Consider the following 144,179-nt stretch of genomic DNA (forward strand, 5'->3'; position numbering starts at 1 on the left):
ATGGGTGGTACCATCCCTGGGCTGATAGTCTTGGGTTCTATAAGAAAGCAAACTGAGCAGGCCAGGGGAAGCAAGCCAGTAAGCAACATCCCTCCATGGCCTCTGCATCAGCTCCTGCTTCCTGCCCTGTGTGAGTTCCAGTCCTGACTTCCTTTGGTGATGAACAGCAATGTGGAAGTGTAAGCTGAATAAACCCTTTCCTCCCCAACTTGCTTCTTGGTCATGATTGTTTTGGGCAGCAGTGGAAACCCTAACTAAGACAGATACCATACCTGGTTTAAGAGAAAAATCTATTAACTATTATTGAAAATGGGCAGGTGGAACACAAGGTGACAGTTTCTCTGAATCTTGGCCCCTTAACCTGTTATCTACTAAAAGCATGCTGTGCTCTCCTCTGCCTCAATCCTTGTACTCTTTAAACAGCTTTGACACAAAATATCAGATTAACCACAGAACAATAATGTCACATGCCAGCAGCTCCTTATGACCAAAGAAAGCTGAAATTAGTGAGATTTAAGATGGCCACAAAATTGACAGATACAGGAAGGAACTGTTACCAAAGGGCAGGCTAACTCATCCCTCAAATGGTGTTTACTCTTAATTATATTTAAAAATAATGCATTTTGAATGCCACACATTATTTCCAGCTCCACCCCCTGCTTTGGTAGTATCTCTGACATGCGCAATATGATCAAAGCTGCTGAAATTATTTCTTACATATTTGAAGGCTAGTTAATTTGTAGCAGTCACTAACTCTTTAGTCGTGATTTTTATAGTAAGACGTGTCCCTCAAATTGGCTGAAAAACTTAAAATTGTCTTCATGCCCTGTCTCCTGCACTGTTTCCACCTGGGAGCCAGTTCTGTGTCCAGACATGTCAGCCAATTAAGAGATGTTTTAGTGAAATAAGGGGTTAAATTGGCCATTGTCCACCAGCACCAGTTTCTTCTACCCAACCAGCATATTTATGCAAGATAATAGTGGCATCTGTAACTCAGCAGTCCCTGCATAGAGTCAAGGACCATTAGCCACCCCATAGAAAGTAAGACGTGCACAAAGGGAGGAAACAGCTTCTGAAACCTTCCCATGACTAATCGACAATTGCCAAACAATATCCCACCCCACTTCTTCACACCATAGTCAATAAACCCTGTTTCTTCCTTCAGCTGAGAAGCTGCAGCCTCACCTGCCTTGCAGTGTCTGCTGCCTCTCTGTGTTAGTTATGTTCTGACTGCTGACTCTACCCTGAAGACAGAAAGGAATTACTCTGGACCACAGTTTGGCGTTATTGTCCATCAAGGTGGAAACTCAGCAACAGGCAGCTCCTTTGCCATTGTTGTGACTCATTTCTACACATCTCTGTAGATCGGGGGTGGGGGGTTGGGGGGCGAGAGAGAGACAGACATAGAGACAGAGAGAGACAGAGACAGAGACAGAGAGAGACAGAGACAGACAGATAGGACAGAGAGAGAAAGAGACAGAGAGAGGCAAACTGGAGCAAACACACAGAGAGAGACAGAGACACAGAGAGAGACATGAAGACAGAGAGACAGACATGTAGAGAGACACACAGAAACAGAGACAGACATGGAGAAACATTAACACACACACAGAGAGAGAGAGAGAGAGAGAGAGAGAGAGAGAGAGAGAGAGAGAGAGAGATTGGCTGACTGAAAGAAGAGTCATGCTATAACACTACACCCCTAACTTGAACCCAACAACCCATTTTAGGAAGGAAAGTTACACCTTCCAAAGATTCAACACTCTATAAAAACCAGGAATGAAGAGTTGAATTGCAGTAGCTTCTGTTTGTGTATGAGGCATGCATTTCCCATTAAACTCTGATGTTGCTTCCTTCATCAGTAGCTGAACTGGACAATTTCGGACCTCAGTCCACCCAAGTAGGGAAGGCATTGCAGCAGAGGCAGACGACTCAGCTGTAAATCTTGAGGGCAAGCCCACAAAGACACACTTTCCCAGTAAGACTTTGCCTCTAAAAGGTTCCACAACTCTGTCACATAGAAGAATCATTCTGAGAAATTCAGGGACGAGGCTTAAGGAAGTGAGACACTGGGAGCTTGTGGACAACCTTCTCTTTGCCAAGGTCCCCTGAACCTGTGGTCTTTTGATTTAATTCATCCTGTTTCATAGTCAGCCCAAATCACCCTGATAGTTAATAGCAAAGGCTTCCAAACTATTATGCAGTTTAATACATAGACACCAGTTCAGGTCTCCACTTTTTGAGGTTTTCTTTAATCAGTAAATTAACCATTATTTTTCTATTTCAACAAATAATGAAGTATTTTCTAAAGACATGGTTAGTTGCAGTATTAGAGCATATTGTGCATGTCCTTTTCAGTGTGTGTTATATACCATATTCTCTTTATGTATACAAACATGGGGCGAATGTAAAGAATAGAATCTTGTGTCAGGAGGAGTTGCCTCGCTATTTATTTAAACGATGCACGCAGTTGTGCTTTCTCCTTTCTGTGTCTCTGGCAATTTAACCAACAGCATCTCACTTGTGGCATTTAATCAATACATGCAAATCACTTCAGGGACCTATTATATCCTGAATTCATTAATCTACTTGAAGAAGGGACTAGCCGGTACGGAGTCTTTCTTGTTTGAGGTCAAAAAGGTTGGATAGTATCCATTTCTACCGTCATAATTTCATTGGACCTTACAATATTCTGTGCAAATAATCCTTTACTTTCTTCCTTAATCTAAGGAGTCTTTAGTAAGCCATTTTATAGTAACTTGTGCATACATCGTACTTACTATTACGATTGCTATGCTACAGAATGGCTACCAAAAGAAAATGCAAAATATGCATATTTATCTCTGTCAAAGATTAAATCTCTTTCCACCATGGAATTCACAGAAGAAAGCAATGTACTAAGATGCTGCTGGCTTCCATAACTGATAGGAATTTGAGGTACGGTTGCACAGCAAGAAGCCAGTGGGATGAGTCGTTATAGTATTCTATAGAACAGAACACCATGTAGCCTGTGTGGGCTACTTAGAATGAACAAACCGGAAGTTTTAATAAATATAAATTAAGTTGAATAAGACGTGATAAGCTTGTGGCTACTGCCCTCCCGTGACCTGAGTTAAATGATGATAAGCCACTTGGCCTGCTCAGATCGAATCTTCTTTTAAGGAAATAATTGTATTTCAGCTCACAATGCATTCATGGGCTCTTTATTAGAGTGAAAAGAACAATCATTTCATGATTTTCCATTGCTTGTAACTCTTGCAAGTATGGTATCTCTGTCAGACTACCTTTGAATTGCGTAAAGCTTTTCACAGAAGAAGCTCCTCTAATGAAGTCTAAGATGTGAGTTTTCAAGTTGTCTAGATCTCTCTCTCTCTCTCTCTCTCTCTCTCTCTCTCTCTCTCTCTCTCTTACACACACACACACACACACACACACACACACACACCCCTTTCTTTATATTATATATCTAGGATTACCAACATGTCAATATCTCTAAGATCTGTTTTGAACTTTTTCTCTGCACGAGCTACTTCACCGTCACCATGCCTTTAATCAAATACTACTAACAACATGTATACAAATGAATATACTCTAACAGAATGGGCGACAGTGAGTGACTAGAGTGTGTTAACTGCATGGCTAAGTGATAAGCTAAAGGCTTCTATATGGCTGGGCTAATCAGGGTAGTTATGATGTATTACTACATAAAAACCCAGCATTTAAGTTAGAAAAGTAAACAGAACATCTGGTACACGCATACAATCCCAGTACTTTGGAGGCAGAAACGGGAGGATTACCTTTGAGTTTGAAAACAGCTTAAGATACAAAGCAAATTTCAGCCTCTTCAAAGCTACAGGGTAAGATTTTACATCACTAATTTAATTATTTACACCCCACCGAAGAAAAGAAGAGCCAATACAGGACAATGAAGATTGAATTCTTCCATTAAATACACTTGTAAATTGTGTATACAGAAGGTATAGTCCACAATAAATTGGTGTTTGTATTTCCTTTGCTTTCATAGATAAACCTGTGTGGAGAAATACTCAAGAAATTTAATATAATAAAACTAAAAAATAAATAGGGTGGAAATGGAAGGAAGAGTAATAAGACTTATGAGTTCATCTCCCTCGTGTCCCTTTGGTATTTAGACAACATAAGCAGGCACTATCTTTTAATAAATTACTTTTTCTGTTCTGCACAGCCATCATGACCTAGCCTGGCTGCCTTCAAGGTCAATAGTCCCAGTCTTTAGCTGCTGTGACTGTTGATTCCCAATTGCTCATAGTTTTTTTTTTCCTTTTTTTTTCTCAGAATGTTGCTTTTGCTCTAGATAAGACTTCATCCCTAATAATGTCTGAAAAGCCATTTGCATTTCTTAGGCTGTCTCTTAAACCATAACTAACCGAAATGCTAGTACAAACTCTTTTTCTTTTGTCTTAAAGGAAGACACATCCCACTATGTCGTGGCACCCTGGACTACCAGCCTAGGAAAGAAATGGAGGGTAGACTAAAATTTAAACTACTTGTCAAACATAGTTTTTCCCCTTTTCTTTATTGTTTCTCATATATTTTTTCTGAGAGCAATATGTCATTTATACAATAGTCTCTTTCTGCAAGTCTCTTTCTTATGATTTACAGTATAAAATGGGAAGGCCAAGTACAATAGAAATAGGGTAAAATCAAAGGACTTCAGAGGGTTAGACTGTCATCTACAACATTAAGTGGATAATTCAAAGTAAGGATTCTGACTATACAAATGAAATAGCCATAGGTCATTTTGGTAGCATTTAGAAGAATACAAGAGGAGCTGTTACTTAAGGATGTGTCAATGGAAAAAGAACAAGAAAAAAGAACATCATGCTGTCACAGCAGAAGCTTTATTTCAGAAAATGTGAAGCCTTACAAACTGTAATGTAGCCTGTCCTTTCCATGTTGGGCATGACTATCACTGTGTTTAAGCAGAGAAGCAGTGGGTGTGTTTGACATATGGGTATGCCTTTATGGAAGAAGTGGGGAAAGATGTAAGATTCATGATTTACTTTAAGCCCTTATCAGCCCTTCCAAAGAGCCCTACAAGTGGCCATACACATATACTCCTGGAAAACCTAATTGTCACTGTTATAAGGACCAAAAAAATTAATCCAGTCAGACTTAGTCAGATGGTTGCTGCTTGCAAAGTTTTACATAGTCTTTAAGTAATGGCCACAAACTAATAGGCTCACCAGAAAGGACTTTGTTGATAGCTATATACTTAGTCTTGGGAGAAGAGAAATCTCTTTACATTTCTGCTAAAAACTTCAGGCAAGAATGGCTAGTGGGAGAGATATGAAATTAAAAGGAAAGAAAGGCTCATCTTTGTGTGGGCTACTCAGTTGCAGAGTTAGCAAAGGACAGAGTAGAGCGATTCCTCCCAAGCAGGAACCTGAACTGTCTCCGCCATCTTGTTTATCCCTGCTGTGTCTCACTGACTGTGCTGGAGTTACCAGAAGAGCAACAGAGGCTTCTGACTCTTTTCTGCCTTTCAATTCTCATTCAAAACATGTCGCTGCCGGGCTGTGAGCATAGACTCAACTGGCTACAGGTTCAGAGAAAGTTATTCCCGTTTATCTACACTCAAAGCAGGGAAACGGCCTGTCTCAACATGCAGAAAGTATTCAGTAAATGAAAAAAAAACATATGTTTTCACCCTGAGAAGGACAATTGTTAAAAATATGAGGCAGACACTAGCGCACCCACTTGACATTGGAGAGACGAGAGTACAGGGCACAGCAGACTAGTTTCAAGTTCGGCACTTAGTCGATCTGTGTTCTGGAGTTTTGATTGGAATGCATGGAATTGCTTGCTCTTCTGCTGATGACACGAGATGCTTCTTTAGAAATGTACTTAACATTTCCCCTCTGCCTTGGAGAGCCTCGGCAATTTGAATTAAGCGCTGCACTGCCTGATCCCCATGTAAAATGCTTATTGATTTAATTTTTTTTTAGTTCAGATGGTTATACTCTGTTATTCTGAAGATGGCGTTTAACACACTGGATGCTCTCGGAGATGATCATCTGGGCACTTATTTTAGATGGGTGGACAGGGACTCACAATGTGATGTTTGGTTTCAGGACCCTTAGGAAAGACCTGTTTCTGAACATATCTCTGTAACAAGGGTGCAAGTGGCCGAAATTCCTTAAATCATGGCTATAGATGTTGCCCTATCTGTATCCTGGGAATAGTAAAGATGTAGTTTATTAAAGTAAAATGTCCGGTAATACAATACATACTCTTTCAAATGTCAAATTGGTAACACAAATAAAAGTGAATAATTCCTAAGATAAGAATCAGGTGATGAAAGATAGTAGAGATTATTTTTCATGTGACATATGAACAATAGGTAATGTAGCTTAATGGAAGACTTGCGTGCTTAGGTAGAAGTAGTCCTTTATTCAAAACCAGCACAAATGCCTATGTCCCCCAATGAGAAGTATACACAAGAATCAATGACAATGAAATACAGTAAATCCACTGCATGGGTTGTATCGTGTAAAATAACAATGTGTTGGGGCTGTAGATGGTACTGGAGAGCCTCTGTTGTAATTACCTTCTTCTCAAGTTTGTTGGGTTTTTGTGTTATTATATTACTTGACTACTGAAAAGAGTGACACTGTATCTGCTCCCATTTGGAAAGATCTATTTCTCCAGGACTTGCTGATTGTCCCAATTTAGACCTTAGATCCATGCTGGTGGTAAAGAAAATGTGTGGGTAATTGAGTTTGACAGAACCTTTCTCAGATCCTGGTAAGTTTAGCTCATGGGGCCCATAGTCTAAGAAAACCAACGGCCACCAATGCTGCCCTTAGACAGTGGCTTTGAGTTCTCGTTTCAAGAATACAAAGAATGAGATTATAAACCCACATAGAGTTGATTTTATAAAGAAAATTGTTATATATTCATAAATGGGATGGAGAGCAGTCAAAGGGAGGGAGGGAGAGAGGGAGAGAAAAATGAAGAAGTGAGGAAGGTAGGGAGGCAGAAGAGAGAGACTATCGCACTCAGTCATGGTACATTAAATGCCAGTCAGATACTTTTAAAGAGACTGATGTTAGAAACTAAGGTGAGGTAGGGGAGAAGAATGAGGTGGTCAGTCCAGTTGTCTTAACCATATGGTATCTAGGTACAACCTTCAGGTTTTAGTCATATCCTCATGGGAACTCTAGACAAGGGTATGCCCTAAGAAGAGCCAAGAACCGGACCTCTATCAAGGATGCTCTCTGAATTGCTGTCCCTATCCACTTCCAATTCTTGCTGCCATCACTAGGGAGCATGAAACATTACGACTTTTATTGCATGTTAATTGTTCTAAAATGTGTTTATCCCACAAGAACAAGATATTTCTCAGGAAAACTTACCTCCTTTTCATTTTATACATTATTTTTATAGCCACAGAAGCCAAGAAGGCACTGAAATAGCTGCAGCAGATTCAGCATCTAAGAGGCCAAGTTTCCATGAAAATCAAGGTATTTTATTATCATAATTTTGATTTGATCCATGGGAAAAAGAGCTCAGTTTCAAATGAGACACCATTTTCTGTATGATCATTGCTGAATTAATGTCTTCCCAGAGAGAATACATTTGAATAAAAAGCAGCATATGGGACAAATACAGGCTGCGATTAGAGTACAAATCTATACACTTTAAAACGATGTGTGAAAAGTTGAGTCCAGTTGTCTTATCAAGTAAAGATATATTCACGCTTTGACCCTTGGGCAGGCAGAACTACACATCAAATGTTGAAGCAAGTTAGTTCACTTTCAACAATGTCGTTACCTGAATTAGTAATACTAAGAGGTTCAGAGCTCAAGGTTCTGCATTTCCTAAGCAGGCCCAAAGTTTGACATCAATTATAATTCTGAATTTTGTTCAAATCGCCCCTAAGCTTAACAGTTTGTTAAGCAGACTGTCAGACTTCACTAGAAGCTTGTTATAATGGTTCCCAATTCATTAAACAGAAGAGATTTGAACTAGCCAAAAGAAAACTAAGATAGAGTAAATTCATGAGTGTTTTGAACACAAAGCAACCTTTGTCCTGAGAAGCTTCTATTGTCCTCAGAGTCCCTCAGGTTACTTCCCAGGCTTTGGTGCATGTGTCAAGATACAACGTGCTGCCATCCCATGATACTCACTGGAGCTATGGGGTGTTTTACTTCTGCTTTGCTTTGTACATTTGTTTCTTGATTATGAATTTATTCTGAAACTCAAATGATATGACATGACACAAAATCATACACTGAATCACAGGGTCAATAGTTCCTAAGCAGTCCCTAGCCTGAGATGTGACCTGGGTTTGACCACCAGGTGTAGTCTGTGCATCCTATTATAGGACATCTATAAGGCACAGTGCCTCCCAGGAGCCAGAGACAATGGCAGACTTAAGATCAAAATTTTTGTAACACTCTTAACATTTAAAAACATGAAAACAGAAAGTATGAAGGAAATCTAAAAAAATTAAATTAAGCTAAGCATTTTCATAATTGTTTTATTTTAGTTTTATCATTATTGTTTGTGCTAGTATGTGCATGAGAGTGTGAGTTCGGGTTGAAGCAAAGAGTTAGGGGATAACTTTCAGAAACTAGTTGTTTCCCCCACTCTAGGCTTGAGGAATCAAACTTGGGATATCAAATTTGTACAACAAGCATCTTTAACCACTAAGCCATCACGCCAGTTATGAATAATTCCCTTAAAAGATGTATAAGTCTATTGTAATATTTAATACAACTGGACTCAGTTAATCAGAAATTCCTGTAAATGATAGTTTGTATATCTTCCCACCAAGTTGTTCTGAATGTGAGCATGGCCACACCTACAACTGTGTGTAATAGAAGAAGGGCAGAGAGCATCCCTGTGAAGATGTTCAGGCAAACACAGGGCTCTTCTGTGTCAGATCAAGTGATTATGATAATGGATGAAATGTTAGCAATTCTCATGCATGAAGTATTCTAGGTAAACTTTAAGTCTCAAGGGGACTCGAAGAAAGAAGAAAACAGACAGAATGGATTTAAATGAGAGTGATCAGTGTTTTAAAAACTAAAAAAAACAATCCTCTATGTATCTATGTGTGAAATCAACTAGACTCGTTGCTTTGTGATTTGTTTACTGAATTTCCCAGAGCATTGTGATAGTCCCACCTCTATCCGCATTTCTGTTCAGGTTGCTGTGTACCACAGAGGGGGTACCATCCACCTTAGTCACGAAACGCCTTTGTTTTCATTCCCAAATATAATTTAAGTGTTAAGATTATTGTTCGTTTCATTTTAAGGTCAGTTCCGTGCATTCTAGTCAAGAATCAACTTTGAACTTCTGATATAGCCACCTTCGTCTCTTGAGTGCTGGGATTATAGGTGTACACCAAAAATGTACAGTTTATGCCGTACTGAGGAATGAACCTAGTACCTGCTAAATTAGAACTCTCCTCAGGTAACTCTCCAAATTCTGTAACCATAATAATTTTAAACCCCCACCTGCCTAGAATTTCTATTAGGAAATCTGTATTATAACTTTGATGTTTATATTTAGTGAATCAGTTTAAAAATATAGAAATTCAAATTTTCTCCAAATTATTTCCTATAGCTTTTATTATTTTCATGTAAAACAACTATTATATTTGTCATCATATTGTCTAATATTTTGATTTTCTTGAGAATGTCTGTTCTGTAAAACTGAATGACTTAATTGTGCCACAGTTATTCCATATTTTACCACAACTCATTTTATCAATCAATCTGCTGACAGAGAGTGTCAAATGCCTACATGATAATATTTTATTATGGATGCTGCAAAACAAAGGCTGTCCTGATTGAGTCTATTGGATGCTCTATAATTTATTATTAGTTTCATTTGAGATCAGAATCAATCGTTGACATATTTCATCAATATACCAATTCATATACCACATATAACCATAGCTGATCAATCGGCATGTTAGATTGGCTTCCCTAGAGATTTCTTACTATTGGAAAAGTTGTAAGTTGCTGATTTTTTTTTCTAGGAATTCTTTACTAAAACAATATGGAGTCGCATGTTTTCTTTTTATTTGTCTTTCCCAGCAACTGTTAAAGACTTGCCATAGTCCAAAGTTACATCTGTCTCTAAACAGCAAAGAGAAAATAAAACATATTGTGGGCTTTATATTTTTAGCAACAGGCTAAGTGTTTAGATAGGTGAGTGCTAGTAGGATTGTATCAATGACATAGATTGTTCTTGTTATTGAACTGGAACAATTTCAGTTGTCAACAATCACTCTTTACCATTTACATATAAAGGAAGAAGACAGAGAAATAAGGACAAGGTAATGTCTGTATCCAGACAGCAATGTCTCCAAAATAATTCTAGTAAAGTGTATTTCTTTTTGCATTCATCTATACTGTAAGGCATGGCAATGAGCAACTGAAATAATTTAAGAAATGCAACATTCTAACCTGCTGTCAGGTAATATTAAAACCCTGTAAATAACGAGAGGATGGTTATCTTTTAGTAAGATATTTTATTGTAAGAATTTTTTCTTACATTTATGAGTGACTTAAAGATCATATCCTCAAACTCAGCACAGAACCTTGTAAAGAAATCTGACATTTTATTGTGCTTTTGCTCTTTTTCACCAATCTTTGTTTAGTTCCTTTTCTTATCTTTGTCTTTAAGAAACTTTGCATTCACTGGAGGTGGATGGAGAGAGGGAACTAGGTAGAAGAGGGAGTGAGGAGGGGAACAAGGATGGGGATCAGACTTGGGTCGGGGGGGGCAGGAGAGGGCCAGGAGTGAGAATGGAAATTGGTGGGGGACATCTCTGGTACTAGGTGGAGACCTTGGACATGGGAGGTTTTGAGGAGTCTATGGAGGTGACCTTGGCTGATTTTTTACCACTGAGAGGATATGGGAAGTGGCCACCTCCTGTAACCAGGTAGAACTTCCAGTGGAGGGAGGGGACAACACCCACCCACAAAACCTTCAACCCAAAGTTTGTCCTGGCTACAAGATGTGCGGGGATAAAGATGAGCAGAAACTGAGAGAATAACCAACCAATGACTGTTCCAACTTGAGACACAACCCATGTAAGAGAACCAATCCATGATAGTATTATTGATATTCTGCTATGCTTGCAGACAGGAGCCTAGTATAACTGTCTCCTAAGAGGCTTTATCCAGCAGCTGATGGAAACCCACAGAGACCCACAGCCAAACATCAGGCAGAGCTCAGGGAATCTTGTGGACTGTGGACGAGTGGGGAATAGAATTGAGCAAGCTGGAGGGGTCAAGGACACCTTAAGAAAATCTATAGAATCAATTAACCTCGGGCCATGAGAGCTCACAAAGACTGAACCACCAACCAAAGAGCATGCAGGAGTGGACCTAGCCCACCTACACATTTGTAGCAGATGTGCACCTTGGTCTTCTTATGGATCCCCTAGCATTTGGAGATGTTCTGTCTCTGACTCTGTTGCCTGTTGTTGGATTCCCTTCCTTTAACTGGACTACCTGGTTGTGCCTCAGTGGGAGAAGATATGCTTAATCCTTCTGAAACTGAATGTCCCAGGATGGTGTGATATCCAGGTGAGGGGGTGGGGCTTCTCCTCCTCTGAGGGGAAGGGGTAGGGGTAAAGGGAGAGGGACTTTTAAGGATGGGACTGGGAGGAGAGAACAGAAAGGGGGTGTGAAGTGAATAAAGAAATAAATGAAACAAAACAAGCTATATGTTTTCTTTAAGAAAATCTATTTTTCATTCTTATATATGTGTCTGTTTCTGTGAGAGTGTATAGCACGTACATGAAGGCATCATGGAAGACAGAAGAGAGCATCTGATCCCCTGCAGTTTTTTGCTGGTTATAATCCTGAAGAGGATGCTGGAAAAGAAACATGACTCCTCTCGAAAAGCATGAATGGTCTTAATAGTGGAGCTATCTTTCCAGTCCCCAAACTATGCCTTTTCAAGGAAAAATTAATATACTGCTTCCTTCAACCCCAATTGATAAAACTAATTTCTTTTTTCTGCACCTGCAACAATTTCTATTAGGACAGTTACCTATTAGTTAAACTACTGAAGCTAGTCTTCCCAAAATAATGTTGCAGACATTGGGCAGTCAAAAGCAAAACAAAACAAAAACAAACAAACAAACAAACAAACAAACAAAAACCCAAATGTTTAAACAAACAAAATAAACTATCTAGTGTCTAGAAATTCACGAGTTCAGAATATGTGCACATAGCCTTCCCACTCCCCATTCCTCTAATGATGTCTATCTCTCTCTGTATGTGTAGTTTAGTTAGGACTGTCTGTGAAGGTCTGAACTTGGCATGATGGGATAACAGGTTTGTGTGCAATATGGTTAGGATAGACTTATGCTCTAATATTCAGGGACAGGGTGGGACATGCTACCTCATGACTTTTGCTGAAACAGTAGAGGCCTGTTGTCACTCTGAAAGAAGGAACTTGTGCTTCAGGAAGATAAGTTTTGCAGATACCGCTAAGAGGCAAGGTCCTCACTTATGGAGACTTACAAGTAACTGAAATAGACCCAGTGAAAAATTCCAAGGAAACAAACTATGATTGTGACAACTAAGAGAAAGGTAGGTGACCGTTGACTTCTGGCGGAGTTATGTCTCTTCATAAAGTGTCTTAGGCTGGAATGTATTCACTATACCCCAGCTCAGGATCCCAAGAGCAGCAGATGGGTTATTGCCATGGTATTTTATGGACAACCAGGACTCACAGCTCACTGCTGCTTCAGCGTATTATGAAATTATGTCCTAGCCCAAACCTACTAGACAAGAAAAAAAAAGCCAAATTCAAACATGCAAATTATGATTTTCATGAAGTACAGACCAGTTTTCTTTCCCTAGTAAGATCAATAAATCATAAACTGTGACATTTTAAGTTGAGAGAAATCTATATTCAATAAGTCAAATAATCATTTTGATTGCTTTCATCTTGACTGTAGACACATCCATCTTGTTCACTAGACTACCAGAGGTTCATGACAGAAAATAATGTATTAATTTATTTTTGACAGTATACCGCGCATGTAGGATATCGCTAGTGTTTGATTGACGTCTGAGTCCATTTTCATTCTTTTACTCTTTTTTTTTTCTTAAAAAAAATTGAATGGGCTCAAGGTCTCACTCTGCTGCCCAGGCTGGTTTTGAAATAACTGTGAAGCGCACGATAGTTCAGAGAGTTCAGTGCTGGGATTAGAGATGTGAGCCACCACCAAAATCTATCGATTTCTATTGAATGATATGAAAAGAATTGGGTCATAAATACAAAGAAACTTGTAGCTTCCTTAGTTATTCAGTTATACCACGCTGCGCAGTTTGAAGTTGGGGATGAGAATTAGTAGAAATCCACTTGCAATTCCCATCATATAAAACTTGACTAAATTAAATGTAGCAGCGGACCTGCCTGGCTTCCTTCCAGATATTTCTCCAGATGGTTTGTCCCTGAATGTGTAGAGATAGGAAAATGAAAAGTGATTATCATCTTACATGATGTCTCTCTACCAAATATGATTTTTAACAAAATTCATGCAGAATGACAAAAAAGAACAGCATTTAATGAAAGAGATTTTTTAAGTGTGCATATTGTGCATGAGACTTGCCTAGTGGTGATTGCTTAAAGGGCTCAGAGAGATGTCCATTGTCCTTTTGGATGTATCTTCTGTTCACAGGTTTTCACAAATTGTCAGTCAAGAAAACCCTAAGCAACAAGAATTGTCACTATAAAATGCTGTATATTTCCCGTAAATTATCATAGCTTCTGTTTAGTTAAAATTTCTGAACATTAAACTTGTAGCTACTGTTTAAAAAAAACTAGCTATTGGGATGGAAAAATGGCTCAGCTATTAGGAGCTAGTCTCATGCCCCAAATATAAAAACCAGGTATAAATAGGAAAAATATTTTTGTCATAGGCTAAGCATAAAAAATCATACTAACATTGTATATATTGTAGGGAAACATTTGGTTCTATACAACACCAATTCCAATTCAGGCTAGGAGGTTAATATGTTTGTTTCACAGTTTTTTCAGGCTCATTAGACAGTGGTTTGGTGTTATATATTAACATTATTAATCATATCCAAATGGAGTAAAGAACCATAATTTCCCCAGATAGCTCCAAATTAATATTCATCTTAGTCTCTATTAATGTTACAAGTGAACATACTAAGGAAGTACTATAAAAGATTACTATTATTTATAACTGAAATAGTTATTATTCATCTAGCTTAGCATCTCCATGGGTTTTTTAAAATAATACTTCCATATGACTTAGAAACAAAAGTGTACATGCTTATTTAAGTTCCAACCAGAAATTATAATGATTACGAAGTACAATGCAAGAATATTGATTTTTGTGATTTCTTGTGTCCTATGAGCTCATCATCATATCATAAAATTCAGTGAGAACTTATTTTTCCTGCTCGCATTTAAGATTCGCTAATATTTTTCATCTGCCTTCTTGTGCACTTGTGTTCCTGTCTATAGCAGAGTAATCTTCATTGGAATCTAGGCTTATAACTTTCCATTAGAAGTTTTCAGGGAATGGTTGGCTTTATCATCAAGCTCAAATATTAAATAATGTCTCTTTCGCGTTCAAAGCACGGGTTATTAACTTCTATGTTCCCTTTGTGGTTCTTCCAATGAGGCCTCATTGGTCTGATTTGTAATTATAGCATGAGGTTGTTAATGATTTTATTTGAGAACCACAATAAAATAAAACAGCCCAAGCTTCACATAATAAGTGTAAGGGAAAACGTCAGTGGGAAAGGAGATGCACTCTATCTGCTGGCTTTTAGCCTAAAACAAATCTGTAGAGTATTTGCATGTTTGAAACATACCGTTTTCATGAAAGGGAAAGAGGCCATCTTTTGTCTTCAGTAACATGTTTACTACCTCACTGTTTTATTTAAGAAGGTTCCTGGCTCCAAGTAACACATTCCTATTCTTTCCCATGGGAGGAATGGAGCGAGTTTCACATTTCAAAAAAGAGTTAAATGACCAAACATTGCACTGTGTGGAATGTGTAGAAGTTCCTCAATGATAACCATTTTCATATAAAACAACGAAGAGATGAATGATAATTATTTCATTATGTTAGTAACTACATAGATTTTTGTTTTGCTAACATGTTGGATGCAAAGAAATGGCCTTGTTAAACTTTTGATTCAGAAGAGAATTAAAATATTCATCATCATCCCACATGAAATGTACTCTTTACTCTAGGTCCTTTTCACTGCCATTTATTATGTACACTGTAATCACCGTCGATTAAAACAATATTTTAAACAGCCCATTTTTTAGCATGTGCATGTATGAGTCTACGTTAGTAAAGGGGTGCCAGGGACTGAATATAATTGTTTTTCCCTGAATAATTACTGGGTAGATAATGCCATATAGTATAATAACGTAAAACAAATACACCAAAGCAATAGAATTAATGTTATTGGGCCTCAAGCAATGAAGAGCAGGAGGCCCTGGCCAATGCAAATGATGAGGTTCGAGTGTTGGCTGTCTAAAGGGGATGCTTTGAGTTTCTCCAACCTAAGTAGGTGGAGGGGAGAGAAGACGTTACAAGATAGGGCATCAGGACAGAGTACCTGGAAAAAAGAATAGAGAAGAGAGAGCTAGTACACAGACATTTCTCTGGAGCTTTGAAAGCATTCAGCCTATAGGAGAAAGACAGAACTTTCTGGAACAACACAAAGAAGCAACAACCAGAGCTCACACCACACTTGGACTGGCTCTGACTTGTACCAAGGTGAATGCTAAGCTTTCTATTTCAGCGAGTACTGAGTATAGTACTCAGAAGGGTTTTGACTCAATAGAGAGGAAAATTAATCCTAGAATAAATACCATACAGGCCCCACATAGAAAAGCTTAAAAGCAAAGGTTGGTAGGGGCAAACAATTTCTAAATCATGTAACCACACAGCAGAAAAAAAAAGCTTCAATATTTGTCAAAAATCATCTAGCATCAACAGAGTAAATTGTGAAACAGCTGCCAGGTACATAAAAATCAAGAAAATTAAAGTCTGCATTATAAAGCAGCCATAGAAAACCAACTCAGAAAAAACACTGATGATAGAATATGTAAAAAAAAATACTAAAATACTTTAAAACTATTCTTATATATTTACTAACATGGGGAAAATATTACATATAGGATATATGAAAGATATAAAGTGACTCAAGTCAAATATCTACGGGTGAAAATAATGTTTCTGATATGGACATATATTACATATTAATGTATACTTATATAAGCATTCATATATTTAAATATGCAATTATATATACATACCTTCAAGTCCTTAGAACTTGTACACATATTCATGTGTACATATATACACTTATGGACACATATACACACATATGTATTCATATACATATATGCTAAGGACTTGAAGGTATAGGCTCCCTAGTCTGAATAGTTTGCTACAGGAACACATTGCTTGCAGCTTATCAAATATAAATTTATTTCTTCCATTTGTTTGGAAGCTTGGAAATTAACAGGTTCAGTGATTATGTGCTCTTGTTCATGAGTGGCTATGTTTTTGCTGTGTGATCACATGAGCTTATGTGTCTCATAATCCACCTGTGTGGATTAGCCCATGTGCATGTGAGCCAGAGATTTACATCAGAATAAGGGTGAGGATGTGTGCATGGGAAGCCAGAGGATCCATTAGGTATCTTCCTCAATTGTTCCACCTAATATTAGTCAGAGTCTTTTAATTAATCCAAAGTTCACTAGACTAGCTGGCCAATGAGCCCCAGATATTCTTCTCTTGTTGTCTGCTTCCTCAGAGCTAGGAGTACAAGTGTCCATGCTGACATAGCTGGCTTTTATGTGGGCACTTAAGGTAAAACTCAGGTCCTCACACTGGCCCAGCTACACTGTACCTCCTCAACCTCTCCCCAGTCCGCTGTCTACTTACTGTAGCAAACACAGTCTACTCTCATCAGATGTTATGAGTAGAGGGCTGTAAAAATATCAACATATGTGAATGTTGGCCTGGATTTACATTTTACAGCAAACTGAAAATGTTGGAAATTTGAGCATTTGTTTTAAAATACTTTGTCATTAAACAAGCTAAAGAACAAAACAAAGATTAAAATACTGTTTTTCCATCCTAGGAACTACGAGTATCAAAATACACATATTATGTTTTGATTCATGTAGAATATTTCTTCTATCTCATAATTCATACCATCTGCTAAGCTCATAAAGTGCTTATTTAGAAATGCAAACTAGATCTTACTACATCTAAACATTGTAATTGCCCCAAAGATCAGAAATATAGCACCTCTATGAATAACTTTATCTTAATTGGCTGATTAGCATTTATTTTGGCAGTTTATCTCACATGTGACATATAATAACTCAATCCACACAGAAGTGAAGCTAGTTGCCAGCATGCCACAATCGTGAAGTATTATAATTGGGAGCTGTGAGTTAATATTCTGAATCAGTCACTTACAATTCTGTTATACTTGGATAGATGTCTTAAAACCTTTGTATATTTTAGTTTCTTCTTCCATACATTGCAAATAGTAATATTTACAAGGATTGATTTCACATTTGCTTGAGGCAAAGTTGTGTTTGAATGTTCATGATAAAAAATATCTGTGCAAACGTGGCCCATACATAAACAGTCACCCAATTAGACAAGATGGATGAAGCAAAGAAGTGCAGTCCGACAGGAGCCGGATGTAGATCTCTCCTGAGAGACACAGCCAGAATACAGCAAATACAGAGGCGAATGCCAGCAGCAAACCACTGAACTGAGAACAGGACCCCCGTTGAACGAATCATAGAAAGAACTGGAAGAGCTTGAAGGGGCTCGAGACCCCATATGAACAACAATGCCAAGCAACCAGAACTTCCAGGGACTAAGCCACTACCTAAAGACTATACATGGACTGACCCTGGGCTCCAAACTCATAGGTAGCAATGAATATCCTAGTAAGATCACCAGTGAAAGGGGAAGCCCTTGGTCCTGCTAAGACTGAACCCCCCGTGAACGTGATTGTTGGGGGGAGGGCGGGAATGGGGGGAGGATGGGGAGGGGAACACCCATAAAGAAGGGGAGGGGGCGGGGTTAGGGGGATGTTGGCCCGGAAACCGGGAAAGGGAATAACACTTGAAATGTAAATAAGACATACTCAAGTTAATAAAAAATATTAAAAAAAATATCTGTGCAAAATCTGATCTTCTGGCTTTTTATATAGAACACTTTATATAGGTCACAATAGTAGCAAAAGTTGAGAATTCAAACAAAAAATGCTGCAACATTTATGTTCCAGGGAGCCCACTATGTGGAAAATAGCATGGCTATGAGATTCAGAAAGTGAATAAAAGATAAAGGGAGACAGAAATATTAAATGGGCATTATAGGGAGGGAAGAAGAAAAAATACTGGAAGTCTTTGGTAGGCATAAAAATAAGAAAAACAAGCCATAGAAATACCTCACCGATATTTGATCATTTCCATAAAGAAATACAGTTATAGCTATAGTCTTCAAGTAGCTATGTTGATCTTTTTTTTCTGTCCTTTTATTTTCTTTATATTCAGAAAAAGAGAAAAACAACTCAGTATTTGACACATTCCTGATTAAAGTCAACACAAGAGAAGTCTGAGGGAAGAGGCTTCCCATATTTTGATGTGCTGGGAGGGTTGCCTCTATGCAATGCTTACTTTTTCTGTTCTTGTGATTAAGCAGTGGACATGAAGCAACTTAAGGGAAGAAGGGTTTATCATAGCTCACAGTTTTAGGGCACATAGTTCATCAGGGCAAAAAGACACTGTGGCAGGAACAGCTAGTAAATTCTGTCCCGGTAGATGCTTGCTTATGCCTTGTGCACATTTGTCCAAATGGGGCAGACAAAAGGGCATTACTATGGAACAGCAACAAGACTGTTAACTTCGAACCCTGTCCCCTAGGCCCCCACTTTGTCTATACAGTCATTCCATCATAATGTTTCCTCAACCTTCCAAAAATATATCACCGGCTGGGTACCAAGTGGGTAACACATTTCCGACTCAAACTGAAAGAGTACCCACGTCTGATCTGTAGACTTTATCTACCATTTCTAGGTGGCTAGCCTCCTAAATAGAATGACAAGCAATGAATCCCTTGGCTGTCTGCCCGGTTGTGATGATGTCATGCTCTGTGCACATGGAGAGAGGTTCAATGAGTGCCTCATCGCATTTCCTGCAAGCATAGTGGAGTGGATGCAGGTTGACTAGATAGGTCCGATGACTGTGATGGGTCTGCTATTGCAAGAAAGAAGCATTTCACATCAAGGGTGAAGGCACTTATTCACTGCTCTGACACCCCAGCAAAGGAGAATCTCCTAATGGAGGGTTGGCCACCGCTGACTCTGCCAACAGTGATGGCGTGCCAAACAGGCACCAATTTGCTGGCTTCAATTTACACATTTCAAAAAGCATGTGGCTTACTTTGCTGATAATCATGATAGCTTAGGTTTGGGTGGACACTTTCCTAGTTGGAGGAATAAATCACAGAGTGCTTGTCTGTTGCAGTAAATATTTTAAAAATGGTAACCTTTTATCCCACCTAGCGCCGGTACTGTTGGGCCACGTGGAACTGCAGGGTGTCTTTATCTCGTTGGTGGCCAGTTCTAGTGCATCTCTGCTCCATGCTGGCCCAAATACTCTCTGACCTAGGCAGTCTGTGAGCCATTCCAGCATGGCACCGTGCTATGCTGCCCCCAGAATTAGTTTCAGCACTGGAGGACCATATGGAACCAACATAAAATCGGGGCTTTAGAAATCCAGCAGCGGCTGGCCCATTGCGGCTCCCTGCCATGGATTCTGCCCATACTCGCAGCAACTACCTCCTGGCAACTAAAGTATAAACTCCCAACTACCCGGTAAAATCAAGACTCAACAAATTACAAGCCAACAATCAGATTTATATGTTAAATTCTCAATCCAAGATACATCCACCCAATAAACTCACAACCAATAGATAAAGATATGAACTGCCCACCTAGAGAAGATAAACTGACCTATAGAAATCCTTCCCTTAAGAAATTTTCATACCAACCTATATCTAAGTGGAGATGCATGGCAATGCATCATTTGCCTCTGGCTCCATGTTGTCTCTCTCCTTTCTCCTCCTCCTCCTTCTCTAAAACGTTGTTCTTCCCTACCCTTCCTTCTCATCCAACGACAGGCCTCGTTTTCTCATGTGTCTTCCTTTACCAGCATAATGACATCAATCTACACTTATTTGTTAGTATCAACTGCCTGAACTCATCTGACATCAACTAAAGAAACATTAGCCCCAGAGTGACTGTGAGGGTTCTTGTATTCCTAATCACCATGAGAAAGCCTGAATAGTCATGACTCTCCAATAAACTCACATGATATGTCCCAGGTCCTTCAAGTTTGAAGATAGATCCTCGTTGTGTAGCCAATAAAGAGTTTGATCTTCTGACATTCCTGTGTTGACTACTGAAGGACTGAGGTTACAGGTATAAACCATCATGCCTGGTCTATGTGTTGCTATGCATGGAATCCAGGACGTGCTGGGCAATAACTATACCTACTGAGTTCTATCTCCAGCTTGCCTCTAGACCCTTATTACTGAACCTAAGTCCATGTGCAGGAAGGACCCAGTTAAAGAGCTATAAAGATTTTCTTTGTGGATCACGTGAACATAGCCACATTAATAGCTTGCTCTTTTCTCCTGACATTTGACTATACTGCTATGTGTGGTCCTATATACCTTATACTAGTCTATCATTACTGGAATTATAAGAACATTCCTGATTGCAATGTAAAAATATCCCAAATGTCTCCTTTATGTCTCACACAGACAGCTATGCTTTTCATATTACAAATAGTAAGTCAGTATTTTTTATTTATGAACTAATATAAAACGATTACAACCAAGAAAAGCTATCCTATATAGTTCTTGGGCAAATATTTCTCTGACACATCGGATATCAAAATAACACAAAATAGAAATGGTGTCTATCAAAATAACTGAGGGAATGAGGAAGAGGAATGGATTTGTCTCAGAGGACCTCCCTAAGTGACAGCTGAGCAAATAAGCATACGTCTTGCTTAACACCATCATTACAATGCACAGTTTCCCAGACAGTATATGAATTCACATAAGATAACTTTAGCATGATGTCTAAAGTTCACTCAATGCGACCAAATCAGCAAAACCAAAGAGCTTTCACATTTGCTCTGGTTTTTGACAGAAGACGACGCAGTCTCTAGTAGATGATTTGCTCTAGTGGGAAGGAAGAAAGCTGGCGGGTGCTCCAGGGTTCATCACTGTTGCAGCCGAGTTTGGAGTCTGGACTTGTGCTGGTGCTTGGCTCTTGGCTGTCAGTGCAGTTAAGATGCATTTTGATATGTGAAAGCTGTCATGGTTTTCATGCTGCACCAGAATGCTAGCCTGTACAGGTGGTGATCAGTTGGGTTCTGCAAAGAGTTTCTGCTTTAGGTTATTGTTTCAAGTGTGAAGTTAGAAAACTAGAAATACTCAAAGAAACATTAGAAATGATGGCCTTGGTTACTGGTGGGTGAAGAGGTTAAACTGAGACACTGGGAGAAATAGGTTCAAAACGAGTATCTTTCCAGTGATGGAAATGAACTGCAAATTGCTAATTTTTCACCAACTGTTTAGTTCCTAAACTTAGGTTTTCATAAGTGATCTTATTTTATTAATTACTCACATAAGTCAGCACAAGTGTTTGAAAGTGACTGAATACACATGAATCCAAGTAGAATAATGCCTGAGTACAGCTATCTACAATGCTGTGGAGTGAAGCTTAGGTAATGTTACCAGAATGCAGTTTAATGAATTTCCCAGCACTCTTGCTTATGAGGAACGTATTGAAACAATAACGGTACTTAAAAATGCTTGAAAATGACACTAATTCTCAATTTCCATGTTATACTTACATCCCAATTGATACCATAAATAAAATCCTCTTAGGAGAACTATTACCCTCTCAGATCCACTTTCTGATGTGGGAGATATGATTCTCAATTTAATGAGACCTCACATTTTTTACTGTCATTGTTAGTATTCTAGTTTGTTGAATATTTAACTCTAATGTCTAGGATTGGCCTCCAACGGGAGTGTATTTACTAGTTTTATAGCTTGCTAAAGTGCCAATAATTATAAAATATATGTCCATTCTGGAAAGGGTGATGCCTTCTTATAAACCAAACACTTGTGGGGTGGGGGTAGGGGATGGAATAGAACTGAAACAATCAGGAGTCTCAAGATATTTTGGCTAAATATTAAATGTAAGGCAAGCTTAGAATACATGAGATTTTGCCTCATAAAACCATTACTTAAGAGAGTACAATTAGAATAGTGATAGGAAGAGCATGCTACGAAAAATGGATGACAGAGTTAAATAAATCCATAATTGACTTTTGTTTTGGGTAGGGGAGGATGGATCAGATGCCACAATAACATATGAACAAATCAAACATAATTTAACTGCAGTGTATAAAGATGCCAAATCTTAGGGACTTTTAGTAATTTTCAAATTCCTTAGGTCATGACATAGTCATAAATTCTATTTTGTTGGCAATAACCAAAAACTCGATTATTTTATAAATGAATTTTAGTAAAATAGCCACACACACACACACACACACACACACACATACATATATATGGGAATTCAGAAAATGAATATATTTGCATATTATGTCAGTACCTAAATAGGTTAAATTCATAAAGAATAACATGTATAAGCACATATTGAATCTGTGAATTGTTAAAATATCAGAGACTCACAAATGCCTTTATTTTACCAAGGGATTTATCTTTAAATAAAAATAATTTTTTAAAAAAAATTGGGTATTTCTTATTTACATTTCAAATATTATTTGCTTTCCCCATTTCCTGTCCATCAGCCCCCTAAATCCTCCCCCTCCCCTTCTATATGGGTGTTCCCTTCCCCATCCACCCCTCTTATCGCCCCCATTCTGACAATCCCCTACACTGGGGGTCAAACGTTGGCAGGACCAAGGGCTTCCTCTTCCACTGGTGCCCCAACAAGGCTGTTCACTGCTACATGTGCAGTTGGAGCCCAGGGTCAAGTCATGTATAAATACAGTCTTTGGGTAGTGGTTTAGTCCCTAGAAGCTCTGGTTGGTTGGCATTGTCGTTCTTGTGGAGTTGCAAGGCCCTTCAGAACTTCCAGTCCTTTCTCTAATTCCTCCAACAGGGGTCCCGTTCTCAGTTCAGTGGTTTGCTGCCAGCATTCCCTTCTGTATTTGACACGTTCTAACTGTGTCTCTCAGGAGAAATCTATATCTGGTACCTGTCAGCATGCACTTCTTAGCTTCATCCATCTTATCTAGTTTTAGTAGCTGTATATATATGTATATATATGCCACATATGGGACAGGCTCTGAATGGCTGTTCCTTCAGTTTCTGCTCTAAACTTTGCCTCACTAACCCCTCCTATGGATATTTTTGTTCCCCTTTTTAAGAAGGAGTGAAGTATTCACATTTTGGTCATCCTTCTTGAGTTTCAAGTGGTCTGTGCACTGCATCTTGGGTAATTCAATCATTTGGGCTAATATTCACTTATCAGTGAGTGGATATCCTGTGTGTTTTTCTGTGATTGGATTACATCACTCAGGATGATATTTTCTAGTTCCAACCATTTGTCTATGAATTTCATGAAGTCATTCTTTTTGACAGTTGAGTAGTACTCCATTGTGTAGATGTACCACATTTTCTGTATCCATTCCCATGTTGAAGGGCATTTGGGTTCTTTCCAGCTTCTGGCTATTATAATTAAGGCTGCTATGAACATGGTGGAGCACATGTCTTTGTTGCATGTTGGAGCATCTTTTGGGTATATGCCCAGGAGAGGTACAGCTGGGTCCTCAGGTAGTGCAATGTCCATTTTCTGAGGAACCTCCAGACTAATTCCCAGAGTGGTTTTACCAGTTTGCAATCCCACCAATAATGGAGAAGTGCTCTTCTTTCTCCACATCCTCGCTAGCATCTGCTGTCACCTGTATTTTTGATTTTAGCCATTCTGACTAGTGGGAGGTGGACTCTCAGGTTGTTTTGATTTGCATTTCCCTGATGACTAAGGATGTTGAACATTTCTTTAGGTGCTTCTCAGCCATTCCATATTCCTCAGTTGTGAATATTTTATTTAGCTCTGTACACGATTTTTAATAGGGTTATTTGGCTCTCTGGAGTCTAACTTCTTAAGTTCTTTGTATATTTTGGATATTAGCCCTCTATTGAATGGTAAAGATCTTTTCCCAATCTGTTGGTTGCTGTTTTGTCCTAACCACAGTGTCCTTTACCTTACAGAAGTATTGCAGTTTTACGAGGTCCCATTTGTCCATTCTTGATCTTAGAGCATAAGCCATTGGTGTTCTGTTCAGGAAATTTTCCCCAGTGCCCATGTATTCGAGATTCTTCCCCACTTTTTCTTCTATTAGTTTGAGTGCATCTGGTTTGATATGGAGGTCCTTGATCCACTTGGACTTAAGCTTTGTACAGGGTGATAAGCATGGATCGATCTGCATTCTTCTACATGCTGACCTCCAGATGAACCAGCACCACTTGTTGAAAATGCTATCTTTTTTCGATTGGGTTGTTTTGGCTCCTTTATCAAAGATCAAGTGACCATAGGGTCTGGGTTCATTTCTGGGTCTTCAATTCTATTTCCCTGCTCTATCTGCCTGACTCTATACCAAGACCATACAGTTTTTCTCACTATTGCTCTGTAATACTGCTTGAGGTCAGGATGGTGATTTCCCCAGAAGTTCTTTTATTGTTAAGGATAATTTTCACTATCCTGGGATATGTGTTATTCCAATTGAACTTGCAAATTGTTCTTGCTAACTCTATGAAGAATTGAGTAGGAATTTTTATGGGGATTGCATTGAATCTGTAGATAGCTTTTTAAATGAGAGTTTTGCTGACTAGTAGACTGGGCTGGCATTTGTTCTCTTAAGGTCTGTATGACATCTGCCCAGGATCTTCTGGCTTTCATAGTCTCTGTTGAAACGTCTGGTGTAATTCTGGTAGGTCTGCTTTTATATGTTACTTGACCATTTTCCCTTACTGCTTTTAATATTCTTTCTTTGTTTTGTGTATTTGGTGCTTTGACTATTATGTGACAGGGGGATTTTCTTTTCTGGTCCAATCTATGTGGAGTTCCGTAGGCTTTTTGTATGTTTATGGGCATCTCTTTTTTTAAGTTAGGGAAGTTTTCTTCTATAATTTTGTTGAAGATATTTATTGGCCCTTTAAGTTGGGAATCTTCACTCTCTTCTATACATATTATTCTTAGGTTTGATCTTCTCATTGTGTCCTGGACTTCCTGTATGTTTTGGGCTAGGAGCCCATTTTCCATTATCTTTGACAGTTGTGTTGATGTTTTCTATGGCATCTTCTGTCCCTGAGATTCTCTCTTCTATCTCTTGTATTCTATTGGTGATGCTCACATCTATGACTCCTGATCGCTTCCCTAGGTTTTCTATCTCCAGGGTTATCTTCCTTTGTGCTTTCTTTATTGTTTCTATTTCCATTTTTTAACTCTTGAATAGTTTTGCTCATTTCCTTCCCCTGTTTTGTTGTGTTTTCCTGTAATTCTTTAAGGGATTTTTTTGTTTCTTCTTTTAGGGCTTCTACTTGTTTACTTGTGTTGTCCCATATTTCCTTAAGGGAGTTATTTATCACGTTCTTAAAGTCATCCATCATCATGATAAAATGTGATTTTAATCTACATCTTGCTTTTCCAGTGTATTTGGATATCCAGTGTTTGCCTTTGTGGGAGAACTGGGCTCTGATGATGCCAAGTAGTCTTGGTTTCTGTTGCCTGGGTTCCTGCGCTTGCCTCTTGCCATCAGGTTGTCTTTGGTGTTAGCTTATCTTGCTGTTTCTGACTGTGGCTTGATCCTCCCGTAGGCCTGTGTGTCAGCACTCCTGAAGACCTGTTTTCCTTTTTTCTTTCAGCCAGTTATGGGAACTGCTGGTTCTGCTCTCAGGCCTGTAGGTGCTCCTGGCAGCTGGCTTTCAGCTCTTGGCAAGGGCAGCAACTAGAAGGGTCCTGCTCCTGCTGCTCCTAGGTCCCTGTGGGCAGGGGACACAGATGGCACTAGGTGGTTTCCTCTTGAGTCAGGAATGTGGGCAGAGAGTTGTCTCCTCTGGTTTCTCAGGAATGTCACACTTCTGAGGGTCTAGCTCTCCTTCCCAAGGTATTTGGGTACAGGGAGCTGTTTGACCAGTTCAGTTCATTTCTGGGCACAGACCTGGACCACAGCTTTCTGCAGCTGACTGTTCCTATATTCCTGTATCCAGAGGCACTATGCAGTTTCCGCTTAGGCCAGGGATGTGGGCAAAGGTGGTCAGAAGTGGCAGTCTGTCCTGCAGTCTCAGGATTGCCTGCACTTCTGGGTGTTCAGCCCTTTCTCCCTCAGAATTTGGGAGCAGGGAGCTGTGGGATAGGATCAGAAAAATTCCAGTCCCAGCCAGAAACTAGAAGTGCCTGGTCCCAGAGGTCTTCTGCCTTTGTGTGTCCTGAGTCCATCAGGCAGGTCACTTAGAGCAAAAAAGTTGGTCTAACCTCTGCACTCATGCATGTAGGCACTCCTGGTGGCTGGCTTTCAGTTCTCCAAAATAATTTTTTAAAAAGTGTTTCTCTGTATAAACCTGGCAGTCCCGGAACTTGCTCTGTAGACCAGGCTAGCCTCAAACTTAGAGATCTGCCTGCCTCTGCCTCCCAAGAGCTTGGACTAAAAGTGTGTGAGCCACCATGTCCTGCCTAATCAGATCTTTTAATTAAAATTGAAATTTAAAAACATTTAGTTCCAGTTAATCATATAATCACTCCATCTCCTTGAAACATTTTACATGCTAAGTTAAACATGATTGTTTAATTTTTACTCATTTGTGCAGTCACTAATATTAATCTGAGGTCAATATCATTTTCTCACCTCACACAGAAGGAAAAGTTATATCACAGTGATTCTAAAAGATTGGGCGATACAACATATCCATCACTAAGGGTCAATGTCTGTGCTGGAACAGTTTGTGTTCCTTGATGATGATGATGATGATGATGATGATGACGACGACGACGACGATGATGATTGTTGTTATTGTTGTTATTATTATTATTATTATTATTATTTGCATTCACCCACCATATTGATTCTTTCTACATGCATCTTGCTTTTGAGCAAAGTCTGATCTTTTTGATAAGATCACTTCATGCAGTTCTATCAGTGTCAATCAGTTGCTCCAGGATTCAGAAAAAAAGTCCATCATACCTGGCATTTATTCCATATTCCAAGTTAAATATTTATGAGGAATCAAAGAATAGTCAAACGAAAGGGGGTGCTGAATTTTTATCTGGTGTTCTGGGTTTCCTCAAGCTCCTGTGTTCTCCCCCGCAGGAAGCCCAGGTAGATCCAATGGAAGATGAAATAAAACAGCAGGGGAAGATGCTCTCCCTATTTGATACATTTCTACTTTGTAAATATGATATAGTTATTGCCGGGGCTTTTACAAGTAGCATCATATTTCATGAAAACAAAAATCCTAACGGAACTTATATCTTCCTCTGCTTTTCAGATATTAGTTAATGATAACCACGCCCTCAATGGCAGAGAGTAGTCCCTGCAGCTGCTGCTGAAGAAACAGTAGTACCACAGGGCTCGCTCTCCAGACATATAAGGACAGTATTATTTGGGTAAAGAGGATGCTCTGTTGTGGGATTAAAGCAAAAGGAGAAAGAAGTATAAATTCAAAGTAAAAGGCTGGGAAGATAGCCCTTGAGGTGAAGTGCTTCTGCTCCAAGTATGAGGACCTGAGTTTGACTGATACCCAGAGACCCCGTAAAATAGCAGAAGACATAGTGCTTGCCTGTAATCTCAGTCCTAGATAGCAGAGACTATTCCCGGAGCTTGCTGGCAATCATTCTCGCTGAAATGATGAGCTTCAGGCCAAGGCTGTGTCTCAAAAGTGATTGTGGAAAGTATCTAATGCTGCTGCCTGGCCTTCAATACAAATACTCACATGTATGTCCACCCTCTATCACATATCACATTCAAGTATTCACCTGTGTGTGTCTGCCAGGTTTGGCATGCTCTTGGTAGGAACAGAATGACATTTCTACCTCTGGGACAGGACCAGCAGGCATGAGCCTGCAAAAGTGTCAACAGCTGGTGTGGGCATAATGCTTGTTCATATAACAGTGTACATGTTTTACATTCCTCCCTCAAGGAAGGTCCTCCCAGTTAACATTAATGACTGCATGATAAGCAGAGACAGCATGAGTCTGGGAGGCGAAGGTGTGGCAAATGTCTCAGCAAATGGTAAACTCCCGGTACCTTCAGGACAAGCCTTAAGGTTGTGGATAAGAACCCTAAAAACATGGGTTTAAAAATATATAATTTCTCAAAAAATGAGGAATCAAAATGGATTATATGAGGAGCTTCATGAGTCTAAAGGAACAAAATCAGCTGAGGAGTGAGTCAACCTGTCAGAAAGATGGAAAGGAGATAAAATGATTTAGGGAGTGGCGACCACAGATATTTTTGTTTATGTTTACAAGGGCAGATTTCTGAGTTCAAAGTTGGCCTTGGGTGGGTCCCATCCAGCTAGCTTATTGTCTGTGTTTAACAGAGGCAGGCAGATCTCCGAATTCTTTTGTAATGTTAAAAGAAAGTGTGTACTTGCTGTCTCCTAAGACTAAAGGGGCTAGAGTCACTGGGGATGCTGATTCATAGGACAATCAAAAGGGAACCTGGAGTTAATGCCTGGGGCATTATTACATAATATATAATTACATTAATATGTAAAATAAAAAACTGGGGCTTATGATCTGTAAGAGCTGAGTGAGCTATCCAGAGAAATTTTTAGAACAGCAAGAGAGAACTGCTTGGAGAACTGTCTCTAGCAGAAAATAGAGAAAGAGCTCTGTGGAGATCTGCAGAGAAAGCCAGAGACAGAGAGCAATATGGAAAGCTGTCTCCAGCAGATCATAGGCTGTTAGCATGGATCCATGATTTCACTTTGAGTCCTTTGTTTCCACTGCTCCCAGATGCCCCTTCTCTCCACCCCCTCTCCAGGCCAAGGCTGATCCTTGGTGTATATCCATCCTATACCATACATTACATGCAAGTACTTAGAATATGTATGTCCACCCTCTGTCACATATACAGAAATACAGGGCTGCGATTCACCACACTGTCAGAAAGTGCAAAGACAATAAAAAGGGAGCTGGAGAAATAGCTCAGTGGATAAGAACACTAGCTGCTCTTCCAGAGGTCCTGAGTTCAAATCACAGCCGCCACATGGTGGCTCACAACCATCTATAATGATATTCTGTGCCTTATTCTGGCTTGCAAATATACACATACACAGAATGCTGTACACATAATAAATAAATAAATCTTAAAAAGGGGGGGCAAGGTAAGAGTGTATACTTGTGATGTTACACAGAAGGCATCACAAAACTGGCAAGTGACTGTGGACCTGTTCCAGCCCTCTCGTGTTTCTTCCATATGTAAGATATGTAATAGAGGATAATAGAATTGGATCCAAGTAAAATAGTGAGGAGAACCAGGCTAAGTCAACAAGAACTGTTTATGAAGAAAATGAAAAACAAATCAGAAATGTAAGAGCAGAATTAACATTTGTATCCTAAGTAGTAACCATAATATCAACAGTGCCTAAAATCAATACAGTTTTGTACTATGCTAGGCAGATTTATATTAAATTTTATATTAAAAGTAAAAATTCGACAAATTTTTATTGCCTGGCCATCCCTGGGAGTGTGGAAGTTATTGAGAATTTAGCCACAGTAGAGATCTAAGAAATGAGATTAAAAAACACTGAAATACCATTTCTTATTAATTGGATTTGCAGAAAAGATATTTGACAGGGAGTTTAAAACATAAGCATGAGAAGAGGAATCACATTGGAATGGTACAAGGAATCCAACTGTAGGTTTCTAGAAAAGTCTAGGTATAAGGTAGTATCTCTGTCTGGACATAATAGAACTATGTCAAAATAGCCACTTGTTAAGTGTAATAAAAAATAAAGAGAAAAGTGAGAATATTAAATTTTTGCAGGAAAACAATAAAATTTACTATTTCTGCATCATTATAATTAACTAAAACTTCTAACTACATGCCAGGAGACAGTTTACAGATCAGTAATATTGAGACAAATAAAGGTTGTCAAAATGAAAGGGAGAAAACAAACATGTATAAAATCGGTCCTTGATTTACAATGTGGATTAGATCTCCAAACCCATCCTAAATTTAAAATATCATAAACTAAAATGCATTCCATGTACCAAACCCACCAAATGTAATCATATGGCCTCACCTCCCATAAGCAGGTGCAGAGTAACCTTATCTAACAGACAAGGAAAATCTTTAAATACAGACCCTATTTTATAATAGGGTTATGATTATGTTTTGTCATTTATATCAGTCCATGGACAATAACGGCAACAGAGAACCCTATTGAGTATTCGTCATTTACCATTTTCATTGTGTATCTAAATGGGCCTTTTGCTCAATACAGCTCAGCCTCTTAAATGAGTATTATCCTGCATACTGTTATCTGAGAAAAATGTTGAAATTCAAAAGTGGAAGCTCAGGATCTATGAGATACTTATCATCCTTTTAATGTAAGGTTAAACATCTTAAGACAAACAATAAGAAGTTATGATACACAGAAGTATCAGGTGGGGTCATGGAAACACAGTGATTATAAAATGTATTCAAGACAAGGTCTTAATTTCAGCATGTAAGAGAGACAGAGAAACTACCTGGAGAGGGCTTCTTCTTCGTTGTCATTGTTTTCTTCTTCGTCATTTTCTTCTTCTTCTTCTTCTTCTTCTTCTTCTTCTTCTTCTTCTTCTTCTTCTTCTTCTTCTTCTTCTTCTTCTTCTTCTTCTTCTTCTCCTTCTTTTCTTTTTCTCAAAGGTTTTACGTCCTTAAACTATAAGGAATTAGATTTTCTTCCCAAGCTTCAAAGTAAACAGACTGTCAAAGATGGCATTGGAGAGTCACTGAGTTGTCCCCCACAAGCCTGACCACGCTGGGAACAATGATCTGAGAGGAATATGGTGGAAGTTGTTGGAAGTTTGGCTGCCATTGCAAATCAAGGAAGTATAAAAAGAAAGTGAACGTGGGAGGCTATTATATTATCTTCCTTTTGCTCTTTCTTTCTCCCCTCTATAGCTCATTCTTCCCCTCTGCATAATTTTAACTAATATTTTTATTATTCTCTGAAACTTCCATGCTCTTACACATGTTTGGATTGTATCATCCCCTCGCTACCGTAATGATAGAAAATAATAGAAAATATATATGAAACAGCTTTCATCTGTCCACCGGTATAGTGGCTATTCCTGGTTGTCAACTTGACTACACCTGGAATGAACTACAACCCAGAACTGGAAGGCTCGCCTGTGATCCTGATCTTGAGGCATAATGGCTATGAATCCCAGAAGACTAAGGCAAGGAGATCTGAGTTCAAGATTATCTGGGACAGAGCAAGTCCCGGATCCAGGCATGGTGGTACACACCCTTAATGTGGGACACACCTTCTACTGGAGACCTACATAAGGACATTGTAAGAAGGAAGATTCTCTCTTCTTCACTTACCTGCCTTGTTGGACTGAGCCACTGCTAGATTCTTGGACTTCATTCACAGCTGCTGTTGACCATTGTTAGGGAGTTGGACTGTAAGTCATCAACAAATTCCCTTAATATATAGAGACTACCCATGAGTTCTGTGACTCTAGAGAACCCTAACTAATACAGGCAGTACTAGACCCCAGAGAAACATCTAATGAATGCCATAGCTCTAAGTATGCTTGAAGTATTAAAAGTGAAATGCAAATACACACGACTCAGTTAATTTTTCTTTAACATGCAAAGATTGTGGTTTAAAGCTGATATAAAACTCATGGAATAATAGAATTTTCTCCATCATATTAAAATAGCTCATTTGTCGCAGTAATTAAATATCACAAGTAGACTTGAATATGATGGTATGACAGGACAAGGCAAGGCAGAGGTCCCTCCATTTTGCATTCTTACTGAGGTCCTTTCCAGGTTTAACTAGTATCTGATCTCCTTGACGGAGAAACCTTCTGGAAATTACCCACCTGTATTCTATAGACCAAAGGTCAGAATGACCTAGCTAGCTTACGTTATCCTTTGTTAGAGCAGCTTGTTTGTGTGGAACCTCTTCCAGCTAATCGCTCCTCTTTGCTTCTGTTTCAACTGCTTACTTCAAACTTTTTCAAACATTTCAAGCTTCTTACTCTTTGAAGACACTCACCACTCATACTGTGGCTGGTATTCTGGTTAATTTTAATTATCAGTATTAAAGGCACCTAGGAGATTAGTAGTGCATTCTTCTGGTGTGTCTTTGAGATTATTTCCAGATGCTCTTGACATTGAGTCTAATTGCTTGAGAGAAGTTCACCCTAGTTTTGGGTAGTAACACCCCAAAGCCTGTCGCCCGGATGGAACAGAAATAGAAGGAGAAATATTCTTAGAGCAAGATGGTAATCTTGTGTTCTCTTGTTGCCCACTGCCTAGAGGTGAGAGGCTTTCTTCAGCTGTGTTCTTCCTTGGGTGTATTTTAACCTTGCTATAGATCTCGGAGCATATAGTGGCATACAGACAGATCCTCTGGAACTCTGACCCAAACAAATCTTTACTCCTTTGTGCCAATGCTACCTGTTCTGTCTGAGTTAAAAGATAACACACATGGTCTGTTCACTCAAGTAGAGCCATTCAAATGAGGTTTTAATAGCCTAAAATACATAACATGATAATTCAGATATTTATACTGAATTAAATATCAGGCCAAAAGGAAATTTCATTTCCCCAAATTTTTGGTGGTTGGAGGAAAGCAGCATTTCTCAGGAACTTGTAAAACCAGGTCTTTTCTACCAAAGGGAGCTATGTACACATCATTAGCAGAAAGCCAGCTAAGGAGGTTATTAGCATAATAAAGCACATGCTGACCTCCAGGCTTCCTCAGCATCACCAACCCATACCTGCTTTACACATTTCAAAGGCCATATAAACATCCTAACTCCTCTTCTTCTTTATGCTGAGCTTCTCTAGCTCCTGGGCTCCCTCTCCCAGCTACTCATTCTGCTAACAACCCTGCTATTTCTGCTATGTCAGCTATGTGCCCTCCTTTCTTCTTCCTTGGTCAGTCTTCCTCTTTCCTTCTCTTTCTATGTCTCCTCCAAATTTCTGCTCTCCAATGTTCCCCCTTTCTCTATGAATATTTCTCTCTCTCTCTCTCTCTCTCTCTCTCTCTCTCTCTCTCTCTCTCTCTCTCTCTCCCCTCTTCTCCTTCTTTCCTGGCCAACTCCAACTTCTTGGCCATATTTTGTCTACTATTTTCTCTCTCTGTTCTGGACTCTTCCAGATCCATCTAGCTGTTCTCTCCCTCACATCTACCACGAAAGCCTGAATCATACCACAGAATGGTATTGTTGTCAGTTTATACAGAGATTTTCTTTTTACGAAATGTATTTACATTTTGTTTATTGCTTTTACTTTGTGTGTGTGTGTGTGTGTGTGTGTGTGTGTGTGTGTGTGTGTGTGTCCCTGTAGAACTCAGAGGACAACTTTCTCAGGGATTTTCCCTCTTGTAGTTTCTAGGAATTGATGCCAGTAGGCCTTTGCCTACTGAACCAGCTCATCAGTCATACCATGATAAGTTTTTGATATCAATTCTCTCAATACTTCTATGAAAACCCAGGAACTTCTCCCAATGGATATTGCTCTGTGTCAGACTTCTATGGGGGTAGACACACACACACACACACACACACACACACATACATACACACACATACACACACACACACACACACACACACACACACACACACACACACACACACACACACACTCCTTCACATACAACCTAATGATTTTTCTCAAGGAGATACAAGGAAATACCAAGCCCTCTCAAAATCCCATGTGAGCTATACTTTTCTGACAGTAGCTGGTAGGGTTATCTGTGCCACACAGCTTCCATAACGAATAAGTAGAACCCTCCATAAACCTCCATATACACAAGCAGACTTTAAAAGTGATATCTCTACCCTTTCACAGCTTAAAGAGGAAGAAGAGGCAGGCTACCCCACCCTCTATGGATGAATCAGTGATGGCGCACTATGGAGAAGAGAGCTCCATTGTACAAAACCTGATTCATTCCTTACAGGTCTCTTCCTGAGCAGACTGGATGCTGGTCACCGATGCTGTTCCCAGAGGTTACTGTAATGAAGATCTATCATTCCTGGAAAGGAATCTAGACACTGCTTCCCACATCCTCTACAAGGCAAGGTACAGACCCCTAAGGGCTGCCTCTGCTCCCACAGGATCTTGGAGTTCCAACTTCCCTAATCCCTTCTTGTTACTAAATGATTCAAGAGTCTTTAATTGTTCTGTCTTCATTAGGGTCCTTAAATTCCTTGCTCAAAATGGCTTTGCAGATCTTCCTTTTATAGCTCGTGCACTTTTCACAGAGCCATTTCCCTTTTACCACTACATTTTTAGAGGCAGAACTCATCTTAAATACTACTAAGCAAACACAAGTGGCTTATAATTAAACATATGTTATTTTCTTAAGCAGACACCACTTAATATTTGCTTTGGAACTAAAACAGTCTGAATGGTGGCCTCACTATGTGCCTATTCACAATTAGGGAGGTATCTATGCAATGATGGAAACTTTTATATAACACCCTCAGCAAAACAGGAAGGCCAATTCAGATTAACACGGATACATATCTTGAAAAAAAATTAAATATTAAGTCTCATGATGAAAGGTCACAATGAAGTTGATGACATCTCATTTCCTTCCTTTTTCTTTTGTTCTAAAACACAAGATTGAAATGAACTTTGCTATTCGATGGCTTGGGAAGAAGTTTCTATTCACTGTGGGAGAGCTTTGTGCAAAACATTATTGCTCTGGATTTGTATTAAGGGGAATGGTTAATACTGTGAAGGCCTCTGGCTAAGCCGCGGCTCTCGGATCATAAAACCTCTTGATTTACGCAAATAAATTACATTATGTTACTTTCTCCTGTTTTATGGCCGAAGATACCAAGTGTTTTGGTAGACAAATGACAAGCTATCAACCTGTCCCTGTTTCAAGTTACAGACAGATGTTTGATAACTGCGGCCGTCGCAGATGGAAGGGGTTGTATCGAGATACCTTCTCCTGGGGGGCTATTAGTCTCCGATCTGAGATATGCCATAGGGGAAAGGCAGAGAAGAAAATAGTAAGCTCCGGCATTAAAGCCATTTATCACCCACCGCTGTGTGGAGAATAAAAGGATCCTCTAGCCGGATAGTCTATTATCAGCTGTTTGCTGGCCTCATGCTGTCATATGTTTTTTTCAGTAGTCAATAAATTGCTGAAGGCCACGTTTTGAGAGTAAGTATTGTTGTACATCTAACTTTATATATTGTTCTTTTATTTACAGTAACAGTTGCCCAGTTTTCGGTAGAAGCTGTTGTATGAGAGAAGGTGGTTTTATTATTTTTAACGGCTTACCAGGTCACTTCACCAGCAGTACTTTGTCAGTTTACTTTTATAGTATATTAAACCGGCAACATATAATTTTTGGGAGGTGATCCTTACTTGAAAATGCTTATACCAAATGAAGAACACACTTTCATTTCTCAAAGTATTACTTACTCCTTTCATTTAATCTCAGCTTTGCCTTAATCCCTACTCATTTGTATCCCATATGGAGTCTATAAAACATCATTAACGTTATAATTTTAACAATAATTCCTTTGTTTTACCACTAAAATCTAGATAACTGGGGATTATTTACTGGGTGGTATTTTAAAAACTCAAGGGGCAAAGCCTTGTTGAAAACCATTCAAGAGTATTTACAGGTAAGAAATTTTCGACAACCATTTTTTTTTTCCCTGCCCAGCCAGGCATTCACCCGCTAATTTATTAGGGACAAGATCGATATCCTGAACGAGATTGCTGTGCTTAACTTGAATCGAATTTATGCCATGTTTACAGCTGTTTTCTCTGATAGTCTCCTTGGAGGAGATGAGCTGTTAATCTATGTGGTCCTTACCGCCCTTTGCTGTGTGGAATGCTACCAGGCCTTCCTAAAGTTTCTCCAATTTAAGCCCAAACTTATAGGCATAAATTAGAGCCCCACTTGACTTCACTCCAAGAAGTACAGGAAACCTCTGAGAAAGAAAACAGTGCCACTTAATGCTCAGTCGGCATTAGCTTTGGCAGTGCCTGTCTAGGGTGGGGCAGGGAGGAGGTAGCAAACATTACTGGTCACTCTAGTCATGCTCAGGAGAGTGTATTAATATTTGTGTGCTGGAACGTATTAACCAAAAATAGAATGGCTTAGAGGAAACACATCTACTATCCCATTGCCTTTCTAATTAGAGGCCATGGCTTAGGTGTGTCTCAGCCAAGATTCACTGAACTTGTAAGGAATTGGCTTTCATAAAATGGCTCAAACAAGGGAGCCCTAGGTCCTCACCTGTGACACTGAGTTTGAGGCAGGGACTCTTCTTATGGTCCTGTGTCTTCCAGGCATTCCCCACAGCTTCTGATAAATTCTTGGGACTCTTCTTCCTATCTAACTACAACAATGCTGGGCTTAGAGATATACCATAGATAGGCTTTTGTTTCAGTAAAAAATAAAAAAGGTGCAACAGGTTCCTGTGCATACCCTTGCTGTCGGTCTTGCTCTTGCTGGTTCTGGCTCTAGTGGGCCATTGGAACGAGTGCTAATTTATCTCAGTGGCTCCACACTGCCCCCAAAATACTCTCTGACCCAGGTGGGTCGCTGTCAGGAGGCTATCTTACCATGGATTATGTTAGCATTTCCAGCATCCACCCCTTGGTCCTATCAGCAGCTACCTTCTCTGCCACTGCTCTGTTTACATTCCCAACATCCACCCCTTAATAGTTATGGTATAAGCAAGCTCGCAACAACTGGTTAAAACCAAGACCCAACAAACTATAAGAATTTAACAAACTGTTAAATTCTCAATCCACAATACACCCACACAATAAACTTGCAACCAACTAATAAGGATATAAACCTCCCACCTAGATAAGATAAATTTGCCTACAGAAATCCATCCCAGCCACCTTGGCAATTCTAGACCACCAGGATATGGGTCGTCCTTCTCCATCTCCATCTTGATTCCTCTTACTTCTCCTTCTCTCCCGCCTTGCAAAAACTTTGTCCCCACCTTATTTTTTATTTATTTTTTTTTTTACTGTCCAATCATGGCCTTGTCCTAATTTGTGCCAGCCAGCCTTCACCTACATATTGATATCAATGTACAGGCTTTTAAATGACTTCCAGGGGTCCATAGTCAAGTCACCATGTTTGTACTGCAAGTACTCTCTTATCAACTAAGGCAACCTTCCAGTCCTAAACTTACTCCAGTTTTTAATCCATTTCAGTAAATATTTCACTCAAGGAGTCATACTTAAAGTGCATTAGAAAAACCTAATTCTAAAAAAATGGAAAACATCTATTTTTAATTTATACTTTTATGATTTGCTTAAATTTATATATCACTCGCTCTGCCTATCTTCCCTTCAACTTCTCTCCTCATACTCCTTACTCCCTCCCAAATTTACAGCCTCTCTGTTTACTATTATTCTTACATAAACATGATCTGCCAAATCCCGGTTAGTTGTTTTGTGTGTGTATGATTTCAGAGATGAGCAATTCGTGTTGGATATTTAATAGGGCTCATCCCTAGGAAAGGTCTCCTTCCTAGTCCTTCCCCCATCTATGTTTAGTTGACTGAAAATCCCCTCCCCCACCCCTCTCCTGTTAGCATTTCTATTCAGTCGTCATGTTACAATGTCTATTCATTTAGTCATTGCCTAAGGCAACCATATTGTTGATTTATCCCAGTCATTTTAGAAGACATAATTTCACAGCAGACTTCCTGCTCCTTGGAAACACTTTTTTTTTCTCTTCCTCTTCCACAATGTTCCCTGAACCTTAGGTGTAGGACTTACGATGCAGATGTCTCCATTGGGGCAAAGATCTATACATTCCCTAGATCTCTGTACTATGACCTGCTCAAACTTTATTTGCATAAATCATTCTTAAATGGTCAAGAAAGAGGCATCTAAAAATGGAGATAACTATCTAAAGGATACTTTATTCTCTAGAACCAAGAGGGGTGGATTTGGGTTTCTGTTCTGTTTATACATAGGCTCTGCAACTGGAACATTGTTTTTCTTTCAGCAGTTTGATATCAGTCTGTTGTAACCACCTCCAAAGCCTTGTCATTTGACATAAATGAAGGTTTTGCAAAGTGTGAAGTTAATTCTAAAACTCCATATTTTACAGTTAGAGATGATGGACGGGCTTTCATCTATTTAGATCTGTTATTTGAACTAGGTGAGGCTCGGTTGAGAGGACTGAGCCAGATTGACTCCATGACAAGCTTCAAACTGTCAGGTCAGGACACTAGGCCTAAATTTCTGTTTCCCAGAATTGGAAAAGTCCTAGCAAGTCAGTTACTGGGAAACCCCCGGTCTACAGCAGCCAATCAGAAACTGCCCCACCATCAGAATCTGCCACACCACCTGGCCTGAGGCAAGGACAGAGTCAGCAACAGTTTCCCCCACCCCCACTCCCCCAAACAATGGTTCTGGTATTATCACTAGAGATAAAGCTAACCAGTTAAGATAAAGGTCACCTATCCTTTTGTGGAATTCCCATAATGTGCTCTAAATTGGGCCTGCAAGTTCACTGGGGGTGGGGGTGGGGGTGGTCTCCATCTTAGTAAATGGAAGACCCCAGCTTGCTGGACTTCTGCAGAATAAAACAATTTTTGCTTTTGCATACTGTTTGAGTCTGGGGTATCATTCTGTAAGAGTCAAATATAATGACTATGGCCACCTTACGGAAAACACCAGGTGGCTGGGACTTTCTGTTATCAGAACCAGAGATTTTTGAAAGAATTTAGAATAACACCCTGCTCCAGGAAATAAGCTAACCATGAAGAGGGCAGGGCCCTTTTTAGTCCCCCATCCAAATGCCAAAGATATCTCTCCATTGAGGAATGTAAGAGTCATCTCCATTGAGGAATGTAAGGGTCAATGTGCGTCATCAAGGACCAGCTCATGCTGTTTGCAAAGGCTGTCCTCCATAAGCGTATAAAAGTGTGTGTTTTTGCTATTCAGGGTCGCCTCTGTCCTGATTACAGGGCAACCCCAGCATGCTAGATCATTAAACCTCTTGCTTGATTGCATTGCTCTCTGTCTCCCTGTTTTCGTGAGTAGGATCTCCAGGACATAGGGCTCATCTCATTGAGTCCTACAATTCTTCAATGAATCATGGACCCTTTCATTTGTAATAGAGCCCATTAGGACTCTTTGCATTGTAATAAACAGGTAAAATCTCCTTGTGATTTTTCTACACTGAGTCATTTCTTTTAAGGTCTTCATTTAAGACTGTTCCCAAGCTTCCAGTTAGCTCCTTTTTCGGTTGGTTCATATTCAGTAAATTTTGGTTACTAATTTCAGTTTATAAAATACTTCCATTTACTTTTCTAAAATATAAAAACTTACCTTTCATACATTCAGATAGAGATTTAAAAGTTTCAGTGATGCATTCAAAATAAAACAAATAACTGGAAAAATTCAAATGATTATCTGCCAGATTCCTACATTTAGGCTAAATATTTAGCCTGGATTTGTTTCTAAGGTATATTTCTTTTACCGTGATGATCTCAATAAATTTAAACCTTAAATGCATGCTTACCATGGAAGATACAGATCTGCTGCCTGATAATCAGAACCTTCTAAATGACAGAGATAGACAAATATTACAGGGCATAGTGGTATTTGTGGGAATCAGCTTCATGCAGGTATAGTGCATAGCCTTTAAATAACAGGTACACATTTGAAGTTTCACTGCAGCACTAAAAAATTTGTGGTTTGCCAACATAGCAATGTTACCTGGAGGATGCATCTGCTCAACAAAGCAGTGGCTGTATTATTTTGAAATTAGCATAATACCCATATTGCCTTTCTAAAGACTTGTTTCCTTCCAGTGTGTACAGTAGCTGAGATCAGGAACACAGGGTGCCAGGTAATTTACAGAGTCAGCAAACCATGCATTTTCAGCTTGGATTACTTCATGCAGTTGGCTCTATCCTTACAAAGCTCAAAAACCATCTTACATAAACAAACATTTTTGGTCATTGACTGCAGTGGGGATTTTTTTTTTTTTTTTTTTTTGCAACTGGCCCAGAGAATCAGTTTCTTTTATGGGCTCATACAATCTTGGAGAATGTACAGTTTTAATTATGTGTTCTTACTGTCCTAGACAGATTAACTAAAGGAGGAAAAAACATGATACAATCTGTCCGACCGGGATTTAGAAATGTTTGAGTCAAATAAAGACGTGATCAAAGGTCTCAGGAAGCTGGAGGTCTGCCTACTCAGAGAGAGGAGAGAGAGAGAGAGAGAGAGAGAGAGAGAGAGAGAGAGAGAGAGAGAGAGAGAGAGAGAGAGAGAGAGAGAGAGAGAGAACTGAGACAAAGGGCTAATCGGGGTGCCTATTTAATATACCAAGCTAGCAGGGAGGTTCTCTCCGAGTTCAGAGTCCTGGCTCCTAAGCCCTTCCACCCTGACTCACCGCCCTAAACCTCTCCAGCCAAGTCTGTGTCTTTGCTTCACTTCCCCATTCTCTTTCCTATAACCTCAGTCATTTTGGCCAAGGAGTACTTCTAGTTCTCTTGGTTGTGCTCCTGCTCCTGTCTCTGCTTCTGACCTCTCTTCACCAGTTAACATCCTCTTCCATCTGTCTTCCCTTACTTTCTCCTTCTCCCCGCATCTCTTGTCTCATGGTCACCTTCAACCAAGCCTGCCTGGTTCAGTTTGGACACCTGAAGATGTCTCGGCTTTTCTCTCCTGTATATCTACAATAAAGTTCTTCTCAACCATACCTTGGGGCCATCGTGTCCTCATTTTTGTTTAAAGGGAAAGGATGCTACCATAGGTTGACTATCCTCCAAGCCAAACAAATGCCATATTTCGGCATTGAACTATGCAACAGATCACCCCGGTCAGGCTTGTTGACTGTCAGCTCTCCCGGTTGGAAGGGTGCAGGGCAGTGGTTCTCAATCTTCCAAACACAGTGACGAGACGCTTTAATACAAGTCCCTTAACCATAGAATTATTTTCGTGGCTATTTCATAAGTATAATTTTGTTGCTGATGTGACTTGTACTGTGTTTTCCATTGGTCTTAGGTGACCCCTCTGAACGGGTCCTTCAATCTGTGAAGGGGTTTCGACCCACAGGTTGAGAACCGAGGGGACAGAGGGTCAGAGAATCCTCCTCCTCTGAGCACGTGTTGTATGCAACTCTGCTTTGTTTGGGTGGACCTAAGGGAGGGGGTTAAGTATTTAGCTCTGGAAGACTAGAGGAAAGGGGCTCAATTGATGTAGCTACAAGAAAGCCCCCATTCATTCTGGGTAATGGCTTTTCAGGTATGCCCTTCTGGGAAAGGAATACTCAATGCCCCTGGGAGTAACTAACTCCTCATTTAACTCTGTAAGGAAGTCTAAGAAACTCATTAATACTCCAGAGTGAACTTTTGTATCTGTTCTTTGTCCAGGCCTTAGGAAAAGAGGTAGATGCTGCTTTCATCTATCAGGGGAAAGAAATTTTAGTAATAGAATCCACTGTGCTTGTGAAAAAAATGCGAAGAAGCCAAGAGCTTCTCTATCGGGACCAAGTTGCTTTAAAAATGAAACCATTGAAATGAATGATAATTTTATTAATTCAAAAAACAAAAACAAAACAAAACAAAACAAAACAAACAAACAAAAAACCAAAGAACCAGAGGTTTATTCGTTCAGACATTGTCCTGGCTCAAGTAAGTAGCTTCCTTCCCATGGCTCATGAAGGAAACTGAGATTAAACGTGATGGGGAGACACACACAGACACACAGACACACAGACACAGACACAGACACACACACACACACACACACACACACACACACACACCATGAAAGTAAGAGGGAATCTTGATTAAAAACATAGAATTTTATAGGAGGGGAATAAACAATCTGAGAGAGAACAATGAGGGATTTGGATCTCAGGGTCTAAACTCACACACTACATACTCTAACTGGCAATGTCTCATTTGAGCTGACTCGCTGCCGCCGCTATGCAAACCTTCATCGGATTGTGATTATCAATAGGAGAAAAGAATGCTCTGCATCTTAATATCTATACTGACATCTTGACAGTTGTTCTTTATGTATTGGACAAAATAACATCCATGATTAAAACAAAAGGAACTGAGGGATAACCATCAGGAAACATAACAGAAGCTCAGAGGATTTTACCTTTTGACACAAAAATGTCAATCAATGTAGACTGCTACTTATGAAATAAGTTTAATTTTATCAAAGTCCAAGATCATCTGTATACTTTTTGAAAAAAAAAAAAAGAGAATTCTGGTAGGAATGCCGGCGATCATTTGCTATTAGCAAGGGCTCTGACAGCTTTGGGGAGTTTCTTCCAGCCAATCAACGAGGGAGTACGAATGCACAACACAGCCTGGCTGCTTCTGTTCTGTGTGGCCTCTTGTAAAGCTCCTTCTCCCAAGTTGCAGGGTGTGATGACAAGTCCTCCTTCCTAGGCTGGACTCCCTCTTCTAATGACTGAACTTGTTTTGTTATCTCTACAGAGTGCTTGCTTATTAGTCGTTTCAATTATGAATTAGATTCCTTCTGTGTTAGCATTTTGTCTAGGCTCTGTCCCACAGTTACCTGGCAACAGCCAGGTGTGCATGACTCACTATAAGAGAGGCTGCTGGCCACCTCCTCCTCCCTCCTCCTCCTCCTCTCTCTTGCCTTCTTTCTCTAGCTCTGACCTCTCCATCTGTACCCCCTCTTTCCCCATTCCCCTTCCTCCCTCTCTCTCCACATACTAATGGCCGGCCTCTACTCCTCTACTCTCTCTGCCTTTCTCTGTCTCTACTTCCCTCTCCATGCTCCTAATAAACTTTCTCTTCTGTACTATATCATCATGTCCTATGGCTGGTCCCTCAGGAGGAAATGATGTCTCAGCATGGCTCCTCTTCCCCTCATACTACACATCTACCAAACGTATTCCTTCTATCTTTATCTTTATAAAACACAACATTCGGAACTTTAATTTATTTCTTTGGTTAAAAAAATGATAAATTCGGGGCTAAAGAGATGTCTCAGTGGTTAAGGGTACAGACTGCTCTTCTAGAGGTTCTGAGTTCAATTCCCAGCCACCACATGGTGGCTCACAAGCATCTGTAATGGGATCTGATGGGACAGTGTACTCACATACATAAAACAATCTTAAAAATGATAAATTAATTGGCCAGTTGATTCCCTAATACCTGTTAAGCTCAATGAATAAGGTGGCATTTATTCTTTTATTTTTGTGGTCTTGTCAGTGGGTCAGAGCAACGAGCTAGAAAATGGAAAAGCATAAACTGAAATGCTATAAAATCGTGTTGTCTGTGCTCGGCCTCCTATTACATGAAATAATTTTCTCTCTTAATATATCGTAAATGCTTGAATCAATTCATACTCATCTCCCTGCCTTCCAAAATGATTAAAGAAGTGTTGTGCGTGAAGTTATTTACTCCACTGAGAAAAGAAATAATTATCCTGAGTGAACAGTCAGACGGGACTGTGTTCAGCTACCTTACCCTATTGTCTCGTGTCTTTGACAGCAACACAAATCTCACTATGTCATCAGCCTGCTGTGTTGTCCTCATCATCTTCATCGTCACCCCGCCCCATTGACTCCCTATCATTTCATGATTTCGATATTTTTGCTGTTCTTGTTGTTGGGTCGTTTGCTTGATTTTTTTTTTAAAAGATGGGGTTTCTATGTGTAACAGCCCCACCTGTCCCAGAACTCTCTTGTAGACCAGGCTGGCCCCAAACTTTCAGAGATCTACCTGCCTCTGCCTCCAGGGCACTGAGATTAAAGGTGTGCCTCACCATTCCAGCTTATTTTCACTAATTTTATTGACAATAGAAATGTGAGAATTGCAACCATTGTTTTCTTAAAATACCAGACTTCGTGTATGAGATTTATCATCCTCCAAAAAAAAAAAAAAAAAAAAAACCAAACAGAAACCAAAAACCAAACCAAAACAAAACACAAAATACAAAACAACAACAAAAAACACAAAGAAACACAACACAACAAAACAAAAAACCTCAAAGTGAGGACAGATTGCTCACCATTTAAGAGCACTTTAAATGTACTGGTCGCTCATGCTAAGGACCAGAGTTTGATCTCTAGTACCCAAGTGGCAGCTTGCTACCTTCTGTAACTCCAGTTCTAGGGGATGGAACACAGTTTTCTGACCTCTTTGCATACGAAGCATGCAAGTGTACATAGATAATCAGGCAGGCAAGAACACCCATATTCATCTAAATTAAAATTACAAAATAAAAATGTAAAAAATATAAAATCCAGCTTGCCCTAGTGATCTTTCTTTCCTCAGTGTCCTCTGACATTGACACCTGTCACTAAAGTAATATATTGATTTAAGTTTCGTGTTTTCTAGAATGTTCCCATGCTATACGCAAGCATTTCACATCTACGAAATGCACTGAAAATTGAAAACTAAAAGCTCTTTTAGTGGCTTGTAGCTAATTTCTTTTCAATGCTAAACAATACTCCATTGTCAAACATTCCAAAAATTGATTTTTCATTCACTTTTCCAAGGACCTCTCTGTTGATTCAAGCGTTAGTTTATCATGAACAAAACTGCTATAACCAGTCCCTGCATGTTTTCATTAAAAGGTTCTTAGCATGTAGAGTACATGAGAATTACTATGGCTAGACTTCATTTTTCTGTATGAATAAACAGCAGAAGGCTTTCTGTGTAGTTTTCCTGTTTTTACCCTACCAACAGTGGTTGATGTCTTTTATTACCCACTAAGGGTTATCATTCAATGTTGGCACAACATTTGATGCTTTAAGTGTTTTGGCTTCTCTGTATTTGAACAGGTGATGGCCGTATCTCTCTTTACATTATAATTCTCAAATAATGTGTTCTGTTAAGTTTCTTCCATTCTCATATTCTTCTCTTTATGTTTTGTGGGGTTTTTTGTTTGTTTGTTTATTTATTTGGTTGGTTGGTCGAGTTTCTTTTCTGATTGTATTTTACTTATTTGCTTGTTTTAATTTATTTGTTTTCCTTTCATCAACTTGACACAGCCAAATTTCTCTGAGAACAGGGAACCACAATTGATTAAACACACACACACACACACACACACACACACACACACACACACACACACACAAAACCCAAACACAAAAAACAAATAAACAAAAAACTCCACAAGTGCACCATGTAGTCATGCTGTGAGATGCATAGCACCCCTGGGTAAGTGGTATTAGATTGTATGGGAAAGCAAATAGAGCAAGCCTCCAGGAGGAAGGCAGTGAATGTTATCTCTGTGTGGGGTCTACTTCAGTTCCTGCTTTCTGATTCCTGCCTTGAGTTACTATTGCCCTCACTGCATTCGATGGTGTACATGATATGTAACTGTACAATAAAATAAGTCCTTCCTTCTCCAAACTACTCTTGGTCATGGCTTTTTGTCACAGCAAAAGAAACCTTAACAAAGACAATTTCCATTTAATCATCTGGATACTTTAAATATACTTTTGTTTCAGAAGTTTATAATTTGTAAAATGTGTTTGATCAAATATAACTTTCATATCCTCTCCTCCCAATCCATTGTTATCCCCCATCACCTTTTACTCTCAAATGTATGTGTTCATTTTACAGATACACTGAGTTCATTGTATAGATCCACTGAGTCCATATGGTGTGAAAGGGGATTGGCAAATGCATAAAGAATTTGACCAACTTTTTCAAAATTTGTTTTAAGGTCATGTACTACAAGACAATTCAATACTGACTCACAACCAACCCTTGCAAAGTGTGTGTAAAAGAACTGAACACATCACACTGGTTCAAAATATTTATATTCCAGTAATCCCACATATTATATATTTTCATTAAAACTGTTTTCTAGTTCTAGTTTTTCATATCTTATATTTTCACAGACATATTTTCATTATATTGTTTTTTGTTCAGTGTTTTCTTTGTTGTAAAAAGTATAAAATGTCCAATTTAAAGAAATTACCTTCCTAGAAGAGAATGTTATTTGATTTATTAAGAATAAAGAATGAGTATTTAATATACATATTAAGTATATTATTTAGCATTTAATAAAATATATGATCATATATTATATAATATATGGTTTTATTTATATAACATCTATGTGACATATATGGTCTAATATGTTTAACACATATATGCTATACATATCTGTGTGTTACATATGTCACATATAATTATGTGTATGTGTTTTACATATTATGTGTGCGTACATGTGTGTGTGGCATTTATTCACTGATTTGACCATACACACACATGTGCGCACACTCGTTCATGCATACATACACACACATACACACACAGATATGCGCACACAGATAGATAGATAGATAGATAGGTAGATCATAGATCATAGATGTAGATAGTAAGATAGATAGATGATAGAGCCAAATCAGAGAATACCAATATACTTTCCAATATACTTATTAATTTGTGAGTTTATTATGTAAGAGAAATGCTTGGATTTGAAGACATTGGAGTTATCCATTTTCATTATCCTCATAGTTGAAATACTTCAGAAAGTTATCTGTCATAAATGAAAAAGGCTTTCTACCTAGAATCGGTTTGGATATTTGGATAAGTGACAGCTTATCACATATCACATGTAAAATACCCATCCTTCAAAGGTACCAAAACTGAAAATGTCTCCAGTGACAGTATCAGGATATTCTAGGATATCTCTGTTCCTTTTGAATCTTTGTATGCTGAGTAAGAATTTTTTATCTACCCACTATATAATGTCTCTTCCATTTAAGTTCATGTTTGTAAGCACGGTCACCATACACACATTTATTACAGTAGTGATGAGTGACTTCCTGCCCAATGTGCTGCTGTGGTTGTTAAGAATGCTCCCATGCATTCTTTACTATACTGTTGTTGCCTTTCGTTTCATCCCCATCGTCTCTACTGCTTATTTCCAAGTCAGAACACTGTACTTAGATAAAAATTTAAAACCTCGTTGGGGTGATTAAGTGATCTGTGAAGTCTGCATAGAAATAACATAGAAAAGGCATAGACGCGTGCACGTTAGAGAAACCACCGCCTTCCTCCACCTACATCTTGGGATTCCAGCAAATTACAGTTTGTAATGAACTGCGGGTTCTATCTGATGAGCACAGGGATGAGCGCTTGGCTGTTTATCATTTTTCCTCTACCAATGTGACATGTCAGCTGATTGCTTACATTATGGCTAATTTGCAACTTATAATCAGTCCTAGTTTCTTAATAAACGTCTCGTTAGGTGACAGGAGCTGCCATTTGCCTCCTTGTTCTGACTTCCCAGTGTAATCCGCTAACGTGTCGAATAGAAGTGGGGGAGGAGACTGCTGGATGTCACACATGTCGTTTGCAATCATGTCCTGGAGCTTCAAAGGGGCACACAGAGTCAATGCCCTTCACAATGCATTACTGCAAACGAGAAAAGCATGATGGGTTGCCTTCAAGGTTTTGTGTTCGCACGCCGGACTCTGAAGCCTGAATCTGGGCTACACTGGGAGAATTAAGACTGTGTTTGACTCATTCAAAGGTAAGGAATACAATTGTGACTCAGAGTGATGCAGCGACTCCTGCGGCCGCCGCTGATGATCAGGATGACCACGATGACGACAATGATGATAAATTTTACAATATTTTAACATACTACATTCTACATTATTAATTAAAGGATATGTGATCACAGGTGAGCGACAAAACTAAAAGAAAAAAATTTACTGGCTGAAGCACTTCAAAACACTTTGAGCATAATGAGTGTGATAGACTGGAGGGATACTGGGAGAAATATGATTGTTTAGAAGACACCCCCCTCATCATCAGTTCTCATATGAGATGATAAACTTGGATGGCATTTGTGAAATCACACGTGTTGACTGACACCTTCAAAACCACTTAGCAAAAGGGGTTATTTAATGGTAAGTGAAATGTGTAATAATATGTGATTTTAAAGTTGTGATGGCATCAGTAGTCTTTAGAAATTTTTAAAATAGACCTATTAGAGTGGAGTTACATGTCATCATCCAATACTGAGGTGGGCCCTGAAATCATAGTAGGTTCTGTAATATATATATATATATATATATATATATATATATATATGGACAAAGAAACGGTGCAGAAGCTATGGATTTGAAAGAGAACAAGACAGGGTTACACATGACAGGGTTTCGAGAAGAGAAGGAGAAAGGAGGGGCTGAACAATGATAAATAGTGAGTTCTTTCCTTAAAAATTTTCATCATTATTATCATTACCACCAACATCACCATAATCACTATCATAATAATGAAGATTAACTCTATATGTCCCAATAATAGTTAACCTTATCAAGCTTTTCTACATTCATTTTTAAAGTGGGTGTGCAGTAATACCTTTACCTTACAGTTTTTCTTTTCCTGATTATTGAGATTCTGAAATTATAATATTTTCAATATTTTAACTCTCTCTCTCTCTCTCTCTCTCTCTCTGTGTGTGTGTGTGTGTGTGTGTGTGTGTGTGTTTATGAATATGTTTTTGATTGTGTCCACGGATGCCAGAGCCTCTGAATCTGGAATTAGAGGTGGTTGTGAGCCATTTGCTGTGGTTGCTGGGACTGGAACCTGAGTCCCCTGGAAGAGAAGCATGAACTCTTATCTAAGAGTACATCATCTGAATTTATTGGAGGAAACACAACACTCTGTCTTTCTGTCCCAAATTAGAGTACATTAGTACCAAGATACTGAGTTACGGAGCACTAAAATGACACTTTCTCCTCCCTCCGTTTGACAATTGATTCTCCTAACATAGATGCTGGAGATCTAGCCTCATGTTCTAATGCTTGAGCAAGAAGCACATTTACTCACTAAGCCACCACAACTACTTTTGGTTTATAGAAAATAAGTATCAGCTGTTAAGGATGCAATTTTAATCTTGAAACATATGCAGAGAGTAATAAAGTCCTCTAATATGATTATCAATAGAGAAAAAATGTATAGAGAATATACTAATAAAAGACTCTCAGACACAAGAAAGAAAAAGATAATTAAGAATATGTCATGGATCAGAAAAGGACTGATAAGGAAAATCAATATAATTTAATATAAGCAAGGCAGACAGAATCTCTTGCTCTAAGGAAGTGTAGAAAAAACAAAGCTTAACTCAACCTAGAAATTTAAAATTTCCTGGAAGATGTAAGATCTGACATGGATTTTGAAGTATCTGCTAACAATTATGTAGAAAGTAAGTTGCAGTAAACACAAATAGCAAGAGGGTTGTTTAAAAAGAAAAGGTAAGATGTGTTTAATGAAATACATACCTTCAGCCATGTATCTTGAGGAATAAGATAGAAAGTAGAAGGTGTGCAGGGATTTGAAAATATGTTTCTTGGTATGCTCTATGATATATTACTGATATTAGCTCTTATTTTCATATGATGGTACATGCAATATCAAAGGTTCGTCAGGATGTCTAAGAATACACAATGCCATGGCATCTTAGAGGAAGGACATAAAGTTACAAGACTGGAAACACAAGACCTGAACATCAGAGAGATCTGAGTAAATAGCACGTAGGTTAAGACTTCATTACAGAGATGCCAAGGCAGAGAAGGTAGCTTGGGCATGGGTTGTGGATAACTAATGTACCTAAAGGCAACTGCAGAATTTGAGAGAAAATAATTTCAAATTGTGTTCATTAAAATAAAGTTTGATTAGAGGGTCTTCAAGAAAACTGCACCTCTGGTTGTAAAGGCTGCAGACAGTCCCAGGTGCCTGCAGGTCTGCACCATATTTACTATAGTGCCTTAGACTGTTATTATATAATAGGAAGAGGGTAGAGATAATCATCAGTTGTTTTTGACTCCCCATGGAAACAGTTCAAGTGTACGATTAGTAATATCCAATGACATGAAGATAAAACAGCTGTAACCATGAAAAGGCACAGAATGATCCACACTTGAGATGAAACTATAAATTTGTCTTAGGGAAGTGTTGACGTGCTGTGCAAGTCCCAAAATAGAAGCCACCTAGTGTGCCAACATGATTTTATTTCAAAATTTTCATGGCGAGACAATCTCTAATGTCATGTCATGTTATAATTTTCTATAAAACTTATTCCAGGTTTTCATAATATTTTACCTACTGATCAAAATTCATACCAGACTATTATTTATTTACATCTTTACTCATTCAACAAAAACAAATGCAGTATTTAGAATACAGTGAAAACATACAGGACACACATCTGTCTCATTGAACAACTTATACTTCAGACAGAGATTCCAAATGCAAGTTTAAATTTCAAATAATATTAGGTAGTTATTAAATTCTAAGTTATGTTGTTGAGAATGAGGCATCATACTGACATGAATTTATGTTGATTGTAACTGTCAAAACTGAATCTCCAGGTACAGCCACATTCTAAGGTATTGGCAGTCACTCCTTAGTTCTTCATAATAAAAATATGGAAAGGCCTTAGCCACAACATTATCTATGTGTTATTTTGTAGAACACCATCATGGGCTGGCAACTGAATAATTGTTTTACAGTCTTTAGAGAGGAGTCATGGGGTATCCTGCAGACACTGTGACACTCTGTCCTATTTAAAGTAATTACACATCTTGAAATCTTTCAAGCTTTTCTAGACTTTCAAGTTCTTGCATGGATAGACAACACAGTCAATGGAGTTTCTTTTGTCCGTCGAATGAGGGGATAGTTGGGGTTTCATTGCAGCAGAAATCAGCAATTCTACGGGGCCAAGTTTCTACTTTATGGGAAGTGGCATGATTTTAGGCAGCAGGTGCTGGAGAGGACATGGAGCTACATGAAATCACTGTGTGGCCTGTGAAAAGGAGGGGCAGAGTCACAAGGTAAACTTGGTATATAGAGATGAGAACTTAACAACTAAATTACATGTGATTTTTCTGCTTATTTAGCAGCTATATTTTACACAAATATAGCCTTTGTCTGTTTGATTAGGTCCTGAGATGTTTTCTATACAGAACACACTGTGATTACAGTTCTTTCTCATCTTACTTAGGAAAACTCAAACTATATATTGAACTCAAGCGTTTCATGGCCAAAACTGGAAAAACTATTGTGATGGGAGGAATTACACACATAATTGGAGGTCTAACCACCAGAACCTCACAATGTGACCTTTTAAAGAGAGAAGATCTGTAGAGTTAAAATGGGGTCATTGGAATGGATTTCAGAAAACAAAACTTGTATACAGATAGAGAGTAAATAAAGAGAAAATCTCATGTGACAATGAGTTTCTGATGTACTTTTTCTACTTATCAATTTAAGATTAGGCACAAACTGCCACAGGTATGAGAAGAACATGGGAAAGATTGTCTTGTCCAGCCTTCATAAGGAAGCGCGTCTACCAAAGCCTTTACCTCCAATACCAGGTCTTCGAAGTGATGAGACAATACATTTCCACATACCCAGAACTTGCTCAACAATGTACTTTAAGGTGGTCATAAGAAGTAATTACAGATTCAGTCCTGATGATTAACCAAACTACTAGATCCTCTAAAGCATTTATTTTTGTTTTGCATCTTGAAAGCACAGGATTCTTTCCAGCTGATGTAGATCCCATAATAATACCCACTGGAATCTTGCAATTTTGCTATGAGAAGGGAGGGCATGTCACCATGGCTCAAGGATTTCAGCTGACAAAAGAGAAAAGCTTGTCTGTACAAATATCAAATGGTGGATCTGTGGATCAAAGGCTCTGGTGTTTAGAAGTCTTCAACATCATGAACATGGAATGTTGTAGCCAGAAGGTGCTGTGATAGTTAAAAGATTATAGGCCTGAGATGGATAATAAAATAGCCATATCTTTGTATGTTTAGGAGGAAGCATCTGCTCATTTACCCATGCTGGACTGATGTCTGCAGTTGGCTTACTCCACCGGTCAGCAATTGTTATTTATTTCTAAGTATTGCTCTAGTATGGGCTGCCAATACTCCGGGGCTGCCTTTTAGAAACTAAGCCACTCTAGTCTACTGTCTACTTGACTTTCTTAAACTCTGACCCTGACATTTAGATTCTAGTGTGATGATTTCCTTGACATATTAAGAGGTTGTGAAACCAAATATGTATGAGGAGAGAAAAACAATAACAAAAATGAAGAAATGAAGACTTTGACCAGCAAGAAGTCTCTGCTGGTAAAAGTACATGCTGCCAAATTAGATGATGCAAGTTCAATTCTTGGGACAAGTAGGATAATTTTAATCTAGCACTACTGCTGCTCTGGCAAGGCATATCAGATCTGAAGACCTTCAAGGTCTGTGTGATCCAGATGGAATGACATACGTTTAAATCTTCTGGCTGATACACACACCCTTAGTATACACCTTTAATCGCAAACAATGTGGACAAAGTTAGTTTGTAGAAGGAAGCAGCCAAATTTGAATGTGTTGTCTAATCAAGGGGCAGGCAAAGAGACAAAGAAATCATGGGTAAAGAAATCAGAGAAAGATTTAACAGAAAGAGTTAGAGAGGATATGTCCAATTATTAAAAGAATAGATGGAGAGAAGTGATGGGGGGAGGGAGAGAGGGGGAGAGAGAGGGAAAGAGAGAGGAGACAGATTTATCAGAATAGTTTTTACAGAGGCAGATTACAGGTGAAGACAAGGAGCCAACAATTGAGAAGAACCAGAAGATTAGAACATATTGCTGAACTTATCAAGAGCCCAAGCAGAGCAATCCAGACAGAAACCTCAAAGAACCCAATAGAATCAGTCATCTTGGAGAAGAATTTGTAGCCAGAATAGCTGAGTTGAACCAGCCAGCTAGAATTCAGAAAGAATTAGAAATGGTGAGCTATCCAGTCATCTCAGAGAGTGAAAACTTCTAGGCCTACATTAGATTTTATGGAGTCTAGAATCTTCCAGATTAGGGATAGTGTCGACAGAGATAGAACTGCTCTGGTTTCAGCACAAGCCATGTGTTTGTAAAACTTGGGTATGGATCTCATTCCATCACTTCATCTGAAGAACTGAAAGCAACCTTTACAGAGACATACATGGTAGGAGAGATAAAAGTCCAGAAAGTTCCTCTGATTTTTATAGGTCTGTCATGTCTCATACAGCATGCATGTTCTCTCTTGCTTTCACATATGTAATATGAGACTTATGCAGTATGTAAGGAGCAAAATAAATGCAAAATGACTTTAAGTGAGTCCCTGAAAAGTGATATATTGTGACATAAAATTCACAGACAACTTGGAATCTTTGTTTGCCATAAAGGTGGAACCCAGGTCACTAACTATTACCCATGATTCTCAAAAATCACTGCTGAAATAAAACAGGAAGCTTCTGGGGACTTCTTGGGTGAATAGGGATGGATTTACTGACAGCTGACACTAAATTCGTCAGGACATTAGAAATCGTGGAACTGAAGTTGTTAAAAAACCACTTCAGTGGGCATAGCGAGGGTAGGGAGCTTTACATGACTGAACACTTTAAAGTTAACAAACCAGATAAATCTGCAGACATCCATGCGTGCATCTGGCTTTCTGACTCATAGGTATCTTCGACAGGGAACCCAAAATGATGTGAATTTAAAATAACTTCCTACATTCTTAAAGAAAATATGAGACAATGGGTTTTTATTTTAGCACAAATAAATGAATGAGATTTGATAATAACTATGAAAGAAATACATTAATCATTTTGAGGAGCCAATCAACTTATACAGAAGAAGAAGGGTAAATATCCTATTGTCTGGAAATGTTTTACAAGTATATTTTTATGGATTAATTTTTTTTATAGAGAGGATCATCAAGATTCTGTCACATTTCGGTGTTATTGATTTGAAACAGAAGTGGGTTTTGATATCATTTATTCCAGCCTACACACTGTGAAATTATTCAAATGCTTCATTTCCATTTGGGCTTTCCTATTTGTTTTAAATGTTATTACTCGCTCCGGTGCATTTTCATTTTAGTGAACACACTGATAAATATTTCTATCAATTGCAGATGTGATTTTTGCATAAGTAACTAACGCGCTGGTAGCATGGTTTTAATACAATATTAAACACCACAGGATCCCATATCAGCAATTAGAAAGTTTGTCTGCAGTTCGTGTAATCACGAAGGCCTTATGGAATGGTTTAAAGTGTGCTTATAATTAGTAATTTCAACACTTCATATCTTTCCAAAAAGCCTTGGCACAAAGGCAGCTCTGATCCTAATAGAATGCTGACTCAGACTAACCTTGTTCCTTATTGTTCTCATGCTCTGATCCCTGGTTTGCCAGCCCAATGGCTGTACTACAGATGCACGTCTTGGTCAGGGGGATCTCAGATCTAGCCGATATTGTAGATGCTTTTTATAACACTCTTGCTGCCTCTTTTAGTACCAGCGTACATTTTATTTTCTCTGTGTTTGTTGATATTTTCCTGATGGGTTTCCTTCTCTTATAGATTGGGGAAATTATCCTAAAAGGCTGGACAGCACACTCAACTCAAAGTAGCTTGAATGGTCTGCTCCAATAGCATCAGCATCACAGTTCCCAGGATCCAAAATGGCTGGTTACCTGCTCCATTACATCTTATAATTTCACTGCTAATGCAGTTAGCTCACTAACATAGTTGATTTTTCATTATATTTTCACTCGTGTGGGGAAAAGGCAGTGTCAGTTTCCATGTTAAAACTGATATTAATATAATGTTATTGGTGGCTATTTATTATAGAAAGCTATAGGTTTCATAACGAATGTCTCATTTAACTCCATCATGTACGTAATTGAATTCATTCCTCTCACTCTGCTCTTTCTCCATTCTGCAAGTCTTCTTACTCTTCTGTCAGTAGCCATTTCTCTTTCAGGCTAGAAATGGTTGCTGGAATCCAAACTTGGGTTCCCTAGGAGAGCATCAAGTGCTCTTAACCTCTCAGTCATGTCAGTAGCTCCACAGTAGGCAATCTTGCCTGCCACCATATGCCCATTTAATATTACCAGGCTTCCTTCATATGTTTCCACTGAGCAACAACCATCTACTCCAATGGTAGCCAACTAGAAGTAAGTCGGCACTGCTTGTTTCAAACTTCCTGTATGTGTAAGGAGTTTATAAACCAGACATTGAACATTAAAACATGCATATTTATTCAAATAAACTTTGGTACTGCTGCAAATAACAAAATAGCAAGCTGGCATCAATTATATTTTTATTTTTAAAGATATAATAATTAGCAAATTTGCATAATGACTGCTAGATAAACTCACTACAGTGAAAAGGTCATGAGAATATATCAAGACTAAAAATCTCATGAGAATGAAATACACCTAATTATTAAGTCTCAAAGTGAGATATATTCTGTCGTATTTCAGTAGTGACCAAGTGCCTGACTTTGTTCCTTATGACTCCCGCATCCGGCATGTATAACAAAAGTCGTGACCTAGAAATTATGATGTCCTTGGTTTTCCACTTTACAGATGAAGCAATGTACAGATGAAAGTAATCACAGTGCATGTAGAGTCAGGGTTTGACCACAGACACTGTCCAGAAATAACCACTGTTGATTGATGTCTCTCAATATCAGTGACTTCAGCTCCCCAATTAAAAGACTGTGGAAAACACAGTCTTAGAGATAGAAATGTTCAGTTTCCTATTCCCGAGGAAGTAAAAAATAATATATTTTCACTTTTTCTTAATAATAATAATAATACATTGTTGTTATTTGAATGATAAGTGTTTCCAAAGCTCTGGCCTTTGCACACTTGGTCCCCAGTTGGTTGTGCTGGAGAAATGACCACAATGACGGGTAAGCCTTGGAGAGTTTGTAAGTTTGACCAACTTCCAGTTTTCTCTACTTGCTTGTGCTTAAGAGTAAAGATAAAAAATTCTCTGCTCCACGTTCTCAGTGTCTGAAGCTGGGACACCCACACTTTTACAGACTCCACCTCTGAAACAATAAGTAAAAACTCTTTTTCTTCCATACGTTTTATTTGGCCATAGTGTTTCATTGCAGCAACAGAAAGTCACTAATGGTAGGCTTGTTACATTAATATAGAGAGGCGCATAAATAAAGATGCACAGCTAGACAGATGGCTGGGAAATTTAAACACTTAGCATTGTATACAATAAACACAATAGACTGTGTAGCACTTCTTTCCTAACTTTCTCCTCTAACTCACTGCACACTCTGTACTAAGCACCGATGGTGCCTAATCGCTGACACTAGGCGTTGCTTCCATGTTTTGTTTCCTTAGCGCAGTTTTAGGTGTACAGTATTTTCTTTCTCCCACCATCACACACAATATTGCTCTCCTCTCTCACAGTATTACATTCTCATCCTGCATGCGTCATAGAGGAAAAGAATGTCAGGACAGTGCCGCTGTGATCTTAGGTACATAAGTTTACATCAGTACGTCTGTAAAATAAACATTTCTATAGCCATGCACCTAGAAATCACATCAGAATGTGTAGGTCTCCCGGAGTCAATGCTAAGTGACTCGTCAAATTGATTTCCGCATTCATCACCACCAATACAGGTAGGTTTAAATTGCTTCTCTTGGTCAGTGACGCGTTCTCTCTCTCGTTCCTAGTCATTTTCTTTCCTTAGTTAAATACCTCCCATTTAGGAAATTGAATAAGTAAAGCCAAGTAAAGTAAATGTCAGCTAAAGACGTGTATCTTCACCTCTTCTCAAATAATCTTAAATCTGAAAGCATTTGTCTCCTCTTCCGCTTTCAAGTTTTACACAAATTTGAATTCCTACAAACCCAGCAAAATAATTCTATTCTTTTTATACTCTGTATACATGTAGATCTTCCTATTTGCTGTTTTTATTGATGGTTACTTGACTTCTATTGTGGGTCACTTCCTCCTGTCGCTGAGAATATCTGTGCCTCCTAATAGTTTCTCTTCAATTAAAGAAATCTTAAGTTCCATTTTCCCATTAGTGTTATATTGCTTTCCCCTTCCTCAGCACATCACTCTGGGTTGACAGACGTTCACCAGAACACTTGGAATCCTTGTATTTCTTTCTGTTTCCTGAAGCTGCACTTGGGGTGCTGTGGCAGCTGTTTTAATGACTTCTCTTGATGTTTGAGAGGTGTTCTCTGTATTTTACGAGCATAAGCTGACAGTGGCATTAGTGAGGAAAGCCTAAGTAGTTTAAGGGGGCTTTCAATCTGGTTATGAAATTGCTTAATCTGGGGCTAGAGAAATAGCTCAGTGGTTAAGAATTCAGATTGCTCTTCCACAGGACCTGGATTTGATTATTGGCACCCACATGCTGGCTTACAACTCTCTTGTCATTTTGATTACAGGTGTCCAGACACTCTTTTCTGGACTCCAAAGTAACAGTCATGCATCTGGTACACAGAAATAATTGCGGGCAAATATCCCTACACATATGATAAAATAATAACAATTATTAAAAAGCACTTAATCATCTTCACAATAAGTTTAGCCTGTGCACAGAAGCTGAAAATTATTTCCAGTCCAGCTTTGGAGTATTCCACATCCATCTCACTATGTGATCCAGGATTGAAATGCTTGTCATAACCCATAAGGTATCTTTAAAATGCAGATAAAATCCACTATCATTTTAATTCATGTTTTATTTTAAAGTTGTCTTTTTGTAAGTATGTATGTAGTATGTATGTATGTATGTATGTATATGTTATTCTTTTATGTCATGAAATTTTCACAGAAACAAGACTTGTTTTAATTAATAATTTCAGTTTAAAAATTTAATTATGACAATCTCTAAAACACAAGAGTGACTATCTCAATTATTTTATGATTATAATTCAGTGGCATCCAGCACATTCCCATGGTAGTTCGGTCAGTGCCAATGATAATTTCTGGAATGTTTTTATCTCTCTCAATGCTTAGAAGCAGGTGCCTAGTTTTACAGCCCACTCCCCACCAGACCGTGGATTTCTAGCTCATGCAGATGAATCCCAATGCTCTGAAGACCATACTCATGACATGGATCCTTCTCATCGGGCTCGTTTCATTTAGGGGAATGTCTTTAAGGTTATTTCTCACGGCAGCGAGGGTCAGAGTTTCCTGCATCATTAAGGATAAGCTATGTTCCACTGCAAATACTGATCACATTTTGTTTACCCTATGCCTATATTTTAGGACCCCACCTGTTATGACTAGTGCTGCAACGAACACTAACAGGCCAACATCTCTTCCTGACTGATTTTATTTTGGTGTGATACTGTTAGAATTAGAATTCTTACAAGTAGAATTGTTACAGAATATAGCAGTTATATTCGAATAACCATCATCCTATTTTGTACAGTTGCAGTAACAATTTTTCCCGTAAGTACAGCAGACTAATCATGCTTTCCAGCAATTGCTCCTTCCTTCCTCCCTCTCTGCTTTCTTGTTTTACTCTCATTCTTTCTTCTTAATTTTTTTTAATAATATCAATGTCCATTGATGTACAAAGGAGTTTTCTCATTGCGATTTTTCTATGAACACCCAGTGCACAGCATTGTTGGATACCATTTCATAGGCTGTTGACTATTTGCACATCGTCTTGGGAAACATGCCTATTCCAATCTTTGCACATTTTAATTCACTTTTAGTCTCTGTTGAATTTTAATTTCACTAGTCATCACCATTGCTTTACAGCCTGTCGACCTGTGATATTTTATGGATCTTATGCTGTTTATTATAGACCGAGTGTTGGTGTCCCCCTCAAAAATTAGGCTAAAACTCCAACACCTTCATTCTGACAAACTTTAGAGAGAAACTTTATAGACGTTATGAAGCGTCATTGGCATCCTAAGAGAGGGGTTCTGATCCAGTATCGGTGGCTCCCTTACAAGAACTACACAGATATATTTGATTTTCTTCCCCATCTTCTGCGAAGGTTTATGAAAGATGGTGGTCTCATGGCATACTCGAAGAAGGCCCTCAGTAGGAACAGATCAGCTGCAACTTTGAACTGGGACTTCTGGAATCTAGAGACACGAACAAACAATTTGACTTCCTTTAGAAGCCAACCGCTGTATGATATTACTTTAGGGCACCCAAACTTGGCCCGGAGTTGTTGTCAACATACTCTTCTTTGCAAGCCTGGTACACTGCACGATCACACACCAGATTTTCTGGCTGCATATGTGAGTTGTCATTTATTAATACAGGTGAAATTACTTTGAGATGGTGAATATGGTTATTTATTTTTCTTTCCCAAACACGATTATTTTCTGGATGCTAAATATCTTATGTGAGAATACTCCAAACACAAAGTCTGAAGCTGTTTCACCGATAGGTTTACCAATTTTTAAATTAAAAACGCATTTTTTCACTATATAATACATCCTGATAATGGATTCCCCTCCATCTAATCCTTTCAGTTCCTCTCCAGTGCCCCTCTCCATCCAGATCTCATTTGCACACCGAAGAATCCCATTAACAACCCTGCACTGGAAGCCATAACATATGAGCAGAAGACCAGTGCAGACCTGGGTAGGTCCTGGGCATGCTGCTTCAGTCTCTGCGAGCTCGTGTGAGCTTTCATCGTGATGATTTTCAGGGATTCCGTTCTTGAAGTCCTTCATTCCCTCTGCCTTCTCTGCATATGTTTTTCTGCCTCCTCTTCTGTGAGGTTCCCTGAGCCGGAGGGGAGGATTTGATGCAGACATCCTTACAGACATCACTCTCTGCGTAATGTCTGGCTCTGGGTCTCTGTATGCGTTCCCATCTGCCACAGGAGGAAACTTCTCTCATGATGACTGAGCAAGGTTCTGGTTTAAGAGTGCAGCAGAATATCATTAGGAATATCTACATAATGTTTATATAAGTATATTTAATGTTTATATAAATGTATAAATAAACTTTATATATTTATATCACATATACATATATATATATATACATATATACATTATATTTTATATATAAAATTTCTGGTTCTTGGTCAGCCAGGCAGCGCCAGGTATGGGGGCATTTCCATTAAATAGATTTGGCCTTAAGTCAAATCACTTACTGATTGGTTACTCCTACAAGCATTTTATCACTATTGTTCCAGTATATCTTGCAGACAAGACACCATTGTTGATCAAAGGGTTTATAGACGGTTTGGCATGGATCTAATACTTGGTCTCACATCTGAAAGCTGAGTTAAGCTGTCAACATGTCTAACTTTATTTTTGATATTTGATTGATGAAAGTTACTTGATCCATCCCTCTAATTCTCTTTCTGTCCTACAAAGCATCTGATCCAGCTACTAGGAAAGGTCAGGAGTCCCTCAAATGTGCTGGAAGTCATTCAAAACAAACAAGACCCAGCCTTTTAGCACAAGGTTCTCTGTCCTATCCTTAACTCCTAACCATATCATTATGCAAGTAGCCATCACTCAGAGTTGAGTTTCCAGCCATTTTCAGACCTAGGAGGCATCTCAGGAAGATACTATGTCATGTGTCTCACTCTTTCATGTTATCTGTGGGAAAGTAACACACAATGTTCAGTTCCTGTTTTTAAGATTTTATTTCCTCTATATTTTCTTATATTTGTATTCCTGTGGCAGTTTAGTTTAGTTTAGACTGGTGCCGGGGACTTGCAGCTTAACTCACATCGCATCACCCAGATATCAAATTCTTATCGTACCTGAAATCACAGAAGAAATTCTTGCTGTTTTCAGCTACTGTGGCAAGATTGGTGACCTGCCTACTTAATCTCTTGGATTATTACCTGGATAACTTTAGTCAATTCCAACAGAAAACTTTCTCCACCAATTCGGATTCTCGCTTTTATTCAGGGTGAACTGGAATTCCTCAGAGCATGCTTCATGAAGAACTTGATGCATGTATGTATGTATACATTATATATGTATGTATATGTATGAAATCATTTAAAATCATGTGTGCCTGAGAATTAATACAAATTAAAGTTTCTATATTATATATGCATGAGTGTACAATATAAGGTAAATGTGTTTTAACACACTAGCCCACCGCTAATAATTCATTCTTTAGGGCAAGGTAATGAAGAGTCTACAAAAAGAAATAATGGAATAGTCTATATAAATTAAATGAAGAATGAACAGAGAAATGGATCTTGTTACAGTGTGATGGCAGCAATATATGACCCAGGAGGAGGGTCTGTTAAACATGAATAAAGGTTTAGAAATCATAAAACTAGTTTGATTGTAAGTTGAAAACATTGGAGAAAAATGTATCCAAACTCAGGGGTGAAAGAAATTTTCTTTGTAGCTTGAAGGGTCTTGAGACCCCATATGAACAACAATGCCAACCAACTAGAGCTTCCAGGGACTAAACCACTACCCAAAAAGACTATACATGGACTGACCCTGGGCTCCAAACTGCATGGGGTAGCAATGAATAGCCTAGTAAGGGCACCAGTGGAAGGAAGCCCTTGGTCAGCCAAGACTGAACCCCAGTGAACGTGATTGTTGGGGGAGGAGGTAATGGGGGAGGATGGGAGGAACACCCATATGGAAGGGAGGGGGAGGGTTAGGAGATGTTGGCCCGGAAACCGGAAAGGAATAACGATCAAAATGTAAATAAGAAATACCCAAGTTAATAAAGATGGAGGGAAAAAAAAAGAAAGTTTCTTCTTAGTGCGTTTCAGTGCAAAGTAGGTGAAGCAGCGAAATAGACTTCTTATTTAGAGAACCACCTTGAAGAATGGAAACTTTATGAAAAACAAACAGCAAATTCTTACATCTCAGTGTAACTATTTCGGTAGTGTAGCACTAACTAGGGAGCGTATCACATGAGTAGCATTTATGAACTCAAATTAATGTGATAAACAGTAGAAGGGTGAACTTTCATTGCTCTATTTGAGGCATAAATATTATCTCAATAACCAGTATAAACTATTTTACATAGGTTTTTTTCAACTTAAATCATGGCATGCAACCCCCGCGCGCGCATGTGCGCATTCATACACACACACACACACACACACACACACACACACACACACACACACACACATGCACTGGTTCCCGTGGTCCATAGCCATGTATGGCCAGTGGATGCTGTATTTGTCCAAACAAATACAATGTGTGTCAAAAATGTAAATGGATGCTAAGTGACAAACAAGCTTGACGATTGTACATTCTATTGGGGTAGGGTGGGGGGAGCTTTATCAATTTTCTTATGAGCTAAGTGAGAGGATTAAACCAGAAAAATCTCTGGGGAATAAGTTGACTAGTTGACTGTTCAGATGTTAGATAATAGCTAATTGCCTGTCATGTTTCAGAAAAAAATAGAGATTGCAATTTATGACCCCAGGAAGATGGACACGTGAATTATTCAAGAAAAAGTAGTGTCAGGTGGCGTACATTGAGCTTCATTTCAAAATAGACTGAGAACAGTCATTTCTAAACACAGAAACTTTACATCAATCACCTGAACAACGTGTTCCCTACCTGGAAATGATTGTCACACGACTATTCTCCCATTAGGATAATCGACTTTATCTAACAAAAAGTACGGCGATGATATTGTAAAACTAGTTAATTAAAATATAGTTATTAGGCGAGAGAAATGATTCAGTCAGTAAAGTGCTTGGCTGGAGTTCAGTTCTCGAGAGCCTGTGTAAGCTGGGCTAGGTAACATGCGTCTGTATGCCTCCTACACCTATGGCAGGATGGGAGATGAAGACAGCGAATCCTCAGAAACTACTGGGCCAACAAACCTAGTAATCCCATGTGCTTCCCAGCTCCTGAGTAAATATCACAGGCTATATCAATTGGAATCTCTGTTCCACCTGTCCATGACGCCCAAAAGCACTGGCTTCTGTTTTAGAAACCTTACTCCAGGCCCGAAGCACACTGTTCATTTCCTAAGGTGCTGTGATCTGCATGGGTGACTAGGATGGTGGTGCTGCTCGTTGTGGGCTACAGGAAGTTACACAGGCTGGGAGAGATGGGAGGAAAGAGAACAATTAATGAGTGGAGGGGATGCAAATCTGTGTAGATCCTATGGAAACCAGCTAGAGGTTGCTCTAAAACAAAAGAAAACAGCAACACAAAAGGAGCTACCACATGACCAGCTAGACAACTCCTGAGCATACAGCCAACGGACTCCGAGTCATCAAACCACAGAGATACTTGTTTATGTTTATTACTCATAATGTCCAAGGTATGGAATCACTCCTGATAACCCTCAACAAAGGAATGAGGAAAATGCGGCATAAATACATACACTGGAAATACAAACTGAATCTTTGTTCTGCCTCACAGAACGAAATAATGTCACTTTCAAGGCAGCTTTAACCCGAGATCGTCATGTTCTATTAAAAAAAAGCCAGACTCATAAAGCCAAATTTGACATGTTTATTTCACACATGAAATCTGCATTTAAGTACACACAGAAGCACATACAGACAAAAGAAAGGAAAATAGAAGAGACCTAGTGATATGGAGGGAAATTAAGAGATGTAGGAAGAGGAACTAGAAAAGGTGATAGCAGAAATATAAAATACTATTATCTATTTTTCAGAATATGGTAAATCAGAAGGGGGATTGTTTGCCAGAAATAAGGGGCACCAAAATGGCTCAGGGAGGAGCAATGGGCAGGAGCATTGGACAGTGGGGAATAGCAATGCACACTGTGTATGAAAACTCTAATAAAGCGATTTAAACATTGTTACTTTTCTTGTTGCCTTAGTCTCCTTCTGAGTTAAAGTTTAAAGATTTAGAACCGCATGATGGGTTGTTTTATGTCAACTTGCTGAGTCATGTGGAAAGAGGGAACCTCAGTTGGGGAAAGCTCTCATCTAATTGGCTCATGGGCAAGCCTGAGGAGAGTTTTCTTCATTGATGATTAATACTGTAGGGTCTACCTGACTGTGGTCAGTTCTGTTTGTGGGCTGGTGGTCCTGGTTGCTATCAGATAGTGGGCTGAGTAAGCATTGAAGAGCTAGCCAGTAGGCAGCATTCTACCATGGCTTCTGCAACAATTCTTGATTCTAGACTCCTGCCCTGTCTTCCCCGACTTCCCTCAGTGGTAGAGTGTGACCTTTGAACTGTAAGATGAAATGATTCCATCCCTCCTCAAGCTGCTTTCACCATGGTGTTTTATCTCAGCCACAGAAACCCTAAGCCAAACTCTAATGCATCCTAACTTATTTTGGTTTTGATTTTAAAAACAAAGGATGTTTGTGTTTTGACTGCATATAGGTTCATTCCTAAAAGCTCCATAAGAGGTCATATGATCCCTAGAACTCAAGTTACAAACATTGGCAAGCTGCAAGCAGATGCCATGAATGGAACCTTGGTCTTCTGGAAGAGTAAGCAGCCAGTGCTCATAGCTGCTGAGTGGTCCCCAGCCCTGTACCCTTATTTCTTAACATGTTCTCTATCCCAATAGCCAGTTAATTTATATTTATCTAAAAGACCACTGCAATGTACCTTTAAAATAACACATAGGACATTTTCTTTTTTTAATTTTTTTATTTATTTATACACTTCAGATTTTATTCCCCTCCCGGCCCCCCTCTGACTGCTGCATATCTCATATCTCCTCCCTGCCCCCTCCCCATCTCTACTAGAATGTCCCTACCCCACCCACCCCATCAGACCTCTAAACTTCCTGGGGCCTCCAGTCTCTTGATCTAGGTGACAATGTACAGGCTTGTAGGAAGGAGTAGCAAGCATCTTAATATGGGAAACACACAGCTGCAGGAAAAAAAATCCGTGGGGAGCCTTCATGATCCTTACCACTCCTCTCAGAGAGGATGTGCTAAGCAGGAGGGAATCGAGTACCATTTTGCATGTTGTCTGATAATATTTCCTCATTTCCTTTACATATTTTAATGTAATCAGTACAGTTCACATCTGCATAGCAATCAAATCACCACATCAACATAATCCCAAGACATGCTGAAGAACCAAATAATCAAATTCAGGTTAATATTAATTGCTATAGCTTCTGCACCTGGATTCAGGAAACAGATAGAATGAAACATAGGAGGATGGCCAAGAACGAAGTATATATCCTTTTACTATGATCATCATTGGGAAGGAATTATCTCATAGATGACAAACCCATCAGGAGCTGTGGGCTTAGGAAGGAGAGAACTGAATACAGGAGGGGCAAGATGATCTTCAGGGAGGCAGAAGAGTCCACTGTAAGAGTGAGTCCACCGGAAATGATGTAAAATACTGTGCTTCTAGCAGACCATGTGATCTTTACTACATGAAGGAGAAAAACCTATTGTATACAAATAAAACAACAACAACAATAACAACACCACACACACACGCACACACGCACACGCGCACACACACACACACACACACACACACACACACACACACACCAGGGAATTAATTTCTTTCTTTCTTTCTTTCTTTCTTTCCCTCTTTCCCTCTTTCCCTCTTTCTCTCTTTCTCTCTTTCTCTCTTTCTCTCTTTCTCTCTTTCTTTCTTTCTTTCTTTCTTTCTTTCTTTCTTTCTTTCTTTCTTTCTTTCTTTCTTTCTTGACCACTCATAGATTTATTAACAAAAGGGACAACCACCCATCCACTCACAAGTGTGTTTAGGAACTTTAGCACTGACAATACCCACCCTTCCCAAGACCCCTCTTCTCTAGGACCCACCCCAAACTCTTGGGTGCTTTTTAGCATTTTTTTAAAATCTGGAAACCATAATGAATATACTGTCTGGGCTCTCTGACTTTTTCTGCCTTCATCCTCCTGTCCCTGTGGGCTGTAGATAAAAATCTCCAAGATGTTCAGTCATTTCAAAGTATGTGAGTGAATGTAACTGTCTTTCAAATGAATTAACCAGATGGAAACAGACATGTGAATGTGTAACAGGTCTAAATGACTTTGAAAATGAATGACAAACGAGAAAATTAGGAACAAATACTGTATTCTAGTTGTTAAAGTTGTTGCTCAGAAGGAAGTACCTCAAAAGCTACATTGCATGTAAGAAGGCAATACTTAAGGAAATAATTAGCCGACTGTAGGAATCCAGTTTTTTGTGTTGGAAGTAGGTGACCACAGGTAAAGTAGCTGATTAAGGCTAGAATGTTCCATATGAAAACAGTTCACAGACATAGGACTCATGCTTGACACACTATCAAATTGATAAATATATGGAGCCATATTTACACCTATTCCTATGTAAATATGTTAGCATAGACAGTTACATTCCCTGACTGTCAGTTGACACTCTTCAGCACAACACTTCTAATAATGCCATACAGTACCGAGTGGGTCTTGCTTTGTTTTGTTTGTTGATATGGGTTCAACCTAGATCTTCGTGCATGCTAGGAAAATTTCTCCACCACATCTCAGATCAGGATTACTAATAACATTTTAGTAGAGAAGTCAGTGAGTAAAATGTGACTCCGGGATTGGGCTGGAAAGAATCAAGAAGAGCTTGGAGCATCCTAAGACAGTGGGATGGTCTCAAACGATTGCAAAGTAGTGATGAGAAGATGTTGAATAAAATGAAAAGTCAACTAAAATAGTCATTAGGACCACAGTTGAAATATTTTGAGTACAAACACAGCTATGTTTAAGTATGCTAATGTGTCCCTAAAATAGATAAAATCATACAATAGATTTCCCAGTCATAAGGAGTACATACAGAAATACATAATTCTGTAAATAATTAAAATAGAACATACCCATATATGGGCTTCAAAGTAATTAAAAGTGATTTATGTTGACACATCATCCTTATGGTGGTGAAAAATAGCTCCCTATTATAGAAATACTGACTATGGGTATGAGTGTTCACTGAAGAAATAGCATGAAGAGTGGGATACCAATTTAACAATGGAGAAACTTGAAAATACATCAAGTGTGGCTTAATATTATTATTGTATATTAGTCACATGGTAGTCACAAGACTGGGTTAGTCATCATTGCCTCATATGAACAGGGATCTTGGTCCCTGCATTGTTAGCTTTCCAGAGAAGGTAATGCTCAAGTTAACCCCACATTGTACCATTCTAACTAAATCATCATGGTTAATTCTGGGATTCCTGCTGCATCAGACTGGCCTATCTGTGAGTCTGTGAACAGACTACTTTGGGCATCAAAATGCTATTGGTAGAGACTCAGGTCCCATCCATAGAATGGGTACATCCCAACTAACTCTGGCCTTTTTTCACACTGCCCCACATTCTCGAAGTGGAACATTCTTTACCTGGCATTCTCTACCCTTCATCTATAGAACCAGAAATCAGATACAGCCTGGCTACAGGCTCCTGCCCTGAAACCTTCCTCCCTTTGTCTGAGACCTTGAAGAGCAGAACACTCTGCCTCCAGGGTCTGAACTCTCATCAGAACCCCACTAGATTGTGTGCCTACCTAAGGCCATTGGGTCTGTCTCAGCCAGACCCTAGGCACTCTGTTGTTGGTCTCTGTGTTCTCAACATTATCCACCTCAGTGTCATTCCTTAACTGCAGACCTGTGACCTTTCAAGGAGGCAAATGATTGTGTATCCTTCAGATCACCTCATGTTACATTGGGTACCATAGCATATGCTTTTCCAGCATGGAGTTGCCCTCCCATATATAACAGAAGTGCACTTTTGGTCTTCATGTGGGTGCCCCAACAACTGGAGCAAGGGCTGTCCTTGACTCTGTTGACCTCCTGTGCACCTTCTTCCCCTGACTGGGCTGCCTGCTCTGACCCCAGAGAAAAAGGATGTGCCTAATTATGCATGTATTGATGTGCCAGGATGGGTTGATATCCATCCTTCTCAGAGGAGAAAGATAGGGGAGAATGGGGGAGGGGATATGTGAGAGGGTATGGGAGGGGGGCTTCGATCAGGATATAAGGTGAATATATAAATAAATAAATGAGGAAAAGTAACATGGTGAAAAGTAAGTTTGTATCTTATGCCCCTTAATCTTCCAAGAAGGGAAATACACTTATTAAGAAGGAAGAAAGTTGGAGCATAAAATATGTTCCATCTCTTTTAACAGACACCTCCTTCCATGGAACAGGCAAAAAGTAATACTCCTCTACATTGGTAAGGGAAGAACAATGTACAAGAAAACAAAAACAAGGTCAAAACCAGCCTGAAGAGAATCGTGAGAGTACCTTTTGACTTCTAACTCCCCTTGCAGGTTCACGTGTTACCACAGACACAGAAGAATGGGGTAGCTTCACAGTCTTGAACAAGATACCTTATAGCCAAGCCATCACAATTTTTCCTTGGACAATTTCATCAGTGATTTATGAAATATCCAACATTGTTCTAAATTTTGGCTTATTTCCCCTGTCATTTTATTATAGAGCCCAGATACCGCCTGAATGCTGTTTGGCATTGATTAATTTCATTTTAGAGAGCTGGCATAGTATAGCTATGTTGCATTGAGCTCAACTGGCATTTAGAGTAGTCCCTCCCAGTTTTATTATCATTGAGAATTCATGATTCAACAAGACAAAATGGGTGACAATGCTGTCACCTTCATCACATCTACATGTTGACTCCAAGATTTTGTTGTGCCCTTTCTCTTCTCTTTTCTTTCTCTCTTCCTTCTTCTGTTCATTTTGTTTGCCCCTTCCATGTGTCCACAAGGATGTGCCCTCAAGCTGCTCAGCTCTCAGGCCATCCACTGCATTCCTCCCCTCCACAGATGGCCCAGTGAGTCCTGTGGACATCTTCTTCTGGCTTTCTTCTCTCACAGAGACTCTTAATCAGTAATAAGACTAGCAATGTCTGAGGTCAACATTTCGCATGTCATAAAATTGACTTCTCACTTCCCATTCCCACATCTAAGCCATAATTAGCCTTGCTAGGAAAATGACACTGACTTGTCATTGGGTACTGACTTCTGGGTTCACTGGGACATTTATTACATGTTAGGAAATGTCTGTTCTGTCTTACACAACACTGTCCTTACTCAGAGAGGGGCAAAGTAATAAGTGGGCATACTCAGATTCTCCAAATGACTCTGATATCAAATTTAAAATATCTTATTTTTTAAAGAGAGATATGATTCTAAAATTTGTATCACTTTGAAAGTATGTTTCTGGAGAGCTGATTCAGTGGTTACGAGTACTTGCTGAGAACCCAGAACTGAGAACCCAGGTTCAATTTCTAGCATCTACATGGCAGTTCACAACTATCTGTAACTTTATTTCAGGGGCTCCAACACCCTCTTCTGGCCTCCAAGGTCATCAGGCATTCACGGGGTACACAACATACATTTGGGCAAACTTTCACAGGAAAGAAATATAAGTAAAAACACACGTATACCTGTATGAACTTAATGAACACGCATACATAGGGCACATCACTCATCAGTAACACTTATTGAAGGCTTCTAGGTTTGTTTGCTACTTCAACCGCAGCTACATTATTCCTCTCTCCCCTTTGTTCTTCACTCGTTTTCAGCATTTTCTTATTTTCCAGTGCCATTTAATACTAGGATATTTCACACAAATCTTTGATGACATTAAATTTATTAATATGTTATTAGGATTCTCAAAAACTATTTACAGAGAAATACACATACACATGTGCACACACACATGTGAATACATAGTCCCCAGGAATAAGCATACTAATACATACATGGTATATTTTACACACACACACACATACACACATTATATATACACATATATAATTTGTACTTGTATGATTATTATAACAATATCATTGTCACACTTCACACACTTTCTTAAAGTCTTTAAGTTTATTTAACAATCTTTCAATCTTTAAATTTTTAATTTACCTTTTTTGTTAATTTCTTCAAATTATGACTTTCTATGAATTAGGATTCCAGGTATTCAGAATAATAAGCTCTATTTTATTAGTCTATGCTCTAAAAATATATCAAATATATTTATTTTATACTTGTTGATGTGTAGTATTAAAATACAATGTATCAGAATAATTTTAGAAGTCACACTTGCCTTTTTCAAACACCCTCGCAATTAGCCAATCCCTCCTCTCCCTCTCACCCTTCCTTCCCTCCCAAACTTCTCATTTAACTCTCTACCCTAACAACTGACTTTTCGCCTTCATTGCCTACCTTTATAAAATCTACACACATACACCAGATGTGGAGAAATCAAGTTGGTAGGGACCAGGAATCTCCCTTCCTCCTCTGTAGCTTTCTTGATACCTGAAAATACTATACAAGCTCCTGGAGTAGAAAGTCATCGATACTTCATACCTGGCTCTGAACCTTCTGAGCTAGCACCATGTCCAGGGCAGCACTACATGTCTGTGGATTACATGTAGTGGCATTAATGTTCTGGGAAATATCAACTGCTTCATGATTAGATTTAAGGTTTACTCCACTGAAAAAAATCACAGCCATCACACTGTCATTCGGACAAAAGCCACTGCTTAGTGAGTTGACAAGTCCAAGGGAGTGAACCTGTTCCTGTTATTCTGCAAAAGGAACAGTCTATCCATACATTAGTACAGCCTACACACCACCTCATTCTTTGTTCAGTAAACAGCAGTTAAGGAAGAAAATCACAACTCAGAGAAGTATAGAGTGTGTCGGAAATGGCCAGCAATAGATATGAAACCTATAGATACCCGCAACATTCGCTCAAACCAAAGCTCAGGAACTATTTTTGAAGAGGGGCAGAAAATAAAAAATAAAAGGAAGAGTCAGGAGTCTTCAGAGGTGCAGAAATGGTGTAAGAGGTCATGGTGTGGGGCAGTGAACCAATGAATGCCTTCTAGGCATTCTAGAAAGCCACACCCAGGACTTTGAAGCAGCGCTAGGTGCCTGCAGCAGACCAAGTGAGATAACGTTCTCTGATTGGATATGAGGGGATGCGAGCCTACAGATGAGGAGTCATGGATAAATAATGGCTTCTAACTGAATGAGCATGGACCCTACTCCAGTGGATGGCCGAACATCATGCAAATTTGTGCAGCACAAGTTGGACTCCGTATGCTATTAAACAAAATAGAGGGGTGGAGTGTTGGTGGGTGAATCTGAGAGAAGCGGAGGGGAGAATATGACCCAAATTTATTGTATTAAATTTTCAAAGAATTAATAAAAATATTCCATTAAGTAAAGAAATTGCATTTGCCATTTTATGCTTTCAAGTTTTGGAAACAAGCTCGGTGAGTTACGAGACACTGCAGTTCATTATGAGGGTATCGTACATGTTTCATCTCAGATTTTATTTTTAATTTACTTTTTAATTACAGAAGAAATGGATACTGAATCCACTTAAGTTTAAGAGCCACTTTAGCAGTGACTCACAAAGAATGAAAATAGAAGAGCGGCAGTGGAAGTGTGAGAAATCAATCTACGTGTATTATTTCAATGTGTTTACTATTTCAGCATTTTCCATTTTTTGTAAGCTTTTAAAAATATAATTCATTTTTAATCTATAAGAAATAGGAAGAATGAGAAAGATTTTTTACTTTCTTGAACTAAACGCTTACTATGTTTTCACCACAAAATAAGACATGGGACAAAGAAGCACCTTTAGATCACGGGTCTGTCACTTGGAAAATGTTCCTTAGATTTTTGAAAACCCAGTGTGAGACAAAGGTAGGAAAGGTGCTGTTTTCATCACACCATGCTTGCTAACGCAAAGTGAGGTAACTTATGTAAACTGCTGCTCAGATGACAGAAAATGAACCAAACAGTGTGGCGGCATTTGCTGTTCTTTGCACAGCATCGAAGTCCATTTTTATAAAACAGAACGCAACCCATGAGTGCTATAAGGAAAGTACTAACAGGCTGAATGGTTATCTCCATCAGTGAAATGTGCTCAGTATACAAGTAAAAGTTCAGTATACAAGCGTGATGATGTGAGTTTAATGCACCAGACTCCACTTACAAAAGCTGGGCTTGGCATTACATACGTGCCTGTAGCCCCAGCAACAGGGGTGGGGATGGGGGGGAAACAGGAGGATTCCAGGGACTTTTTGCCCTCCAATCTAAATGAATTGTCAGATCAGTAAGTTCTGGCAAGTCCCAAAAATATGCTCAAGGGTGAGTGATGAATACATTATTCAGTATCTGGACCCTGTGAACATTCACATGCATGTGCAGCCGAAGCATGCATACATAAACACACACACACACACACACACACACACACACACACACACACACACACACACACACACACACACGGATTAATTTTAGTGATAGACTCAGGTCTTCAGAAACAGCACAGCAATTTTGAAGCTTCCCAGTCCCTGTTGGTTCATGGTAATTGGATCTCACATCTCTGTTTCTTCCAGGGTTAGCTGTCTTGGAGACAACTTTGACCTTCCGTGCTGTCCAAGATATGAGGTAGGGCTGCCTTCCGGAGTTGAAGTCCTCTCTGTCGGCACTCCAAGATGTCTGTTATCAGTTAGTGGTGATACCCACTTTCACCCCAGTAACCTTCTCCATTCAGTCTCCATCAGGGCAGAAATAAAAACAGGAAAGTAAGGTGTAAAGCTCTGCTATAGATTCTAGCAAAAGAGGATTCGTGCAAAGTAGGATGTCAAGAGGATTTCTGAGCAAAATTCTTCCAGCCTGTCCTGGGAAGATCTTAAAGTTCTCCTGTCTGTTCAGTAACATACTGGTGTCAAGAATAAGGAACCAGCATAAGGGCACCATTTGCAAGTCTGGACTTGGAGCTCTGGTTAGACTCTGATTCAGGATATGAAAACAATCATCAAATGTGATCATGCAGCATGGGCGGGACTTCCACAATTGATCAGTGGATCCGAATCTTAGACTTTTATTGTATAGGTAAATACAAACAAATGCTAAAGGTTCCATCGGGAGACATAGACTCAGGCTTCTAAAAGCAAAACAGAAGGCAAACAAGGCTCCAGTACTCAAGAGAAGCACAACTGATAGAAGAAATCCTGATGAGTTGCTTTTAATAAAATCAAAGATTTCTGCAGCGGGCATGATAAAATCATCAGGCCACAAAATGAACGCAATTTGGTACAAAAATGTAAAATTATGATAGAGAATATGTATCTAAAACATATTAAGAACACTTAAATCAACAGAATGAAAACAGCTCAATTATAAAACAAAAAGATTTAATACAGTCCACACTAAGTGATATACAAATGGCAAAAAAAAAACCCAAAAAAAAAACAAACAAACAAACAAACAAACAAACAAAACAGAAAACACATGTGGATAAAATTTCAACGTTGATTTTCCTAGAAATTTAAACAATGATATATTTGGGCACACACACACACACACATACACACTCACACACTCACACTCACTCACACACACACTCACACATGCACACACACACACACACACTCACACACACACACACGTGCACGCAGCAATATTAAATGCCAGAAAGAGTTGGAACAGCGGGAACATTCACTCATTGTGACAGTGTTAAAGCAGAGTTTTGGTGTAACCATTTTCTGCATAAACAAGGTATAAGCCCACCATCATCCCAAAACTTGTAGTCATTGTTATTTACTCAGTTTTTCTTAAAAGCTCAGATTCAAATAAAATGCCTAAAAATCATTATAAGGGCTTTGTTTATAGTCATTCCAAACTGGAAGCAACTAACCAATGCTTTAGTAAGTAAACTGATTCAAAACTAGGTTGCATCTACATAGTGACACAATAGAATATTACTTACTACTAAAACCAAATGAATAGTCCAACTATAGAAGGATGTGGGAGAAATTTAGACAGAAACGAGCTGGGAGGAATTAGCAAAGAAAAAAATTCAATCGGAGAAGATTGACCACTATGTGATTCTAACAAGCACCATAGTTTAGAAAATGTAGTAAGAATTGAGTTTTTCTGGGGATTCAGACCTCAGGTGTAGGAAAAAGGGTGGAACAGAAGAGGTATTTTATTAATTTATGTATTTTGTATGAATTTACTTAGTGTGTGTATATATGCACACGTGTGTGTGTATATGTATGTATATATTTCTGTAAAGTCTCTGAATTTCTGTATTGGTCACTGGATGATGCAGAGCAGTTGGCTGGCAAATGCCCAGGGAATTTTCTGTCTCTACCTCCCAACTTTCAGGAAGCATTGGTATTACAGATGTGTTCAACTGCACCCCGCTTTGTATGGAAGACTCGTCTTCATACTTGCACAAGCACTTACACTGCGACACAGTTGCAAATGTTTTGCTCAGTAAACCCAATAAGCATTTAAAATGCATTAAAAAAGAAAAATAAACAGCTAAAGGAACTTAATTTGACGATTGCAAAACAATAATTCAGCCCATGAAGGTTACCATATTTTATTGTCTTCGGGCTTGTGCTTATACAAATAATTTATCCATCTTGAAATTATTCAAAATGCAGATGCATATCTGAAAGCATGTTAGACTTAAAAATACATTTACCTGATAATATTTCACTCTAAACTATGATTTAGATTCATAAGAGTTCCTTTCATTTAAGTGAGATTGGATTCCACTGACTTTTGCAGATTCCTAACAGCTGTGCAATACTAAAAGGTTAGATTTCATTCAGCACATGTATCAGTAAATTCCTGAAACTTCTATCTGTCAGGGTAACTTAGCCCAGCTCTTTGCTCTACTAATCTTTGTGAAAAAACACGTTCAACTCAAGGAACCACTTTAAGGGCCTGGCATTGACGATTGGTGGATCCTGGATCAAACTGAAAGTCGTTTATCAGCTTTACCAATGGAAGCAGAGGCTGTGCCTCTAATCTAATACCTCCTCAATTCTTCATCACAGGCTGCTACCTTTTAATTAATTATTCATCATATTTTGATATTATAATGTAATTACATCATTTCCCTTCCTCCCTTCCTCCAACCCTTTCACATATTCCTAAATATATAAGCACAACCAACTCAGTCTGTATATTCATTCTCAAAGTTGACAATTTGATATTGGATAAGCAACTGGTTGATCCTCCTGGGAAAGACTATTTTTCCCCCTTCCAGTCACCCCTTAGTTGCCCGTAGCTCTTTGTATATGGTTGAGCCCTTGTGGTCTTTTCCCCTGTTAACTTTTGCATGCCTATTGTTGTCTTTTTCTAGTACATGATTAGAAAGTCACGCTGGTGTCGTTTCTGACGTAACTAGAGAACATAACCTAACACAAAGCATCCTGGTCGTCCAGCTCTCACAGCCTTTCTATCCCTTCTTCCACAGTGCTGGATGAGAATTAGTTTTGGGAGCTGGTTTGTAGACGTATCTGTGGTGACTGGGCTCTTCAAGAACTCTGCATTTTGTTGCACTGCAATGTTCTGTAATGATCTCTTCCGTCTGTGACAAAGAGAGGTTTCCTTGATAAAGGAAGAGAACTTCACTTGCCTGTCGTCTTAAAAGCAAATATTTAAAACGGAATTTAGGATTATGATTGTTTTGTAAGGTAGTGGTTATTGGTTTTCCTCTAAGATACATGCCTGTGTTGTTGTCTATGTTTCCAGGACCAGAAGTGATTTCTTTCTTGTTGAGTGGGCCTTCAGCCTAATTAGAGAGGTGTTGCTTATTGCCAATGTACACGTGCCACCACTGTAGCCTTAAAATTATTGCTCCATGCTGGTCATTGATGTGCTTCGTATGTGTTATTCCTTGTGAGGACTGCCGACTGCTTGCCTATTTTGGAAGCCTTCATGATGTTTTCTGGAACCTCTTGACTTCACATTGTATTCTCAGGGCGAGCATAATATGTTTGGATATGACTCAAAGAAGAGCAAGCTGCCATCCACACTATGTTTTTATTTGAAACTGATTAATTTCTACAATATAGGAACACTATAGTAAATAGAAGTGTCTGAATTTAATTACTCACTCAATAATATTGCATAATAATAACTTTAGTCATAATATTTATAGATTTAAAGTAAATCTTTCTCACATGGGTGGTAAAATTAAGTAGGATGAAACTTTTATCCTCTCAGAATTTGGCAACTGTTTAAGATCAGCTTCATTAAATTGCATAATATTTCAATAACATAAATATTCCTGAAGATTAGGTACCTGTGATCCCCAAAACATCACCACCTGGAATGACATAAGGGCATGGAACAATACGGCATATAATTCTTTAGTGTGTCCGATTTACATACTATATTACAAACAGGCAGACGTTCTGATATGATTCCAGAAAACATGTTCACACGCGAGCTTATTTATTTATAGATGCCATGGTTCTTGCCCACATTCCAACCCTACTTGCAATCATACATGATAGGCGGAGAACATGATTAAGTGACTTCGGGCCGGTGTTCTGAATGGTAAAATCTCTGACTTAAGTGCATCCTTTGCTGTCTGCCCTGGTACATTTTAATTTTCTGTGTGCTCTTTTAATTCCAGCTAATTAGTAGATTTCACTTCCTTTGATGATGGACTCTTAAGCTGAGCTTGTAATTACAATGAGGATGTCGTGTCCCATTAATTGCGGATTGCGGGTTAATTGGTAATTCCACACACAGCATTATTTTTTTTTCCTGAAGATGCTTTACAGTGCAGTTTTTAACCTCCTTCCCAGGACAACATCTTCAGCCATTTATCTAGGTGTTCCTCCCTCCCGATGAGAGATAAGGCATGCAGCAACACAGAGAGCTTGCTTTGTCTCAGCAAAAACACGACAGGGGAAGGGATCAGTTCTGTAAGAAATCAGTCCCCACATTCGCATCTCATCTCACAAATATTTTCATAGTGACTTCCAAACAACTGAATGATTTATTTACAATGGACCTTCCTGGCACCTTCACTATTTTACATAAGTCATCTTTCTCTCATATTTATGTCAGGGAGGATAGAGCAAGAGAATGAGAATGAGAGAAAGACAGAGCTACAGACAGTGGACAAGAGAGAGGGTGGTATTGGCTTGAGTACTTAAATTATCATCAATAAACTCTGGGCATTGATAAATGTTTTTTCCCTGAATACAAAAAAAATGAAAATGAAACACTCAATATCATGATCTAATCTTTCTACCTCCAAACCAGGAATTTCACTGTATTCTACACATTTCATTCTATTTCAAGGAATCAAGTTTAAGCTGCAGAGTTAAATTTGCTTTCATTTTTCTCCCATGCTCCCCAATAAAATCATGGTCATCTCTCTACCAACATTCTCCCCTACACACTTTCTTTCTGCCTCAACAGCCTTTATCATGAGGCATAACCTACTATGTCACATTTATATCATTTATCTACACTTTTAGCAGACATTGAACCAGTCTTTGCTCGTTGCTTTCCTTTATGTATCTGTACATTGAGTCCACATTCTAGACAAGAGCACCACTGAACTATTCTTCCCGTTCAAAACTAATCTATTACTGAAACAAAAATAATTCATAAACCTCACGAGTCTCCTCCTAAAGGACAAATTGCTGGTGCGATTTGTCATGCTTGACTAACAATTTTTGAAACTACGTTAAAAAAAAAGATTGTTAAAAAAATAGCCTTCTGTGTGAGCATCATGAAACTGATCTCATCTCACAATTTTTTCTAAACAATTATGCCTTAAACCACCAGAAAAAAAAACATATCAACGGAGGTTTTGTAAGAAGCAAAGTTACGTTCAAGTTGACTGTGATATCTTGGATCAAATTTATCTGCTGAAATTACCAAAATGTTACTTCTGTTATGCTTTAAAACCACTCACTTGGAGTGGCAAAACATGTTGAGGACAGAAACTTAGCTTTCTGATTAGTGAGGTGGTGTGTGTGTGTGTGTGTGTGTGTGTGTGTGTGTGTGTGTGCGCGCGCACACACGTAACTCAGAGGTCTATGTTGCCAATCAATTATCTTCTATCAATTTCCATTTTGTTTTGAGGTGGGTCTCTCACTGAGCCTGTGGCTTACCAACTCACTGACTCAGCTAAGCTGCCTGCTGATCCTCAGAGATCTTCCTGCCTCTTTTCCCATCTCCTCTAGAATCGGGAGTAAATATGTGCACTGCTTAGCTCAGTTTTTTAATGAGAAACCTGGAGATCCAAATTCATGCCTTTATGCTGGCCTAACAAGCTGTCACCTTAACTGCATCGGAGACTTTTCCTTTGAAAAACAAGCGAAGGAGTTTACATATATGTACCTCATTCAATTATCTAAGAGTCCAAGTTTACTTCCTCGACATAGTGCTTGACTCATGTGATCATATACAATAGAGAAAAACTGAAGGTTATAAAATGATAAACCATGCTACCACCGACAACTCAAGAAACAAAAACATAGTCTCTACCATCTCTTTTACCTGAATGTTTTGCAGAATTATTTTATATTAGTGGGATAAATTCTCAAAATTTTGTCCCATCTCACCTTACACCTAAAGAATGAGCTTCTCCTCCTTATTTCTAGCTCTCATGATGTTCTCTCTCCAATCCAAAGTCCTGCCTGTAGCATTCATGTCTCTCTTTGTTCAAGGTCCAGGCTTTCTGTCTCTCATGGAGATTTCCTAACAGAAAATTCCCCTTTACTGTGGAAAGACATAAACAACCTTAGCTATGCTATGTTATTAGAGGATTAACCCACCTTTAGCATGGACCTGTTAAGGCACTATTAAAATTGATCTTTATAGATGTGGGTATGCTATTCAGCAGAGAGCAGTACAAGTAATGCTAGACTTTGCCAAGCCTAAACTGGTGTTCCTGAGTGTAATGCCCTTGTGAGTGGTATTGGTTGTTCATGGTGCTTTAAGACTACTGTTTCCCTGTTTCGGTTTTTGCAGGAATCCCAATTCCTCACTTAGCACTGTGCCCTCCCTATTTTTAATATTTTGATTAATAGTTTTCATTCTTTGCCTATCATCAAATACGCCACTTTCTAGGGGAATTTCTTTTCTGACATTTTAACACACATTGAGCTACTTATTAAACACGCGGCTTCACTCTGTGACTTGAGATCATTACACTTAGGACAATTTGGAGATTTCTGCAATATTTCATCAAGTCCTACTTTCTGCACAGCATGGATCTCTACAAACAAGTCAGGCACTTTGCCGCACTTTTTGCTTACTATTGTATTCCTTGTGACTGTGGCAATGCCTAGATAGATGTGGAATGAATAACTGCTGAATGCATGGAAAAACGGGGACTCAGCTATAGAGATTTAATTACAGGGCGCAGAAGCATCAATTTTGGCCATGACTGCACACCCATTGATGAAGATGTTGAGATGGTGGAAGGTGCCAGAAGCTGCACTGAGATGCTGACACCGAGGATTAGAAGACAGAGAATATGATAGACGTGAAGATGATGCTGAAAGATTATCTTCGACAGTGATAGTCTTAGATGATTTCTATCTTATTATTTCCTAGGTTTATATAAGAACCACTTTAATTATGTGGTACTTTCACTTTGATTTTTATTGTTGTTTAAACAAATTCTCATATATTCCATGATAAACTTGAATGTATTATACAGCAGAGGGTGGCTTTGAACTTCTGATTCTCCTGCCTTTGCCTCCTAAGTTCCATGTTTGACCACATCCTGAATGAAGTTTGGAGATCAAGCATGGGGCTTTGTGCACACATGAGTCATATATTCATAACTTCAGTTCCTTAAACTGTTCCTGAGAGGAGGAAGGTAAACTGACAAAGAGCAAAAGACAAAAGGGTGCTGTTTGAGTCGATTAAGCCTTTGCTTGGGTTGAACATCAGTTGGAATATAGATGGCTGTGAGAATGGCCTCAGAGCAGGCTTCAGCGAAGAGCTTGAACACCATAGATGAGACTGCACTTGCAAAAGCATCATGCATCTGAAGATAAATATATTGAGGACCTATAGCAAGGAGCCTCAGAGAGTAGCCAGCTCTCCTCAATTGTCTTACTTTTTAGAAATAGGAAAGAAATCCACTGGATGAAAGTGAGAGAGATAAGACTGTTTTTCTTTTCCCCATAAAATAAAATGCATGGAAGGGTCCATTAGTAATTAAAAAGAGTTTTAATAAAATCATAAGACAAAAATAACCCTATCCTCTACTATTTACACCTAGCTTTGTAGCTCTTAAGAAGTGAATATTGACTGATTTTTGATAAGCATATTAAAAATTTGAAAAATATGTCATTTTGATTTGGAGTATTTCTAAGTTAACAGTGTCCCTAATTTTCTATTCCTATATTTTTTTTAATTACATTACATTTTACAAGTATCTGTGTGTACATGTGTGTGTGTGTGCGCGTGTGTACATACGTGTACGTGTGTGTACGTGTGTGTGTACGTGTACATGTGTGTGTACGTGTACATGTGTGTGTACGTGTACATGTGTGTGTACGTGTGTGTGTGTGTGTGTGTGTGTGTGTGTGTATGTGTGCTCCAGCACTTATGGGAAGGTCAGGGAATAACTTATAATAGCTGCCTCTCTTCTTCTACCTTGTGACTTGTAGAGAACAAACTTCGGACACCAGGCTTGGTGCAGTCCCTAAGCAATCTTGTCGGCCCCCATTCTTCATTAATCTAGCGAACAACTCAGTAGCCGAGTTCATAAGGAAAGTATCGGTTTCCATTATATTCTTTAGATATAATGAAATCCTATGGGTGAAACTGGATCATAACTTTACATCTGTGATACTCAGTGTGAAACCTGGGAGAGCAGCATCTTCTGAACTTTATAGAAAGGAGAAAAGACAAAGTGTCTGTGTTAATCCCTTGAGTCAGTTCTGCCAGTGACACGGTGTGTGCACACCAACTTCTGCACTCTAATCCGACACTGACTCAAGATCCCACAGATGGAAGGAGAAATCAGGAAGACACCATGCTCGCTCTCTTTCAGCTCACAATTCATTCACAAGTCATTAAGGCTGTTTGAGTGACTTGGTCACGGTGGATAATACTCTCAGTCCTGGCCTCTAAGTGTCATTCAGGGAATCTGCTCAGAAATCAAAATGAAGGATATTAAATTATGAGGACTTGTTCCATTCATTGCTTTTCTTCCAACTCCGAGAGCTTTATTTTTAGATGAATAATTGCATCCTTTGTACTGAGAACAAATTAATAACTACTTGCATTTAGCAATTCCAATTTTGCCATCGGAATGGCTCGGGTACACAGGCAGAATAGAATATTGAGGTGACAATTAGTTAAAATTTAGCTGGCCTTGTGATTAAAAAAAAAAATCCTTATTCCAAGGGCAGCTGTTGTTAAATGAGGACATTTGGGTTACTAGGCAAAGATTAAATTAGATGAGTTTGCAGAAGCCATAAACATGTTATTCCAGAGTCCTACAGGAAGATAATAGAAGTAATAACAAATAGGCTTTGAAATCACATTTTAATTAGACAAAATGTTTTACACAGAAACCCTGACACAGCACCAGCTATGGGGCCATGAAGCCGGTTAAACATATAGATACGAGCCTGTCTGTTTGGAAATAAAAAATGTACCACTTAATAAGCAGTTTTGCCCAAAATAACGACTTCTGTAAATCATTATAACTAGAATAATATTGAATATGCCCCGTTTGACTTTATTATTATTAAACATTATCTGCGGGTACTGAAACAAAATTCCATTTTATAGTTATAGTTTTTTTAATATTATGAAAGTGTGATAAATTGAAAACTCTCGTGATGAAATACATCCTTGATTCTCCATTTCAGAAACAATGGGATCAGGCTTGTGGTGCCTCACTGCAGTTAATACTACAACCGTCTCTGCTTAGTGTGTTTCTCACACTGACTGAAGCATATACTTATTTTTTACCCCAATAACCTTGTCATTCCCCCCTAAGCTTCTTCAGGCAAGACTGAGTCTCTTTACTTATGTAGAGTGAATTGTGACAGGCAGCTTTGACTGCCCAGTTGTTTAGGACTTCTCCCATCAACAATCAACATGGGATTTTTCTATATACCCAAGAGGACCTGAGAACAGTTAGGAGAAGCCATCCATGTTCGACGTCTCCTGAGAACTGGTGGTACTCATTCCTGCCTACACTCATCATTAATGTTAGAAGACCCTCATCTAATGACTAGCTTTCCTCTTGTACTGTCAAGAGTTCAAGTCAAGGACAGATGGGAAGCAAGGAGTACCTCCTGTTATTGAGCTAAAGTAGGAGGGAGATATAGAGGTATCTAACAAGGCTAAAGCTATGAGAATAAGAAAAAGATTTTTGCATAGCGTTGTGTGTCTAACCTACAGTCTATGGACAGCGTGGGACTCACAGGTATGAATACACATGTGACTCACACAAAACCTTTCATTTTTCTATAACGTCATGAGATACTGTTAATGGTTATTTCAGTAACTCATATACATAATTGTCACATATGAACTTTGAAGACGACAACATCCCACACCCCCCTACCGCTGGCAGCTGCATATTTCCATTCACTCTCCTGGCCCTCTGGATCTCTTCTGCCTCTCCTCATACCAGATGCTGTTTCTCTATTCCCCTCACCCTCCCCTCTCACACCTGGATCCCTCTCTGCCTTCTCCCTCCCATGATTAATTGCTTCCCTTCAAAGTGGAATTTAAGCATACTCACTTGGGCCTTCCTTCTTGTTTAACATCATAGGGTCTGTGGGGTGTATCATGGGTATTCTGTGCTAATTTTTGGCTAATATCCACTTATCAGTGAGTATATAACATCCCTGTCCTTTTGGGTCTGGATTACCTCACTCAGGATGATATTTTCTATTCTAACCATTTGCCTACACAATTTATGATGTCCTTGTGTTTAATAGCTGAATAATATTCCACTGTGTAAATGAACCACATTTCCATTTTGTATCCATTCTTTGGTTGAGGGATACCTGAGCTGCTTCCAGTTTCTGGCTATTACGAATAAGTTACTATGAACATAGTGGAGCATGTGTCCTTGTGGTATGGTAGACGGTACTTTGAGTACTTTGGGTATATGCACAGGAGTGGTATAGCTGGGTCTTCAGGTAGAACTACTTCCAGTTTTCTTTGGTTGTATCATACAATGTCTTTCTTCAGTTGAAGAATTTTTAACCAAAAATTTGATATTGGCAACATAAAAAGAAAGAGGTCATAGTTCAGCTAAAATAAGGAACTGTACTTAACACCTGTTTTAATTCTATAAAAATCAAATATAAGATGAAATTACTCTTTAGAGCTATGGTTCTCAACCTGTGGCTCATGACATATTTCAGATATGAGATAGCCTGCATATTAGAATATTTATATCTCGATTCATAACAGTAGCAAAGTTACAGTGATGGAGTGGCAGTGAAATAATTTGACAGTTGGGGTCAGCACACAGTGCAGAAGTGTATTAAAGGATCACAGAATTAACAAGAAAAGCTGAAAATTCAAGAGTGACAATTAAATTGTAGGTTATTTCCAAAGGGGTAAACATTTTATTGTTTCAGGTAAGCAGTTCTTTGACTACCATGAATCTCCGTTTGTCTTAATCTGTGCTTCCGTCCTGTTATGGAGGAATGTTCCTCTCAGGTGCTCGGGATAAAGCTGGGTTGCACATTAGGGAGAACACATCCTGCAATCACTCTTGCACCCAGGGATTGAAGGGAATGGAATAAGTGATTCACTCTAAATCTTCCCATCTATGAATGATAGAAGAGGAGTAAGCCCCTCGCTCATTAGTCTTATTGAAATTGACTGGCCCGAGGAGGTTTATAAATCAATAATTATTAAATTATACATTACACTAACATCCACAGAAAAAGTAAATCTATGTCCTAAACTTATAGAGTTTTTGATATTCATGAAGCAGGAGCTTGTTAAATTCAGGAAATGCGAACAGATGACCCTCAAATAGTCAAATAGGCTTTAGTTTGTACCAATGTATCTCACTGCATACGCTTCTGTACTATGTGAAACGGCAGAATCGAGTTTCACTCAGTTAGTCTTATTATCAGTAGCAGTGAGTTTCTCTTACTATATTTTATGAAGATGATAAACTTGGTATGGTACACGAGAAATTATTCCTAAAATATTAACCCTGTGAAGCCTAGAATTCTGAGCTGGAGTTTAAGAAGTTATTCTGATAAGTATATTGGTTATTGCAACTATTAGAGGATATTAGTAAACTAAACCCTCAGTGGTCATGCTGCAGTTCATTTAAAATAGGATGAACCCATGGTGGAAGACAAAAAAGTTTAGAGGGGATATACAGTGACATTCCTTAGAATACATGAGAATATGATAAATATTCATCGAGACTCCTCCTTTTCACGGTAGCAATTCATAACAATTGTGAAGAATAAAATAAAGGAGTAATTAGAGATGATTAGAATGCTCAAAATCATGCACTCACGTAAAATGAAATATTTCTTCGGAAAACTTAAAATGGCAATTTTCTGAATTAATTTTAAGTTTGCATCACCTAGAATGATCTGCACCTATTCTACTGATTGCTCGTGCTGAGAGAAAATAATTATGATGATTCTGACATTGTTCAAAATAATTACTGCAGTTCAGCAAGTTCAGAATTAAGTTTCACTAATATGAGCATATTTGGAAATAATGTAAAGGTAATCATGGAGAAAACTCTAAAATATTCAAGTTGTAGTCCTGATAATTAATCTGAATATCTTAGTGCTTCTGTAAATAATTTGGTATTGTTAGTTTGCTTGCATAACTCATCATCTTTCTTTGAAATAGAAACCCATTTCATCTGTGATATTCATGAGTATGAAGCTCTATAAGCAAATTAGTATCATTACTCTCCAATGTAGATTGATAATTTTAACTATTAGAATGGATAGGCTAACCCTGTACAGGTTACAGGTCTATCTGACTTTAAAAGTAAAATTAAATACTTTAAGAAGACGCCAATTAGTAACTGCAATTAAAATGTATTCTACATGTCAGAGGCTAAGATGAAAATAAACATTACCAATACTTCCCTGTTAAACCAAGTTGAGGATGAGGATGGATGTGCTTTGAGAACAAATGAAATCTACCCCAGAACAAACAGCTTTGGAGTTGAATGTGTGAGCTAAAGTATGCAAGGCCAGGCAACTCTTCTCTGCCCCTCCTCAAATAAGACTCAGATCTCTCAGCTCATCAGGCTCATTTGTTGTTTCTAGGATACCAGGATATGTTTCATTGTAATGGGATCTCTCGCTGGTTGGGAAATCTCCAAGTAGGCTGAGGTGTCTGTCCAAGGAGACCCAAGGATCTGTGTCTACCTACCCAAATACACAGCACCATGCCTGAGTTTCGTCTTTATGGTTGAGGTTGTTTGTATTGCTGATGTTTGGAGAATACAGTCAAGGCACCTGGAGGAGTCCAGAGCAGAAGAGAAAGCACAATGAACGTGGATAGTCAACTGAACCAGGTCATGAAAGAAGATGGGGCTAGGAGTGAAAGAGGAAGAAAACAGGGGAGAGTGGGGGCCAAGAAAGAGAAAGAGAAGAGAGGTATGGGGAGAGGGAGGTGAGAGAGAGAGAGAGAGAGAGAGAGAGAGAGAGAGAGAGAGAGAGAGAATGAGAACCAAGGTCTCATGCTTGACTTTTTAAGAATAGGTAATTTTTGTTATTTTTGTCTATATGGCTTTAGGACTGACCGCTTTGCACTGAACTCAACAGATTTTATGCAAATTTTGGGCATATATATTTTATCTGTATAGAGAAACAACAATAATATTCAAAGAAGAACTATCAACTTAAGAGTCGGGGGCTTGGCCATATGCAGCCACCAAACCCAGACAATATTGCTGATTCCAAGAAGTGCCTGATACAGCTATCTCCTGAGAGGCTTTGCCGGAGCATGACAAATTAAGAGGCAGATGCTCACAGCCAACCATTGAACTGAGAGAATGTGGTCACCAATGGAGGAGTTAGAGAAAGGACTGAAGGAGATGAAGGGGCATGCAAATCCCACAAGAAAAACAATGCCAACCAACCAGAGCTCGCAGGGACTAAAACACTACCCAAAGAGTACACATGGACAGACCCATGGCTCTGGCTGCATATGCAGCAGAGTATGACCTTGTTGGGCACCAATGGGAGGAGAAGCCCTTGGTCCTGTGAACGCTTGATGCCCCAGTATACGAATGCCAGGGTGGGGAGGAGGGAGGGAGAAGGTAGGTAGGTGGGGGAACACTCTCATAGAAGCAGGGGGCAGGGGTATAGGATAGGGGATTTATGAATGGGAAACTGGGAAAGGGAGTAACATTTGAAATGCAAATAAAAAATATCCAATAAAAATATAAGCAGAAAATGTAATAAACAATGAAAGCACTAAAACAAACAGAAAAGAGTTGGGGGGCTTGGAAGGAGTGGAGAAAGGCAAAAAGGGATGGGAGAAAACTATAATACTATTTTAATTCGAAACATTTAAAAAATTTTGTTGTAGACTTATTAAAATGTAATGCTGTTATTTCATTATATGTCTTTAAATAAAATTGATAAGGATAGTAACATTTATTATTAAATTTATAAAAATACCATAATTCATTTATAAGTAATAATGGTATGGCTTAACGTTGGTCATATGTATGAATGAACGAATATGCCCATTAAATATTTCTGACAGTACTTGTATTAGAGTTGGATCTCTCTAAAAAGGGTATAAAAACATGGAACAGAGATACCTGCCAAAGAATATATCATGGCTTATTTAATGTAGTGAAGCTTTAAGATATATAAATCCAAGGGGCAGGCCTGAGAAAAATAGTAACAAAACTGTTATAGTGGCTGTGGTGATATAAATATTAATGGGGCCCATAGTCTCATAGACGTGAAGGCTTGCTCACCAGAGAGTAGCACTTTTAGGAGGTGTGGGTTTATTGGAATATGTGTGGCCTTGTTAAAGGAAGTGTCGCTGGGCGTGGGCTTTGAGATTTCACATGCTCAAGCCAGACCCTCTTTCTCTTCCTGCTGACTGTGGATCTGGATAAAGAACTCACAGTTATCTGTCTAGCATCATGCCACTGTGCTTTCTGCCATGAGAGTAAGGGCCTACATTCCTGACACCTTAAGCCCAATTAAAGGTTTTCCGTTATAAGAGTTACTGTGTTCATGGAGTCTCTTCATACTAGAACACTGGCAAAGTCAGGGGTGATGTAAAAATACAAACAGTTAAGTTCAAGAAAGTAACAGAAAATATCCATAAATCTTTCTCATGATTCACAATTATCTTTCAACTATAATATTTAAGAAGGTTCTGTTAAGTAATAATTGCTCCTTCAACCCAGAAATGCACGTCACAGACATTCAAAAGCTATCTGTACCCAAATTCAAGATTATGCACATCTGGGTGAATTGTCATGCCATTTGTGAAGAAAAGTGTAGAATGTTTTTCACCAAATCAAGTGACTTAATATTCTATTTTAAGTTCTTATGTCATAAGATGTAATAACAATTCTATTTATCTGTAGCAGATCTGTCTATCAGTTTTACTTAACAAACTTGAATTACTTAGGATTATTACTCTCTGATTTTAGTTATTTAAAAATCTTATTCTACTGCTGGTATAAGATCCAATGGCCTGAACACACTTTGCCGGTGTTCTAATCTGAAGAGACTCCATGAACACAGTAACTCTTATAACGGAAAACCTTTAATTGGGCTTAAGGTGTCAGGAATTTAGTCCCTTACTCTCATGGCAGAAAGCACAGTGGCATGATGCTAGACAGGTAACTATGAGTTCTTTATCCAGATCCACTGTCAGCAGGAAGAGAAAGAGGGTCTGTCTTGAGCATATCCTGAACATATTTTTATGGATATATTTTGAATGTATATTTCTCCCTGCCTCTAATTAAACAATATGTAAGTATCATAATATATAGTATATAAATTACAATTATATGTAAATAAATTATGTTTATGGAACGATACATTATCATGTTAATCTGTAAAGGAAGATTAAAAGGCAGATGCCAGTTCCTCATATATTATCTTTGAATCTTGATCCCCATTATTTGCCTGTGCATTCGGATGTTTCTCCTGCATAGCAGCAGATTAAGTCTCGGGAAGAAAATGGATCTTACAGAGTGCTACTATAGTCACAGGTAATATGCATGAAAAGGGTTTGATGTGGAGATAAACTAATTCTACTGAATAGGCCACCAATATTTAAGTTACGAGCTAATCTCATTGCTATGTAAGCGAGTCCCTAAAGTTTAAGTTAGCCTTGCTTGAAATGCATGTCTATTAAAAGACTTGTTTTCAGGTGACAATTTCGCGGGGAGAAAATGTCAATGCAGGTATTTTCTGTTGTTTTGTTAAATAGAAATTGCTTTTGTGGCACAGACTTGTTACCTTAAAAATCCCCCAACTCATTTCACAGTTCAGCTAAAGCTCCCTGCACGACTCTGGCGCCGTGAGACGAGCTTGCCTAGATAAGTACAGAAAATGATCTTGGAACCAAGTCAGCATTTTTTATAGAATATGGTTTTTAAATGCTAGTATTTTTCCTCCTCTAAATCCTAACATGTTATCATTTAATTTTTCCCTCTTAGCTCTCTTCAATAGATCCAGAAACACCTCATTTTAACAATATTTGAAAACACTCCCGCAAATAATATAAAGGCCTGAAATATATTTTCATAGTTGGGTTCTGATATGAAAACCACATTCAGTTTATGAGGTAAGTGAAAATTAGTCTTCTAGCTAAATTGCTAGCAGCTGGGAGGGAGCACGCATTTCTCTCCCATTTTCAGAGGAAGCTAGAGAGTTCAGTCAGTTCTCACAGGTGATGTAGCTGTGAGGCTTTTCCTTCACATCTGAAGCTTGGGTTCAGTTCCCACCACCATATAAAGTTAGGTGTGACGAAGCACACGTTAACCCCCGCACCTGGCAGGAGGAAACAGAAAGACTACAAGTTCAAGGAGGTATCCTGAACTACGTACAGAATTCTAAGCCATCCTGGGCTTGTCTCAAAACTGAAATGTATTTATACTTTGCTTATCTAAAGCATTTGTATTTGTTCCTCTATAACTAACCTGCCCTTATGATTATGTATATAAAATTTATTTGCAGTAGATCTTTCCCCTATTCCCAATTTGCAGAACAAATACAAGCCGTCATCTGCACCCTGCCCCACTCTGTCCTGTCATTGCCTCATAACTAAACCCATTTGTATTTGTATTTGTATTACTATAATCCTTCATCCAATACTTAACCGGAATAATCACTAGGGATGTAAATCCAGTCATGATTCTCTGTGTTAAATTTCTACCATTGTCTCACTGGTATCAATATGAAACATATCAAAACCTATTACTGTGGCCTCCAGAGTTTTTGGTAGCCATTGACATCTCAATGTTTTACCACTCACTCCTTCTTAACATCTTAACTGGCCACACCATCTACCTCTCCATATTTTTTTTTTTTTTGCTGATACTTGAGTATATGTTTTCTTCTAGCTTTTTTACTGTCTGGAACAGCATCTTTAGTCTCTATGTAAGTTAATCCTCTCTGTGTATAGCCAGTGTATTTTATGTCACCTCCTATCTTGTTTTATACACTTATTTTGCTTTTTAACTCACTGTACTTCCTCAGTGGCATATACCTCTTTGGGTGGGATTAAACTTTATAAATCATGGTTGATACTATATAGAAGTCTGGATTATCAGATGAAACACAAAGTCATTAGCAAGTATCTACTATATCAATAATGTCAAGTGTAGCAGCCATTAAAAGCAAGAGGTGAGTCCTGATTTGACAGTAGTCACTGGCTAATTTTTAGGACTCAATGATCAGTCTTAGGTGTCACCTTGCTTAAGCTTCAGTCTCTAGGTACTCAATGAAATGTTGTCTGGATTATGATTTGTGAATTAGACTAAGGTCTAATAATTATTAGTTGGCACAAATAAAAAAGTGATTAGAATTAACATGAGTGAAAAATCCCATCAGCAAGAGGCTCTATGAGAGCACCTTCAAGTGACTACAGGACCTAAGGGGACCAGGAGGCAAAAGCGTCTGTTAGTGTAGTTCCAGATTTTGGTATCAGCTCTTATCTGACCCTGGATTTGATGGCCTTCAGAGTCGTGAACACTTCTACTCTATCAACTCTGTTTATCTACTTCTAATCTCTGTATAGTCCCTTCTCACTGCTTTTCATTAGTCTGGTATATCTCTGTACTTCCTATGCATAACCCATAATTTTCATGTGAATTAGTTACTAATGATTCCCTCTTCACCAGTTTTTCCAAAGAGGCACCTGAAACATTTTCTTCTCTATGCTACTACTGTTCAGCTTGTAACCTACAGTCAGTGTACTTTATCTGAAGGGTCAGTGTGCTGCTGGCTAATTATTAGCTACTGTACTGCTGGATTGAAGGATTTCAACATTAAAGAGATAAAGAGGTAAATAGACAGACAGATGATTGATATGTAGACATATATGGAGAAAGAGAGAGAGAGAGAGAGAGAGAGAGAGAGAGAGAGAGAGAGAGAGATTGCCACAGAAGATGTAATTTGACCTTAACAACATTTCTCAAACTATGGTTCCTTAAAGTCTGATGCTAGTAAATCATTAAAGGAAAGTGTTTGCCAAAGAAATTCATCTTAGAAATCCATGTACATTATGATATAAATTCCCCCTCTCCGTTTTTAAGTAATAACAGTAAGCTTTGTATTTAAAGTAATCTGGAACATTTTTGTTTTCATTTACTTTTATTAAATAGGCAGGATATGAATGAAATTTCATTTGTTTGTTTGTTTGTTTGTTTTTTCTCAATACACTCCGACTGTTATCTCTGCCTCTACTTCTTAAAGCTTTGTTTGATTGAGACTTTTGAAGCCTGGAATATTTGTTTTAGTTTGTTTGGTTTTCTTTTTGATAGTTTTAAATTTTTTCCTTTTCTTAGAAATAGATTCTTTTCTTATACAGTGTATTTTGATTGTGGTTTTTCCTTCCTTTACTTCTGCCAGTTCTCTCCACCTCTCCTTCCCTCCAGATGCACTTCCTTTCTGTCTTTCATTACAAAAGAAAGGTCTTTCAAGAGACAACAACAAACATGACAAAATAAAACACTGTAAGATGAAGCAAAAACAATCATATTGAAGTTGGACATAGCAACCCAAGAAGAGGAAAAAAGTCCCAGGGGCAGGTACAAGCATCAGAGACCCACTCATTCTCACAGTCAGAATTCCCATAAAATAATAAGCTAATCTCTCTCTCTCTCTCTCTCTCTCTCTCTCTCTCTTTCTCGATACACACACACACACACACACACAGAGAGAGAGAGAGAGAGAGAGAGAGAGAGAGAGAGAGAGAGAGAGAGAGAGAGAGAGAGAGAGGATTGCAAACCTGTGTCAGCTCTGTGATTACCATTTCAGACTCTGATTTCATATGTGCCTTGCTTGGTTTATTCTGAGGGTCTTTGTTCTCCTTGTGTCCTCCATCCCCTCTCAGTCTTACACTCTTTTCAAGTTTTCTTCCTTTGATCTCTGACCTTTGAGAAAATGGATTTGATGAAGATCTCTCATTTAAGTTCTCTGTCTCTCTCTAGAATGCCTGGCTGTATGTCTCTGCATCTGCTGCTGTGAGGAAGCCTCTCTGATGATGACTGGGTTCTGCACTGGCCTCTGAGTATATCAGAATATCATAAGGAGTCATTTTATTGAGTTTTTTATTTGTATTTGGTTTTATCCTAGATTCCTGAGCTATCTAGCCTCAGGTTCATGGTTAGCCAAGCAGTGTCTGGTGTATGTACTTTCTTGTGTAATGAGCCTTATATCAAATCAGAAATTGTTTGCATCTCTCACAAGTTCTGAGTCACTATTGACTTTACATGTTTTGCAAAGCTTTGTGGCTGGGGTAGTTTCCGCATTTCTTCTTCGTTGGCCTGCAGAGTACCTTCCTGTACCATGGAGACTTGAACATAGAAACGAAGGCTCTATATAGGGACCAGCTCAATTTCTCCATGTTCAGTGAATTGTGTGGCTGTTGTACTCATCAAAGGAGTCCACTGTCAGTTTCAAAGAACAAATCCCTTTGTCTTAGCAACAGTCTTGGGCTGTTCAACAATTTCAACATGACATTCTTGGGCACCAACTCAATTGAGTGCATTCCAGTCCCACCACTGGAAGCATCTCGCAATGACAAGAGATGGTCAGTTGAGACTCCTTATCTCTCATTAATTATAAATCCTCTTTAGTATCACCTTCATAGATTCTCTGAAGTTTCCACTGCACTAGGTTTCCATAACACTTGCTACCCGCCCCCATTGCATACATAAAGTCTATTCTATTTTCCCCTTTTGGGGCACCCATGTTTTCTCAGTAGAGCCTTCCTCTTTAACTTTTCTCAGTCTACAGACTGTAACTTGGTTATTATTTATTTAATAGTTAATATCCACTTATAAGGGATAATACAGAATATTTGACTTTCTGGGTTTGGCTTACCTCACCCAAGATGGTTTTGTTTCTAGTTCCATTGCCTGCAAATTTCATGGTATCGATTTTTTTTTCTTTTCTTTTTTTCGGAGCTGGGGACTGAACCCAGTGCCTTGTGCTTGCTAGGCAAGCGCTCTACCACTGAGCTAAATCCCCAACCCCGGTATCGATTTTTAAAGAGCCGAGTAATACTCCATTGTGTAGATGTACCACATTTTCATTATCCATTCTTTGGTTAAGGAACATTTAGGTTCTTTGCAGTTTCTGCTGAACATGGTTGAACAGGTGCCCTTGTGGTAGAATGGTGCATCATTTGGCTATATGCCCAAGAATAATATAGCTAGTTAAGAGGGAGATCAATTCCCAACCTTTTTAGGAATCACCATATTGATTTCCACAGTGACTGTACAAGCTTGTGTTTCTACCAGCAAGAGGGTTTTCCTTGGTCCACATGCTCACCAGTTTGAGTTTCACTTATGTTATTGATCTTAGCCATCTTGACTGGTGTAAGACATACTATCATATCATCTGCAAATAACAATAGTGAGTTCTTCCTGTCCAATTTATATCTCCCTGATCTTCTTCACTTATATTATTGCTATGAAACACAACTTATAGCAAGCCTATAGATAACATCAAATTAAACAGAAAGAAAACTCAGAGCAATTCCACTAAAATCAGGAATAAGTTGTGTTTCTTATCTTTCTGTATGTCCTTTGTATTCCGTACTTCTCCAGGACTTTCATCATGAGAAGGGATTGGGTTTGGTCAAAGGACTTTTCTGCATTTAATTATATGATCCTGTGTTTTATTCTTTCATCTTTATTTATATGATGGATTGCGTTTACTAATTTTATATATTAAACCATTCCTGCATCACTAGAATGAAGCCTACTTGACCGTTATCTTTTTGATGTGTTTTTGTATTTGTTTTACAAGTATTTTATTGACTGTAATTGGATCTATGCTTATGAAGGAAATTGTTCTGTAATTCTCTTCCTTTCTCAAGTCTTTATGTACCTTGAATATCAGGGTAACTGTGTCCTCATAAAATGATTGGACAATGTCTCTTTTGTTTCTATTTTGTGGAATAATTAGAGGAGTAGTGGTGTTATCTCTTCTTTCAAAGCCTGGTCCCCTTCTGTCCTAAACTATTTGGACCTAGGATTTTTTTTTTGTTTGAGAGACTTTTTAATAACTGTTCCTGCATTCGTATGGTTATAAATGTATTTAAATTTTTATCTGATCTAGATAGAAAATTATTTATTTTATTTATATTTTCCAATTTGTTGGAGTGCAAGTTTCTAAAGTATGTCCTTATGATTCTCTGGATTTCCTTGGTGTTAACAAAATCAGAAAGGAAAGGAGGATATAAGAAGAGACACTGAGGAAATCCAGAGACTCACAATATGCAGGCTATCTAAACTAAATTGTCAAACAGTGGGGGAGATAGAGACCTTCCTGGATACCTCTGGTCAACAAATGAAGCTTCCAATAGAAGTTTGGGTTATATCTAATTGAGTTGTTAGCCAGAAGGGTGAATCAGAAATTCTCAAACATACCAGGATCTTGCCAAGAGTATAGTTTGCTCTCCACAAACGGATAGCAAGACTCCATTGCTGATGACATCACTTAGCCAACTTGAGTTCTTTATCTGCAATGATGCCCTGCCTATAAGATATGCTAGAGCTATGGTGATACAAAGCTTGTATAACTAACCAATAACTGATTTTATTTAATGCCCACCCTACAAGATGGAACCATACTCAACACTGATTTGATAGCTTAGAGAAAGAGCCCAAAACATGGCAGAGGCCAAGAACATGGCAGTAGATAGCCAAGAAGTCTAAGGTAAAAACCAAAAGTTCAGTAATAATACAAATCCAAATGCCATTCTGCTCTACTCCTAGGTCAATGCCTTTTCAGCCATCTTCAGAGAAGCTTCCTCCTGCAGCAGAAGGGAACACATACAGAGACCCAGACAGACTTTACACAGAAGATTGGAGACGTTGTAACACTGAGAACAGCATGCGATGTCTTTATAAAATCCCTCTCCTCAGGTCTGAACAAAACCGATGAGGAGGCAGAGCCAGAGTAGAGAGAAGATATCAAGGAAAGAAGACCCTCTAAATCCATATGAGCAAAGCTCCTAGGAACTCATAGAAACTAATGTAGCATGCACAGGTCTACACGTGCACTAGGCTGCATGGGTCTGCACCAGATTCTCAGATTATATTTTGGCTTCTAGTTCACTATTTTATAGGATTTTTGTGTGTGAGAAAAAGTGGGTTCTGATTTTTTTTACATTTGCTTTGGGCTCTTTCTCTTCTGTTAGTTTGTCTCGTCTGAATTTTATATAATAATTTTGCTTATCAAATTATATTTTATTTAAAATAATGATCAAATAAGTGAATTAGTGAATGAGTGAATGAGTGAATGAATGAATGAGTGAATGAATGAATGAAAATCTATTCACTAGATAAAGATGATCAACAGAATTGTCATTTATAACTGCTCGGAGAGGGACAATCAGTGTTCTTGAATGGAATGACACTGAGTATTTCAACTACTCCAGAATAGGTGTCACTTTCAGGAATAGTGGACCAACATCTAATAGACTTCGCAGTTTTGTTTTGTTTGTTGTTGTTATTGTTGTTTTGTTTGGTTTGTTTGTTGATTAGTCTTTTGATATACACTTTTATTTGTTTACAATTTGTTGGGGGAGTTATAGGAGATATTTTATTTTGTTTTCTTAGTTTTGGGAAGTTTTGTTATTTTTACTTTAGAAAGAACTAGAGATGGGTGAGTAGGGAAGATGTAGGGGGTATAAAAGGACTTGGGGAAAGGGAAGAATGTGAGCAAAATATATTAAAAATTGATTTTTTAAATAATAAAAATGTGGTAACATTTACAAAATAAAAATCAAATGTACTAGTCTCTATATGATTACTATATATATATGGATAATAATATAAAACCTATGAGAGTAGAGTTTTGACTGAACTGAAATAATTTATTAAAATCATTTTTCTTTGAAAATGTTAATGAATTAATTCTGTTCCTTATGAAATATAGAAGTGCATTGATAATAACAGATAGCATATGTTGCATTTCTTTATGGTATCAATATTTTAATATGGAGCCCATATTCAGTTTAATATACTTTAAATTGAAGTTAAAAAAAACTTTGTTTGATTCAGGATTTTGCAACCACTTTTAAGCCTGAACTCAGTTTTATAACCTTGCATCAAAATCTACTTTGGTGATTACTCACTTTCTAAGTCACGATATATTTCAGAATAATGTTGAATTCTCTTTCCAATCATCTGGGAGAATTGGATACAAATTGAGCATAGGACTGTATGTAAGTACACACATTTGATTTAAAGTAATTTAATATAAACAACTATTCTCAACTGTAATAAATAAATTCCTAAATTAAGACACACTTACTCTGAAAATAAAATTGGAAATACTAAAAAGCTTGAAGGTTTTCAAATGAAGGATCAGCACGAGAGCGCATATTTTATTGGAAATGTTGATTACTGTGCATGACACAGTGACTGTGGAGTTAAGCTTTATCTGGTAGAAAGTTTCAACACAGAGGAATTAGTTATCTGTCCCTGGTGCATATAGTCCCTGATAATAATTTAGCATAAGCCACCTGGAAGTGATACTGCCTTACATAAATCATCCACCACTGGGTATACAACTTACTAAGCAAATACCAACCAAAAGAAGAATTGTTTGTCGAATGGAGGTAAAATGTCAGATACAATGTAGGTTCAGTGAAACAATCACCACTGACCTACACAAAAGAAGTTTCTGAAACATAGCAGTCAAGGGGAACTGGTGTCTTTTTTTGTTCTGATCTTCCCAAGAGAAAGAAGTTCATCTTATAGATAGAAATGCAGGCGGTGTGTGTGTGTGTGTGTGTGTGTGTGTGTGTGTGTGTGTGTGTGTGTGTGTGTGTGTGTGTGTGGTGTTATGTTCTTGTTGGTTTATGTATAAATTATGGCTTAACGGACAAAGAGTGAAGAAAAGGTAATTCAAATGAGAAGACACAGGATGGAAGAAGGAATTGAGAAAAGAAAGGAAGCAAGCAGAAAGGAGGCTGTGGAGTATCCGGACTAATTAAAATGGCTTCAACAATAGGAGAGCATCATTATGCACTCACCCATGATAAGTTACTTCATTTTTCTTGTTACAGTCCCTGATGATGGGATCTTGCATACCATACAAATTGAACAACATATTATGGGAGGAGAGGAATGAGTAAGGAAAAGAGAAACATAAGTGTAAGAAAAATTAAAAGAAAAAATAAGTTAAACCAGACCTGGTGTCCCAAATACTTACTGTCAATAAAAGCAATCTGTACTAAGAAAATCTTTAGTTGAGTCTTTAATGTTATGATTTTCATAACTAATTACATGCTGGAATTTGTAGCAGTTTTATAACTTCCTGCCAGATATTCCCTTAATCCTTAATTTATTGATTTTTAACACCAACAGAAATTAAAACCAATGCTCTCTCTAAAAGTCATGTGTGTGTTCTGAGTGGTGTGTATTTGTAACAACACACCTATATTCAATCAATAAGAATTGGGAAATGTATTGGAATTGTGTTAGTAGTTTGACTTCTAGGTCCTGTAGTTTTTTGTTATTTACTTACCTTTTACATTTTTATTGATTTATTTTTTATTTATGTACATTGGTGGTCTGCCTGCATGCATGTCTGTTGTTAGTACTTGTGAGCTGCCCTGTGGGTACTGGCAATTGAACCAAGGTCTTTTGGAAAGCCATCCAGTTCTTTTAACTGCTGAACCATCTCCATCCCCTTATTTTCTCACTTTTATATGAAATTTGAGTTCTAGCAGGAAATATAAACTATGAATAATATGTGAATCTGAGCATAGCCAGCTCATAAATAGAGTGTTTTGATGTATTTTAACTGTTTATAAAGTGTATTGATAATATCTTATATTATGTCCTATATAGAAATAAAAATGACCAATTAGATGGCATCCAAAATTGCATGGTCTAATTCACTGAATGTAGAAATGTTAAACAACAAATATTTTTACTAAACATGCAGAATAGCTGCATACTAACTGGTAATGTAGAATGCATTGTCTCAGTCTGTAAGACAGAGCTCATGGGGCAGTGAATCGGTGGATTGTCTGAGGATTATGAATTTCCCAATATCTATCAAAATATGTTAAAATATGTTTGCAGTATATAAATAGATTTGATATGCCAAAATTTTTCATGGGTTCAGATGTAGTATATGGATGAATCTTAGAGGAAAACCTATAATGTTCACTTTACTAAATTAGAATTATCTCTAAGTACATTCCAAACGTGCACTTAAACACACAGGTAAGTCTAGTCCTCCACCCCTTATCAAGGAAATCTCTTTATAACAAACAAAAACAATTACAAAAAAACCCCAAGATCAATCAAAATACAGAGTTGTGATGCCCCTTCATAATAGATACGTTTTAGAGGCATCTATCAGGGAGTTTGCCCTGAGATTGTGTCTCCTAGTATTGTCTGATACCACACCCAGGAAGTCTCACCACCATGACTACCCAAACACAAGCTAGACAAGGACGACAACAAATACACATGCTAACATAGACAGAGGAAAGCTGTAGACCTCAAATCTATAAAAATATCACAGACAAATAAGGAAAACTGAGAGAAGTAGACCTTGGTTCTCTAATACTAAAAGGTCGGTCCTGAAAATATACATGGAAATAGCATCCTAGAGATTAAATAAGCTGTATCGAGTAACATGTTTTAACATATGTGTATTTAACAATAATAAATGAAAAAAGAAGGCATGAATCTAAATGAGGGCAAGAAAGGGTAGGTGGGACAGTTTGGAGGAAGAAAAAGGAATGGAAAAATAATGTGAATATATTCTATTATCAAAGCTAAATAATTTTAATTTATTCATAGGTTTTAATTTTGTAAAGTCACTGTATATTGGTAGGAGACACCATCCTTTAATTTTTAAAAAAAATGACTGAGGTTTGCATAATGAGATCTGACACCATATGTTAGCAATCACTGTGAGGAAAAGAGCTGGTTTCAGAGGGTAAGTTAAACTCACCTTTGAGGATGTTCGGAAGAACAAGGAACAACCACGCAAGTATGCAAAGGAGATATGTTCTATTCCAAGCGTGTCTGAGGAAGCAATGCATGGCTTACCCATGCTCTTCAAAAGCACACTAAAAAATTCTAGGAAACTAAAGTAAAATAAAATGTTGTAAATGAGAACCAGTCACAAATGAGCTATATAGTTTACTCTGTCATTACAACCTTAATAAATAAAAATGCTTTAAGCAACACTAAATATAATTTGGATTAATTCTTACTTAATGACCCTCTAAACCACATGGAGAGAAAGGAAAAATGAATAACCACAAAAGCTTCTCTTAATGTGTACCAAACACAAATTGAAGGTAGTAGAAATATTTATCACTATGTTTTAAGTTGCATGTATATACGTGTGTATAGGTATGTGCTCATGAGTAAAGGTATCCGTAGAGGCCACAGGAGGGGTCAGATCCTGGATCAGGCTATTGTGGGCTGCCCAACATGGATGCTGTGAACCACAGTTGGGTCCCTTGAAAGAATAGTATGTACTCTTAACTGACGAACAATAAACCAGTCTTTTATCTTCTTTTCTTATTGAAGTATTGTAAAATAGAGAGTATTCATGATTTAAAAAATCCACATTAGAAGGGACCATAAAACCTGAGACTTAACAGATTTGGGGTATCATATAATCCATACCTCTTATTTTCTATCATTTGGGCATTGATTTTGTAGGGATTTACTGAACTGCCTTGTGCATTTTTCTCTACAGAATTCTTGAACAGGGTCTAAAAACGCAACAATTCTAGGTGTGTCTTCCATGTTCCTTCTCCTGCTGGCAATACCTTTGTAATATATCATTGTTTAGGCTCAGAATCTCATCCTGCATTATGAGCACCAGAATAGAAAGCAGTTTACTTCAGTCTGGAATGAAACCCATATGTGATCACAACGAAGATTTATAAGCCTGTACTGGCTGGTTTTGTGTGTCAACGTGACACAAGCAGGGGTTATTGAAGAGAAAAGAGCCTCCCTCTAGGAAATGCCTCCATGAGATTCAACTGTAAGGCATTTTCTTAATTAGTGATCAAGGGTGGGAGGGCCCATTGTGGGTGGAGCCAACCCTGGGCTGGTAGTCCTGGGTTCTATAAGAAAGTAAGCTGAGGAAGGTAGGGGAAACAACTCACTAAGCAGCAGCCTCATGGCCTCTGCATCAGCTCCTGCCTCCAAGTTCCTGCCTTGTGTAAGTTTCTGACTTCCCTTGGTGATGAACAGCAATGTAAGTTGTATAAACCCTTTCCTCCCCAACTTGATTCTTGGTCATGATGTTAAGTGCAGGAATAGAAACCCTGACTAAGACAAACTGGAACTAAAAGTGGGATATTCCCGTGACACTCTAGCCATGTTTTTGGGAGGACTGTGGAAGGACTTTGGAATTTTGAGCTAGAAGAGCTCTGTGGGATGTTCTGTAGCAGCGTGGAAGATAATGTTGAGAATAGTGGAAAGGATGGAGGCCTGACTTGAAACATGAAGAGGTAGCAGCTGATACTTGGCACTGTGAGAGACCTGGAGAGGCCATTGGTGAAGGTGCAGCCTCAGTGGAGGCCCAAGACTGAAGGGGGCATGCAGAAAAGTTGAGGCTTAGCAACATGAAAAGAGCCAGTGAGATGCTATTTGTGAAAGTGCAGCCCAGTTGCAATAGAAGACAGCAGTGTTTTGGAGATGCCAGTACCATGTGATGACCACCAAGAACAGCTGCCCTAGTGGAAAACAGGCAGTTGAGGCCTAGAAGACAAGATGTGTGCCACAAAGGGCAGAGCTGGAGAAGTGACTCAAGCCCTTGGAGGAGCCTGGAAGATCATTACTGGATCCCAGACATCGGACAGTTAGAGTTTGACTTTGCTTTTGATTATGATCTGCCCTGATATTTTTCCTCTTGAAGTAAGAAAATATTTTAGTGGAGTCTATGGTTAAGAGATTTTGAATCGAAAAAAAAAAAACCACTTTGAATTTCAAAAGAGGTTGGATATTTTAAGGGAATAAAAATTTTAATATGTAATAATTTGTAAAGACTGGGCCTTTTGATATTATTTAGATCTAGGGGTTGAATAAGAATGTAAGGGTAGAGGCTTAATACTGATGTGTTTGTTTGTCAAGTGGACAAGGGGTCAGTTGTACTGGCAGGTTTTGAGTGTCAACTTGACACAAGCTGGAGTTATCCCAGAGAAAGAAGCCTCCCTTGAGGAAATGTCTCCATGAAATACAGCTGTAAGGCATTTTCTTAATTTGTGCTCAAGGGAGGGAGAGCCCATTGTGGGTGGCGCCATCCCTGGCTGGTGGTCTTGGGTTCTATAAGAAAGCAAGCTGAGCAAGCCAGGAGAAGCAAGCCAGTAAGCAGTACCCCTCCATGGCCTCTGCATCAGCTCCTGCTTCCTGACTTGCTTGAATTTCAGTCCTGACTTCCTTTGGTGATGAACAGCAATATGGAAATGTAAGCTGTATAAACCTTTTCCTCCCCAACTTGCTTCTTGGTCCTGATATTTTGTGCAGGAATACAAATCCTGACTAAGACAAGGACAAAACAGAGAACTGACATTTAAATAGTGAGTTTCATGGCATGTGAAACAATGTTTTACTTTGCATTATGAGGTAGGGAAAACTCTATACAACGAATAGGTATTTTCATTGAATTTTCCCCAAAACAATGTATTCCCTATCATGATATTACTGCTAGTATGAATTAATTAACTTACAAAGAAGCAGATGGGCATAGTCTGAACAGCATAAAAGTAATATTAATTACCAGTCACTGATATTTTGTCATAAGTTACATTTTCTATGAATTTATTATACTAGCTTTGAGTGGGTTTGTATATAAACAAACACTAAGGATATTTAAATATTAGATATCTACATCATAAGGGTTCTTGTCTGCATGGAATGATGTATGAAATATAATCATGTAATAAATTGGCATATAAGGTTTATTCCTAATCTCAGCTGATGTGAATTATTAATTGAAAAAATATCATCACTTCACTAATGAATAGAAGAAATTTCTGTGTTTCTGCAGTGGTCAGACTAAAGGATAGTACTCTAAAGGACATTTATTAGATATCCTTCTAATTTGTCAGATTATTTCCCAATGTGTACAGACCAGACTTCCTAGCTTACATTGTAGGGAGCTATACCTCTGCCTATCTGATTTCCAGCTTCATGAATTAATTTAATTTGTAGATTGGTGGCCTAATTAGAAAATAAAACATGTTTCTTTTTCTGCTAAAAGTAACTATCTTTTCGGAATCATTGGGCATTTCCTAGTATTCTCTGAAAGCAGGGTTGATTCACTCAACTCTAACTATACTAATAGGTTCAGAGGATTTTGAGAAGGGAGCAAGATTATGGAAAAGAGGAAAATCATGATTGCCCATTCCTCAAATGCATTTATTTCTTGTTAGTGATATGTGAAGACCCTAATACTTTAGGACAATGACTAAAAAGGTTTAACTACATTTTTTAAGGCACCCGTTTTATTTTACTTTATTGCAGTTAAATATGGATATATAGAATGTAATGTTTTAAGTTTTTTTCCCAATTAGGTATCTAGAATATGTTGGTGAGTGTAAAGAGGTTGGATCCGATCAAAACACAATGTGTCCATATGTATGCCTGCATGAAGTTAACAAATACGAGATACAATTAAAATTTACTTTTTCTTGCTCTGATTTTTAAAAAAAATGGTTAATAGTAAAAATGTGTTTTCTTACAGTATATACTAAGTATAGATATTTCTGTATTAGATGCTTAAAATACATGTATATTTGATGGGCTTGATACATTACATATTTCATTAAAATACATTTTAATTAACTTATTTACTTTGCATACAAATGTAGCTTCCCTCCATCTTCTCCTAGTCCCTTCTTTACACCTCCCCTCCCACCATCTTCCAGTCCTTGTTCTCAGAAAAGGGGAGGCCTCACATAGATATCAAGCTGCAGTAGGACTAGGCACATCTTCTTCTATTATGGCTAGACAAGGCAGCCCAGTTAGGAGAACAAGATCAAAAGGTGGGAAACAGAGTCAGAGACAGCCCCTGCTCTGGCGTTAGGAGTCCCCCATGAAGACTGAGATGCACAACTATTACATAGATAGCCTAGGTCTGTCCTACGCATGTTCTCTGTTGGGTAGTTCAGTCTCTGTGAGCCGATAGTGTCCTTACCGTCTCTGTCTGCTTTAATCTTTCTTCTTTCCCACAGGATTCCCCAAACTCTGCCTAACGTTGTCTTTGGTCTCCATATCTGTTTCCATCAGTTGCTAGGTGAAGCCTCTCACATGAGAATTAAACTAGGCACCTGTCTGCAAGTATAGCAGAATATCAGTAATAGTGTCAGGCGTGGGCTCTCATTCATGGCATGGGTCTCAAGCTGGGCCAGCCATTGGTTCTCAATTTCTCAATTTCTGCTCTACCTTAAACCCTGCAGCTCTTATAGGCAAGGCAAATTGTGTGTTGGTTTTGTGGGTTGGTTGGTGTGCCGATCCTTCCATTGGAAGAGTTTCCTGGTTACCAAAAATGGCCAATTCAGTTTCCATATGCCCCATTTCTAGGAGTCTTAGCTAGGTCACCCTCATAGATTCCTGGGAATTTCCAATGACCTATATTTCTAGCTCATCCCAGAGATGCCTCCCCACCCCCATTCTAGTTCTCTCTCATAGTACTCTCAATTCCCCTCCTCTCCTGACTAGATTCCTCCTGGTCCCCTCCCTCTTCACCACTCTTTTAAAATACAGTTTTGTGTGTCTTCAGCAAGGCACTGTGGACAGGGGTCTATGAATCTATTTAAGGAAAATATGTACACATTGCCGACATTCAGCAATCCAAGAATCTAATTCTAGAATCAATCCAAACATGTGTATGAGAAATCCCTTTGAGGATGCCATACTTTGACTTTGCTAACTACTGAGTTCCTTGTTCTAAAGAAGAAGTCGACAATACATTTCTAATCACAATGATGTCAGGCCAACAAGTGCCAGTTCACGAAGATTGGGAAGAACCTCCGTGACAATTTCAGATCTTACTTAAAATTACTATTTGTTAATTTGTACGTGAGGTGTATAGGTAGGTGGGGGGGGTATACAAATGCCATGGCGAGTTTGTAGGAATCAGAGATCAACTTTGAGGAATGGCTTCTCTTCCTCAGCTACTTGGATTCTGGTACTTGGACTCGGGTCGCCAGGCTTGGCAGCAAGCATTGGTACCTGCTGAGCCCTCTGATTAGTCCTCAGACGACGCTTGTTAATGCTGTTACAACCCTACTTAAAAACACCTGCTTGCAATACTTAATGAGCTCTTTAAGTGCTGGTTTGATATATTTATTAAGCTCAGTCATACACCCCTTTGGTATACGATGAAAGAAGTTATCCTACAGGAAGATAGATGTACAATTCTGAAACTATTTATAAACAAGAAAATGTCAGAGTTTCTATATGATATGACAGATGAAAGACCCCGAACCATAATTGTTGTGAACAATGTGGCTGTTGACTTCATGATTTAGCTTGTATGATTTTTGGCTTATTCATTTGCAAAAGGGTGTAACGATGGGACCCTGTTTCTCCAGTCATTCACCCATCACCTGTCTCAGAGAGATTTAATAATTGTCAATAACACTGTTGGGGACTTTGTTTTCAAAACAGCACTCTTTGTCTTATATCATACCACTCACTTAGACACATAAGGTTATTTCGTTTAAAATGCCACTCTGCTAACCCGGTGATACCAGAACAGTTACAAAATGTTATATTAATTTCAAATATTACTTTAAAGATCTAAAAGCATAGGAATTTGCATAAGACAAAAAGGCATTGGGCTGGAGAGATGGTTCAGCGGTTAAGAGCACTGACTGCTCTTCCAGAGGTCCTGAGTTCAAATCCCAGCAACCACATGGTGGATCACAACCATCTGTAATGAGATCCAATGCCCTCTTCTGGTGTGTCTGAAGACAGTGACAGTGTACTTGTCATATATAAAATGAATAAATAAAATCTTTTTTTAAAAAAGGCATTAACTATACATTAAGCTGAACTTCAAAGAACATGTAGCGTTTGGCAAAGCAGAGGAGAACCTCTCTAGATGGCAGGGAAGGCTAAGCAAAATGGGTACAAGGGTTTTACCATTCCATATGCTGCTCCACATGTATTAATGTGTATAGCAGGGACTGGGAGCCTCTGGTTAATATCCATCAATCAGAGATCTCTTTTGGTCCCAAAGTTATTTTACTCATAAAAATTCCTGAAGGAATATTGCAAAGGAATAAAGATACCCTCAGTTCTCAATATTTCTTAAGGCTTAGGAAAATGAAACCTGAGCACAGAGTGTTCAACATTAAAATTTTTTAATCTTATACACTTTAATTAAAAGTGTGCTCATAGACAATTTAGCATGGATTATCACTACTATTCCATTATGAGTGTGAAACAGTCTTACGATTTACACGTATAATTGTCTTTCCGTATATTAGTCACCTGTATACACACACTTAATAGGCATATATATATATATAATTTTTCAATTATTTTATTTTGGTTCTAATATTAAGTTTTAATTGTATGACAGTTGAACCTAAATGTGACAAAATTTTAAAATAAACGTAAGAGATATGCACACTTGTTACTTTAATAATGCCATTTTTAAAAGAAAATAGATTTTTAGAGTATCTCTCAGGCATTGGGATTTAAAATAAAACTTAAAAAAGAAAGATGAAATTTCATTAATAAATCAGTGGTAGATGATCAGAGTGAACCACACAATAGCTATTTTTTCCTCAATATTACAGCTCAAGTCCATGATTTCAATTCTCAGAATGATTCCAAGAGTAAATTTTGAATGGGATCATTGTGTGATACCATAAAATTGACAACATCATTTCCTTTAATATACACAGAAGCAGTTAAGGCAAAGAATTGATAATCATAAGGGTCAGCAAGAAAGGCACTACATAAATTCAGTTACTTAGGAAAATGTTAATATTTTCTAAATTAGCTATACTGACTTATTTTACATAATTCTCTTTACATAATGTCTTCAATATACCAGACTAGCCTCAAATTTCTATGTGGCTGAAAATAGCATTAAACTCCTGGTCTGTCTACCTTTTCCTTCCAAGTACTGAGATTATAGGTGTGCCCAGGAGTTGCTGCTTGAACGGCTAATGCATGGCCAGCTGTCAGAGCCCTAACTTCAAATTCCAGATTTACGTACAGTGGCAGGTAGCAATGATTTAATCAGGTTTTGTTGTTGTTGCATATAATTCCTGACTATCCAGCTTAGAAATCATATCCCTCCTTTCCAGGGAGTGTCCCAGTCCTCATTATGTGCATCAACATACCTGGTGAGAGCAAACAGAAGGTCTTTTTTCTAGAAACCCTATCAAGATTTCCCTTGCTCACTTCACCCTTCAGCTGACAGGTATTTGTAAATGCCTCCCAGCTCTATGACTCCAGAACCATTGTGGAGTCAAAGGCAACAACAATCTGTAGGATCAGATTTCCAAGTTCGCTGGTTTTATTAATGAAGCGTTCATTAATGCCAGTGTGTTTGACTAGATACTCAAAATGCTTCAAGCGTGAGGGAGGATGCTATACTTCACCCTTGCTAGGTGACAAAGGGTAAAGAGAGAAGGATTTCATTCCCATAACTAAAAAGATTACATCCAAGTGAGGACAAGATAAACATTTTTAAATGTCACATATAATGCAGCATATAATAGATTTTGAAGGGCATACTCCATGTGAATGATGAATTGGACACTGTTAAGAAAAAATGAATGTAAAAAATACCCAATATCAGAACTTGGATTGGGTCTACACTCTCAAGACAAACACGGCAAACATTTTATGAGCACTGACATGCCTGACAAGAAAAAGAGTAAAACGTTCTGGAAAAACAAGAAAAATGATGTATGTCAGAAGTCAATCTGAAAGCAAAAATAAGGTTAAGTCAATGAATGTACATTAAACTCTTTCCTGTTTCTTACTCTGGAGTCATCAAACAGACAACATCTTTGGATATGCCTAATTTTATTGGGCAAATAACTCCAATCGTCCTTGATTTAGCACTAATGCACCATATTCTAAAATATGAAAAGATTTACTTTCAACGAATCACTTAACAAAACAGTTTGGTTATGTCAGTGTGTTTTGGGCATCTCCGTTTTCACTTTGTGACATCATGTACCCTTGAACTTCTATGTGTTGCATGAATTTTAACACTGTACGTAAGCTCTGACATTGACATATATAATGGATGCTCATGGTGGTCAGGCTGAGTTTACCTCTCTTAGGTAACAAAGATTGCAGCCATAGCATTGTTACTTTGTCAATTAACACTTTATTCTACTGAATATTGGAACCTTCAAAGGCTCAAGGAATGTGAGGCCCTATTATCAGTGGTAGTGTTAATAGGGGAAATGAGAGTAACTCGATGTAAACACAAGAAGTATTTTACTTGAAGCTATCTTGAGATAAGGAAGGGTAGAAAGTATTTTTTAGAATATATATGGATATAGATAATAGATACAAATATAGACTATAGATAAAAATTTATGCATATACATATACCTTTATCTAGTATATGAATCTTAGTTTGGGTACGAGGTGTACTGTCATACATTGTCCTAGGAATTAAAGGTTACTTAAATGAGACGGGTCTTGAAAAGTCAACAATTGTCCTATAGTAAAAAGGAGCACTGAGCATTGGAGTAACAACCAGATGGGGCATCATAAGATCCCAGGCTCAGACTGAAGAAGTCACGTGAAGTAAGGCAGATAAGCAGTGGAAATAAGTCATGCACAATATTACCATTATTATCATTTTTAAATTCTGTGTTGGTGAGATGTGTTGCTTTCAGGAGGAGGGCCCTGGAAACCAGCGATTAGTGAGGTAAGGCAGAAGTAAACAGAGGTAAGAGGTGTACAGACAGACAGAAAACAGGTTATTTAATAGTGTGCAACTAGAGATGTTCTGTTTTGTAGCTTTCATTTCCTCCTTTCAAACAAAGAATCATTCTAACAGTGGGTAACAGCCTATGTTAACATTGAGCAGTATATTCCTAGCTTTTATGAAATCTATATCCCTAAGGAGGGAATGACTCAAATATATGGTCACCAACTCTTTCTCAATGATGGGCAACAATAATTCATTTCATTTCTCCAATAGAGGTTACTGGTTCTATGTGGTTTTCCTTCTTTAGGCTCTAGAGGGGGCATGTAGTCATGTGTTTTTAAATTTACTTTTTGTTTGTTTCTATATTGGGCTTACTGTCACTGCTGTATACATTTTAATCATTTTTGTTCCTCTTGAAACAATTCTCTCTAGGGGGCATCGACATGCTCATCTCACTTGGAGCAATTCTTTCCAAGCTTTGCCTCTCTTCTCTCTTACTTAATGCAGTGTTTCAAATTCACAGTTATTTCTGTAACATTTCAAATATCACATCTTTCTTTTTAGCCATTTTCTCTTTTAGTTTGGGAGATGAAGTCAAGTTTGATGTCTTACAGGAGAGAAGTGTGTAAGTTCAGACGCTGAACTCTTACATATCTGAGTAAAGCCACGTCTTTTAAGTTTGATTTATAGATTAACTTGATAAAGCTGCCAGGAGGAAAAAAAATATCTTCTGCATCGTTGAAGGTCAAACTCTCTGTAGTCTATAGTTCATTCTTACTTATGAGAAACATTATTCCTTTTCACTTAGAAAGGTACTTTAAAAATATTTCTTTATTTCTGCAAGACTACATCAAGCCACTTTCAGTCAGGGATTCCTTAAAATTGTGTTTGAGTTTAGACATATATTGTTTTCTTTATGGAGGACAGACCGAGAGCAAGTAAATGCCTTAACTTAATATTGACCAATGTATACCTGATTTGTGACATCTTAATTGCAAGTTGCTAACAATAAATATTAATCTTTATGTGTACTTGTGTGAATTTTGAATGAATATCATGAACATCAGAACTTTGACCCATAATTTGTATTGTTCAGACTTGGTATTTTAAAGGAATTTCCTTGCAAATAAATGTTGTATTTAGCAGTTTTTAGAGAATAAATAAAGGTATTTATTAACCTTGAGAGAATTTTAAAACCTAAGTATTGTATGGTGTCTCGGAATTTTCCACTATACATAAAAATGACAATAGTGACTACTATTTTCTCATACAATTAATGAATCTCTCAAAAATAGTCTTTAGTAATTTTTAAGTACCTAAAAAAAAACTTGCTGGCTTCTTTTAAAAGTTGAGATTATTAAGAGACAGTGACAAAAACCATAGTTTAATAAAATCTTCTAATTTACTGTGTGGCCAGTCTATTTTGCTTTCTTATTTTTCCCTAGTAAATGAGCAGGTTAATTAACTTTGTGATCAACAAACTGTACGTGCCAAGTAAGGTCTTTAGAAAAACAATTATATGTATTATTGTGAATTGGGTAGTCAGGTTTATCCCTATCACTTTATTTTATAATTGTACCATTATTCATAATTATAATTATATATTCTTAATAGGTCAGTATCTATTTCAAGTTCAGCATGGTATTAAAAAGCCCTCTATATGAGAATAAGTATCCATATCTTAACAATGCAGCCACAAAGAAATCTCTTCAAGAATATAGAAAAATTAGAATTTGAGAGTTATTTGTGATTGTTTCTCCTTGTTCACAATTGTTTAAATAAAACATGAAAGAGTAAATTTATGTGCAAAATAAATATAGCTTATTTGTAAATTGTGAATTGGCTTCTATTAAAAACTTGGACAAATGATCAGCCCCAAAAATATACCTATAAGTAACATTGTGTAGACTTAGCATGTTATATTTGTGTGTGTGTGTGTGTGTGTGTGTGTGTGTGTGTGTATAAATACACTTATGATGTAACAAGTGATAAGAAAAGAATGAGAGTAGGGAGGGGATATCTGGGAGGGTTTGAAGGAGGATATGGAAGGAGAAACATGCAGACAGGAATATCTGTTTCCCTGCAATCTTATCCTGTACAACGGAAAGAAATGTTGTAGGTGAGCTGAGGGTTAGATACAAGTGTTTTTCCTGTGCACTCACTCATAGTTTTCTCATTAATAAACAGGGGTCTGTTAAAAGATGTCCAAATAAATATAAGGAAAGTCATGGGCCAATATCAGGGAGAAATTCACAGGCAGTGTGAGTGTTGATTTCTATGGCTGACCACAGTGTGGGATGCTTATGTGTGTTGCCAAAAGTTCAGATTAAAACCAGCCAGAGAGAAGTCTACAGAAGTGAAATATGCATTTATTTTACACTTAAATGAGGACCAGGTAACAGATCCCTTTTAGATGTGAGGAATCTGCCTTCTTTATTGTATACATAGTACCTAAATCTAATAGCAATCCTCCTCTTGTTTACTGGGCTTTCCTACTTTCTCCTGCAGGAATCTCTTCTTGGAGTCCACTGTCTCAACAGTCTATCCAAAGTGAGGGCACAATGGTGTCTCTTTAAGACACTGAATACTAACCAAGTTTAACTTTCCATCTCATGACAGGCAGTGCTTGTCTACCATATTGACACAAGGTGTGCTCACTCACATCAAAGTTCTATGGTGTTTCTACTGTTTTGGTTTTTTTGCTTCCTTTTTTTTTTTAATTAAAATATAATTACATAATTTACTCATCCCGTATCACCAAACCTTCCCCAGTATCTCCTCTCTGCTCTCTCTCAAATTCATGGTCTTTATTTAATTATTGCTATTTCTTTTATCCTCTTCCAAATGGCCCTTGAGATACAAGTTATTGGCTGACCATCCAACAAGAAGAGTCCTGGCTCACCAGCCTGTTAGGAATGTTTGTGGAAGCTGAAGTGGCGACCTCTGAGCATGGTTTAACTTCTCTAAAGGAGCAAAGAGCTCCCTTGCACATCCAGAGCCATGAATCATACTGGACCACGTAATGCCTCATTCCAATGTACACGCATTGAATAAAACTCCCATTTGTGCTTTTCAAACAAACAAAAGAACAAACATTTTAATAGTGGCAACAGAAGGTAACATCTCCTTGGTGTCCTTCTATATATAGATGCTATGAGGGCCATTATGTAGAAACCAACTCTACCATCTTGCTAATATCCAGAGATGCAGAGTTAAAAACCCTGCTAAGTTCATAGTCTTTCTGTTTGCTTATTTTGCACAAATATAGCAAATCTTACAAGCATAAATTTCTCAGGTATTACTTTTAAATAAATAGTATTTTAAAGCAAAAACAAAATAAAATATTTGTATTTATAAAATTAATCTGAATATCTTAAAATTGGTAATAATCACAATGCATTCAGTACAAGGCATGATGGACTGGCAGATACAGTTTTGAAAGACACTGACACATGTTTACCATGTTTTAGAAAAATCATCTGATTTTCCATTGGAAAATTTCTTCTTCTACAGTCCGTTCACTTTAAGCTCGACTTGTGATATTTCCTTTCCAAATATTTCACTAACATATTTCACTTAACACCTGTAAATTACAAATAATAGTTTCAATTCAACAGCACTAGAAGCTGGATAATAACATTACCAGATTTTGATAAACAATTTACTTTAGTCTCAAAAATCATTTCTTGCCATCTATTGTATTTGCAAATATACACTTTTTCATAGATGCTAATTGGAAGTGTCAGGATTTTTCAATCTCATTAGTATAATTGCTTAGATAAGGAGAGCAGAGTGTTTTTCAAACTATAAATCTACTTCTATGATTGCCAAAAAAGCTATTGTTGATACTGTTTCCTAGGCTACTGAGTTTAATAGTCATCAAATGTTTGAATCCCTTGACACAGAAAATAGTATGTTAAAAATATAAAAGAAAGAAAACTGAGAAAAATGCTAAGCTCTTGTAAGAAATCATAGTCACTGTTTGGGAACCAGAAATGCTGGGGGCTAGCCAGGCTTCCAGTTCCCCATGAAGGGAGTGAAAAGGGTTATGAATTTGGCAATTGAGGGGCCAAAACTGCTCACTTTTGGCAATTTCACTTTTTCTTTAACTACTTGCTATTCTGAGACCAAAATCCACTGGCTTCTGGCAATTTAAGTCCTTCTGATAGATAGCAATAGAGGATTAGAGTTAGGGGAAGGACTGAAAGAGCTGAAGGGGTTTACAACCCCATAGGAAAAACAACAATATCAACCACCCAGAGCTTCCAGGGACTAAAGCACCAATCAAAGAGTACATATGGACAGACCCATGGCTCCAGCTGCATATACAGAAGAGGATTGCCTTATATGGCATTAATGGAAGTGGAACACCTTAGTCCTATGGAAACTCAATGACCCAGTATAGGGGAAAGCTAGGCAGGATTTGGTGGGCGTTTTGGGGAATGCCCTCATAGAAGCAGAGGAGGCAGAGGGCATGAAGGGTTTGCAGAGGGGAAACAGGGAAGGGGGATAACATTTGAAATGTAAATAAATAAAATTACCAATAAAATAAATGAATTACTTTTAAAAATAGAAAACCCCTAGTTACCTGGGCTTGTTACCAGGCTCAAGGGCCCCTCACTGGCCTGGTGAGAGGGAAAAAGAAAAGGAAAAAAGGACGAAAGTAAATCAAATGCACACACACACTGCACACACTGTCTGGGTCTGACCACCTGTCCCATCAATTTCACAACTGTACATGTGTATTTCTTTAATACACATATACCTACATACATATGTATATACATACAGATAGATAAACATATATATACATTTGGTTGATGAGGCAGAGCCCCAAGAGCTGAACTTTTTTTCTCAGCCGTTTTATACCTTCTTAGACAAAAGTTCTTTAGAAAAATTACCTCACAGATAAAATGTCACACACAAGAGTAGTGACAGAAGGGTGTTGATAGTAAGTTCCAATCAGAGTTACATTCTATAAGCTCATAAGTGCACAGCCACAGTTTCACATGGCCTTGCTTTATTATAGTACACACCTGTGGCTTCTTCATCCTCGGAGCTGACCTAGAATGAATGTTTTTCCTTAATTATAAATTTATCCCAAGAAGATTTCTCTTATTGCAATTCATGAAAGCTCATTTTATCCCTTAGTATGCAGCATCTATTAACTATTCTGTTAAGAGGGAGCACATTCTATTCTTGATTCTAATTTTATTACATCTTTCTGGCAAAACAGCTAAATCCATATCCTTAAACTTTCTTCTTAAAGATATGAGCATACAACTTGGAGTACCAGCAGAAATCATGGAAGTAAAATAGAACATTATGGGAGGTGGGGGAGAGAGGAACAACAAAAGAAGAGATGGTAGTATAGGAGAAACGTTAAGGGGAAAAATAAAAAAAAAACACAAGGGAGTAGGGTTCACTAGGAAGAGAGAAGGGAGATTAAATAGAGAAGGAAGAAGGGGAGTAAAATAATAGAAAATATTTTAGAAGTCACAAGAAATACCTATCTAATTACCTATAGTACATGTATATGCATAGTATATGTATATGTATAGTTTAGTGTATGCATATATACATATAGTTTAAAGGAAGTATCTCATGTGGGTTTGGAATTCATCTGGAAAAATTCCTGTTGGGGTTGGGGATTTAGCTCAGTGGTAGAGCGCTTGCCTAGTCCCCAGCTCCGGAAAAAAAAAAAAAGTCCCTATGCTGTCAAGAAAAAAAATGTCAAAAGTCTCACAGCAGGCATGGGAAACCTTCTTTTGAATTTTTGTTAAGAACTGCCCAAGAGACTCCTAAAGACCATAGGCTATTGCTACTGCTTTGGGTTGTCTTCCAGAACAGGGAGGTAAATATGCATTGCTAAAAGTATCACACACTTTGCACACAGGACCCAAAGGACCATAACTGCATCTGACTTGAAAGATTGCTACCAGTGCAGTAGCTTTCATGGTCCCCCTAAACCTCATGTTAGTTTCCAAAGGTAGGAAGCAAGCAGCTCTACCTAGATATGACCCTATGAGCCACCATCGTGGTGCAATAACCATAAGGCTACAGTAGTGACACACAGATTTTGGCAGTCAACAGCAGCTCTCAAATTGGACTTAATGGCATGTTAAACAAGAGAGATACCATGACGGATACTGGAAACCTAGCCATTTACCTGGGTTTAATGGACTCATGGATCTCAGAGGAGAACCTATAACCACCACTTTAATAAACCAGGATAATAATTAAATATGACCTTAATGTCTGTCCTTATATCCCCAGATAAGTATAGTTCTCTCGCCTCATCAAGAAAGCTGTTCTTTACAATAGCCAGAGACCAGTAGGGGAAAAAAAAGTACAACCCATCAGAACACAGTTGTGGGGCTGAGTCCCAACTGATACATCTACAACACAAGTCTCACCCTTAGGCTCAGGGATATTTGAAGAGAAAAGGACAGAAAGATTCTAAAAGGCATAGGAACAGGAATTTTGTTTTACAATTCCATTTTCTAGGAATGTGAGAGAAGCTATACTTGCGAAGTGTCACTAGCATGGCTGCCTGAACAGGATCTGAACTAGGAGGACAACAAGAGACTTGCTGACTTGGAAGGAGGAAAGCTCAAGAGGCCTCAACCATACAGAAAGAAATGCAGATGACTAGGGGGGGGAGAGAGAGAGAGAGAGAGAGAGAGAGAGAGAGAGAGAGAGAGAGAGAGAGAGAGAGAGACAGAGAGAGAGAGAGAGAGAGAGAGAGAGAGAGAGAGAGAGAGAGAGAGACAGAGAGAGAGAGAGAGAGAGAGAGAGAGAGAGAGAGAGAGAGAGAGAGAGAGAGAGAGAGAGAGAGAGAGAGAGAGAGAGAGAGAGACAGAGAGAGAGAGAGAGAGAGAGAGAGAGGTTGAAATACCAGTAGTATTATACAAGGTATGCAGGTTTTCCTTATATATTACAACACACACATAAGCAAGTGTGCAAGAATGTGTGTGTGTGTGTGTGTGTGTGTGTGTGTGTGTGTGCCTGCCTGTGTCTGTTTAAAACAACAGAGTCGATTTTAGAAGCAGGGAGGGATATATAGGAGGGATTGGAGGGAGGAAACAGAAAATCCTGCAACTCTATTATAATCTCAAAATACTGTGATTAAAAAAGAAATTGGGATTTATTTTTTACTAAAGAACTAAGTAAGTTTTCACAGAATTGAGAAGAATGCTTGTGACAATGGATATTCTCCCTCTCGTATAATAGATATTTTTCTAATTTTCAAATCATGCAAATGAATTTTTTTAAGATGCCCACATCAGTGACTGTTTTGCACTGATTGCATTTTCATTGAAAATATCATCACCTTTAAAAACAAGGAAACATGGCATCCTGGAAACAATGTGTTGTTCAGCAGTGTTCTGGGCAGAAGCTTTGGCACATCTGCGCCTGAGAATCCAATCTGTCTTCCTTGCAGGTCTGTGAAGCAAGATGGCCTCTGACAGTGTTAAAAGACCATTGCTGGAGAGCGCTCCTCCACCTGCCTCTGAAAAGAGAGTTTGGCAGGTTTGAGTTTCTGGCTGAGTGGTTCTGCTATTACTGCCCCCATTCAGTATTTGTTATCGAGTTCGGCTGTCTCACTCATCAGAACCAGGATATTTTATGAGACTTGTGTTTGTCACTTTACGTTTTAGAAGTTCAGGAAGAGGAACAGCTGAATACATCTTTTCTAATAGGAGAGGAATTGTCCACATTTTATCTGACTTGCCTGTTGATAAGAGAAACTATGTCTAGGCTTACGAAGTAAGCAAGAAATTGAAAATAAATTTCTCATGCCTCTACCTGAGTTGTCATAGAGGGCTATATGAAAACATAAGATCATATAAATACAGTGTGTGTGTGTGTGTGTGTGTGTGTGTTATGTGACTATGTATATATGTGTGTGTGAGTGTGTGTGTGTGTGGGTGTTGTGTGAGTATGTGGGGTGTGTGTGTGTGAGTGTGTGAGTGTGTGTGTATGTGTGGTATGTGTGAGAGTGTGTGTGTGTTATGTGAGTATGTATATATGTGTGTGTGAGTGTGTGAGTGTGTGTGTGTGTGTGGTATGTGTGAGAGAGTGTGTGTGTTATGTGAGTATGTATATATGTGTGTGTGAGTGTGTGTGTGTGTGTGTGTGTGTGTGTTTAGTGTGGGGAAACGAGGGATGTGAAGGGTCTACTTTGAATTTCCTTTATATTTCTAGCCTTGTTGCGTACATAGCTTTGAACACAGTTCTTTATGTCAGTGAATAAGTGCTCAGTCACTGCCTTCCCTAGCAGCTTGCATTGCTGGGAAATATAATTTCCTTCCACGTTTACAACATCCATCATTCCATCAAGTGAGGCAAATACCATGGCCTTTGTAACAACTAAAGGCTCAGACATTTACAAGAGCAGGGTCACTTGACATTCCTATACCCTCTGATCAGCCACCTACCTGCCTTCAGGGGTTGGGCTGTTCTGGGTACCCACTCTTGCAGTTGGCACCAAAGCAATGGAAAAGACAGCCTGCAGGATTTTTGCACTCTCAATCAGATGAAAAGGAAAAAAACAGAACAAGAAAGAGTCAAGTTTATATTGGGTGGAAAAAAAGGATGTTTCAGGGCTTTTAAATCCATATCTCAGAATTTCATTACTGTTAAAATGCAATAAACATTAGAGGCTTAGTAAAACACCACAGTAATCAAGACAGTATAGTATTGGATAAAGAATGAAATGAAAATGTAATAGTTTATAACACAGAACACAGAAGGGGACCTGTAGAAACTGTCAGCTGATCTTCAACAAAAGGAATGAAATAGAGAAAGATGTTTTTTTTACTACATGGTCCTTTACTAACCCACACAGAAACAGCTGAACACACACTGGGGAAGGTGCACATCCATGCAAATATCCTGAGACAGTCACAAAAGTTAGTCTCAAATGAAGTAAATTACATTCATGTAAAACGTAAAAATATAAAAGCGCTAGAATATATTAAAACTCTAGGCGGTTTTGTGTATGTAGATGGCTTTTAAATTATGATAACAAAGGATTGTCTGGCCCACAAAGGGAATCATTGCTAAATTGGACCATTATCCAGCATATATACAAAAATACTTAAAATTCAACAATTTAAAGACAAATGGATCAAAGACATGAACAGATGCCCCAACTTGAAAACTACAAAGATGTAAAATACACACAAGAGAAAATAGCGTCAGGTATTGTTAGGGAAAGGCAAATTAAAATAAGATAACTTTATGTACCTAATTGGAAAGCCACATTCAAAACACTGGCGACTATAATTACTGGTGTGCATATGGAATGACAGAGTCTTCATTGGTTCTATTAGTATGAATGGAGAACACCATAGACATATGTAAGATCATCTAGCAGATTCTTATATTAATTCTACCATTAAAATTAGTTTAATAAATGAAGCATCTTGGTCCTCAGAAATGTGTTGGAATTCTAGCCAATTAAGATGTCTTTCAACAGGTGAGAGGGTAACCTAGGGAATGGAATATTATTCAGTACCAAAGATGAGTGATTAAGATAGGAAAAGGCAAAGGAGAAACTTTGATGTATATTTTTATGCAAAATGAAATAATCTCAAAACGCTGGTATTCTATATAATTCAATTTTCTGCCAGTCTTAGAAACACAACCTAGGTCTTCCAATCTGAACCAGTGCCCCGAACAGATCTTGGGTGCTGGCTCCACACCCAATCCCACAACACCTAGAGGAAGCTTGACTCCCAGGTGCTCTGAAATGCCCAGGATCACAGGAGAGGGCACAGCATTTACCCCAACACCTGGAGTAACTGGATATCCTAGGATTCAGGGACACTGGGGGCACGGTTTCTTTCTGTCAGGACCAGTGCCCTAAGCAGACCTTGGGCACTGGCTCCTCATCCAGTCCTACAACACCCAGAAGTAGCCCGACTCCTAGGGCTCTAACACACCCAGGATCAAAGGTGCTCTGAAAAGCAATTTGCAATTTCATTTGGAATAACCAAAAATTCAAGAGAGTGAAAACTATTCTCAACAATAGAAGAACTTCTGAGTGAATCACCATCCCTTACTTCAAGCTGTATTACAGAACAATCATGATCAAAACTGCATGGTATTGGAACAGTGACAGGCAGGAATAGAATTGAAGACCCAGAAATGAACTCATATACCTATGGTCACTTGATCTTTGACAAAGGAGCTAAAACCATCCAGTGGAAAAAAAGACAGCCTTTTCAACAAATGGTGCTGGTTCAACTGGAGGTCAGCATGTAGAAGAGTGCAAAGTGATCCATTCTTATCACTTTGTACAAAGCTCAAGTGCAAGTGGATCAAGGACCTCCACACAAAACCAAATACACTGAAACTAATAGAAGAGAAAGTGGAGAAGAGCCTCAAACACATGGGCACATAGGAAATTTTTCTGAATAGAATATTAATGGCTTATGCTCTAAGATTAACAACAATCAACAAATGGGATGTAATAAAATTGCAAAGCTTCTGTAAGGCAAAGATACTATCAATAGGACAAAACAGCAACCAACAGATTGGGAAAAGATCTTTACATCCAGTTTCTACATCCAGTTGAGGGCTAATATACAATATACAAAGACCTGAAGAAGTTAGGCTTCACAGAACCAAATAACCCTATTTAAAAATGGGGTACTAAGCTAAACAAATAATTCTCAACTGAGAAATATCGATGTGTTGAATGATCTATAGTACCTCACACCATTCAGAATGGCTAAGATCAAATAGTCACATGACAAAAGATGTTGGCAAGATTGTGGAGAAAAAGGAACACTCCTCTATTGTTGGTGGGATTGCAGACTGGTACAACCATTCTGGAAATCAGTCTGGAGGTTCCTCAGAAAATTGGACATTGAACTACCTAAGGACCCAGCTATCCCTCTCTTGGGCATATACCCAAAGATGCTCCAACATATAACAAAGGCACATGCTCCACTATGTTCATAGCAGCCTTATTTATAATAGCCAGAAGCTGGAAAGAACCCACATGTCCTTCAACAGAGGAATAGATACAAAAAATGTGGTACATTTACACAATGGAGTACTATTCCACTACTAAAAACAATGATTTCATGAAATTCTTAGGCAAATGAATGGAACTAGAAAATATCATGCTGAGTGAGGTAACCCAATCACAAAAGTACACACATGGTATATACTCACTGGTAAGTGGATATTAGCCCAAAAGCTTGGAATACCCAAGATACAATCTAGAGATGACATGAAACTCAAGAAGAAAGACAAAATGTGGATGCTTCAGTCATTCTTGGAAGGGTGAACAAATTATTTACAGGAGGAATTATGGAGACAAAATATTGAGCAGAGACTGAAGAAAAGGCCATCCAGAGACTGACACACCTGGGGATTCATCCCACATTCAGTCACCAAACTCAGACACTATTGTGGATGCCAAGGAGTGCATGTTGACAGGAGCTTGATATAGCTATCTCCTGAGAGGCTCTACCAGAGCCTGACAAATACAGAGGCAGATGCTAGCATCTGGACTAAGACTGGCATCCCCAATGGAGGGTTTAGAGAAAGGACTGAAGTAGCTGAGAGGGGTTGCAACTCCATAGGAAGAACAACAATATCAACCAACCAGACCCCACCCCAGGGGTCTAAACTTCCAGGGACTAAATCACCACCTAAAGAGTACATATGGAGCGACCCATGGCTCTGGCTGCATATGTAGCAGTGGATGACCTTGTTGGGCATCAATGGGAGGAAAGGCCCTTGGCCCTGTGAAGACTTGATGTCCATGTGTAGGGGAATGCCAGGGAGAAAAGGCCTGAAGGAGTGGGTGGTTGGGTGGGAGAGGGAGCACCCTCATACCAGGGGAGGGTGATGGGATTGGGGGTTTCCTGAGGGGAAACAGGCAAAGGAGATAACATTTGAAATATAAATAAAGTAAATATCCATTTAAAAAAGAAAGAAAGAACGCACAAGCTATAGCATAAGTGAAAAGGGGTAGATGTTTTCAGAGATTATGGCAGAGGAGGGGGGAAACAGAAGAAAAGGAATTGTATAAAGAAGTGAAATTCCCTTGGCTTGATTTGACCCTGATAAACTGAGAGAATAGCTTGCTCTAAACCCAGAGAGTGTTCAACATCAAGCAGTAAACCTGCACAAACTGTGAGCTCTGTGTGATAATGACAAGTCTGATATGTCTGAGGAATAATTATCCTTTGAAGGAAATGCGCCTCTGAATGAGGTTGAAGATAGAGAAGGCTACAGACAGATTTTCAAAAACTATTCTCTCAATTTTGCTAAAAATTGCTAATAGTCTAAAACAAAATAAAATTTAAAAGAACATATCAAATATTATTTTCTAGGTGCTCATTTTTTCATTCTGACTATCTGGTGTACTGGTCAATGTACATAGCAGCAGCTCCATTACAGAGTTGCTCTTGGGGGCTGAAGAAATGGCTCAATGTTAAAAGCACTGACAGTTCTTCCAGAAGATCAGGGTTCAACACTGAGCACAAACACAGAAGCTCCTACCTATCTGTAAGTCCACTTTCAGAGCTTTTGACATTCATATGCAGATAAAAAACACGAATCAAATATATATATACACATAAACTAGGAGATCAAGCCTATGTGGTCTTTCCTGGTTAGTTCACTGGCACATCACTGGGTTTTAGAATTGAATTGTGTTCAGTTTACAGTAGTCATGACTTTCAGAATCCCAAGCACCTTTTGGACAACATAGGCTTATGATATTAAAAACCTACAGAGAGCCTTCACTTTCCCCAGTTTCTCATTTTGGTCTATGAATGAAACCCATGAATACCATGCTCTATAGTGAATCCCAAATTGCCCCCAGCAGTTTCCCATGCACAAGAGCACAGATGAGCACATAGGTGTGTACAGGAAAGAGCACAAAACATTCCAGGTAAAGCTAAATACCAGCCCAGACACAACTGGGTCAGTGTGTAAGCAGTAGCTTGCATCCTATCTGTGCAGAACAAAACCTGCTGGAACAGCACTGGAGGTAAAGCTGCACCTGAGTATTCAAATATATTTTAAAATATTTATTACATTTTAATATGTGTATGTATGTGCCTGTGCATGATTCTGTGTGTTTGTGCCTGTACTTGCCTCTGTATTTGTATGTCAGAATACCTGTGAGAGGTGTTTGTGTGTGTGTGTGTGTGTGTGTGTGTGTGTGTGTGTGTGTGTGTGTGCGTGTGTGTGTGTTTTATACTGCTTATGTGGAAGTCAGAAGACAGCTTGTGGGAGTTAGTTCTTTGCAACATTTGTTTCCTTGGGTTCAAACTCAGTCACAGGGCTTTGTGGCAGGGGCTTTTCCACCATGTGCCATCTCTCTGGTCCTCATACACTATTACTGGAAAGCTCCTCTTTAAGTTGCCCCAAAACAATTCTTTAGTCAATCTAAGGTTTTCATTTAAAAGAAATGTGGCAAGTAATACACAGTTAGGAAATTTGTGTGTGTACATTTTGTTAGTGTAAACAGATTCAATGATTTCATTCCATGAGACATGAGTGGTCTCACGCCCGTATTAGAGCTAATTAAAATTAAATAGGACCAGCATGCTGCTGCTGGTGGTTCATGTCTTTAATCTTAGCACTCTAGAGGCAGAGGTAGGTAGATCTCTGAGTGAAAGGCCAACCTGGTCTACAGAGTGAGTTCCAGGGCTACCCAGAGAAACTTTGTCTTGAAAAACCCAAAAGCAAATGAATAAACAAACAACAAATAACTAAGACTAGTAATTGGCTATGGAGAAAGACTTCAGTGAGCAAGATGTTCAGATCTGGTTCGTGTGCTCAGTGAGAATGCTGGCAGACATGAAACAGGACAGTGGTTCCAACAGGGACAGCAAACGTCTTCATCTCTGATTAAGGATTAACTTTCTAGTATTTTTAAGTGTAATTGTACATTTTAAGAGGTTTATTTACATTTATTTTCTTTTCATGGTTTTTTTGCCAACACGCATGTATTCCCTACATATATAGTGCAGATATATGAATGTTAAAGGTACAAAGGCAATAATAATATAAAATAAGAGATTGTCTTTGAAAGTCAAATTAAAATAATGATGCACACACCCCCTGTGTCACTCACTTTTCTTGTTGGCACTCACTATTTTGTCAATAATTTTTAGCAACAATGATTTCGTCAAGCACTAACTGTCCAGATATAATCATACTGCAGGAGTTATTTAAGCAACATACTATACAAGACGAATCATGGGGTAGATATGGTTAATGTAAAGGCTGGGTTCTGGAAATAAGAGCAAGTTATAAGTCTGTCAATCATAATCATGATGGGTTCTTGTCCTTGTGCTAAGGATAGCCAGCAAGACAAACTTTAAGTTTCTTTCTTGTGGCTGAAACATAATCTATGGCTTCTTAACAATCATCTTTTCAAATATTAGCCAAGTCTCTGGGAAAAGTACTTGCCACATCCTGAGCTCATGTAACAGCTGGTTGCCCAGGATATGGGGTGTGGATATATAGAATCTCTGTTTCTCATAGAGCCCAGGATCTTCCATGAAAGTGAAGCCATCTGACCCTGAGGATGATTCTCCAGCATGCTTTACTAGATTTCCCATTCCGAGTGCCAAATGAATCACATGCTTGTTACTTATTCAGGTGAGTCAGAAGAGGACAGAAAAAAAACCTCTGAACATGTGTGGCTGGTTTGCAAGTGGGTAACCAGACATCAGTAACAGTAACTTTTTTAGACACAAACTATTCTGGGTTATGATGGAGACACAGGAGAAAGGCACTGCAATGTAGTCTCCACACAATTCCTGAACACATACAATATTCTCTTACATTCTTCATGTCAAAATACTTTTGGTAACAGATTATTAACACAATTATTAATATTCATTTCTCTCTGAGTATACTTACTTTTTTTCCTTTTCTTTTTCTATCTAATATATTGTAGGATTATTTCCTTCAAATTAAAACATTCTCTTCTGGCAAGATAAGGGAGGCTCATAAGACTGGAGAAGGTAGAAGAATATTAGAAGCACAAGAAGTTGATGAAGACTATAAGATTAAAAATGATTGGGTAATTACAAGTTTCTCAAGGCTCTTCCCCAAGTTTAGGCCAGCAGCTAGCATCTGTTGGAAAGAGGGACATTTACCATGAATCTGATTGTTCTTTCTGTAGGCAACTAGGGAGGCAGATTTTGAGTCATCATACATATGTGGTGGACTTTTTGATGATGCAGTCACCATCATTTTACCCACCTCCTGTCAGTAATCTCAAAAAACTGAATACATCAAGACAGACTCGTGAGAATCAATTCTTTATTATTATTATTTTTTAATTTTTTATTATGCATTTCTTTACTTACATTTCAAAGGTTATTTCCCTTCCCGCTTTCCTGTCCATAAGTCCCCATTCCCTCCCCTCCCCCTCCTCCACACGGGTATTGAAAGAGTTGAATACACCTATTCATCACCCTTAATGCCCTCCCCCATATTCTCCTGTACTGGGGGTCCAACCCTTGCAAGACCAAGGGCTTTCCCTTCTACTGGTGCCCCAACAAGAGTATTCTCTGCTACGTATGCTGTTGGAGCCCTGGGTCAGTCCATGTAGAGTCTTTCAGTAGTGGTTTAGTCCCTGGAAGCTCTGGTTGGTTGGCATTGTTGTTTTTTATGGGGTTGCAAGCTCCTTCACCTCTTTCAATACTTCCTCTAATTCCCCCAAGGGGGTCCTGTTCTCAGTTTGGTCGTTTGATGCTAACATTGACCTCTGTATTGGACATGCTCTGGATGTGTCTCTCAGGAGAGATCTATATCCAGTCCCTTTCTGCATTCATTTTCTAGCTTCATCAATCTTATCTAGTTTTGGTAACTGTATACATAGATGGGCCACATGTGTGTCAGGCTCTGAATGGCCATTCCTTGAGTCGCTGCTCTAAAATTTGCTTCCACATCCCCTCCTATAAATTTTTTCTCCCTTTTAAGAAGGAGTGGGAGCATCTGCATTTTGGTCATCCTTCTTCTTGAGCTTCCTGTGATCTGTAGCTTGTATCTTGTGTAATTTGAGCTTTTTGGCTAATATCCATTTATCAACGAATGCATACCAAGTGTGTTTTTCTGTGTTTGAGTAATCTCACTCAGGATATTTTCTAGTTTATTCCATTTTTTTTATGAATTTCATGAAGTCATTGTTTTTGATAGCTGAGTAGTATTCCATTGTGTAGATGTACCACATTTTTTGAATCCCTCTCTTGAAGGGCATCTGGGTTCTTTCCAGCTTCTGGCTATTATAAATAAGGCTGCTATGAACATAGTGGAGCATGTGTCTTTGTTGTATGTTGGAGCATCTTTGGGGTATATGACCGAGAGAGGTATAGCTGGATCCTCAGGTAGTGTAATATCCAATTTTCTGAGGAACCTCCAGACTGATTTCCGGAGTGGTTGTACCAGTTTTCAATCCCACCAACAGTGGAGGAGTGTTCCTCTTTCTCCACATCTGCTGTCACCTGAGTTTTTTAATCTTAGTCATTCTGACTGGTGTGAGGTGGAATCTCAGGGTTGTTTGATTTGCACTTCCCTGATGACTAAGGATGTTGAACATTTCTTTAGGTTCTTTTTGGCCATTCAATAATCCTCAGCTGAGAATGTTTTGTTTAGCTCTGTACCCCATTTTTTAATAGGGTGATTTGGCTCTCTGGAGTCTAACTTCTTGTGTTCTTTGTATATTTTTGATATAAATCCTCTATCAGATGTAGGATTGGTAAAGATCTTTTCCCAATCTGTTGGTTGCCATTTTGTCCTAATGACAGTGTCTTTTGCTTTACAAAAGCTTTGCTGTTTTATGAGGTCCCATTTGTCGTTTCTTGATCTTAGAGCATAAGCCATTGGTGTTTTCTTCAGGAAATTTTCCCCAGTGCCCATGTGTTTGAGACTCTTCCTTACATTTTCTTCTGTTAGTTTGAGTGTGTCTGGTTTGATGTGGAGGTTTGGTTGGTCATCTGTGCTCTATCTGTATTTAACAGGCATTAGTTCATGTCTTCCTAGGAAATGCCACAGAAAGCCATCTCCATAGATGGAAGTAGCCTCCAATCAGTTGTACAGACTAGACATGCTTGAGAATTATGGTCATGTTTTGTTTGTTTCTTTTTTGTTTGTTTTTTCTTTTCCTGGATATTTTCTTTATTTACATTTCAAATGTTATCCCCTTTCCCAATTTCCCCTCTGGAATACTCCATTCCATTCCCCCTCCCTCTGTGTCTATGAGTGTGCTCCCCCGACCCACTCACTCCCACCCACCTCCCTGCCCTGGCATTCTCCTACACTGGGGTATCAGGCCGTTACAGGATCAAGGGCCTCTCCGCCCATTGATGCACAACAAGGCCCACCCATCCTCTGCTACATATGTTGCTGGAGTCACGGGTTGGTACATGTGTACTCTTTGATTGGTGGTTTAGTCCCTGGGAGCTCTGGGGTAGGGGTCTGGTTGGTTGGTATTGTTGTTTTTCCTAAATGGTTGCAAACCCTTCAGCTACTTCAGTTCTTTCTCTAACTCCTCCTTTGGGACCCGGTTCTCAGTCCAATGGTATAAGCCGTACCTATCTGTGAATGTACAAATATCTATTTTAAAATAAACATTCCCACCAATAACACCTTATACCAGTCACAAGTTTGCTCTTAAGCATGGTATCCTAATTTTGGCCAGCTACAACATGTCCTTTGTAGCACAACCTGCCTCTTAATATTTCCTACTGTTTCTTCCTTATACATTAAGATGAAATCCATGCTAGACTTGCATCTTTACCTTGATTAGTCTGACTCAAAGCCAACTGTTTTGCTTTTTCTACTAATTTTTGCATGTGTGTGTTATGCATATGTAAATGTGTATGTGTTCTTGCATTTCTGTGGTACAAGCATCTATTTGAAATATAAAAGTGTATACACATACATCTGCATGTGATTGAGGTAGATAACCGATGTCCTGAATCTCTTCATACCTTATTTATTAATATATAAATAGTAGCTTTAACTGAGCTCATAGATTCAACTATGAGCTAGCTGGCTGGCCCCAAGATATTCTGTGTCTGCTTCCTGAGTGCTGGGGGTACAGATGAGTTACCATGACCAACCAGATTTCATTTGAGTGGCTGGATTTTCAAACTTCAATCCTCATACCTATGAAGCAAGTACGCTGTCTAGTGGACCATCTCCCAGCCCCTTTGCATACCCATATTAATGCTTATATTTCAGGTATTCAGTCTTTTCTCCACTCGTTTTTCAGAGATGTATTAATTGCTATGTAAACAAGATGACAAGAGAGCCATACTCACTTGCCAGTATGGTCTGGGCTGAGTTTTAGTTTTCTCAGTGCCATAATGGTTGATCAAATGTAGATTTTGCAGTATGCAACTTATACGTTTATTTTTTTATCTTTATTAACTTGAGTTTTTCTTATTTACATTTCGATTGTTATTCCCCTTCCCAGTTTCCGAGCCAACGTCTGCCTAACCCCTCCATCTCCCCTTCTATATGGGCCTCCCCACCCCATCCTCCCCCCATTACCACCCTTCCCCCAACAATCCCGTTCACTGGGGGTTCAGTCTTGGCAGAACCAAGGGCTTCCCCTTCCACTGGTGCCCTTACTAGGCTATTCATTGCTACCTATGAGGTTGGAGCCCAGGGTCAGTCCATGTATAGTCCTTGGGTAGTGGCTTAGTCCCTGGAAGCTCTGGTTGGTTGGCATTGTTGTTCATATGGGGTCTCGAGCCCCTTCAAGCTCTTCCAGTCCTTTCTCTGATTCCTAGGATACAATTCTATGAAAATAGATCATTCTTTCCACTTTTTCCCACTTTTAACTACTGTGTGTCATATTTTGCAAGGGATATTAATAAAGCAGTTACTAAAGAGTTCTGAAGAATCAAAATTGTTAAAACATCTAGAGACTTGATTTGACAATGAATGTGCTTAAGTAAATACATTTAACTGGCCAACAAAATGACAGATGACCTTTTCAAACTATGATAACAGCATAAAATTTGTATTATGTTTGTTAAGAGTATCTAGGCTTCAAGAAGTCTAAGAGGCAGAAACCTGCTTTCATCACTCAGTAACTCAAATGAGATAACTGACACCAGTTTTGCTTACTTGCAATCAGATGATATGTTACTTTTTCATGCCCTAACTAAAGTCCCACTTTCTCTTGGGTATATGTGCATGGCAGGATAAAGATGTGTTAACAAGGAGATGCTCTGGGCCTTATTAGAGAGGGATGAACAAAATGACTAATTCAATATTTAAAAGGTTTACAACAGCCAATTCTTTCATTTGTATCAGAAAACAAAAAAAAATATTAATGGGCATTTTTTTTCTGATTTGGAGAGAATACTATAAATAAGTAAGGTAAGAAATGCAGCCAAGAGCAATAAGGTCCTTTGTTCTTTATTCAGAGCTAAGAAATGTATGATATGATAACACTGTTTTTAAAGGTTGTATTTAAAATTATAACTTTGTATGCATATATGTCTGTGAGGGATATATGCACATGAGTGAATGTGCACGTAGAGGCAGGAGAAAGTCATCAAATTCCTTGGAACTGAAGTTACAGGAAGTTGTGAGGAGACCAACATTGGTGTTGGGAAGCAAAGTCAAGTTCTCTGAAAGAGCATTTTTTTATTAACGTCTAAGCCATCTTTTCATCCCCACCCTTGAGCCATTAAAGGTATCAACTTCTTGAGTATAATTGTGAGGTGTCTTCATTTGATTGTCTCTGAGGAACTGAAGCATGGGCACATGAATATACCTCGCAAGTGGAGTGCCTGGCTTAAGATGTTACCCTAGTCAATTCATGCTGCTATAACAAAATTTCATAGAGCGTGCAACTTAAAAACATGTTCCCCTTCCTCCTCCACAATTCTAAAGGCTGCAGTCAGAGACAGATGTCTGCTTAGATTCAGTTTCTGGTGAGGTTTCTTCCTGGTTTGCCACCTCTCTGTGTCTGATCGTCTTTCCATGGTGTGCACATGAGGTCAGAGATAATTCTGTTCATTCCTTTTTCTTATTGCTATCCAAGCAACATGCCACCCTGTGAGAGCTATGGTTAATAAAAGACTGTCCTCAGTGGCCACATAGGAAGGATGTGACTTCAACAAATTAATGTGGTGAGCACAGTAAATGAATAATACACAGGTTGCCTCACCAAAATAAAAATATTCTCTAAGAAGAAAAATTAAAATAATCTTGTCAGAAACTATATGACATACAGCTATTGATCATCAGCTTATAGTTTGTTCTTTCAATCCCAATAACATTAATACCCCCAAGAACATGCAGTTTGGCCATCAATAGAAGGCAGCTTATTTTCTATCCTGACACTAGAAATAAACCAGGTAGATTTGTTTCTTCTTCTCACCACTCAGGCTTCTATTTTGCTCCTTTAAGATTTATTTTTTCCTGCTGCCCTTTTATGTTCAATACGAGTGTGTTTCCCTTTATTCTTCTTAAGACTATTTCTTTCCTCATACATACTCCATGACACAAACCTCTCTCCACCTTTATCTCCTGGCCTGAAACCTTGAAGCAATCTGTGGAAATACGAAATAAATGATTCATGGATTTGTTTTTGTGGCTGTTAAATGTGAAGTCTGGTTCTCCCTTTACCACTATCTCTAGAATAGTGAAACATGAATTCCATGGACATCAGTTAGAAGAAGTGAGATGTTGTTGGCTATCCATGAAATTAAAAAAAACAAAAAACAAAAAACAAGAGCAGCAGACACATTGCAATTGCTAAGTTTATCTGCAATTTGTTTTCTATTAATGTTTGTGATAAACATCAATAGAATTCAAATAGTCCCCAAATCTCTCAGAACAGTTTAATTTCACAAGGTCCTATAAGGCACATCTTTTTGCATCATCATAAAGATATCATTACGGTATCTTCTGATAAGATGACAAATAGGGTCCCTTTCTTTTTTTTAAGTTTGTGGAAAATGGTTTATTTCTTTTAAAAAGTAAGTATAAAGTTTATTACAAGTAAAGAAAAATGATAGCATAATGTTATTTTTTCTACGTACATTACTTCTTTTTTTAATTGGATTTTTTAAAGTTACATTTCAAATGTTATCCCTTTCCCAGTTTCCCATCCATAAGCCCCCTATCCCATCCCTCTCCTTCTATGAGGGTGTTTCCCCTCCCCACCCATTCCCCTTTGCTGTCTCCCTTCCTTGACATTCCCCTACACTGGGGGTTCCAGCCTTGGCAGAACCAAGGGCTTCTCCTCCCATAGGCGCCCAACAAGGCCATCCTCTGCTACATATGCAGCTGGGGCCATGGATCTGTCCATGTCTATCCTTTTGGTAGTGGTTTAGTCCCTAGGAGCCATGGTTGGTTGGTATTGTTGGTAGAGTCACTTTCTAATATCCCAAACACCACTCCTGAGATGCTACCCCTCATAGTCCCTATCTAAATGCTCCATTCAGTTTTTAATTCTGTTACTTTGGACTCAGAATATTAATACACAAATCAGGGATGGCAACAATGTTCTTAAAGCAATGTCAAAATCAGCCCTTTATGTTTTTCTGGCTTCTCTAAGAGGGTACGGGCATTAAATGAAAGAGTTAAGTCACTTTTAATTTGGAGACTCTCTGTACTATTAAATGTAGGCTAATAATGTATCTCCCTTTTCACTCTACTCTGACATTTTCTATGAAATGCCAGAAGTATCTCCAAGATGTCTGGTTAATTAAATGATGTCAACAGAGGATAGAAAAAATTATTAAGTAAAAATAGACAGATAGGAAAGACATCACCAAGTTAATTGTACTGTGTTTTGTTGAATCTGCTTTATATTTTTAGATTTCTTTTAGTTATACATGCACAAATACACACACAGAACACACACTCAGATGAAAAGCTATGTGTTTCTCTATTGATGTTCTGTTTTCTGGGTGGTGTTTCCTGCTGTAGCTTGATATAGATTCCTCTTGCTGTCTTTCCTCTCAGAATGACAGATGCATGAGTGAAAAGATACTGGCTATACCTAAAACATGAATATAAATATTCAAACATGTATCTTCATCCAAATATGCTCAGTTAATTCTGCATGTGTACTTAGTGGGCATAGATAAGAATTAGTTTATCCTATTTACTAATATTCATAGTTTTGAGCAGTGGCAGCTTATAATACAAGAGTTGTTTAAGTTGTAATGTGAAAATGTTTTTCTTTTCTTTTTAGTGACTACAAATACTTAGAAGGTAAACACCCATTTAATCTATCCAGTAGAGGTTTATCAGACCAATTGTTGGAATAAGTAACTTCCTCAAACTAGATTAGGTTCTATATCTTTTTTGAATTGCTAGAGTTTGAACCAATGACCATGCATACACTGAGAGAATTGCTATACCACTGAGCTGTAGTCTCAGTTCTTTATAGACCTGATTTCTGAACTTGGGTTAAATACAAGGAGCCTGTCAATTTATATGTATTACTATTACTGAATGCTACTACCACCAAAAGCTGACCCAGATGAATTAGGAAGAAGTTAATTTTGACTCAGAGTTTGAAAGATACAGTCTCACATGAAGGGCTAAGCTGGAGAAGGGCTATAATGACTTGGGTTATAATACTCAGAGAAAGTTTGTAGCTTTTTTGTATTATGGCCAGTCATAATAAATAGAGAGAAAGATAGGGACAGATAGAAAGATGGATAGATGATAGAGAGATAAATAGAGACATAGATGATTGATTGATAGACATAGATAGATAGATAGATAGATAGATAGATAGATAGATAGATAGATAGATAGATAGATAGATATGGTTGGAAGAGAGGGCAAGACATAATGTAATGTAAGATCACTGTACTAAACCCAACACTTCCACTAATATCTCCCACATCAAAGGTTCCACAACATATCACAACACAGTCACCACCTGGAGCTCAAACTTTATTGATATTATCATGCTTGGTGAGGTAACCTAGATCCAGAAAGACACATATGGTACTCACTTATAAATGGACATTAACCATAACATACAGGACAACTATGCTACCATTCACAGACCCAAAGAAACTGAGTAGTAAGAAAGGGGGTGAAGAGGAGAACTGGGATAGTGATTAGGTGTGAGGAGGAGGGGTACAGAAGTAGACTGGGAATAAAAATGGAGATTGGCAAGTGCATCTTTGGTGACTAGTTGACTAGTTTGGTGACTAGGTCTGGGACTGGAAAGAATACAAGGTATCTATAGGGGTGACTCTAGCTGAGATTCCTACTGAAGGGGGATATAGAAATGGAAGTGACTACCTCCTATAGCTAGGCTGAACTTCCAGAAGAGGGAAACCATTCGATCAAAATTTTGTCTTGCTTATAAGATGTGTGTATAAGATGGAGCAGAGTTTGAGGGAAGAGCCAATCAATGTCTGCCCCAACTTGAGACCCATTGCATATGAGAGAGCCAATCCCTGACACTATTCTTGATACTTGGCTATGCTTGCAGACAGGAAGCTAGCATAATATTCTTCCGAGAGGCTCCATCCAGCAGCTGGAGCTTGGGGAGTCTTATGGAAGAATAGAGGATAGAAGTGAGCAAGGTGAAGGGGTCAAGGACACCAAAGAAGACCCACAGTCAACTAGCCTGGAACCATGGGGCCTCACAGGACCTGGGACACTAACTAGGGAGCATGCAGGAACTAGGCCTAGATCCCCTACACATTTGTAGCAAATATGCAGATTGTTCTTCATGCGGGTCCCTTAATAAGTGAAGCAGGGGCTGTCTCAGTCTCTGTTTCCTGTCATCAATTCATCATCGCACTACCTAGACTGTCAGGTTGGGCCTTAGTAGAAGAGGATGTCCCTATAGCTGGTGGGGATGGATGTCCCAGAGTGGGGTGGTACCCAAGGGAATCTCTCCTTCTTTAAGGAGAAGGGGAAGGGCACTAAAGGGAGGAATTTGTAAGAGGAGGACTGGGAAGAGAGGTGGGAGGGAGTTGTAATTGAAATGTAAAGTGAAAAAAATTAAATTATTAGAAAAACACATTATAACGTATAAGTCTGTAGGAGACATCAGTCTGCCATATTCTGCTCCCGACCTTCATAATCATAATCTGACTTCGCAACTCCCCATAGACTTAAAAATCTAAAAAGCATTTATTCAGAAGTCCAAAGCGTTTTTTGAACCTTAAAACAATTTATTAAATGTGAGACCCTGTTTAAGAAAACATAAACTATTTGTTCCTATGTGCTGTTGTTCAGAGTATACATTCCCATTTGAAGTGGGAAGAATGAGGACATAATAAGAAAAAAAAAAGACCCCCACCAAAGTAAAGCCTTGGGAAACAGCCAACTCATTATCTTCATTCCAGAATTTAGGGCCCGTGATACTACTACCTGTCCTCCAGCAGGCCTGATTGTAGAGCCCCTAAAACACTATTCAGTAACAAGCATAGCCTGCCACTTAGGCAAATTACATTTGCTACCTGGTACACATTTCCTGTTGCAGATCCTCTCTGCCTGATTCTCTAACACCTAGATTTCTCCTGCATCACAATAGTAGCCCCATCTCTGTTGGGTATATACTCCACCCAGGAGCTCCTAGGGGGAAATCCAACCTAATAAGCATTGAATTGTCTTTGCAGCCTTTATCTGGAGCCCTGATTCAGACTTGGGCTTTCACAAAATGAACATCATGTAGAAAATATCACACTTTTTCCCCAGCTCAACATGGAACCTGGTACTCGGAGCATGGCTACAGTGAACAATCCACAGAGATGTCAACATGAATATATTTGACAAAGTAATGTTGGTCTCCACACAGTTTTTCTTATGCCTGAATATTGAACTTTTGAAAATGGTTGAAGTACATGGATCTGTTCCCTAAAATAGCCCTTCTAACACTCTGTAATGGTCCTTTCTAATTTCCATCAAATATTTCCATGTTCCTTCTGTCCTTTCATTCTCCTATGACCCAACTGTATTACATCACTTTAAAATCCATAGCAATTGTTCCTCTTTATGATTCCATATTCATACAACACAGAGATTGAAATGTAGGTGGAATTGACCAGGATGTAATCAAATTAGTGTTAGATTGTTAATGATTTCACAACTCAATTGCAGAACTTACAAACAAGGACACTGAAAAGTAATGCTGCCTTTAAGGTTTCTCTTGTCATGCATTTTATATTTTATTAGTAATTCAGTTAATTCTTTGACAATTTCATGTATGCGATTAATACATTCTGGTTATTCTATCCCTTACCCTCTCTTTTTTTTTCCACTTTTTTTTCTGTTCCATTCTTTTCTTCCCAACTTTATTAAATTGGGTATTTCTTATTTACATTTCAAATGTTATTCCCTTTCCCAGTTTCCAGGCCAACATCTCCCTAGCCCTTCCCCCTCACCTTCTATATATGTGTTCCCCTCCCCATCCTCCCCCCATTACTGCCCTCCCTGGAAGAATCCCATTCACTGGGGGTCCAGCCTTGGCAGAACCAAGGGCTTCCCCTTCCACTGGTGCCCTTACTAGGCTATTCATTGCTACCTATGAGGTCAGAGTCCAGGGTCAGTCCATGTATAGTCTTTAGGTAGTGGCTTAGTCCCTGGAAGCTCTGGTTGGTTGGCATTGTTGTTCATATGTGCTCTCGAGCCCCTTCAGCTCTTTCAGTCCTTTCTCTGATTCCTCCACTGGGGGTCCCGTTCTCAGTTCAGTGGTTTGCTGCTGGCATTCACCTATGTATTTGCCATATTCTGGCTGTGTCTCTCAGGAGAGATCTACATCTGGTTCCTGTTGGCCTGCACTTCTTTGTTTCATCCATCTTATCTAGTTTTGGTGGCAGTATATGTATGGGCCAAATGTGGGGCAGGCTCTGAATGGCCATTCCTTCAGTCTCTGTTCTAAACTTTATGTCCCTATCCCCTCCCAAGGGTATTCTTGTTCCCCTTTTAAAGAAGGAGTGAAGCATTCACATTTTGGTCATCCTTCTTGAGTTTCGTGTGTTCTGTGCATCTAGGGTAATTCGAGCATTTGGGCTAATAGCCACTTATCAATGAGTGCATACCATGTGTGTTTTCTGTGATTGGGCTACCTCACTCAGGAGGATATTTTCCAGTTCCATCCATTTGCCTATGAATTTCATAAAGTCATCATTTTTGATAGCTGAGTAGTATTCCATTGTGTAGATACATTTACTGTATCCATTCCTCTGTTGAAGGGCATCTGGGTTCTTTCCAGCTTCTAGCTATTATAAACAATGCTGATATGAACATAATGGAGCACATGTTAATCTCTTGTGCACCAACTCTCACCCCTTCACCTCTACTTTGTTACCTGTTCCATATTCATCTAGTTTGGACTTGTTCTGCCTATCTAGTTTAATCAGGGCATATGTGTAACAATTGGATTAGAGTTATCCATTGGCATTTGATTTAGTCACCAGTGGGGGTAAAATTGAAGGATATGACTCTGTCTTTCCCTGAATCTATCTGTAGGAAATAGTTCAACATGGAGCAGTAGGGCTCACTGAGATCTTCCTCCATACATGTCTATTGATGGATTTGTGGTTTCTCCTCCTCTTCCTCATCTTATTTCTCCTCTTTCTCCTCTCCCTTCTCTTTTAATTCAAAAATTACTTTTTTCTCATACAATATATCTTGATAAGTTTTTCCCTCCCCCTGTGCCTCCCAATTCCTCCCCATCTGTCCTCCCCTCTGGATCAACTTTGTCTCTGTCTCTCATTAGACCACAAAAGTGAGTACAACAAACCATGACAAAATATGACTAAAGGTAGCAAAAATTTTCATATTAAAAGGCAACCCAATAGGAAGAATAGAATCCCAAGAGCAGGCACTCTTAGACAGACCATCTGACTCACGAAAAATTGCATCAAGGATCCACATGCATTTTTCTCTATCTAAACTAGACCATAGCATACATATATACATATATATATATATATGTTTTAAAATCTTGTTACTTTTGGATATAACATAAATTATGAACTAATTAATACTGAGGCATGGGTGCCATGTCCTTTTTAACAATGTCTTCTCACAAGCACTTGGTGTCAGAGAGAACATGGGGATAGATAAATCTTGATCCTTTTCCAAAAAAAATGCTCTAAATAATTCATTCTGTATCATCATCTTAATGATCACCAATTTTCATATCTAGCTATATATTCAGATATCCTTTTCTGAATTCCATTACCATAGTTAAATTGTGGCATATTTTGTTCAATGTTTACCATTTCTCTTTTCCTTTAAGCATTAAAATACCCTTAATTTTTATAGTGAAACTCGGATCTCAAATTATGTAATCTGAATTGAGAATCCATATTTTTTCCCAACACTTTCCTATCCCTCTGCTCCTTCTCAAGTGCATCTATGCATCATAGGAGGGGAAACACACGCTCTCTAAAACTATTCATGGGACATCTACCTACCTATGATTAATAGCTGTATACATCTGTAGAATGTATGGAAACTTATACCAGGAAATTCCTGAAGAATGTGTTTAAAAACATATTTTATGAGTAAATAATTGTAGAAGGAAAGAAGACAGTAAGATTGTATCAAATCAGTTACAGAGATGGGGGTCTCAGGACATTCTGGGGTAAATCTGATAGGACAAATGGCTTATAGTGTGTTTATTTTGACTTGGTTAGTGTAGTAGAGTCTGTGTCCAGTATATCCTAAGTGAAACTAATCTTGGTGTTAGAAATTACTTGCTAGAAGTACAGAAAGTATTCCAAAGTATTCGATGGGGATACTTCATCATAGTGACATGTCTGGATTGGCTTTCTTTCATGCAGACCTTCCTAAGTATATATTTGCACAGGGCTTTCCGCTAACTAAAATGCTTTCATTGCATTTTAATGTAAGTAGAGATCATAGGGAAGAAATACTCTAGTTAAGCTGGATTTTCTGGTGTAAATGTGGAAACCAGGGCTTCGGGGTAACAAGTCTTGTGAAAAATGTTTACAGTCAACGGACAGTGGGTATCTGACAGAATGATACACCAGCACAGATGAGAACTAGATTAAGTATTGAACTGATTTTTAAACTACAACATATCAGTCTGAGGGAGGCCCAGCTTAAAGTATTGATAGAGAAATTGTCACTCATAGTCCCCAGTCTTACACAGAGAGGGCTAGGTACTATTTAAAAAAGTTGCACTAATGCCATCCAAAGCAGGTCATCAAATCGGTGTCTATTAACATTGTTTTTTTTTTTTAATGAAACACAATGGACTCATATAGCTGTTTATTAAAATCGAATATTTAAAGCACAAAATTTGCAATTTTTAAGAGGAAAAAAAGAGGAAATACTGTAAGAACCAGTGAGGATGAAAGACAGCAAAGAAGAAAGAAGTTTTAGACACAAATGGACTGATGTCCACATGAACTCCCAGAGGCTGTGACAACCTGTGACAGGGCCCGAATAGGTTTCAGGAAGATGGGGTCCCAGTACTGAGAAGGGAAACAACCCTCATCCCTAATCCAGAAGCTATCTCTAACAAAATTCTCACAAAGAGAAACTTAGTGTTTTCCAACCAAGTCTCACTAGGCTGAAGGAGGCCTCATGCTCATCAATAGATAGTTAACAGAAATTATACTGTGGTGTTTTTGAAGGATTTATGTTTCACAGTAGCTTGTCTGGACACTTTAAAAAATTTACAGATTGTTTTGCTCATATATTATAGTTTCTGGTTTTTTTTTTTATGAGATCTCTGTACATGTCAATGTGTGAGTTTCACTGTCTGTAGATGTTTTCTTGTACTTCTGCATTGGCTGTCTCTCTCTCCCCCCCCTATTTTGGTTTACTTTTTATATTATTATATTATTATTACTATTGTTATTAGTTGCTTACTTCTATTCAAATGAGAGAGAGTGTGGATTTGGGTGGGTGAGTAGGTAAGCATAATCTGGGAAGAGTTGGGAGGAGGAAAACATAATCAGAATAGATTTATTGTATGAAAAATCTGTTTTTAAACTTTCTGTTGGTTATTTTATTTATTTAATTTCATCTCATTTCCTGGTTTCCCCTCTGAAAACCCCCTAGTCCACCCTCTTTCTCCCTCTTGTTCCCCACTCCCCCACCCACTCCAGTCTCATCGCTCTAGCATCCCCCTACACTGGGGCATCAAGCCTCCACAGGACCAAGGGCCTCCCCTCTCATTGATTCTAGATAAGGCCATCCTCAGCTGCCTACAAACCTTTTGATCTTAGTCACTCTGACTAGAGCAAGATGAAATTGCTATGTATTTTTAACTTGAGTTTCCAAGAATGCTAAGGACGCTGAACACATTTAAATAAATATCCTAGCCATTTTTATTTCTTACTGTGAGAAACTTTTTTTATTCTGGTGAGTAATCCTCCCCTTCATTTTCTTGATTCTTTGTGTTTTGAGTTCTTTTTTATATTCTGAATATTGATCCTCTTTTAGATGAATAGCTGGCAAAGAACATCACTTACTCTGTGGGCATTCTCCTTACTAAGTAGATTGTTTCCATTGCTATACAGAAAGTTTGGGGCCCCATTTGTTAAATTCTGGCTTCCTTTTCTAAGCAAGTTTGGTCAATTCAGAAGTCACTTTCTTCTCCTTGTACCTTGTAGGTACTATGTTTTCTTCTATCATTTCGATGTTCAGGTTTCACTTTGAGATTTTTGTTTCATTTGGAGTTCACTCTTATGTTGTGTGGGTCTAATTTCTTTGTCCCACATGTGGACATTCAGGTTTCTCAGCACTATTTGTTGATGATGCTGTTTTTTCCAACTGTGTGTATTTTTAGGGTCTTTTTCAAATCACACATGGCTGTAATCAGATGCAGTCATATTTGGAAATTTTCCGTTACCACCCCCACTTATCTTTCAATTTCACAGCCTCTTTTTCTTTGAGTATTGTTGTGACATATGTATATACGAACAAAGAAATATGTAAGTGCAACCTGTTTTTAAAAAAAAGAAAATCAGGTAAAAGAAGGAAATGTTTAGTATTTTAGGGATTGATGGATTGTGTCTTTACTTTTGTTTTTAATTTTTTAACCTGTGCTCTGAGAAATCTACATATGTATTCACTTGTTTTTTTTTTTTTTTTTTTGGTTTTGTTTTCGATCAAAGCCCATTTTTCTCAGTCTCTCTCTTTTTGTTTATTGGATTTTTTTATTTACATTTTAAATGTTATTCCCTTTCCCATCCACCTCCCCTTCTTCTATAAGGGTGTGTTTCCCTCCCCATCCACCCCGCTTTCCTGCCTCCGTCACCCCCAACATTCTCCTACACTGGGAGCCCAACCTTTGCAGTACCAAGGGCTTCTCCTTCCATTGGTGTCCAACAATGCCATCCTCTGCTACATATGCAGTTGGATTCAAGGGCCAGTCTATATATAGTCTTTAGGTAGTGGTTTAGTCCCTGGGAGCTCTGGTTGGTTGGCATTGTTGTTCTTATGAGGTTGCAAGCCCCTTCAGCTCTTTCAATCCTTTCTCTAATTCCTCCGCTGGGAATCCCGTTCTCAGTTCAATAGTTTGATGCTAGCATTTGCCTTTGTATTTAACATGCTCTGGCTGTGTCTCACAGGAGAGATCTGTATTTGGTTCTTGTCAGCATGCACTTCTTAGCTTCATCAAGCTTATCTAGTCTTGGTGGCTGTATGTACATGGGCCACATGTGGGGCAGGCTTTGAATGGCTGTTCCTTTAGTCTCTGCTCCAGACTTTACCTTCATATCCTCTCCTATGAATATTTTTTCCTCCTTTTAAGAAGGAGTGAAGCCTCTGCATTTTGGTCATCCTTCTTCTTGAGCTTCATGAGGTCTGTGGATCCTATCTTGGGTAATTCGAGCTTTTAGGATAATATCCACTTATCAGTGAGTGCATACCATGTGTGTTTTTCTGTAATTGGGTTAACTCACTCAGGATGATACTTTCTAGTTCATTCCATTTCCCTATGAATTTCATGAAGTTATTGTTTTTGATAGCTGAGTAGTACTCTATTGTGTAGATGTACCACATTTTCTGTATCCATTCCTCAGTTGAAGGGCATCTGGGCTCTCTCCACCTTCTGGCTATTATGAATAAAGCTGCTATGAACATAGTGGAGCATGTTTCTTTGTTGTATTTTGGAGCATCATTTGGGTATATGCCCAGGAGAGGTTTATCTGGGTCCTCAGGTAGTGGAATGTCCAGTTTTCTGAGGAATCTCCACACTGATTTCCAAAGTGGTTGTCCCAGTTTGCAATCCTACCAACAATGGAGGAATGTTCCTCTTTCTCCACATCCTCACCAGCATCTGCTGTTGCCTACATTTTTTATCTCAGCCTTTCTGACTGGTGTGAAGTGGAATCTCAGGGTTGTTTTGATCTGCACTTCCCTGAAGACTAAGGATGTTGAGCATTTCTTTAGGTACTTCTCAGCCATTCAATATTCCTCAGCTGAGAATTCTATGTTTATCTCTGTAGCCCATTTTTAATAGGGTTATTTGGCTCTTGGGAGTCTAACTTCTTGAGTTCTTTGTATATTTTGGATATTAGCTCTCTATCAGATGTAGGATTGGTAAAGATCTTTTCCCAATCCGTTGGTTGCTGTTTTGTGCTAGTGACAGTGTCCTTTGCCTTACAGAAGTTTTGCAGTTTTACAAGGTCCCATTTGTCGATTCTAGATCTTAGAGCATAAGCCATTGGTGTTTTGTTCAGGAAATTTTCCCCAGTGCCCATGCGGTGGAGAATCTTCCCCACTTTTTCTTTATTAGTTTGAGTGTATCTGGTTTGATGTGGAGGTCCTTGATCCAAAGTCCGTTTTTAAGCCCGCCTCTGTGCATTTGTACAATACATGCATATGTGCATGCAGGACCATGTTTGTATTTATGCAGCATGTAGGTGAAAATCATAAGGAAAAAGTTGGCTGTCCCCTGCTTAAAATCACTCTCTGCAGCTATCTAATACATGAAATGTTGGAAGTGTTCCTATTCACAAAGAAGCCCTTACTGAAGGGCTTTGCAGAAAGCCCTTTCGGGGTGTCCTGATGTCCCCCAGGTATCCCCAGTGTCAGTATAGATTAAGGCTATCGATTGAATGTTCTGGTAGCATTCTACACTATGCCTGATTATCTTCCAGTTATTTGCTTACATTCTCAAAATTATTGCTTAGCCCTTATACTTTCCATGAGACTACAAATGACGTAATGCCTGAATGAAGCCTGGCTTACTTCCTGCTCTGCTTTCCCACCTATTACAGTCGCAATGGAACTTAGTTGTTTAATGAACAAAAGGATGGGAAAAAATAATTTTAAGGGAAAAGATGTCTGATAGGAAGTCCACAGATACATGACTTTTGCTTTTATAATTTTTCTCAATTTATTGTCTAAGAAAATACATAATTCAATAGCATTAAGAAATTGGGACGAAGATTGTAGACAAAAATGTTAGTATTGTTTGTTTCTCATTTAAAAATCAATTTTTATCTAAGGTTAAGGAATAATAAAATAATTTAATCAGTATCTAATAACTATAGCACAGATATTCTATTATTTTGGACTACACTACTGAAATGTTTGGGCATTTAAAAAAATGCTATCTATTGTCCAGACCACAGTACTGAATTTGTAGACTTGAAGAAATGTTCATATCTGCTAGAAATTGAAATGGAGATGTTTTAACAAACCTGTTAAAAGTTAACTTCTTAGATTTAAATTTCAGTTTCTTCTTTCTTTGTATAATAAGCATGCTACGATGCTTGGGTTTGTTCTTTCATAGGATAGAATGGCATTTCTTTCCCTAAGTCAAACTAATGTTTTCCAAATTTAAGAGACTTTACCAATCTCAGTAGATTTATGCAGAAGTATTAAAGAAAGTGTAAGTCTTGAAAACTTAAGTGAGCCAAATGTGGCTGACATTGTCATTTATTATTTTGAGTCTCCAGACCAGCCATTATGATAACAGCCTTGAACTGTGAAGAAGTGAGAGTTCTTAATCAGTAACTTATATGTGTCTCTTATATGACAAGCCTTTTTAACTTCAATAATCTCCATTAATGGGGTCCTTTGATGCTACTACTCACTCACCAACACAGGCCTCTTACATTTGCAGTTGGCTAAAACCATAACACAGGTTGACGTACAGTCCTTCCAACTCTTCCAAGTTTACTTGGATTTTTTTAAAGACCCACATGTATGTATTCATTATTTGGCTAAGAAATTATTATTTTTTTTTTGGTTCTTTTTTTCGGAGATAGGGATCGAACCCAGGGCCTTGCGCTTCCTAGGCAAGCGCTCTACCACTGAGCTAAATCCCCAACCCCCGGCTAAGAAATTATACTGTGAGAGAAATGACTAAAATCCATGAACTCTCAGAAGGTGGGTATATGGAATCATGTCCTCTAGAACTGACAACTTGTACCTGAAGCAAAATGTGCACCTGGGTGAATTAAGAAAACCATGTGAGTGGCCTGGGAGCAGCTTCTTTCTTCTAAGTTAGAGCACTTCATGAAGACTGGAGTGTGCTCCTAAACCACAGAATGCCACTGTCCCACATGCCAAACCCCAGTCTAGCTGTTTTCTATACTTTGGGGTTATTCCTCTGTTCTCCTCACTCACACAAATGATCTGATATGCTCCATAACAGAGTCCTCTGCAGGGACCTTCAGTGAGCGCATCTCCATTGTGGTCAGAGTTTGGTAGTAACCTGTGTTCTCCTGACATCTAATCATGTCTCAGAGACGGCCATAGGAATAGACAGGCACATCCGAGCAGAATGACCATACAACATTTCAGCACCCTGGACAGCACAGGACATTTTAAAAGGCAATTCTTGTCATTTATATTCACCTCCCGAAAATAAATGCCATCCAAACACTCTACTTTGATTTCAAAGGGTAGAAGTGACTGATTTTTCTCACCAGGTTGTAAGGATGCCTCCTTATCAGCTCTGGAGTTCTCAGCGTGGTTGCCTGGATACTCAGTCTCCCTGAGTATTATTCTGATTAAAGGGCAATTTAGAGGTTTTTTTCTTCAAATCTATCTGTAATTTAGAAATATTATCAGCTCTCTGGTACACTGATTTGTCAAGTGGCAGATTGAGCATTATTATTTAAAGATGGGATTTCAATAAGGTGAAATAAGAATGTGATTGGTCATATATCATCAGCCCCCATTTTGATATATATATGCACTAAATTTAGTGAATCTTCTTTGGATAAAATGAGATCAATAGATTTGGGAGTTACCAAGGGTGGGAATGAAACTATTGGCCAAGAGTTTCTATTTTACGGTTTAAAGATAATCAACCATTATTATGAACCAGTGTACATCAGGATGGTTCTCGGGAGAAAAGAACGAAGAAAATGCGTCAAATCGTCATTTTTTTTTGAAGACTTTCTTGTTTCCTCAGTTATTAAAATAATGGGCTTAGAAGACAAAGACTACACTTTCTGATTCACAGAAACTTCGCGCAGTAAAAATCGTGTGCCTATAATCAACCCATTGCTTCGTAATTTACTTCTATCCCGGCAGATTTGCATGTGCGAAGCTGCATCTGGTTAAGGCGTTTGATTCCATAACCTGTGATATTTGTACTCATCAGTGGCCCAGCCACAGCTTCCGGCAATGAGAGAGTACAAAGACAGGAATGGCTCCCCTGCATCGCTGTGGGGTCTCTCTCTTCGCTTCCTACATATGTGTGTCCAGCATGCTCACATCCATTTCCTGTCCTGATAGATAACTGCATTTTCTAGAGATGTCCAGAGATAAAAAACATTCTGTACACCTATTGCTCTCCCTCCTTTCACTTCCTAGGAACTCAGCAAATTCATGACTTTGCTGTATCCTTCATTGGCTTATTCTTGTTAGTGGCTCAGATTCTGGAATACCTCCAACTTAGTTTTCCTATTTTTTTTCTTAATGGATTTTTTGAGCCATTTTGTTTTCTGATATTACAATTCTTCTACCCATAGATAGTCTTACTCTCTGCAAGGGCATGTGATAGTTTTATGTCCCAATATTAAAGAGATTTCCACCTCACCACCTAGTGTTGTTCAATACAGTATTCCCAACAGTGAGGTATAAAGTGTCAGTTGTTCCACTCTCTATCAACTCATCTCCTGTATCTTAAAACTTTTAAAACTTTTTAAAATTAAATTAATTTTTTTACTTATTGACTTTGCATCCTGCTCACTGTCCCCTTCCACAATCTTTACCCCATTTCCCCATCTCTTCTCCTCTGAGCAGATGGTGGTCTCCCTGGGTATCCCTCCCTCCCTGGCACTTCAAGTCTCTGAGAGGCTAGGCGCTTCCTCTCCCACTGAGGCCAGACAAGATAGCCCAGCTAGTATAACATATCCTACGTACAGGCAACAGCTTTTGGATAGCCCCTGCTCTAGTTGTTCAGGACCTACATGAAGACCAAGCTGCACATCTGGTACATATGAGTAGGGAGGCCTAGGTATATCCCTGTATGTTCTTTGGTTAGTATTACAGTCTCTGAGAGCACCAACAGTCCAGGTTAGTTGACTCTCTTGGTCTTCCTGTGGAGTCCCTATTCCCTTCAGAGTCTATAATCCTTATTCTTCCATAAAAGTTGCCATGCTCCATCTACTGTTTGGCTGTGTGTGATTGTATCTGTCTGAGTCAGCTGCTGCGTGGAGACTCTTAGAGGACCACATGTTGTTGTCAAACAACTTTAGCAGATCCAATAAGAATGTTTATCCTATTTCATTCCTTATTTCATGTGTGTCTACTGAAGCTGAAATAATTCCCTTCCACATTGCCATGCTATTTTCCATTATGTTTCTGGTGTGTTTCCCTTCTCATGCAAACTTGTAATTTTAGTTTCTAATGTTTTGTTATTAAGATGTGAGAGTTTATATATGTTCAATCTGTTGTATATAAAATCCAATGAATCATCTCTAGCCTATGTAAAAATATTTTTAAGCCTTGTCATTTTAATTTTTTGCAATCTTTTACCCTGGGTTAATGTCTATCCTTGATGTTGAGGTGTGTTTCTTGGATATAGCAAAAGGATAGTTTCTGGTTTTGTATGCATTCTGTCACTCTATGTCTTTTTATTGGGGAAAATAAGCCCATTGATACTTAGAGGGATTGATGATCAATGGTTGTTGTTTTGTTTTTGTTGTTGTTATTGCTGTTGGTGGTAGTTTGTGTGTGTTTGGATGTGAGTGTGAACATGCTTCTCTCTCTCTCTCTCTCTCTCTCTCTCTCTATCCCTCTCTCTCTCCCTATCCCTCTATCCCTCTCCCTCTCTCTCTCTCTCTCTCTCTCTCTCTCTCTCTCTCTCTCTCTCTCTCTCTCTGAGTGTGTGTGTGTGTGTGTGTGTGTGTGTGTGTGTGTGGTGATTTCCTTCTTTTGGTTTTGCTGGTGTGAGATAATTTTCTATTTTCATAGGTGTAGGTTTGAGTTTTCTTTCTAGCATCTTCTTTGTGGCTGGATTCATTTATTTTATCATGACTTATCATATCTTATCCAAATCTGGTAATTGAAAGTTTTTCTAAAAATATTAGTCTGCGTTGGTACCTATGGACACTTAGAGTCCAGTGTTCATCTGTCCAAGCCCTTCTAGCTTTTAGAATCTCCATCAAAAAATGAGTTGTAATTTTAGTACGTCTGTCTTCAAATGTTTTTTTCCTCTTGCAACTTTTAATATTCATTCTTTTATCTGCATGTGTAAAGTTTTGATTACTATGTGGCAGGGGTAATTTCTTTTATGGTTCAATACATGTAGAGTTCTATATGCCTTTCATTCCTAGAA

Source organism: Rattus rattus, chromosome 14, assembly GCF_011064425.1.
Source record: "Rattus rattus isolate New Zealand chromosome 14, Rrattus_CSIRO_v1, whole genome shotgun sequence".
NCBI lineage: Eukaryota > Metazoa > Chordata > Mammalia > Rodentia > Muridae > Rattus > Rattus rattus.